The sequence below is a fragment of the Onychomys torridus genome, chromosome 1, assembly GCF_903995425.1.
Source record: "Onychomys torridus chromosome 1, mOncTor1.1, whole genome shotgun sequence".
In the NCBI taxonomy this organism is placed as follows: Eukaryota; Metazoa; Chordata; class Mammalia; order Rodentia; family Cricetidae; genus Onychomys; species Onychomys torridus.
The window spans coordinates 91,563,425-91,707,603 of record NC_050443.1 but is presented as its reverse complement, the minus strand read 5'-3'; the positions used below and the strand labels follow the sequence as shown (position 1 = coordinate 91,707,603).

The 144,179-nt window shown below is 40.2% G+C and overlaps 1 protein-coding gene across 4 annotated transcripts; it reads right to left on the bottom strand.

Annotated features, from left to right (window-relative positions):
- Positions 1 to 67,887: 67,887 nt before the first annotated feature.
- Far1 (fatty acyl-CoA reductase 1) lies at positions 67,888 to 133,220 on the bottom strand. Of its 4 annotated transcripts, XM_036189866.1 has the most exons (14): positions 133,112 to 133,220; positions 121,287 to 121,337; positions 115,051 to 115,113; positions 107,249 to 107,442; positions 103,304 to 103,479; positions 96,364 to 96,543; positions 93,826 to 94,003; positions 92,906 to 92,950; positions 92,671 to 92,789; positions 92,101 to 92,168; positions 90,310 to 90,481; positions 82,697 to 82,826; positions 72,425 to 72,552; positions 67,888 to 70,707 (listed from the first exon to the last, which is right to left on the bottom strand). In XM_036189866.1, the coding sequence occupies exons 4-14, from the start codon at positions 107,435 to 107,437 to the stop codon at positions 70,545 to 70,547; spliced, it is 1,548 nt and encodes a 515-aa protein (XP_036045759.1). In that variant the 5' UTR covers positions 107,438 to 107,442; positions 115,051 to 115,113; positions 121,287 to 121,337; positions 133,112 to 133,220; the 3' UTR covers positions 67,888 to 70,544. The 4 variants fall into 4 exon arrangements, with proteins under 4 accessions (XP_036045759.1, XP_036045743.1, XP_036045751.1 ...); XM_036189850.1 differs by lacking the exon at positions 115,051 to 115,113; XM_036189858.1 differs by lacking the exons at positions 115,051 to 115,113; positions 133,112 to 133,220 and adding an exon at positions 131,095 to 131,113.
- Positions 133,221 to 144,179: the final 10,959 nt, after the last annotated feature.

Sequence of the window (144,179 nt, the reverse complement as noted above, 5' to 3'; positions counted from 1 at the left end):
CACACATACACTCCTCCAACACTAGACAAGTCTTCTGATGAACACAGGCCCATCTGATGCCATAACCACCCTGGTAAACCACTCCCAAATTTCTTATCCAAGCAGACTTATGTGAACCACCAGCCATCAATTGTTTTAAATCACTTAGTTTAGAAATGATTTACACACAGAGTAATCCATATGCCCTCTTTCTGACTTAGAGATGACACGGAAGTGAGGAAAGAGGTTGGCATGGAGTATCTATCCAAGGCCCACCAATCCACCCCCTCAAATATCCTTAGGCACAGCTACTAGGATCCAGTCATCGAATCTGTCTGCTGTTCCCTGGCTGCCCTTTCCCCCAGATGTATATAACTTGGAATATAATTATGGAAATCTTTTTATCAGAGGAGATTTCATTAAGCTAAAGAAAATGTAAAAATTATGAATATGGCTTGAGGCAATGAATGCTATCAGAGAAATGAGGTTCTTAACATATGTGATTTGACATCTGGGAAGTAGATTTAGTAATCACTTTCATCTTGAAATCTATCAGAGTGTCCTAAGAAGGCACCTGCCTCCTGATTGTTTCAAACTTCACTTGGGCCTGCTGGGTCTGTGCACCAACACCCCAAAATATACAAACTGATACGACTCCGCGATACAACAGTATTGAAGTATTTGTGCTTAATATGTCTGACCTTGCTCTTTTGTTGGTGTCTTAGTGTTTTATTTCTGGGATAAAACATTCTGAGTAAGAAAGGGTTTATTTGATTTATACATCTCAACCACAGCCTATCACTGAGGTAAAGCAAGGCAGGAACTCAAGCAGGGCAGGAACCTGGAGGCAGGAGCTGATGCAGAGGCTATGGAGGAGTGCTGCTTACAAGCTTTGCTCCTTGATTGGTTGACTTTCTTATAGAACCCGGGACCACCTGCCCAGGGTGGCACTGCTCAGTGGATGGACCCTTTCACATCAATCATTCCTAAAGATGTGCCCTGCAGAGCAATCTGAAGGAAGCATTATCTTACCCGAGGTTCCCTCATTCTGCATGACCTGAGCTTGTGTCAAATTGACCCTCCCCAAAAAGGGAACTAGCACAATTGACCAATAAAACAGGTTTTTGTTTCAGCAGCAGAGGCCAAGACCCTTACTCTCTGAAAAGTAAGAGAATGACTTCTTCCATTTGGAGAAAAAAAAAAGTGTTGAATTTGGCTTTTGATAGCAGCAGAAAGTGTGCAGGTTCAAGGCCCACTCTCCTCAACCTCCACATCCCTATTAGTCACTTTCCCCTTCAAGACTGCCCAACCCTAGGTTTATTCATTGTGAGAAACCTACCAGATACTCCACCAGCCTAAATGAGGGCCTAGCTAATTTATCCAAGGTGAATGAAGTTTCCATTCAAGTTTTATGGGTACTAAAATACCATCCATTTAGGGATAGGGTGCTGTGGGATGTTCTATATGTCAAATGTGTTGCTCTGATTGGTTAAAATAAGTAAAGTGCTAATTGGCCAGTAGCCAGGCAGGAAGGATAGGGTAGGCGGGACAAGGAGGAGGAGAATTGTGGGAAGTGGAAGGTTGGGTAGAGGGATACTGCCAGCCACCGCCATGACAAGGAAGATGTAAGGTACTGTTAAGCCACAAGCCACGTGGCAAAGTATAGATTAATAGAAATGGGCTAAATATAAGACGAAGAGCTAGACAATGGTAGGCCTGAGCTAATGGCCAAGCAGTTTAAATAATATAAATGTCTGTGTGATTATTTTATACATGGATTGAGGGACCGCGGGGGCTTGGTGGCACCTGGAGAGAAGCTCTCCAACTACAGTAGGGAGATGCCTGCCTGTACTTCCTGCCTGGCCAATCAGAACTTTATTTACAAAGAGCGATATCCACAGCACCCAAGCTTTAACAGTGTATAAAAAACAAAACCACAAATTAAAGAAGAGCAATTAATAATTTGATAATCATTTAGGGATACATCAATAATAGTAAGAGAACAATAACAGAATCCAACATCTCCCCAAAAGTATGTTCTACTATTTGTAAACAATAATAATTTTTAAATATACAGAATAAAGCTTTGGGTCAAGAAAGGAAGCAGTGCAGTCGAAACCAATCAACACATTCAAAGATGAATAGATTTTCAAAACACTATTATAATTCTGTTTAAGGATCAAAATGGGCATATTAAAAAACATGTTGAGAATATTAGCATAAAATATAGGCTTTAAATTAGAAAATAGTGTAAATTCTTCTTTAAATTTATATATATATATTTACATCCCTACTGTAGTTTTCCTTACCCCCTCTCTTCCCAGTATTGGTGGAATTATTAAGGCCACTCCACGTAGTTAAAAGGGGAAGTTTATTTTGTGGGGTAACTTACAAATGAAGGGGTAGGTCGCAGAGTCTGGCAAGGTAGAGGGTAGTCCGGCGGCGGCGTTCTCTGGAGAACTCTGCTCGGTCCACCTCTCCCGTCCGGCGTCCCGGAACCAAGAGAGTGAGTTCTTCCCGATCCTTCGTCTTCTGCTTCCTCCTCTGCCCCGCCTTGTGGGTGTGACCATTACCGAAGCCTCAGTGGGGGTTGGAACTTCCAGGCCAATGCTGGGATGCCTATCCACTACATCTCCCCCTTTTGTCTAAATAAGAAAGTTCTAACCTAATACAAGACTATATACAAAGAGATGGTTATCAAATATTGTCCAGGAGTAATGAGGGATAATGACCTAGATAAGTTGGAATTACAATAAGTACAAACAATATCAAGCAAAAAACACATAGTAAAATCCAGGGAAGTCTAGGGCATGGATAGGTGGCGTGTTACAAAGATCATTCCAAAAGGTGTCCTATCCTAAAGAACCTGAGTCTAATACCTAATATATCCTATCTAAGATATTATATATGTATATATACTAAGTTGTAACTATAACTGCTAATCTCCAACCTCATCAAAGACCTGAGAAGGAATATAATAATATCTGAGAAATGAGAGAAGGACGCAAGCAACTTTCGGGAGTCTTGTAAGAGTAGACAGAGACAGCTAGCAGCCTGGACAGTCACCTAATGTTTCTCAGTATCGTTGGTGCATTCAAATTGGCTACAGGCCTAGAGTATCTGACAGACCATTTTCAGAAGCAGGAATTCTGAAAGACCATCTTACCCTGTCTTGGCAAAGTATAGTGGTCGCTTTCCTTGTGTCCCACTTGTCCAGAAAGGACAGCATTTGTACTGTCAGCAGTTGAGGCGAGGGCAGTTCTTTGCCCAGTAGGCCATTTCGTGCCAAGAAGACAAACTTCCAAATGGAAATGTCTTAGAAGCCCAACATTCTCTCGGGATCAAATTGGTGCTGCCAGGAGCAGTTATGTCTCATGTCAACAGAATTCTAAGTTATTTAAATGCCATGTTCTCTAGGTCCATGAAGTGTTTGAAGATTACCTGTCCATCTGACCTATGTATTTATAAATCTGGATAACCTAACTAACATAATTATAGAGATGACAAGCATAGGTGACAATAACTATGTAAGTCTTATCTACCTAAATAACCTAAGGACTAAGCTTCCTATAAATAAGGCAAACAGTCTGTGAGCAGATGTACAGTAAAAGGACAATGACTTTAAATTGTGACAATACACAAAATAACTTTAACAGAGGTAGGAATGTATAGTGCAATATGCAATATGATAATAATCCTAAATATATATCAGTATACAGAATATCTTAAACAGAAGTAGAACATACATACAGTATGACAGATATAAATTCACATTTGTATCAATATACAAATATTTCACATGAGAGTAAAAATATGTGTACAATATAACAAAACATAGTTCTGTATTGTCAGTGAATGCCAGGATTGTCTGCCAGCATGAGAACCTGAATTTGAATTCACACACACACACACACACACACACACACACACACACACACACACACACAGCAGGCATAGCTATGTGTGCCTGTAAACCTGACAATGGGGAACAGAGAGAAGTAGATCCCAAGAGCTCACAGGCCCAGGAGCATAGCCAAAACAGTGAGCTTCTAATTCAGTGTGAGACCCCCGCCTCAAGACTATAAGGCAAAGAATAACAAAGGAGGACACCCCATGTCCTACTCCGGCTTTTGTGTGCACATGCCCAGGTGACTGTACCAGCACACTCACATACATGCACCACACAGACAAGACTGGACATGCAAATCATCTACTTGATTTCCAGTATTACAATTCAAATGAGATTAAGTGGCTTAGCCACGACCTTCCAATGCACTCTTTCAAATCCCACACTTGACTCCTTTAAGAATTACAGCCAGTTTCTTAGGCTCTTTCTTCTCCCAGTCCATGTATCCCCTGTCCCTGACATGTGGTAGGTATTACATGGTTTTGCTAATGTTTGTTGAATTGGGTAAAAGAATTAATTAATGAATAATGTAATAAAAACCTATTTGTATATAATCCATATAGAAAAGAAAATTGACCAGTAAGACTGGATCATGGTGGAATCAGCTGTTTCCAAGTGAGAGACTTTGAATTCCAAGACATCAGAGAGCTGTCCTAGGGCACATAACAGGCAACCCTGATCTTTTCAGACTGATGACAGAATCTTGGCGGGCATGCCACTAAAGAAGCTGTGGGGATTTCGGTTCAACGAGCCTGAACATTTTATTCATTGAAAAGGACCAAAATGGAATGGGCTGCCTCTGGGGAGCAAATGCCGCATCGCTCTGAAGTGGAGTGGCATTTTCTGAAGGGCTTCGTGTATCAGGTGGGCGATTACATGAAAATGGCTTTAAGGTACCTTTAATCTGCCACTTTATGAGTGTGGCCTTGAGGGGTCTACACCATTATAAGAATCAGAATATGGAATCTTCCAGAAGTTGCAGCAGAACTGTGCATCTAGAGCAAACCAGAACGGTCTCACCTCCTAGGGAGTCACTGCAGGCTGCCGCCACAAGGGGAGGTCTAGGCAAGGCTGCATGATCCCACAAGTGGTGAACAATTTCAAATAAAATAACTAATTTCTTCTCATCAACTGTGTTTGGTTACCAGTATCCCAACTTGATCCTGGATTGGTGTGGATTAAAAGTACTAAAATAATTAATTAGGAAGCCTTTATGGCTGAGATGGCTCCAAGGCCTTGGGTTCCTGCATAAACAAAACAAAACCCAGCAAACAGCAAAACAAAAGGTAGCCCAGGATATAATAATGTGATCCATCTTATAATCTTTTGCAATTTGTAATGCCTCCAGATCTCAAGTTCTATGTTGTAGTATCCCCTAAACCCTAGAGTTTTCTCTGAAGGCCACCTCTGCCTACTGACTCTAGCCCAAACCTCGATCCTTCCTGAGGCTACTGCTTCCCCTCAGCCCTCTCACAGGGTGGTTCCTCACTGCACACCCACTCCTGCCTGAGGAGCTTCAGGGAACTGGTCCTTCCTGTTTCTCAGTGTTGCCTCCTAGGCTTGCTCCTCTCACTCCCCTAGACCTCCAGCTATGCCCCCCATGTCTTTGTCAGTCACCATCCACTGTTAGCCCTGCATACTGATGAGCCCCTACACTGCTTGGGGCCTGCTTTTTTTGTTAGTGTTTGGGGTCCCATCAGTGTTTTTGAGCTCTCCTTCATAGTCCTGAGTTATTTAAACATCCACATATTTGATCTTTCAATGCCCGGACCTCTCTTTTCAAGACTTCCTCATCCCCAGTGAACTTGTCTTCATGGAAATTATTGAAGAAACCATTATATTCTGTCAAGGCGTAAATCACCAAGATGGAGTGGCTTTGGTTTGGGGTTCTGAAAATGCAAGCAGGAGACACTGCCATTCTGAACTCAAATACAGCCCAAGCCAGATCTCTGAACTAGACCACCTGTCCTATGCAAGCTGGCTTTTATACTAAGACAAAACGCAAATTTCTGAAAATATGATATGTTAACTTCTGCTGACCTTCTGTACAATGAATTTCTTCTCCCAAACCATCTACAGACTTGGACACACCCCATCCTCATCTTATAAGACAGCTTAACTTTCACAGGAACCAATCATAACCCCCAAGAAAGCCCTCTATAGGCCCCACGTAATTTAAAGCTATATACATAGTCACTATTTAGTGAAACCATGGGGTGCTGTTTAAATACGTTTCCCCCAACTGCAATCCTAATAGATAATGACTTCTCTGTTTTCGACTAGATGGATTTATTTTTCTTGGCCTAGAGTATCAAGGGAATCAGCAATGGAGTCAGCAAATAAATCTCCACTAAAACTCCAAAGAAGATAATTTCCTAGAGAAGAAAGCAGGGGCTGTGGGTCCCCAGGTCCACTCCATGGGAGGTTGCTGGCATGAGGAAGCTGGAGGCAGCCTATACAAGTGAGGATCTTGTGTGACAGATTTGGAGGATGAGTTTAACTTCTTATCAGTCCCCAGTTGTAAGTGGGACATTGACTAGAGAAACTGAGGATTGCTAATCAGGTTCTGACCAGTGTGGACCCATGGCTACTTAAGTCATGGTTTCTTATAGAGATTGGCGGGCAGAGTTCTATCATCATTTATAGTCTGTCTATTATACATATATTCTGTCTCTCGGCCTCTATTCCTCTCCAGCCATTCATTGACATGGTCAAGGTTCTGAACCTCATGATTGCCAATGACTGTGGCTTGCTTTTGCTCATTTTTTTCTGTCTTCTTTTTTTAGTCCATTCTTTGGCACCCCAACAATCCATCTCTAAGCCCACAACATACTAATTCCATTACCTTTTACTATTAAAAAGGACCCTTCTACACCTTCATGTCTGGTCTTCATCCTTCTCTCCACCCAGCTGAAATTCTCTTACTGTTAAAATCAGTTCTTCCCACAATCATCCTGGGATTTGGGCTGGATTCACCTGTCTCACCTGACAAAGCCACAGTGTAGTTAGAATCCAACACTTCACCAGTGCCACGACTGCATTCCCACAGCAGCCACTGCTTGTGCAGCTGTGCTGACCCCCAGGGAGACAATCAGGGATGAAGCTTTCCTCCTCTTTAACAAATAATGATGCACAATTACAGACATGGAATCACCAGGACCTTCGCAACCAGACCCTTGGAAAGCCCATGCACACAAGTAGACAAGCTTAAGCTTCCTGAGCTCCATAAGCTTGCCCTTGCTGGAATTGCCTCAATGCTGGACTTAAAATGTTTCCCACCCGTTATTTTTTATCTCCTCTAAGATTCTTAACTGGCTTTCAGAAAGAACAAGGAAGCAATAACTTAGAACTTCCACAGCTTCCCAGAACCCACCTGCCTGTACACTTCGTCTCCTCCATTACCGCCAAGGACTCTGTGGGTGTTACAAGGTCAATCCTCCTCCATTCCCCTCCCTGCTCTCCCCACCGCCCTCCCCTTCTCTCTCTGCTGTGTCCCTCCTTCCCCCCACCCCCCTTCCCCCCACCCCCACCCCTGCCGCCAACTCTCACTTATATCCCTCTTTATGGGGACCTTCCCAGCAGCAAGTAATGTCTCTAATCTTAAAAACGAGAAGTCCCTAGAATTAGATTCTTCTTGTCAGTCATCCCACTTGTCTCCTTTCGAAACAAACTCCTCAGAAGGGCTGTGTTCCTCCTTTGGCTTCTCAGTCTAGATTTTTTTACTCTATCACTCTACCCTCCTTGATCAGGTCCCTGGGGACTTCCATGTTGACAGCGCACACAGCTCTCCAGCTGGTAGCTCCTGTCACTTACCTGGGGTGTGGTGGTAGACCCCACCTCCTCACAACCCTCTGCATTTGTGTTCAGGATACCGTGTTCATCGGGTTTGTCTCCTCTCTCACTGGTGGTGCCTTCTATTTCTTTGCTTATTTGTAAGGCAAATTCTTCCAAAAATAGTAAACAGCCTATCTAAGTTGGGTGTAAGGAAAATAAAAATCTTTAAAAGAAAGAAAAAAGAGAGGGGCTGGAGAGATGGCTCAGTGGTCAGGAGCTCACACTTCTCTTGCAAAGAACCTGAGTTCGATCCCCAGCCACATTGAGCCTGCTCAATCCAGGTTATCCAATGCCTTTTCTGGTAATTTATGTGGATCTCTGAACTTATAACTCATAGGCACATAACCACACAGAGACATGCATGCACAGAATTTCTTTTTAAGTTGTCTATAAGGCCATGGTGCACCGAGTCTGGTGTACCCTGGACACTGGAAGTGATTAGGGCTGTAGATCTTCCCTGTAGAAGCACTTACAGATGTAACTCCTTACAGGAACACTGTCACTGTTGGATTAGGTGGGCTTCAAACATGTTCTGGTGACTCCTTACTTGTATGACCAATGAACAGTGAGTGTTTTGTTATCTCACAGGATAAAACCTTGATGTGATCCCTCAACTCTTCATCATCTTTACATGTTGAGGTGACTCAGGGCCCCTTCCCTGAATTTTTCATCCTTTTGAACACATCGTTCCCCTGGAGATCTCATCTCACCTGTCAGCTGATTTATCTGTCAATCACAGAGGGAGCAATTTCTAGGGACCACAATAATTTCAGAGATCCATGAATATGCTTTGACTTCTTTCAAAATTGGAATTTAAAACAATGAGTGTCATAATAATGAACCCAGGCTAGATTATATTCATCTGTATATTTTTATTTTTAATGGAGAAAAAAATCATGAAGTCAAAAATGCCTAGGGTCCACAAATGTCATGAGATAGCCTGTAGTGGGTAGCCATCCCAGCCTTGGCCTGGAAGTTCCAACCCTTATTGAGGCTTCAGTAATGGTCACGCCCACAAGGCGGGGCAGAGGAAGGAAGCTGAAGACTCAGGATCGAGAGGAGAGGTGTCTCTTGGCTCTGGGACCCTGGACACTGGAGGTAGACTGAGCAGAGTTCTCAAGAGAACACCTCCAGACTGCGCCATACCTTTGCCAGACCCTACAACCTATCCCTTCATTTGTAAGTAACGCCACTAAATAAACCTCCCTTTTAACTACATGGAGTGGCCTTAATAATTTCACCAATAGTAGCCCTGAGTTTTATGGCCTTAAATACCATGTAGATTCAATCACACAGCTCTCTAATTCATTTCCCCATCATAGAACTTAACCCTGAACTGCAAATTTGCATGTCCATATCATATGAACACAAACTAACCCAGCGGTCATGTGATCCTAGGTGTCTGTTCCAGGATACGTAATCACAGAATCTATAGTCTTATATACACACAAATGAGACACAAAGCAAGTATTTATTTGGGATACGAAGGCTGGGACAATATCTCATTAGCAAGGTACTTGTCTAACATGCACAATGCCCTAGATTCAATACCCAGAACTTTATAAAACCAGGTGTGATATCACACACACACACACACACACACACACACACACACACACACATACACACCTGTAACCCCTGCACTTAGGTGGAGACAGGCTTATCAGCAATTCAAGGTCATCATTGAGCCTGGGCTATATGAGACAAATAGAGACAGAGAATAAGAACTTCAAACCTGCAATTTAAAAAGACAACAAGACTTGGAACAAGTCACAAAACCCAGAAAGAAAATACAGCACCTGCATTGGTTGTCTGAGAATCTTTTACACAATGTTTTCCTACCAACCTGGGGTGGATGCTGTTTGACCGCCTCTTTATTTTTCCATCAGGAATGAGAAGGCAGTTAGGTCTTTCCACTAGCATATTGGTGAAAAGCAGGTTTTCAATACTGACACTGTAGTGAACGTTATTTCAGTGTCAAAACTTGTTGGTAATGGCCATACTCTTTTTTTTTTTTTGGTTTGGTTTTGGTTTTTCGAGACAGGGTTTCTCTGTGTAGCTTTGCACCTTTCCAGGGACTCACTTGGTAGCCCAGGCTGGCCTCGAACTCACAGAGATCTGCATGGCTCTTTTGAGGACTGTTTCTGAGTTCTCAGGGCTCTTGAGCACCTTTTCTGTGGACCTGTAGGACTTTGGAGTACTGCAGGGTTTTCTGTTTGGTATGATGGAGTTGACTTCTTGAACTGACAGGCTCATTATCCTGTTTCTGTTAGTCTTACTGTGGGAGTACTACCTTCAGTACTGTTGATGTCATGGTGTGAATTAACAATGCCTTTTGTTACTTCTCATCATTAGATGATCTAATTTCCTGGATTATCAAACTTCCATGTTAAATTTACATCTTTTCATGATGAGTTACTAAACCTAGTATAATTTGAAAATTCCATTAGTTTTGTTTGCAAAGTAACTTCTTTATATCTCATTGTTCATACTAATGTTTTTGCTTCATATGCCATTAAATTTTATTTTTCAAGTTTATGAGGGGTTTTTGTTTGTGGTTTTCTTTTTGAGATAGGGGTCTCACTATATAGCCTAGGCCATCCTTGAACCCAATATCCTCTTGCCTGGTCTCCTGAGTTATTTTTATGAAAATATTCTGTCAGATTTTTAAGATTAAAATAATTTTAAAATGAATAGGACTTCTTGAAAACATTCAGAATAGTGATCTGTGGTTCCTAACTTGTTTTATTTAAACATTTCTAATATCCAAAATGGAGTTGAAGTAGCATAATCATTGATTACCAAGTACCTATTTTAACACACACAAAAAACAGCTATTGAGTAATTTTAGCTGTATCCACTGTCTTAGTTAGGGTTTTTATTGTTGTAAAGAGACCCCATGACCATGACAACTCTTATAAAGGAAAATGTTTAACTGGAGCTGGCTTAAGTTTCAGAAGTTTAGTCCATTATCTTCATGGTGGCATGCAGGCAGACATGGTGCTGGAGAGAGGGCTGAGAGTTCTACATCTTGATTCACAGACAGCAGAAGCAACTGCATCCCATACTGGGTGTAGCTTGAGCACAGGAGACCTCAAAGCCCACTTCCACAGTGACACACTTCCTCCAACAAGGTCATGTCTGCTCCAACAAGGCCACACCTCCTAGTAGTGCCACTCCCTATGAGCCAAATATTCAAACACATGAGTCTACAGGGGCCATTCCTATTCAAACCCCCATATCTACCCCATCATTAAATATATACCTGAAAGGAGAGGACTAGCATTTTGATATGGTCTCAGTGAAAACTGAATCCTTTGCTTATGATTGATGATTAAAAGTTTCTATAGCTCTCACTCTGAAAATAGCTGTTCTTGATCCTTCTAGTTCCTACATAGCTGTCAACTTGATCTTGTCAAAATCAAGTTGGAACCTGCCAATCCTCCAAAGCACCCAATCCATTGTAGACCTTCCCAGTCTCTGCACAACCTGGGCCAACACTGACTTCACAGGATGCTAGTGCTGTCCCCTTCCCACATTCAGTTACACAGATCCCTTTCTTTCAGGACTAATTACCCCAGACCACTGCACATGTCATTTCCTTTGCTTAAAATGTCACCCTACCAAAGAAAACAGAGGCTCACTCCCTCACCAGCTTTGGCTCTTGACTGAAGCATCAGCTCTCAGTGAGGACTTCATTGCCTACCCTACTTCTCTATTTCATCTAGCTCCTATACTATATCTAGTATTAATCCCTAGGGCTCACTTAAACAATAAATAAAGTTAATTGACTGAAAGAATGAAAGTCTAAAAATCAGAGACTTTATGCTTTTTTTTAACATACTTTAGGTGGAATCATTCTGGAATTTTGTTGTTCATTCTAAGGGAATGTTGTGTTTGTCAAGTATTTGTTCATTCTGTTCTTCATTCAATAAACCAACAAGCTCTGTGCTCAAAGAATGTTCAGCACTGTGCTAGGTCCTGGGCATACATTGCTGAAGGAGGGAAAGATGGCCCCAGGCCTCCTGAAGCTCGTGGCTATGAAGAAAGTGGACTTGAGCCAGCAGGTTTGGCACATCACTCCCTGAGCATGGATTTGTATAGAAATGGGCAAGTCCAACTCCTGGAAATTCACTTCCAGCACATTCTACAGATGCATAGATCCCAAACACACACTTAGAGAAGACAACAGCATTAAACACAATGTAATTCAGATAGGTATGGGAGACAAAGGTTTAGAACCCATGCATGTCTCCTTAAATTTACCTCTAGTCTCACATTCTGTGTTAATGTCTGTAATTATTGAGCTTTGATGAGATCTGTATTTCTAAAGAAAGAAGAAGCCAAAGGGACTGGTATTTTGGGCTTTGGAATAGCTTTTAAGCCCTAAGATTCCAGCTCTTTATCCAGATTTAAGTAGCCAGAGAATATGCGCATAATTCTAGACTGCCACAGATTTCCAACAGCCTTTCTCACCCTGTTCTCAGATGGCCGTGATATTTTCTTAAGTGTGTGCATCTTGTCTGTTTTAATATGTAGTATTTCACAAGTTTTAATCATTCCCACTAGAGCGTGGGCAAAGGTGTGGGTGGTGTGAGGGAGGAGAGTCTCATGATACAGAAGTTGGAGAGCTGTCACTGTTCAAACCCAAATCATCTGTGTTTCCTCTAAGTCCATGAAACACAGCTCAGAGGAAAACCACATCCTACTGCCTGGCACACTGTGGGTTCTCAAGAGCATATGACTGAGTATATCAGCTTGTCTTCCATAGCTCATAACACAATGCCACAGGCTGCGGAAGTTATAGAGAAAAGAGGTCTCTTTGGGAGCATAATTCTTTTTCTGATTTCATTTCTGTTGCTATGACAGATACTTCAACTACAAGCAACTTAGGGAAGGAAAGGGCTTATTAAGCTTACAAATCTGGGTCATGGCCTCTCATTTCAGGGAAGTCAGGGCAGGAATTTAAGCAGCTAGTTACATCATCACATCCATAGTCAAAAGCAAAGAGAAAACGTACCTCTTTGCTCACACTCATACAGCTTTCTCTTGTCCTGTATAGTTCAGGACCCAGCCTGAGAAAGGGTCCTGCCCACATTCAGGGCTGGCTTCCCTACTTCAACAATTAGGACTATCCCCCACAGGCGTGCCACAAGCCAACTCCACCTGGACAGCTCCTCACTAAGACTCTTACCCTGTGATTCCTGGTTGTGTCAAGTTTACAGCCAAAACTAACCAGAAGAATTCTGGAGACACAAGGTGCTAAATATGCAGCTCCCCTTCTTGCAGACAGTATCAGATGGTGCAGGTACCACACTTCAAGAAACAGGGGGAGAGGTGTGTATATTACCTCTGGTCTCTCTTCCCTCTTCTTAGTAAATCAACAATATCCAAACACAGGGCTCCACCCTGGTGGCCTTATCTAGTCCTGATCACCTTCCAAATGCCAAAGTACAGTATTTCCCCAGGAGATTAATCCCCAGCATGAATCTCCAAAGGGACAAACCATATTCAAAATGCAGAACCAAGAAAATGAACCTTTTCAAATTGTATTTAGGAGATACTGTAGGCAGAGGCATACTCAGGCAAGTTAGTAACTAGAACCGCAAGCAATATGCTGCATCTAACTCATTTAATTCTGCTTGCTTTGGTTTGGCTCATTTGATTGTAAATAACCCAGATGGCCTTAACTCCACAAACCTTCTGGAGTTACTCCTCCCTCCCACCCTCCTCTTCCTTCATATGCGCACCCAGATAAGAACTAAAACAATACCAAAAGGAAACAAATTAGGGTGCACTGTTCACCCAGTTATCTCAAAGTAAGTGTTTCAAAGCCAGCATCCTGGTCTGGATACAGAATTCTGAGGACACCCAAAAGCCCTTCTCATGCCCCCCCCCCCCAGCTGCAAGCCTTTCCTTCTCCACAAAATCATCACTTAAAATAGTTTTGTTTGTTTTAGATTTATTTATGTGCATAAGTGGTTTGCCTGTTTGTAAATATACACGCCACATATGTGCCTGGTGCCCACAGAGGTCAGAAGAGGGTGTCAGATCCCTATAGCTGGGGATATGGATGGTTGTGAGCTGCCATGTGGAACTAAACCCAGGTCCTCTGCAAGAGTAAGTGCTCTTAACTGCTGAGCCATCTCTCCAGTCCCCAAAGTAATCATTTTCTTGAATTTTAGTTTGATCAGCAATACACGTCCCTAAATAGTATAGTTAAACCTCTTTTAGATCAGATCTCTCTCTCTCTCTCTCTCTCTCTCTCTCTCTCTCTCTCTCTCTCTCATGTGTGTGTGTGTGTGTGTGTGTGTGTGTGTGTGTGTGTGTGTGTGTGTGTGTGTGTCTTTGGATGACTAGACAAGCATTCTACCACTGAGATACATCCCCAGACTTTTGTTTGTTTGTTTTTTGTTTTTTTGAGACAGGGTTTCTCTGTGTAGTTTTGGTGCCTGTCCTGGATCTTAAACCAGGCTGGCCTTGAACTCACAGAGATCTGCCTGGCTCTGCCTCTTGAGTACTGGGATTAAAGGTGTACACCACCACCACCCGGCCCTAGACTTTTTTTTTTTTTAATCTCAAGTTGTTCAAGCTAACCTCGAACTCACAGCCTAGGCTGGATATGAACGTCAATGTCCTGCCTTAGACTCAAGTAGATGAGACTATGCGTGCCCTAGTTAGCTTTCTATTGCTGTGATAACAGCTGTTACCAAAAGTACTTGGGGAGGAAAGAGTTTATTTGGCTTAAACATACTGATCACAGTCCATCACTGAGGACAAATCAGCAAAGGAACCCCAGCAAGAGGAGAGGCAGTAACTGTGGAGGAATGGAGGAATACTGATTACTGGCTTGCTCCCCATAGCCTGCTCAGCTTGCTTTATTATACAGCCCAAGACCACCTGCCAAGAGGTGGCCACACAGTGGGCTGGGCCCTCCCACATCAGTAATTAAGACAATCTGTAATACAGAATATTTATGTCTTTGTCTCTACAATGACTTAAAACAGTCTATGTGGGGTCTTAGAAATTTTTAAATCACAGATAGTTAATATTGTGATATTATTCTAATTGGTATTTTTACTTTCATTTTTAATAGATAAATGTTATATGAATGTATAGATAGATAGATATATAAAATGCAATTGATAGTTTCTATGGACCTAATGGCACTTTGCCAATCCCAATTAAGACAGTAAACTATATGTTATAAAGATAATCAGGGGACAGAGCAATTAAGAGCACTTGCTGTTCTTGCAGAGAACTCAGGTTCAGTTTCCCAAACCCACAGGGTAGCTTACGTGTAATTCTAGTCCAGGGGATCTGGTTCTCTCATCTGGAACCCTGCATGTATGTGGTACACATAAACTCATTCAGATTCACACACCTACACATAAACAATAAATACATACATAAATATATATAATATAATATTGGACTACAATGTCCAATATTCCTTCTAAATCCTCTTATAGGTATACAGCTGTATTTTCTGTGGCTGGCAGTCTTTTTTCCACCTTCCCAATTCTTATACTTCGATTTCTGTCTCACTCTAACGTGCAGACCCTTCACCCCAGTGTCACGCACAAATGATAATTGCCTTGTCTTACTCTTGATTTTCATGCACAAATCTTCAATATTTCACATCAAGTACATTTTTTAAACTTTCTAGGTACTTGTTATTCAATTAACATCCCCTTAATCTTTTTTTGTTTAGAGGTTTTATCATAAGAGTTGACTTCATAGGTTGCTACATTTACGAAGACAGTTTCATATTTTTTTTCCACTTTTATTCTGTTAGTGTGATGTTTCAGTTTTTTCAGGCCACCATCACAGAAGATTATAGACAACTTACAATTATAGGCAACTTACAAACAACAGAAGTCTATTTCCCATAGTTCCAGGGCTTGGGAAATGCAGGGTCCACATGAGTCTAATTCAGGGTCTGGCAAGGGCCAGCTTCCTCAGTCACCCACAGTCTCGCTGTCACCGTGAGTGGTAGAATGGGTGAAACACTCTTGGGTCTTCCTTTATTAGGACTCTAGTCCTACTTACAAGGGCTCTGCCTTCATGATCACCTCCTAAAGCACTCACCTCCAAATACCACCAGATCAGAGATTAAGTTTAACATAGGCATTTGGAGAGAACTTACATTCAGACCACTTCATGTGGTGAATTATATTATTTAATTATGTGTGTTGTGTTGTGTGTGACGTGTGTGTGGTGTGGGAATAGGTGTAACTCTTATGTACTCTTGTAACATGCTTATACACATGTAACTCTTATAACATGCTTATACACAGAAGACAGAAGGATGTTGGGTGTCCTGCTTTATCACTTACCATCTTAGGCCCCTGATACACTGTCTCTCTCTGATCCTGGAGCTAGGCTAGCAACCAGCCAGCCCCCACGATCCTCTGCCTCTACCCACAATGTTGGGGGTTCAGACATGTATGTTGTTACATGAAGCTTTTTACCTGGATCTGAACGAAGGTCTTAATGCCTGCACAGCAAATTCTTTTATGAATCATCCCTCCAGCCCCTAATTGCAAAGGCAGCACAATAGGGCAGTGATTCTCAGCCTTCCTAACACTTTGGCCCTTTAATACAGTTCCTCATGTTGTGGTGACCCTCAGCCAAACAATTACCCCCATTGCTACTTCATAGCTGTAATTTTGCTGCTGTTATGAACTGTAATGTAAATATTTTGGGAGACAGAGATTTGCCAAAGGGGTCACAACCCTCAGGTTGAGAACCACTGCATTAAGGAATGAGATTAAGGAAGTTTTTCTCAGAGTAATCTGACAAGAATGAGCCCACATTTGATTTCTCCACCTCCCCCCCTGTATCTTCTGACTCTAACAAAGGGCTTTGTTGTATATTTATGAACAACACAGAAAACATGGGTGAGAAGGAGATGAGAAATTCTTTACAGAGATCTTTAACAGAACTTTACAGGGGAAGTAGTTACTTTACTGACCTAGAATAACACTCGAAACCACACACAGATGTTATCAACTTATATTCACATGTTGCTTTCAACATTTATGATGGATATTTGTTTCAAGGATGCTTTCAACCTGCTGACTGCTTTTATCAAATTATTGCCACCACACACACATACACACATACATTATTTTGAGTCAGAGGTATGGAAGAGTGCATAGTTTAAGATTAAAGCTATGCTTTTGCCTTAAGATGTAAAGGATAATTGCATTTGTAAATCCAAGACATAGTAAGGTTTGATACGTAGTGCTCTTAAAGGCTGACTAGCCCTTAGCAAGCTGAGTATACAGTAAGAGCAAGAAAAGTACATAGTCTCAGGTGATCTCAAGGGGTATTATTTTACTTTGTCTGTGAGGTCCAGCAAAAGTGCAGTCTCATTAAGGTAAGAAATATTTTAGAAAAACATATCACCATGTCTTAGATACTTTTCTATTCCTGTGGTTAAACACCATTAGCAAAAGCAAGTAGGGGAGAATGTTTGTTTGTTTGTTTTTATTCGTACTTCCACATTGTAGTCCATTATTGAAGGAATTCAGGACAGGACACAAACAGAGCAGGAACCTGGCGGGAGGAGCTGATACAGAGGCCCTGGAGGAGTGCTGCTTACTGGCTTACTCAGTATGTATGCTCACTGAACCCAAGACCATCAGCCCAGAGGTGACTGCAACCACAGTGGACTGGGCTGACAATCACTAGTTAAGAAAGTGCTCTGCAGACATGCCTGCCACCTGATCCTATGGAAACATTTCTCAATTGAGTTTCTCTCCTTTCAGATTACTATAGCTTGCATCAAGTTGACATGAAACTAGACAGCACAATTGACCCCTTGTTGACTTGATACACAAATATATTACTGTTAAGCCATAACCTTTCCTTTTACTTTTGTCCCCAAGATGGCATGTGAATATTTATACTGCCATATAAAACATAGGTAACTTTAAAAATCCCATAATCATTACAAATTTAACACTTTAAAAGTAGATGCACCTACTGCATCTACACAGATTGTCTCCTGAGGTCAGGCCAGTTCCACTCCATCGCTACTGATGTTCTTGGTGGTTGCCCAAGGTATTGGTATTACCAAAGTGCTAGAGTCTCTTGCTGTAGCTGGGGTGTTCTTTTACCAATAGCCTCTCCTGGGCTCTCTTCAGGGACACCAGCCACACAGTGCCAAGCCTTAGTTGCTCTCCATGACCTCTTCATGCTTCAAAATCAGTACTGCCTGGGTGACTCTTACACGACCAAGTTTGGCTGCTGGCACAACATTGGCCACCTCTGGAATGCAGCTACTATGTGCCAGCTGAGAAAACATATCCAAGATTTCACCTCAACAATGCGGGTCCCTTTTTAATTACTACTGATTTCTCAGCTCTAGTTAACCGGCTTTGATTATCTCAGCAAAGAAAATGTTTCCCTCGAGTGGTTCTGGTATCTTATTATCCACAGCTGACTCTTCAGCCTGGCTGATGAGAACCATGGATTCTTAACTCAAAGTATATAACAGCCTCAATAGAGTCTTTAAGTGACTATCAACCTTCCCTCTGGAACGTCACAAGCCAGGCCTCCATGGTCTGTGTTTCTCTCAGCACTCCTATCTTCCAAACTCCCACAGAACAGCTCACCAAGCACTGAACACTCAATGGCTTTTCTAACCCAAAGTTCCAAATCCTTCCACAATCCTCCTAAAAACAACGTGGTCAGGTTTGCCATAGTAATATCTCACAAGCCTGAAACCAATGTCTGTCTTATTTTCTACTGATAACACTGTGACCAAAAGCAAGTTGGGAGGAGGAACGGGCTTATTTGGCTTACATTTACATATCATAGTCCATCACTGAAGGAAATCAGGACAGGAACTCAAACAGGGCAGGAACTTAGAGACAGGAGCTGATGCAGAGGGCATAGAGAAGTACTTCTTGCTGACTTGCTACCCATGGCCTGCTCAGTCTGCTCTCTTATAGAACCCAGCACCACCAGCTCAGAAGTGGCACCACTCACTATAAGCTGGGCCCTCCCCTATTAATCACTAATTAAGAAAATGCCCTACAGGCTTGAATACATCCCCAATCTTAGGGAGGCATTTTCTCAGTTGAGTCTCCCTCCTCTCAGATGACTCCAGCTTGTGTCTAGTTGGCATAAGTAGCCAGTACATGCTAGAACATATAATGAACTGATTTTTAGGAGCTGTACTCCTAGTGAAATCCTCTTTGGTTGTAATGTTTTATCATCTTTTTACTTATCACTTGGATCAGTTTGCCAACATTTTCTCTAGGACTTTTGCATGTATTTTCATAATGAAACTGACTTTAATTTTCTTTTCCTGTCATTTTTTTCCAGATTCAGATTCAAAATCATGATTGCTTCATAAAACACTTTAGATGGGGAGATTTTCTCTTTTTATATCTTCTAGAAGAATTTAAAATTTATGCTATTATTTTTGTAACGTTTTGTAGAATTTGCAATAAACCATCTGTAAATGGTTCTCTGTATTAGTCTAGAAATGTCTGTTTTACATTATTCTTGAAGGGTAATTTTAATTTGTTTTATTTTGTATTTATTCCATGTATTGGAGCATAGGGGCAGATGTTGTGGTCAGAGGACAACCTGTAGGAGTCAATTCTCCCCCTCTGTCATGTGGGTTCCAGGGATTAAACTCAGATCATCAGGCTAGGTGGTAAGTGCCCCAAACTGTGTGCCATCCCACCAGCTCTTGGAGGGAGGGAATGTTTTAAGGATTGTAACGTTCTAATTTATAGTCATATTCTTTTAGCAACTCATCTCCCACTATTTTCCGTTCCCAATTTTCCTGTTGATGTGTCAGTTGCTAGTCTTATTCTTGTGATTTTCTTCTGTGGCTGCTTTGAAAACTAATTCATTACCCTTTGTTCTTGGAAACTTCAGTATGATGTATTAATGTAGAGCACTTATTTATCCTCCAGGAACTTTGCTAGGAATGTCAAAACACTGGATTAACTTTGAAATTTCTCAGCTATTATTTCTTCAAAATTCCCTCTCTCTCTCTCTCTCTCTCTCTCTCTCTCTCTCTCTCCCTCCCTCCCTCCAGAAAACATTGATTAATACATAGTGATAACAATATTAGAGTTATCTGAATTAATTTTTCCTTCATTGTTTCTTTTGCTCTTATTATTTACCAGCTTTGGTTTCTCTGTTCCCATCTGAATGCTTTCTTTAAAACTATCTTCTAATGTTATCAATTCTCTCATTACTAATCAGACCCATTTATTACATTTTAGTTTTCATATATGTTGAAAATTCTATCACTCTGTGATTTTGACCTTCTCACATGCATACAAGTTACATATCCGGAGTCTGAAATAACCATGTTAGCAAATCTCCTCCCCTCCCCTCTCCTCCCCTCCCCACTTCTCTCTCTCTGTAATATCCTTACTTGAAATAAAAATTGGCAAAACCTTATGTTTGTCCCTGTTTACATTGTTTTATTGGGAATAGGGCCTTTTTCTCTTCCTCATCCATGGGAATGGCCTCATCCATAGAAAATCTCCAGCCTCTCCATCTGACACCTGACATCTGGCCTCGATGTACCTTAGATAATCAATCCAAAATGTGTCCAGTTAATGGTACCCTATATCCCAATATTATTCAGGATCTTTACAGATCTTACAAACCTCCAGGGTTATAGAGAGAGATTCTCCATTTCCTCTTTCTCTTTTCTGCACCCCAAGCCCTGTTTATTTTGATCTGTCTCCCACACATGGTGTCATGTCTTGTCTTTATGTTATTGAGGATGGATCTGTAACTTTGTTGCAAAGTGGGAGCTGGAAGCAGACCCAGCAGGAGGGGGAGAGAGCAAAGGAATAGACCAGCAGTAGGTGCACATCCCTGACACACACCCCTCCCTGGCCGGTGTCTCCCTGATTCTGCTTGCAGTGTCCTCTCCTAAGGTATGTAAGGATCCTTTGTTTCTGCTGACTTCCGCCACCTATAAAAGGTTCCAGAGAGTTCAAGCAGGAAGCAGAGAGGCACATTGGGAATGGCGCGATCTTTTGAAACCTCAAAGTCCACTGCTAGTGGCACACCTCCTCCAACAAAGCCACAGCTTCTAATCTTTCTTAAGCAGTTCCAGCAACTGGGAACCAAGTATTCAAACATCTGAGCCTATGGGAGCCATTTCCATTCAAACCACCACAACTGTCTAGACACATCAATGGCCACAAAAGGAACTGGGAAGTTTGTTCACAGATACATCACTGTAAAATCAGGAATACAAAGAACAATGCACAGTGATTATTTTGCAGGCACATCTGACTAATTGAACCATTAAGGAACATATCCTCCTTAAATGAGTCATTACAGAACTGTTAAGTCTATTGATTGTCTGTCCTCCATGGATTCTTCTCTTCTCCATGGATTGAAATGTCTATTGGGTCAAGGACAGGCTCATTTGGCATCTCCCTCAATACTTCCGGTGGTGGTTTGAATAGGCATGGCCCCCACAGATTCATGTGTCTGAATGCATGGCCCATAGGGAATGGCACTACAAGGTTGTGTGGCCTTGTTGGAGGAAGTATGTAAATGGGGCGGGCTTTGAGGTCTCATATGCTCAAGCTACACCCAGTGTGGTACACAGGCTCCTTCTGCTGCCTATGGATCAAGATGTAGAACTCTCAGCTCCTTCTCTAGCACCATGTCTTCCTGCTTGCCACCAGCTTCTTGCCACGATGATGATGGACTAAACCTCTGAAACTGTAAGCCAGCCTCAGTTGAATGATTTCTTTATAAGAATTGCTATGGTTATGATGTCTCTTCAGAGCAATAGAAACCCAAACTAAGACAGATGGTACCAGAGATTGGAGTATTAGTGTGATAGGCCTGACTATGTTTTTGTTTGGAAGAATTTGGACCATGGGACTTTGGGTTAGGAAAGCAATGATATGCTTTAAGTGGTACTTAATGGACCATATTAGTTAGGAAAATGGAAGACAGTGGGGCTGAAGGGGATTTGAACTGTGGGAGACTGGCTCAAGAGGTTTCAGAGAAGAATTTTAGTATGTGGCCTAGAGACTGTTCCTGTGATATTTTGGCAAAGAATGTGGCTGCTTTTTGCCCTTGTCCTAAGAATCTGCCTGGGGTTAAAGTGAAGTGTTTTGGATTAATTCTGTTAGCAAAGGAAATCTAAAAACCTAGTATTGACTCTGTTGTGTGGTTATTAGTGTTCACTCTTATGAATATTTATAACAAAAAGGAGTAAGCTAAGCAAGTAAACATATAAAATGTACAGATGGAGAAGAAAAGGAGCACCAGGAAGTGGAATGGAGCTAATACTGTCTTCAAGAAGATAAACAGATGAAGAAATGGAATAAAGGGAGTGGTGACCTCAGGGCAAGACTCCACCCAGCTCAGCTTCCAACCTGTGAAAGGGAATTAAAGAACAGCTTAGGTCGAGGTGTGGAGGTGCACGCCTCTAACCCCAGCACCCAGGAGACAGAGGCAGGCAGATCCCTGAGTTTACGGCCAGCCTGGTCTACAGAGCAAGTTCCAGGACAGCCAAGCTCAGGCAATGAAGGAAACCATTTAAAATAGAAAGCTGGTGAAGATGTAATTGAATGAGGGGGCCTTGTTCTAGCCCCAGTAAACAGCAGAACTTGGCAGCTTTGGCTATATGGTTCTGGCTTTGGAGTCAAGGATAGAAGAAAGGGGTTATGGAATCTCCCTCCGTGACTAAGGAAAGATGCTGAAGCCAAGTGTGTGGCAGGGGTGTCCTGCATGGAGGCCCAGAGAGGCCATTGTATGAAGCTGTGAAGGTAAAGCCTGGATTTCCTTGGAGACCTCGAGATATTGGAGATGCCAGAGCCATGAGATACATGCTGAGGAGAGCTGCTAACAGGGAGTGGAACTTGTGTTATAAGACTCTGAGTTATACCAGAGTTCAAATTTGAAACCCAGACTTCCAGGTTATCATGAAGATATAATCACCAAGATAGAAAGATAGCACCTGCTGTGGTTAATAGTTCATTAGCTGGTTCAAAGCACTAGTTGTTTTTAGCTGTAGCATATAAGTATAAATATATATGAATATACATATATACACATATGCATCATACTGTATTTATTAGCTTAATGTTATTTTTTTTTAACCTCTGCCAAATCTGGGAAAAGTAAGCTAGCTCACTCTTAACATCTGTTGGATCTGGAGCAAGCATAAAAATAAAGGCTTATAGTTGCCCAAACAGCATAATGTTGGCGTTTTAAAAAGACACATAGGCCACTGGGACAAAATGGAGATTCCAGAAACTCCTGTTCATCTACAGCCAAGTGATTCTCAAATAGATACCCAAAACATAAGCTGCCCACTTCTCACATAGATACCAAAACATAAGCTGCCCACTCTTGAGGACATGACAGCCTTTTCAGTAAATGGTTCTGGGGAAACTGGACATCCACATACAGAAGGTTTAAACTTGTCCCCAATTTCTCATCCTCTACAAAAATCAACTCAAAATGAATCAAAGACCTAAACTCTGAAGCTACTAAAAGAAAGCTATTTAGCAGAAACAGTAGTGTCTGGACAGGATTCCAGTAATTTAGGTGGGTAGCGAAATTAGACAGATGGGATTGACTCAAACTAAAAAGTTTCTCCTCAATAAAGGAAACAATAGAGGAAAAGAGAATACGTAGAGAATGGAAAGAAATGTTTGCCAGCTATTCATGTGACAGAAGCTTAATTCCCAGAATATATAAGGAACTCAAAAATCATAACAGTAACAATAAAATTCTCTGGTTTGAAAGTGGGTAAATGACCAAATAGATGTGTGTCCTAGTTAGGGTTTCTATTTCTGTAATAAACGCCATCATCAGAACCAAGTTGGGAGGTGTAGCTGAAAGTTCTCTCCCAGTCCCACCAGGTCCTGCAGTCTGTATTCCTCCAGTCATGCCTGGTCCCGTGGTCCCTCAGCTGTTTATAAAATAATCACTCAGAAGCTTGTATTAATTACAACTGCTCAGCCATTAGCTCAGGCTTATTACTGACTAGCTCTTACACTTAAATTAATCCATAATTCTTACCTATGTTTAGCCACATGGCTTGGTACCTTTTCTCAATTCTGCCTTGTCATCTTGCTTCCTCTGTGTCTGACTGGTGACTCCTCCCTCTGTCCTTCCTCTTCAGCATTCTCCTTGTCTTCTCGCCCCACCTCCTATATTTCCTGCCTGGCTACTGGCCAATCAGCATTTTATTAACTGATGGGAATAACATATATTCACAGTATACAGAAAGACATCCCTCAGCAGAGAGGAGAAGGTTTATATAGCTTACACTTCTACATCAGAGTCCATCACTGAAGGAAGTCAGGACAGGAATTCAAACAAGGCACGAATCTGGAGGCAGGAGCTGATACAGAGGCCGTGGGAGAGTGCTATTTGCTGGCTTGCTCCCCATGGCTTGTTCAGCCTGCTTTCTTATAGAACCCAGGACCACCAGCCCAGGGGCAGCACCCACAATGGGATTGGCCCTCCCCAATTGATCACTAATTAAGAAAATATCCTACAGCCAGATCGCCAGATCTTATGAAGGTATTTTCTCAATTGAGGTTCCCTTTCAGATAACTCTAGCTTATGTCAGGTTGGCATAAAACTAACAAGCACATAGTTAGTTGTGCTGAGAGAAGAGTCAGGTTTGGTGGCACATGTCTATAATCCCAGCACTAAGTGTCTGAGTCAAAAGGATAGTAAGATTGGAGCCATCCTAGACTATACAATGAATTCAATGCTAGCTTTGGGTACATAGTGAGAAGAAGGAAAAGGAGAAAGAGGAAGAAGAAAAGGAGGGAGCAAGGGAAGGAGGGAGGGAGGGAAGGAGAGGAAAACATTCTTTGTAGGAAAGTAAAATAGCACAGCCACCATGGATACCAGTATGAGGGTCCTCAAGAAACTAAAACTAAAACCGGTCTTCTGCATGACCCATCTGTGCCCCCTGGGGAATGACACCAGCACACTGAAAAGCATCCTGCATGCCTCTGTTTCTTTGCTACACTATCCTCAGTAGATAAAATGGACTCAGCCTATGTACCTTTTCTTATTTCTCGTTTGCCTCTCTGTTGCTGTGATAAAACACTGACCAACACAACCTGAGAAAGAAAGGGCTTATTTAGACTTCACATCAGAGTCCATCACTGAGGAACATCACTACAAAAACTCAAGCAGGAACCTGGAGGCAGGAACTCAAGCAGAGGCAATGGAGGAACACTGCTTGCTTGATTGCTGTCCATGGCTTCCTAAGCTACCTTACCTAACCCAGAACCACCTGCCCAGGGGCAGAACCACCTACAGTGGTCTGGGGTCTCCCACAGTAATTATTAACCATGAAAATATCCATAGCCATACCCACAGGCCAATCTGGTAGTGGCAATTCTTCCTACTTCCCAAGTATCTCTACTTTGTGTTGAGATGAATGGATAAAGGAAATGCAATATTTACATTCACATTCATAAAATGAAATATTTTCATCTATAAAAAAAATCTAAATCTTGTCATTTTCAGCAAAATGTTTGAGATGGGAGGGCATCGTGTTAGATCAAATCAGTCAGACACACAGAAGGATCTAGTTAATCTAGAATGTTCTCTCTGATATGTGGAAGCTAAACAAAGTTGATCTAAAAGTGGTTACCAGAGCTTGTGAAGGATAAGGGGAAACTGGATTTCATCAGCGCCCATTGTTTAGAGGACCATAGCACCCCATTAACATACTCAATTAACATACCCTTTTGTTTTGTTTTTGTTTTTGTGAGATACGGTTTTTCTGTGTAACCCTGGCTGTCCTGGAACTTGCTCTATAGACCAGGCTGGCCTGGAATTCAGAGATCCATTGTCTATGCCTTTCAAGTGCTGGGATTAAAGGCTTGGGCCACCACAGCCTGGCTCAATTAACATATCTTTATAATTTACAAAAAGATGACTGCTCACTGACCATACAACTAGTGGATAATGTAGGGTGACTCCATGAGTGCCCCAAGCAAACTGACACACTAATTACTCTAAGTTGTCAATGTTCCAAAAAAGTTTATAATAATGAGCAATAGCTAGAGGGAGAGGCCTACTGCCTAACAGGCCAGAGAGCCACTGGAATGGGTGTAGCCCCACTGTATGAGTTAACTGTTGCATAACACACACACCCAAATCTCAGTTTGTTAAAGCAATGCTGTGTTTCTGACCATGGATGTTGACTCCTGTCTCTCCACCTCTTCCAACAAGCCAGGCTGGCATGTTTTTTTTTTCATGGAGATGGCAAAACTTCCTGAAACTAGTAAGAAAAAGAGTTGGTCATCCTTCAGGAGCCACAGGAATACTCCACAGAGGCCGAAATCCACAGCTGCAAAAGTCACTTGCTGGAAATGGCATGGTATCTCCATGGAGCCCATCCCCCCCACACAGAGTGTACTTTATATATACTCTAAATTTGCTCAAGATTACTTGTGACACCCAAGACAACACACTGCTATGTAAACAGTCATTATCCTGAATAGTTCAGGGCACGATGACAAGGAAATCTGTTGTGAGTATTTAGCAGGTCAGTTGCTCTTGCCAAATACTCTTCATCTGCTCTTGGTTGACTCTAAGGGTATGGAACCCGAGAATCTAGAAAGCTGACTGTATGGAGGTCTGCTGCCGCCTGGGCTTCTGGAACATCACCTCATCACCTCTTGTCCTAGTGACCAAATACGTAGTCAGAATGGAAATAAGGCAAACATCCATCAGGCATGAAGATGTGATCAAACTATTTCGTGCCTGTACCATGCTAATGGGAGTATTCATGGTGAATGAGTGGACCCTGTTTGTTCCAACAAGCTAGGTTCACTGCAGATTGCCAATGCACCACCAATTAAAGAGAAAATCTATGAAGAGAGGTGCATTCAATGTGGCTATATTGGAAAGAGGGACAGATAGAGGGGTCCAGTGTCCCCAAGTCTATTTAGCAGGCTGATATGAAGTATAGGTTTAAATAATTGGGGTAAGACAGATCACAAAATCCTGATCTATGGGTGTTCTCACTGACTGCTGTCTCGACTTGGGTCCTTCCAAAGCTCTTTACCCTTGAGGAGACAGGGAGGTTCTCAGGAGAAGGTCACATCTGCTCCAGGGTGCAACCTCACCCTCATGGGTAATTGCTCTCATCTGGGGGTGGCCTGACCTGAGAGGTTTCATGCCTCTTGAAATCCAAGGTCACTGCATGTGTAGGACAATGACTTACCATAAAGGAGATATAAACAAAGCCAGAGATTCCAGGCTTCCATCCTGTTTGTAGTAACCTTCTTAGCCCAAGAAAGAATCAATGGTTTCAAGTATAAGTATTAATGAGTAATAGTTTTAAGTCAAAGCAGCTTCCTTAAGATTTACTTTTTAATTTTAATTATGGAGGATTTATGTGCATGTTTGTATAGGTGCCTGTGGAGACAAGGGGGCATCAAATCTCCTGGAGCTAGAGTTAAAGCTGTCATGAGCCACCTGATATAGGTTCTGGGAACAGAACTGGGGTCCTCGGCCCCAAAGCATCTTTTAAGTGCCTGTTACATAATGGCATGTTATTCTTCAATAATAAATGGCCAAATTCTGGGCTGAAGAAATGACTTAGTGGTTAAGAGCACTTGGCTGCTCTTCTAAAGGACCTGGGTTCGATTCCCAGCACCCACATGGAGGCTCACAATTGTCTGTAACTCCAGTTCCAGGGGACTGGACACCCTCACACAGACATACATGCAGGCAAAACACCAATGGACATAAAAGAAAAATAAATAATTTTTTAATGACTGAATTTTTGACATGATACAACATGATATCTGGAGGTACAGGGAAAAACGTCCCCAGCATGTACAGTCTCAAGAGCACACACTGACCAACAAGCAGGACCATCTGTCACTCAATGTCTGTTGGTTATCTCCACATCCCTAACCCCCTCCATCCATGAAATCACCCCACAAAGCAAGATGCAAAATCAAGACCCTTTTCAAACACCTCCATCATCAATTAACTTTGTTTCCTCCCTGGGTGGCTTCCTCAACCACTCAGCCCAGAGAGTATTAGCTTGCCTTGGTGGGGACATGAATTACTTGGCAAGAATTTGTACAGAGTTATTGTCAAAGCCCAGCACAGCTTTGGAGCCCCCACAACCCTCCACAGTGACTTATTTTGATTTTCTTTGCATTGCTGCTATAACAACCTCACAGTGAGCCGTGAGAATGCAGAGGTCAGCATGAGGCAGGCTGCGGGAAGGGAACACGTCTCCAGAGACAGGAACCCCACAGGGAAAACATGTCAGTTATTAGTTTAAAATATTAACCCACCTCATTTGCTTCTAGGAGTAAAATATACCTTTTAGCCAGAAGTTTAGAAAATAAATGTATCTTGTTAGGGAGTGAAAATAACTCTTCCTTCAGGCTTCTCTGTTTGGGACGCATACCATTGGTGGTGGATGCCTGGTTAACATTCTCCCTGTCCTTTTCTGAAGCCAGCAGTAGCTTTCCCAAGCTGGGCTTGCCTCTCTTTCCCCTAAAGAAATGTATGGCTCTGAAAACACTCTCAAACAATGGCCCCATGGTAATGAAAAGACAAGATTGAGCGGCTATTAATGGCTTCCTGTGCACATCCCACTGACCCCCAAGATGTCAGGTTTCTTGTGTATCCTATGCTGTAAGCCCCTGATGGAGGGAAAGGGTGGTGGTTTCAAACACTGCTCATTAAAAAGGATGGAAATTATTCTAGAACTGAAACAATCCAAGACCCAAAACTAATTTTCTTGACACATTTCCCAGGCTTTAATGACAGCTTCATTAATTGAATGTAGTCACATGGGGGCAAAACAATCACCGTTTTTTGTTTTTTTTCTAATGACCTGCCAGATGATGGATCTGTTTGGTTACTTACCTTACTCTGGAAATGTTCAAAGGAGGAAAGAGAGGGAAAGGCACTTTTCTAGGTGTCACACGACAACTGGGCCTGATCAAGAGGCTTCCTGGGGTATACCAGGTAGTGGTAAGTCACCTGAAAAAGATGGTGGGAGGGGAGCAATAAGGCCCTTGTACAGAGCCTTGCTGAACCCTAAGGTCTACTAAATAGGAATCTGCATTTAACAAGATCCCTGGGGATTCCCAGACACACTGAAGTTGAAGGCTCACCGAGTAAGAACACACATTTTGGGCACAGTCCCATGGGCATAGGTAGGGATTTAGTGTCACTCCCTGGCCACTGTGAGCAGGGCACAGTATGTAGCCTTTCTCAGCCTGTCTTTCATCTGTGAAATCAGAGCAATGTCTACTTCATGGCATTCTGAGGACTGAACAAGCATTTAGACCAACTCTGGGATATGATTCTGCTCGAATCAGTGGCAATGGTGTCCTTGTGGCCTCCTCTGACCCTTCCATCTTGGAGAGGAAGATTTGGGAAATCAGACAGAACTGAGTTCAACTCCATGTTTACAACTGCGTGACCTTGGCCATGCTGCCTAACCTTCCTGAGCCTCAGCTTCTCCTTGTGTGTAAAGTAGGCACAGTTCAAATCTCAATTAGCAACCTTCATCCTCCTACAAAGCCTTAAGATATAGGCCAATTACACAGGCCATAGAAGGTCTTGAGCTTTTCACAGCCACAGGTTTGCCCTCCCTACTGGACCAATGCTGCTCTGCTCTCTCTCCCCTCTACTCTTCTCCCCTCTTCTCTTCTTCCCTCTTCTCTTCTCCCCTCTTCTCTTCTCTTCTCCTCTCCTCTCCTCTCTTCTCTCTCTTCTCTTCTCTTCTCTCCTCTTCTCTCCTCTTCTCCCATCCCCTCCCCTACTCTACCCTACCCTTCTCCTCCCCTCCTCTCGACTCTCCCTAATGCTAAGTTGGACTTACTTTCACTAACAGTTCCCACAGGACATTCGCCTCTGCCAAACATTTTTGTGAGTTGGGTGTACTTGAGGGAGTCACAAGTAGAGATTTTTGCTTATGGCTTGACCTCACGCCATCTCTCTAGCTTTTCCTGCCACCTCATACCCCTTGTCACAGACCATCTCAGGAACAATGAACTTCTTTCCTTTCTCATCCAGAAGGAAGCCCAGCTTCAGCAAGATGTAGGGAACAGGAATGCACATAGTGAGATGTGTGTCCTCGTTCTAAATGTCCCTACTGTTATATCCTGTCTCTACTTCCTTGTCCAGATAAGGCAGTGTCCGCAGTCACAGGTCAAGCACTTTGGAAATATTTAACAGAGTGGCAAATGCCGGTCAGCTTCAGTTTCCTCTCTGCCAGGCTCGGCTGCTGAAGCTGAGGCCACCCTCTGTAAACAACACTTTCCTTCCACAGCCAGCTCCTCCTTAGGTTCCAAGCATCAGGGATGCCAGGGTTGCTGGAAGGTTGGAGGATCAGAAAGAAATCCCTCTGCTAACATGCTGTTCCTTTCAGCATTGCTCAGCGATAGCACCTCAGCCTGGTGGCAGCAACTGAATCCAACAGGACAGGTGCCTCTGGATTTCAGTCCCTCCACGCTCACAGCCACGTTCCCTGTGCCCTCTCACAAGCGGCACCAGCTGCAGGCACTGCCCTGACGTCAGACTCCCACTTCCACAGAGCCAGTGTCCGGGCTCCAGACTCCAGCACCCAGTCATTTGAGTGTAACCCCCGGCCGGAGAGCTGAGCCCCAGTGAGGTGGGCCTCCAAACTAATAGACTGTAGTCATCACGGTATCTTCCCCATGTCACTCCACCTGTAGAGCGGGCAACTTCTTAGGCAGCTACTCCGGTTGCAATGCGTCTGCTCCCTGTTTGTGACCTCAGTCTTCTGTTCAGTGAGAGTTCACTTCACATTTAAACTCTACCTGGTTCTGACTTCTAAGAGGACCCTCTCAGATACAGAAAAGTATGTCAAAAACACCAGTTCCTTCCAGAAATTAAAATCCACCCTCTAAATATCAAGTTTTCTCACCCATAAGGATATTCAAAAGACCATGCCAATGGTTTTGACAGCAATTTCCCTAAGAAAAATATCCACACTATTTTGGGTTCTGACAGCATTTATTGGAACAGAACCACAATCCTAAGCATTTGGAACAAAGAGTCAAAACATGGCTCTGGGGGAAGAATTAGAGTTAGACTTACTCATGTGGGCAGAGCTGAGGCACGATCAGGAGAAACAGAACCTGTGTAAACACCAGTATAGGCAAGGACAAGCAGAGGACAGTGAGTGACCCCTTTGACCTGGTCTCTCCATGACTGATAGTGAGTCCAAAGGTGGAAAGAATTCTAAAACAGAATTGTATCTGTAAAGACACTAGTTCAATGTTATATACAAGTGTGAAAAAATGACATCATAAATTTGTAAAAGAACAACCAAAAGTACAGCCATATCCACCTGATAAGAAATACTATAATAACTTTAAAAATGTGAAAGTCTTTTACTGTGTGATATTAAGCAGAATAAAATCAAGACATTAAAATGTAAAGGAGAAAAGGTCCATTTGTCTCAAAAACTAATGAAGAGGAGACGAAGGAAAAGAAGACCTATGAGGACCATGTATCAAGATGCTGAGAGATGGTTGTCAGTGAGAGATGGCTGTCAGAGATGGTTGTCAATGAGGGACAGTTGTCAGTGAGAGACAGTTACCAATGAGAAGGTTGTCAATGAGGGACAGTTGTCAGTGAGAGACAGTTACCAATGAGAAGGTTGTCAATGGGGGACAGTTGTCAGTGAGAGACAGTTACCAATGAGAAGGTTGTCAATGACAGACAGTTGTTAATGAGAGTTGGTTGTCAAGGGAAGATATTTGTCAATGACAGACAGTTGTCAGCGAAAGGTGGTTGTCAATGGGAGATGGTTGTGGCAAGCCAAGTAGAACACGGAACTCACGCACAAACCTTCACTACCTGGGTTTTAAGGCAAAGTAGATCTTAGTCCTGAAATGAAGAACATTTTTTTTGTTGTTTTTAGCTATGGACATTCCAAAACTTTCCCTGAGACCCTTAAATATGGAGGAGGAACATAGCTCCTTGTCTAAAACCAGGGGCATACCTGATAAAGCCAGTAATGGCCTGGGGCCAGGGCCTTGGGGAAGCTGGGATATGGGATCCTGGGAATCCAACTCTTTCCTCCTTAGGGGCTGTGCTCATCTGTCTCAAGACCCCGGTGTGTTTGGTCCATGATGCACTTGAGGTATTGTCTGTTTCCTTTGTGCAACATTGCTTGATCAGCTGCCTGCTGACTTTGTCTCATGGTGGGATAGTTTTCTGCTGACTCCATGCCGTTTCCCCACTGCAAACAGTATCTAGCTGTTATACTCAATAAACTCCCTAGCGTGAGTGTCAGCCCATGCAAGTCTCCTTATCCACCTTCTGTTTTCTTTATTTTCTCATCTCTGCCTCTCCTTCTCAAAACCTCACCATTCGGGTCACTTTTTAATAATCTTCAGTGTTGCATTCATGCTTCACAAAAGATAAGACGATTTCATTACAGACTGTGGTAGCTTCATTCTATAATCAGCATCAGAATTTTAAGGGTAAGGACTAACAAGATGGGCCAGTGAGTAAAGGTGCTTGATTCTAGGTCTGATCCCCTAAGTTCAGCCTCCCAGATCATCTTGGTAGATGGTGAGAACTGATGCTTGGAAATTGCCCTCTGATATCCACACTCACACTCTGGCACATAGGTGCTCACATACATACACAAAATAAATAAATGTAATTTTTAAAGTTGAAGGATTTCTGACCCTGAGCTGTGTCTTTTAATTTAAGTTTTGAAAATAACTTTGAGGTTGAACCTAAGTTTCTTTCTCAACTGAATCAATACTGAAGGTGCTTTTGCTCCAGGGGAGGGGGCGGAGGGAGGGTGGAAGGTGGAATTTGAACCACACAAAGTAAGCACATGTGGGAGGTTGAGCACGTATGAAGCGGGACTGAAGTGACGGGCCACTGATTTAACATGTGGTGAGCATGGAGAAAGTGGTGATTGTTGGCCAAGCCACTTGTTCAGGAGATGACTGTCTGCAGGAGGTAAGCTCAGTGCTAAACCTTGCCTCTGACTGGTGTTTTCACCAGTACTTGGCACTTGTGGCTGGGCAGAAAAGCTCTGGAGAACTGACTTATTTCGAGCCTTAGAGACTCCTAAAATTCTAAATACTATGTGGTAGAAGTTCTCAACCTGTGGGTCATGACCCTTTGAGAGTCAAATGACCCTTTCACAGGGGTCACCTAAGACTATCAGAAAACACAGGTATTTACATTACAATTCATAACAGTAGCAAAACTACAGTTATGAAGAAGCAACGAAACAATTTTATGGTTGGTCATCACAACATAAGGAACTGTATTAAAGGGTTGCAGCATTAGGAACATTGAGAACTACTGCTCTATGGGATTAGATGGCCACATAATGCATCATAGGAAGCTGTGGTTACCAAGGACAGAGAGAAATCCCATTTTGGAGAAGATATTTGCTGTTACTGCAGAAAGTCCCTGAGGGCAGATTTGATGACTGAGTTACCTGTCATCTTTTGATGTTAAAGGCTGGGGAGGGGGAGGTCCCATAGCCCCTATTCACCTTGAAGATGCCAAATAGTAGCCCCTATTCAAGCTTGGAGAAGCCATGCTGTAGCCACTATTCAGCTTGGAGAAGCCAAGTTATAGCCTCTATTCACCTTGAAAAAGCCATGTTGTAGCCCCTATTCAGCTTGGAGAAACCATGTTTCAGCCCCTATTCAGCTTTAAGAAGCAGCATCACCTGAATTCCATAAGAGCAGTTAGGAGTTACTTCTTCAGAGGAGGGAACAATGAAAACAGGGGTTAGGAACCTGGCTTGGCAATTTAGGGTAAAGGCATTGAATGAATCATTTAAGATGGCCTCTCTTCTGTCTAAAATGAAAATAGGAAAACAATAACATTCTCTACATGGCAGGGCTGTTGTGAATATCAAATGAGCTAGACCATCATCAAATGGAGCTTATATCAAAGCTCTTTATAAATGTGCAAATAAAACAATATTCCTTCCTGAGGCTACCCTGCACTGATAAAATATTAGAATATTTTCAATCATAATACTGTACTTAAGTATAATATCTGTGTCTTGGATATGTTTTTAATGTATATAATTAGCCAATAACCAAATCTAATTGATCACAGATGTCTAATATCAACTCAGATTCAATGAATATTACCAGTATTAATAAAACCATTTGGGGGAGTTCTACATTTTCATTAAAAAAACAAAACAAACCCCACAGTATACCAGATAGATGAAGTGCCAAAAATGCAGTCTATTTAAGGGGCTTCCTTGCTGTGTTTAACATCTGTGATCTGTTCTGAAATCGGAGGCTTAGTGTTCGTTTGATTTTCCCTGATATTTCTGTTAAATGGAAATCTCCTATTAAGAAATGTGGACAGAACAGAAACCATATTTTTTTTAATTTATGTAACTACTCTTTTCCTCTCAGGACCTTAAGTGTTTCTCAACCTGTTTTTCCATTACTGCTTTCCTAAATGGCCTTTACACCATTCTTTCCCTAATCGTCTCCCCACTGTGGAAGTGAAATACCACAAATAATATGCAGCTGCTTATAAATGGCATGTGTCTCTGTCTTCTACATAAGTCATATACTCAAGAACCAACAGTCATCTTTGTGGGAGAAGGCACAGCCTTCAGATGGTTCATACAATGGAGCATCTAATAGAAAATGTCTTTGGTGTGCACAGTGGGCCTGTCTTCATGTAATACTTGAAGGCAGTGCTGGGGAGATGGCTAGCAATGATGCACATACTGCTCTTGCAGGATCTGCATCATGTGGCTTACAACCACCTATAACTCCAGCTCTGGGGGTATCTGACACCCCTGACCTCTGTGGATACCTGCACTCTTGTGCATGTATGCACACACAGATGCATACATATAATTTTATAATAAATTAAAAAAAAAATTTTAAAGCTTGAAGTCACAGTGTGGGTGCCATAGGAATCTGATGACTTTGATTGAGGCCTATTTCTCAGTTGTAAGTCTGCTGACAACCTGTTGGGATGAGGAGATCAAGAGTGTTCTGGGAATGAATTCTCCATAAAAGTTCAGTTCTGAGACAGGTCCTGTGTGGCAGGTAAGCAGAGACTGTGTGCAGCACAGATCTGTTTGGTAGATCGTCTGGGTCCCAGTGGCACTGATACTCTGATATGAGAAATAGAAGCAGAAGTATACCATGCTACCCTTTCCCGTCACACCCACAGCCTCCTGAGAAGCCTGGCCCCACAGCAGCCGGACAGTGGGCTGTGCGTGTGTCACTGTGGCAGGTGGGACAGCGTGGATCTCTGACTGTTATCCCCATGCTCATCTCTGTTCCCTCTGCTGTTGGCCCCAGCTTGTACTCATATCAAAAAGGAAATGGAAAGGCAAGCTCAGCAGCAGCCAGACCACTCAGTACTTCATTCTGGGCTCTTAGAGAGAGGCTAACGCTGTCTAGAACCAGATTTGCCTCCCATTTCATCATCTAGTTTAGTGATGGCAGACATAGTCCTTAATCTGTCTGCTTCAGTCTCACCTCTGCACAGCATAATTAATAATAGTTAGCTAACTCTCACAGCACTCTCTTTGCCCGATGGTTGGCACACGTGAAATGGTCAATGAGAGTTAGCTGCTTTCAGCCCTTGATCATGACTATTCCAACTCAGTATGCCAGCCACAGGAAGCTGAGAGAAATTCGTGTGCCCCAGCTTTCTGCTTCTGTCACAGACACCTGAGATGAACCAATCTGAGAGGAAGAAAGTGTGGCTTTGGCTCTCCCATTTTCAGAGGATTCTGTCCATTGTTTGGGGTCTGTGGTGAGGGTGCACATCACAGTGGAGGCCTGTGGCTAGAGGAATCTGCTCATCTCATGGCGGCTGGGAAGCAAAAGAAAGAAACCAATGGCCCACAATCTGCTTCAAGGGCTCACTCCCAGTGTCTACAGCCTCCCACAGGGTCCCACCTCTGAAAGGTCCTACCGCCCCCTACAGCACTAAGCCTTTAACACATGGGCTTTGGGGAACAATTGGAATTCAAACTACAGCGATTCTTCAAATACAACTCTGTGCTTGGCTTTCTTCTGCCAGCAATGTTTTTAATAACCTTGTCTCTCTAGAGAACCCCTTGCTCATGCTCTAAGCCCCAACTCAATGTCATCTCCTCTGAGAAGGAGGTTCCAGAAATGCAAAGTCAGTGATGCTCTCTGCGGTCCCTTGTTAGCCCCTGGTTAGAGCCCTAATCACACTGCGACTGGTCCACTGGCTCTCTCTCCTTGTCCCTGCATGGCCCCAATGGAAGAAGTGAGCCTGCTTCATCCCCCAGTACAAAGCCTGGGTCACCACAATGTCAGCAAGCTGAGTTGTGACAGAGAGACTGTCGCTCTTCTCCTGACAGGGAGTGCAAGCCCACAGTTGGGCTTCATAGAAGGTACAAAGTGCCATCTGTGAAAAGGCCAGCACAGTGATGGCATGCTGCTAGGGAGGGCTCCTACCTAAGCAGTTATCAGAGAGCGAGCAGCTCCCTCCATCTCCAGGTTCCATCACGAGCTCTGGAAAGTTCTGCTTCGGGTACACTGCCCAGGCCCAGCATGGGGAGCAGGCAGATCTGAACCCAGATCCTGACTGTCACCTCCTCACTGTGTGGCCTTAGGCAAGTTCCTTTCCCACCCTGAGCCATTTTTCTCACTTCTAAAACAGGGAGATTGATAGTATCAACCACTTAGCATTCTTATGAGGATGGCTGGAAATTTCCCATGTGAAATCGAATACCACCAAGCCTGGCTCAGGGCATGTGTGATCAACATTAATATCAGTATAAAGACCTGTGGATGCTTCCAGGCCTAGCCTGACTCAGCCCCTCCCCTCAGCCTGCATGTGATGAAGGCAGCTGTAGTCTCCTCAGCCCTAGGCATGGCCTTCTCCAGGCTAACCTTGGATGTCTACATTCCAGTCTCTGGAGATATTTACAAGCAAAACTGGTTATTGCCCCACTCAAGAGGGCTCTGTTTTCCCAGTCCTCCATCTTTATCCGTAGGAATGAACAGGGGATTGATTCCTCTAGGCAGGAAGGCTTTGTGAAGGAAGACCATGCAGCTGGAGAGGAAGCATGAGGCCTTGCTTAGCAGTGTAAGAAGCATTCATCTCGGCTCCTCCCTGTAGCCACACAAACTTCCAAGATGTAGCCTCGGGGACTACCTTTTTGATGGCAGGTGTTCCCAATAGACTTGAGCTACCTAGGATGAGTTGGCGTCGATGTCTTTTAAAACTACGATGAATTACACATAACATATACTTTATTATCTTAACTGCTGTTAAGCAAACAGGTCAATGGCCTCAAGTACAAGTACACAGTTGTGCAAATGTGGCTACTGTCTACCTCCAGAGTGGATCTCAAATTGAAATTCAGTTCACACTTCACAGTAACTCCCCAATCCCAGCAGCATCTGGTAATCACCAGTTAGTGAGTGTTCTGTCTATGAACATGACCACTTTAGATATTAAATAATAATAATAATGCTTGCCGTCTAGAGATTGGCTTACTCAACTTAGCGCAATGTCCTCAGGGTTTGCCCTTGTTACATCCTGCATCAGAATGTCTTTCCTTTCTATGAATGGCACAAACAAACTGCATCCTGTCACCCAGTCATCCACCAGTAGACCCTTGTGTTGCTGCCGTCTTTGGGGCTATTGTGAATAGTGCTTTGAAGAAAGCATGCGTGTTTGGGAAATGTTGCTTTCAATTCTTTTGGGGCATGGGTCAAGTGTGTGTGTGAGTTACTTTTCCTGTTGCTGTAACAAAATCCCTGGCAAACTCAACTTAAGGAAAGAAGGCTTATCTTGGCTTGTGGTTTAAGAAGGGATCTGGCCCATCATGATGGGAAGTAAGGCAGCAGGAGCATGAGGGGAGGGCGTGGATACCCTGGGAACACAGGATGGAGAAGTCTGCAGGGCCAGGCTTAAAAACCTCCACCCCCTCTTCTTCCTTAGAGGCTCTAGCTCATGAAAGGTCCACAGCCATCCAAAGTAGCTGCCACTAGCTCAGGACCAAGTGTTCAAACACCTGAGCCTAATGGGGGACATTTCATATTTAAACCATATCAAAATGGAATTGCCAAATCCAATGGTTATTAGTGTATGTTTAACAAGAAAGTTAAACATACTGATGCCACTGTGCCTTGCACTCCTCCCAGCCCAGGAGGCTCCAAGGCAGCACCTGGTCATATATGCAGGCTCATCCCTGATGCTTTGGCCCTTCCAATTCCATCCAAGGGACCCCTAAGCCCATCTCAATCCTGTTTTGGAAACAGTCAGAGCCCTTCACCCCAGGGCTCAGGTTGCTAAGAGAACATTGCTAAAACAAGTTTCACAAAATAAGAACTCAAGAAATGCACTTCTGGAAAAGCATCCCCAATTTTCTCCTTTGAAGAGCTGTAAACAATCACTTCTGGCCTTCATAACAAGCCCAGGGAAAAGTGAGCTCAAGGTGTTGCTAATCTGCATTCTATCTAATGTATCTGAGTTCATTCTGTGTTTGCTCTTTGCTGGGATGAGCATTCAAGTGGTCTTAGATTTTTTAAAATCCCTTGTCCTTTCACTATGAGGAGCAGCCAAAGATCCAGAACCTGCCTCCAGTCCAGCGGTGACTAGACCCACCTTGGCCAAATCACAGTGTCCAGTGAATTCAGTTTCTAGTTCACCAACACAGAATCATAGAATAACGACAAGAAGCAAGGATCACTCATGCACAGCCTGCTTTGTGGGGCTCTGTTACAAATGCTGACATTGCTCTGATGCCACTATGAGAATCAAAGCCCAGTAGTAATTCCTCCTGGAACAGTTAGACACTTCAAGTTTTAGAAGACAATTAAGCCAGAGAAGGAGAAGATGCTGTCCCCAGGCCTCTTGGAGGGCAAATGATATAAAGAGACCTTGCAACATGAAAGAAAAGCTATGTATGCCCCTGGAGTTTATGTCACAGAATTTTCCTTGAACAAGATCCTCCATTAAGGTATAGGGAGGAAAGTTTGAAACTGTTTGGAATATGTTCAAATAATAAATAACCTCAAATTTAACAATATGCAATTCATGAGCTGAAAATAAAACCTACAAATAATTTGTGAATGAACATTCACTTATGGGGGGCGGGGCAGGGACAGGCTCAGGGCAATTTCAGCAATGGCCATTGGTGGCCATTGTCTTAGATACAGCCTTAGAAAATAGCTACCATTTCTCGAATCTGCCCTCTCTTGAAAAGTGATTCGTAACAATCTCCTAAATGTCAGGTGTGCCCTTTATCCCAGGAGCTGTGAAAGCCCTTGAGAAGGTTTTAAGCGGAAATGAGAAGGCAGATCTAGAAACAAGGCTCATCAGGGATTGACAGCCTAGGAATTGACACTGTGGGCCCTGGAGCCAGCTGGGTCTTGTTTTAGTTGTAATCATTATTTCTTGTTTGACCTTGGGCAAATTATTTTGACTCCATAAGCCTCTGCTCCCTCACCTGTAAAGCAAGGTAATATGAATAACAACGTCCTATGTCATAAAGATTAAATGAGGTAACCTTTCCAGGGGATGTCCATGGAGCTCAGCACAGGACAGGCTATCCATAAATGGCTGATAGGATTAGAGTTTAGGATACCACTCCCTTGGCCTGCCTCTCTGTGTAAGATCTGGCTATCATACTCTAAAACAAGCCCTTCAAACAATGGCAGAAGCATTTTAAAATCAGTATTTGAAGATGCATGGGAGTCTTTGGCTTTGACACCTCTTCCTCTACTACTCAGATGCACAATGGCTCCAAGAGTCTTGAGAGCATGTTAAGGCATGTCTAGAGGGTGTAAACTACAATGAGTGTATTTGCTTTCAAGGTTTAAATCTGGCTGTGCCACACTGTCTCTATTCTAACACAAGTGCAAACTAAAGCTAGATTCTCTTCAAATGCCCTTTTCTTAACCTTAAGATATTATGACTTTGTGGTTTGATAACATAAAATTGGGGCTGTACCTGCCCCCGTTGCCAGTCACTATTAACTGGCTTTTTAAATATAGATGGAAAAAAGTAACACGTGCTGTCATTTTGTTCTTAGCCACTCGACTTCTAGCTGGTTTTCAAATTGCCTTTCTCCCCGCCTTGCAAGATCCAAGTCATTTCTCAGTTGAAGAAGGAAGTCTCTGCAGGTGCGGAATCTGGAGGAGAGAGAAGGGATACTCTGCCAAAGCATGTTCACGAGCGCCATCTCCTGGCCAAAGTTCAGAACAAAAAGAAAATGAACAAATAAGCAGGTGCTGAAATGGTCTTGTGCCTTTAATCAGCTGCTTAACTACTTAACCATGAAAATGAGCTTCCTAGGGCTAATGAGAGCTGCCCAATTTGCAGAAACAGGGTGTTTATTTTTGTAGCACAATTTTCCAGCTGCCTGCATCCTGCATGCTTTACAGTGTTAGCATCTGCTTATGCAGCATTGTTCATGGATATGGCTTTGCCTGGAGGCTCCTTCTGGAGACTAAGGGACAGAGCACTGCTTGGTCTCTAGGATTGAACATCACATTCAGAAACCCAAGCAGGCACCCAGGCTCAAACCAAAAGGATCTGTAAGTCAGTTACAAGGTCTTTACATTTACAACTAGTCAAGAATTGGATAAGAAAGGAGGGTGAGTTCTGGTGGTGCCAGATATATAACAAGGAGAGCCACGTGATCTGGAGCCAAACAGATGAGGTCAGCATGTCCCTAGCTGGCTATTATTCTGATTTTATTTTTTTAAGAAAAAAGACAGGTGCTCTTGCAATAATGAGATAGATGTACTCCTAGGGGAGGCAGAAAAAGCACACTTGCACTTTCTGCAAAATTGCAAACTGAAAATAATTAAGACTTATGGGAAAATAGGGTAGAGGCAGACAATTACAAGTAGATAATAACCTCAGTGAAAAAATTCCAGCAGTTTCAAGAGAATGTCCGGTTCCTAATAGACATAGACATCCTGAAAAAAATAAAGGACTCTGCCTTTAAGACAGGATGTAAGAACAGTTTGATGGATGACAATGTGAGAGAAACTATGGTCTTCTGAGTTATACAAAGAAGGAAAAACCCACACAGGAACAGTGAGAACTGAGTGACAAGCACTCCTACCATGGACATGGAAGCTTCCCGAAGGCAAGGAGGGAGGATGATAGGGATATGACAGTCTTGTCTCTCTCACACCATGCTCTATCTAGCTGGGTTCCTGCACTTTGCCCGCATCTTCTGACACTTGCCAGTGCAAAATGTTGGCAGGCTGGGAGCATCACAGTTGAACCACATTTTATAGGCATTGTTCCATTTATCAGGCACATTTGAGCTAATTTATGTTAAAATCACACACAAACACGCAAGTGTGGCAGCAAAACAGACTGAGCGTGGGCTGCTTCCCCAGCACACACACTGACATTAACCTCCTGCTGGCAGGATGGGTCCTGTCAGCCTTGCTTCAACAGGAGAGTCACAGATGTTCCCATCTCCTCACAGGGCCATGGGAGCCCTATTGTGGCTCTAGGCTCCAAGCCTTCCACATATCTACAGTGTTGTGCCATGGCAAGCTATCAAGGAAGTACACATTCAAAAGGTTATTTCAGCAACACTTGAGAAAGTCTGTCTAGAAAGGACAGCACTTTTGCTAACTAAAATGCCCAGATGAAATGAGGCTTCAGTCTTGGAGTCAGGGACACAGATTTGGTATGGTTCCTTGGTACGTGTGTTTCTCAACCACCTCCATCCTCCCCAGTTCTTTGCTTCTCTTGGTGGTAGCTCCTTCTTTTCTACATATCCACTTATGGTACCTGAACCCTCCAATTTCAAAACTCTCCTAGGCAGCAATCCCAGAGGGGAATGACCTTCCCTTTCCTAATGAGTTTGGCTAAAAATAAGAACAAAATATGATTCTCTCATTTAGAAGCTTATGGGCATGATCCCTGACTTTGAACTACTCAACTGTGATCCAAGGATGAAGTTTCTGGTCAGAACAGGGTGAGCTGGCCCTGTTCCCACCCAAGCCATGTACACAAAGACAGGGAGGTGTCTTTCCAAAGGGAGGGAGGGAGGAAGAGAAAGAGAGAGAGAGAGAGAGAGAGAGAGAGAGAGAGAGAGAGAGAGAGAGAGAGAGAGACCCATCCTCCAGAGTGCTCTGAACCAGGCACCCATCCAAGAGTGTTAAGATTGGAGTAATCTCCTTTCTTATGAATGTGACTCCTGCAAGAGAGAGTTTACCTTGGACTTAACAAAGGAAAATAAAAAGATAGTCTGGAAATAACCTCAATTCACTGCTCATTGACTTAGAAGCAGATTACTATGTTGACACATAAGACACACAATTACAGACATGGCTGTCTTCACACTATACCTTTACCTAACAGGTGACTTACTTCTTGCTCCCTAAACAGCAGGCAATTGCAAAGGCAAAAATCTCTCTCTTCTTGCTCCAAGGACAGCCAAACACTTGTGACACAGAGAACTGTGACCTTTGCCTTATTGGAGAAATATCAGGCTTTTGTTTCAAAGACAGAGTCGCATAGAACCTCCAGATGTGACTGATCCAAGGTAGAGAGCATGGCAAGAGGTGAGTGACATCAAGAGAAGACACCTGGCCCAGAAGAGACTCAGAGACCTCATGACCCCGTAGGAATGCATCTGACTGCAGAAGTGAAACACTCTGTGAGATGTGAACATTGAAGAGGAGTCACTGGGTTTGGGGACAGTCAGGATTCCTTTCATGTAACCCTCTCTGGATGGGCAGGATGAAGTATCTACTGGAGTTTCTTCTACTGCAAACAATAGATTATACAGCCCAAAAGCTTTAAGTTGGTGGTTCTCAACCTGTGGAGCAACTCTTTTGGGGTCTTCACAGTGGTCACTTTTGACCATCTGCATAACAGATATTTTTTATTACAATTCATAACAGCAGTAAAATTACAGTTATGAAGTAGCAATGAAATAATTTTATGGTTGGGTCACCACAACATGAGGAACTGTATTAAAGGGTCACAGCATTAGGGAGGTTGAGAACCACTGCTTTAAGGGGATAGAAGCAAAGTGGGTTGACGATTTATTGGCTTATTTACAAAGTCTAAAATTTAAGTGTGGCTTGATCCAGTGGTTTAAATAATGAATTCAAAAAAGTAAATTTTCTCTATATTGTGTTTCCTCTGCCAACTTTCTCACCAGGATTCATGTATCCATGTGTGTTCAGGTTAGATTTCCTGAGCTGAAATGCCTGAGGAGGAGGAGGTATTTTCAAAGGGGTTTCATGGTTTCAAGGGTGTCATTCCATGGTGAGTCAGCTGTAAAGCAGAACCTAATGCCAGGAACCACATGGTGGTACAGGCTGTTCTCTTCCTGAAGAGGCTAGGGAGCAAACAGGAAAGAGAAGGACTCAGGGCCCAATATTCTCTTTAAAGACATACCCCAAAGGAACTTTCTCCAACTAGGCCCACCCACCTGCAAGAGCAATACCTCATAACACTACCAGCTGTATAAAGTCTTCTATATATGAGCTTTTGAGGGATATTCAATATCCAAACCCAAAAAACCATGTAGTGGCCCCAACAGCTATCTCACACCGACAAAACAGAAGCCTTATTGGCTTCTCAGTAGAATATATGTTGATGAGTGTGTTGATCATGAAATTCACGAGATGAAGTACTCTAATTAGCCAATTCCATGCTTCTTCCCTGAAGCTGGATTAGAACATAAGTATGGAGTAAGGTGGGGACAGATGTGGAGCACAGAAAACTATTAGACATTCCAAAGAGAATGAGAACACTGGATGCCAGGAGCCAAAAATGGGCTCAAGTCTTCACAAAGGTTTTTGTGCTCAAGCTTGTTTGTTGTCTGTGGCAAGGCAGATTAAAGCCAGGGCTTCATGAATGCAAGGCAAGCCTCTACCACTGAGCAGCACTACCAGCCCTTAAGGCTTATTATAATGTACATGGAGTCCACCACTCTGACTGGATCTCAGTGACCATGATGGGATCTTCCCATACTGCAACAAAAATACCTGAGAAAAATCATCTGTAAAAGGAAAGATTAGGAGGCTAGAGAGATGACTCAGTAGTTAAGATCACTGGCTACTCTTCCAGAGGACCCAGGTTCAATTCCTAGCACTTACACGGCAGCTCACAACCACTTGTAACTCCAGTTCCAGAGAATACACTGCCCCTTTCTGGTCTCCTCAGATGCTGCACACATATTTACATGCTGACAAAACACCTATATAAAATAAAAATGTTTTTAAAGGAAGAATTATTTTTGGTTCACTGTTTCTGAGGCTTCAGTCCATGGTCATCTGACTGTGTTGCGTCTAGGCCTGAACAGCATGACAGGTACCACGTGATGGAGCAAAGGTGACCACCTCATGGTGACCAGGAAGCAGGAAGAGAAAACAGGAATGGAAGAAAAGGAAAGAGAGAGGAGAGAGAGGAAGGATGGAAAGGAAGTGAAGGATGGAAAGGAAGAGAGGCAATATACCTTCAAGGAATGTCCTAGTGGCCTTCTCCATTTTCCAACAGTCTATTAAATTATGAACCCATTACCATTACCATCTATTGAGGAGGCCAGAGTCCTCATAAGCCAATTACCACCCAACTGAACATTGCTGCACTGGAGACTGAACCTTTAACACATGGGCTTTTGATAGACATTTCAAATACAAAATACAGTACATGGGAAGGCACACGGGAGCTGCCTTATAAGGCCCCAGGGCTCTTGAATAAGCCACAGACAGGAAAGCCTTGAACATGTGCACAGAAACACACACACACATGGATACAGATATATGCATGGCACATGCACATAGCACATACACATATGCATACACATATCCTCACTTGCACACTTCAGCACACATATTTTCATAATCACACATACATGCAAACATACATGCACACATGTAGACATGCACCCACATAAATGTACGTGTGTATACATGAATGTGTAGCAAATCTTTTTCTGTCCCATCAGCCAGCTCCCAAATAATGACACCGAGACTTCTTATTGATTATAAATGTTCAACCTATAGCACAGGCTTGTTTCTAACTAGCTCTTACAATTCAAATTAACCCATTTGTATTAATCTACATTCTATCACATGGCATTACCTCTCTTTCATCTTGTACCTCCTGTTTCCTCTCCATCTGGCTGGCAACTCTACCTTTCTTCTTCCCAGAATTCTCTCTGTCTAAAAGTCCCACCTATACCTCCTGTCTAGCTATTGGCCATTTAGTTTTTTGTTAAACCAATCACAGAGGCATATCTTTAGACAGTGTAATCAAAGATCTTTCAATATGAATGTGTACAAATTGTATGCAGACTTACCACATTCATGCTCACAAACACACAAACACATACAAGCATATACAATGGTCCATTCCACTTCCTTGCCTGTCCTGACAGATGCAGGCAGATACACATAAAAATCTGTTTTGGAGAGGGATCCTCCAGACACTAACATTACCATGGTAGAATCAGTTTTTCCACAGAAGCTTCCTACGTTTGTTCTCTGTCCCTTTGCTGTGGTTTCGAGTGCTATATTCCAGGGCATCTTGCTCCCCTCACCACTCTCTTTCCTGTGAGCTAAATCAGCTCTTCTGGGACCCACCCCTGTCTTTCTTCTGTCAAGCTGTGTCTTTATGCTGTCCTGGCACCTCAGTGGACCCTGATCTATACCAACAAGGAGATCTTACCTCGGCTCATTCCAAAAAGAATTCGCCTCCTGGCTAACACTATCCCCAGGCGGAATTTCTCTTAATGATAACAGTATGTGTCAGACGGCCTTTCCTCTGGGCACCTGCTGATTCCCTCTTTAGAAAAGTAGTGGTTTTCAATGCTGTTTAATCTCATCTTCTTTTGCTAAAGATAATCCCCACACACACAGACACACACGTTTTAAAATAAAGTTTTCATTACTTTGATTAAAAACTAAATCAAACAATGATACTTGCATTTCACACACCTAATCCAAAGGACTGGTCACCTCAGTGTGGAGGGTCACTGTTTGCAGTCTCTCCTGGCCAAACCAGAGGAAGGAGGGTCAACTTCCTACCACAGACTGTAGCTTCACAAGTCCACCACCTTTTAAAATACTTTCTTTCTTCAAATAACATTCTAATGATTCACCAAGTGTGGTGACAAAGCTTGGCCAAACTTCAGTCAAACTTCAAGCCCCTTCCAGGCCACACACACACTGCCTATGAAATGCAGACATCATTAAGTCATAATGCTTAGCCCCATGCTCTGATGTGTATCTGAGCACTCTTCTCATAGATCAGGTTTCCCATTCTGTATTAGCCCCTGGTGATGTTGACTCTATGGCCTGACTCCAGCTAGAAGCTGTTAGATTGGTTTAGCAGGAATCCCCCAGGCCTCCGGATGGTGATTTTTCCATTCACTGACCCCTACCCTGTTTCCACTTGCCCATGTTGTATTCAGAGTTGAGCACAACCTCTCCCACTTGTTGCAAGGTCTATTATATGGGCTCTTGCAGTTATCTAGTAGGTCTTGAATAAAATCTACCCTACCATGATCTAACAAAAGTCATTGAATATTCTTGTAACAGGGAATCAACCTTCTGCAGAACAACAGATACACATATGTAAATATTCATCTACATGTTTGCAAGCACTGCACACGTTTTAAATACATGTACTTAGGAGCTAGGAAAGATGAATCAGCAGAGAACATATTGCTCTTCCAGAGGACCTGAGTTTAGTCCCCATCACCCATGCTGAGTGTTTTCAACTGCCTGTAACACCAGCTCTGATGTGCTCTCCTGGCCTCCATGGGTAAATGCACTCACATGCACATATCCCTAGATAGACACATAGATAAAAATAAAAATAAATCTTAAAAAAATAAACCTTAGGGGGCTGAAGGATGGCTCTGTGATTAAGAGCATTGGCTATTCTTGCAGAGGACCCAAGTTCTGTTCCCAGCACCCACATGGCAGCCCACAACCATCTGTGACTCCAGTTCCAGGGTCCAGCACCCTCTTCTGCTTCCACTGATACACATTTTTTAATTAAAAAGGTACCATAGAAATACACACACTTCAGTATTATGTAAGTATATTTATATTTATATATAAATATGTTATATACAAATATACAAAAAAATCCCATACAATTTATTCATTGAGTAAATATATGTCTAACAGCTACCATATGCTGGACACCACAGTTAGGCAAAGCCAGCAGAACTGACTGTGTCCTCTTCTCTTGTTAAGTTGAGAGACAGACATTAGTCTTACAAATAAGATAGGCAGGCTCTTTCACTACTGTTCCATCTCAGTAGCAGTCACTAGTCAGTCCCATCCAACCTTCCCTTAGACAGGGAAGGTGTTCCCTTCCCTGCCCCCTGAGTTCCAGAAGGCATCCCATACCAACACCACCCCTGCATTCTGGAGAGTGACAGAATGCTGGGCCATAGAATGCAGGGAGGTATCCACAGTGACTGGCAGGCTTTCCATCTGTCACTGCCTCTGTCTTGGCATGACTTGGCCTCTTTTTAACTAATCTTTTGAAGAAAACAAAACAAACAAACAAAAAAACCAGTCACTCTGCAAGCTTTCACTTATAGTCTTATGCTTAGCCCAGCAATGTTTTCTTCTCAACAGTTGAATGCCTGCAGTTTCCAGTCCATTTCCTCAGTGGGGATGTTCAGCTAACTGGGGCCTTCACAGTCCAGCAAAGGATGTCATCAAGCCCAGAGTGGAGAGAGGCAGACTCTTGAATATGCTGCAATTTGATCAAGATACATGAGGGAGGAGGTCACAGAATAATGCAACCCCAAAACAGCAGGTCTGTTTTATGGAGAACTAAGGGCAAGTTCTATGGTTAGGCACACTAACAGTAGACCAGTAGAATCATGACCTTGGTTTGGACTTGGGTGAGAAAGCGCTGTTGAGGAAGGATGGATGGAACTGAGCTAGTTGTGCTAAGTAGCACAGAAAGGCTTTCCTGAGGTCTGAGGGTGGGGATGATTCACATTTCTGGCATGAGGCAGCTGAACAGGGCACAGAGCCATTTGCAGAGATAAGGAAGACACACGGAGGGACAAGTGTGACAAAAGAGGAGACGCAAAGATCTTGATGTGAGGCAGCCTGTGTCTGTGTCTAATACTTACCTCAAAAGGGCCAGAAGTTGCTTGGCAGTGAAGATGCATGCTATGAGCAGAAAGGGCAAAGCCAGGTAAAGATGTTGAGCCTGGCCCTGCCATCAGCTGCTTGTTTGACCTCGGGCAATGCTAGCGCCCTCCCGGTATCAACACTGTTTAGTTCATTTACAATGTTAAATAGAACACTGAAAGCAAACGATATTGGTTTGGCAGGGCCCACAGCTGCTATTTAGATTGTAACATCTGCAAGTAATCTCAAATATCCATTTGCTGTAGTGAAGAATTCTGGGAGGATCTGAATGAGTGGATGGAGTACTCAGGCCCCTGGTAGGGCTAAAGGAAAGATGAGGGCTGTATTAGTTACTTTTCTGTGGCTGTAAGAAAACACCAAGGCCAAGACAACTTATAGAAGAAAGTTGGGGGCTTACGGTTCCAGAGGTTCATCATGGCAGGAACCGTGATGACAGGTGGCAGACATGGTAGTTGAGAGCTCAAATCTTGACCCTCAGGCACAAAACACAGAGAGCAAATTGGAGGTGGCCTGAGGCTTTGAAACCTCAAAGCCCACCCACCTCTCAGTGACCTATTTCCTCCAGCAAGATCATAAGACCTAAACCTTCCCAAACAGCACCACTATCTGGGGTTCAAGAATTCAAATGCCAGAGCCTGTGAGGAATAGTCTCATTCAAAACACAGAGACCAAAGTGGGGAAAGAAAATGCTGGTCAATCCCTGGCCCCATTTGAGGGACTAACTTTGAGCCATTCTACCTGGGTGGGGAGTAGGGGAGAATGTGCTCAAAGTGGTAGCCTGGAGTAGAGTTAGTTTGGGAGGGGTACAGGTGGAGGAGGTTGGGGAACATCTCAGAAGCCGAGTACTCAGCCAGTGCAGTGGGTATGCTGTTGCAGGAGCCAGGTGAGTCAGAGTGATCTGGAATTGGAGATGGAGTTTGCACACTATACTGAGCCCCAGTGAGAGCTGGGGGTGGGGTGCCAACACAGGACACACAGATGTATGGGATAAAGCATACTACAAAGCACAGCATTATTAGCAGAGGTTGCATGTTGCAGGCACTAGTTTGCATGGAGGAGTGAGAAAGCATGGGCAGGCTCACACCTGAAGGCAGGTGTGCAGAAGGCATGGGGTTGGCTTTGAGGGCGCCTGTAGCCCCTTGTGAGCAGATGGCGCTTACACTTCTCAGATAGGAGACTCCGTATGAATTCATTTGTAACTTACACTCTCAGGCTAGCAAAATCAGTGGAGGGGTAGATTTGAGGATACATAATTGGGTGAAAAAGTAGTCAGTCAACGACAGAATGGTGCCACACAGCTGTAATCCCGGCACTAAAGGGGCTGAAGCAGTAAGATTTCTGTGAGTTTGAGGCAAGCCAGGGGTACACAGTGAGACTCTGTCTCAAAAATACCAAAATAGAGGAGGAGGAAGAAGAGGAGGTTGCCAGAAAACAGTCATGTGGGCTACATGACTCCCCTCTCACTCCAGTTCAGGTCCAGATTCCATTGCTTTGGTGTTATAATAAGAACTCTTGCAATTTCTTCTTCGAATTATCTTTGCACATAGCTCACTGCCTCCACATTATATGATGCATAAAGCAAACACATGTTCTCTGCTGCCTGGCCACAAAATAAACACTGATTGTGATGATTCCAACACAAGTTGCTTAGTTATTTCAAAATAAGCAGTAGTGCCACATCTGAAAGATGCGTATTTCCTTCTATGTTGGTGTTTTCTTGCTTCTTGCTGGAGATTCTACTGTGAAAGAACTGGTATTTTCAATGGACACTAAAATCCACACTCATCAGTACCTTAGCAACATCTATCTAAGATGAACACCACACAGAACACTGTCCTGCTTTTCTATACTATTCATTCTTAAAACTGTAGCTGAAGCTGGAGAGGCAGCTCAGTGTTTCCAGAGGACTCAAGTTCACTCCTTAGCACCCACATCAGGTGGCTCACAACCATCTGTAACTCTAGCTCAATGATAATAGTAATAATAATAAATCTCTGCATTAAAATAAATGAAAAAAAAAAAAACAGTAGCTGAACAAAGCACCAGCCAAATGGATAAGTGCATGGTGTGGACCCAACATAAGCCAGAAAGGAACAGTACAGAAAGCCTCTGCCCCAAGAAACATTGTAACCCGAGGAAAACAGTAAGAGATACACATGAAATAACTATAATTCCCCCAAAAGACTGGCCCCTCCCAGGCACTCTGGGGAGTCCTATCTAGCCACATGATGGGTGAAGGAACCATATAATAGTTGGTGCCAGTTGGGGATCAACCATCTAATTGCCCATGAAAGATCTTCCAGATCTCTCTTTCCCTCTAGCACACAGGTTGGCACCATTTCAGCTGAGGCTGAAATTGGGTCCCTCGGTGTTCACTGTGATTTGAATGTCTTGACAAGTCTCAAAGGATTTGTCGTGAGAGTGAGTAATAAGCCAGGACATGCATACCAGTAATTTCAACATTCCAGACGCATAGGCAGGATTGTGAATTCAAGCCCAGGCTGGGCTACACAGAGAGATCCTGTGCCCCACCCCACCTCAAACAAAGAAAAACAAAACAAAAAATGTTGGCCAATATTTCCTATCACAGCATTTTAACTGAGACTCTTAAAGGATGGAATAGTCCAACCTCTAGAGCACTTTAAAGAATCTTAAAGAATGGAGACCAGCAAATGCTGATGAGATCAGTGGGATTTCTACCAAAGGATGCTTCATAAGCTAAGGGCCATCAATCTCAAGGTTTGTTCCTAACAAAAGTATAGAGGAAACATGGGTGAAAAGAAAGACCCATGAACCCTTGGAAAAGAATGCAACCACAAGAGGAAATGGATATGTTCCCCAATGACAGTCACAGTCAACTAATTTTTATTCACTTTGTGGACATGTTTTATACTGGGCTCTGGCAGGTGACAAGCAGTGTATTCAGTCAGGTTATACATTTCAAGGAGAGTTTTGTAAAGCAGCTGAGCACCAAGATGAGCAGGATGCAACAAACCACAGGGGGGACGTGGGACATCATGCTGGGTTAGTAACCATGAGGCAGCTGAACCAGCTGACCTGGAGACTATTTGCAGAGCAGAACATCTTCTCTATGTGGGCAAAACTGAAGTGACCTTGTGTTCAGAGAACTCAAGAGGATAAACACTTCAACCAGCCATTCTTTCTTCTTCCAATTGCTTGTCCTCTTGACCAAAGCCAGCTGGAAATTCAACTACAGGGTGAAGGAACAATTGCTGTGGTAAGAACTGTCATTTTCATAGCAGGGTGGGAAGGGTAGAGCCAGGAGACAAACAGAAGACAGCCAGCTGAGGACTCCAAGAGAAATGGAGGACTTAAGATGTTTCTGGAAATGATGCAGTGTAGTTTTTAAAGATTTACTTATTTTTATTTTATGTGTTTGAGTGTATGTAAGTGCACAGTGCGTATGTCTGGTTCCCATTGAGGCCAGAGAAGGCCTATGATCCCTTGAAATGGAGTTGTAGACAGTTGTGAACAACCATGTGGGTGCTAGGAATTGAACACAAATCCTCTGCAAGAGCAGCAAGTGCTCTTAATTGCTGAGTCTCCTCTCCAGGTCCCACGAGTGATGAAAGCTGTGACAATTCCTCGAGGGACAGGCATGCTAGCACACACTTTTAATCACAACACTCTAGAGCCAGAGGAAGGAAGGTCTCTGTGAGGTCATGGCCAGCCTAGCATGTGTAGTGAATTCCAGGCCAGATAGGGCTACATAGTAAGAATCTTTTGGGAAAAAGAGACACAGAGGGACAGAAAAAGAAAGAATTTTATGAGAAAAAGCCAAAGAAATACACAATGAACAGAGTCATGGCTGGTTAAACAAAGCACGTCATCAATGAAATCCATATAGTAGAAACTTCTAGACATTGCTGACTTGTAGGAAGCAAAGGTATAGACTCTCATAATTGATTTCGTTATTGTACGACTGTAGGGGGCACTGAGATCTTTGTGCTCACAGATACGCACTGGGGGAATCTGGAATGTTAAGTATATAGGGTTGTTCCTTCAAGGGAAGAAATGCAAAACCAATTTTTTCCACCTAGAAGGATGGAGTAGACATGTTGTGTAGCCTGGTGACCTTTGAAAAATCTGTGTGGCCGAAGATTTTCCAGCACCAGACCCTTCTCCAGACCCTCCTTGTAAACTTGTTTTTATTAGTCAATCTATAGAACCCATCTTTATAGAAGTGTCATAAGTACTTTACAAAGAGTTTCAATGTAGTCACATCTAATCTGTATTTCACTTACTTTGTTCCCCAAAGAGACTTAGGTATGTTTAGTTGTGCACACAGAATTGAGTTAATCATCACAAGAATAATTTTCACCAGATTGTGCTGTTTAAATACATCTAAAATAAACAACCCAGGGTCTGATTCCTGAAGTTTGAACCAACACTGGCTACTGAGTCATGGTGTGCCAAGCCGCTTTCTTGCCTCCCACAGCTTCTCTCTCTGCTGCCTGTGAAAGTTGCAGAGATGCCCCCAACACATACACACACACACACACACACACACACACACACACACACACACACACCACAGTGACTGAAATTTGGTAAATTAGAAAGTAGTATCAGTCTTTCCCTGGCCTGTGTTCTCACTGCCCTCTGCAGTCACCATGCATGATGGTGAGCAGTTTTGTCTCTTTAGCAGACTCCTCTCTTCTGGCAACAACAGCACCAGGATCTCCAAGAATCTACCTCAGAACCTTGTGTGTTGGATATGGTCAGGTGCATTATTTGCCTTCCGCTTAGTACTACAGGTCAAATAGAGGCCTAGGATCAGTCCCACTGGAACCAGATAGTTGATTTTTGTCTTTGGATTATAGTACAAGTTTGGACCAATGACAGTGACTGTGCCCAGTTTAGCAGAAGAGGATATTTACAAAAAGAAAATTTGGGATACTCATTAAAACAAAAGCAAAAAATATCTAAAGACAAAGAAAAATAAATGATCTCAATAATATTGTCTATGTTTCTGGGCTGACCTGTTCATGAAGCATGTCAATGACTTCCATTTTCTTCCTTATATGAGCCAATCTACTGTCCTTTTTCCTTTTGGCCAGTTTGAGTTGGGTTTCTTCTGCTTACAATAGAGATGTCCAATTAATCTGCCTGAATTATAGATCTATCAACATCAGTGATTTTAATATGCTTTAATACAAATATTAGTATATTGACGATCGCAACCACTGTTGTTGGGTCCTCAGTAAATGTTGGTGGGGTAAAAGACTGTTATCACTAGGTGTGAAATATCCACTCAAACACTTGTGTATTATAGGCTTGGTTTCCAACTGATTGATCCAATCACTGACAGGTGATTGGACTTAATTAACAGAGTAATCCACTGCTGAATTCACAACCCAATAATCTATCAGGAGATCTTAGAATATGGGACTTAGTAAAAGGTGGGGACATGCCTTTGGGAAGTCTCTCATCCTAGCCCCTTCCATTTTTCTACTTCCTGATTTCCCTGAGGTGAGCAACTTCCTCTTCCACACGTTCTTATGGCACAAAGTTCTGCCCTTCTTTGGGCTAAAGCAATGGCACCAGCTGGCCTTGGATTCAACCCTATGGAGCAGTGAGTCCCAGCAAATCTTCCCTCCTTTCAAACTGCCCACTTTGAGTATTTCTCATAGCAACGAAAAACAATTATTGTTATAAAGGCCAATGAAAGCCTTCTCCAGTGGCATTGTGGAGGTCAGTGAAGGTGATACAGCTCTGCATCCATCTCCAGAAATGTCAGTTCTTGCTGCCCCAGTCCTTGGTAAGTTGTCTGCCACTGCAGAAGTCTTAAAGAGAAAGGAAGGTCACAATCAACTACTCCACTGCCTTATCTGCACATAAACTGCCATTTGGAGTCTTCTTCCAGGTCATACATAGAAAGCAGTAATGGGCTTGTGAAAACAGGCAAGGTTTTCCACAGTTATTAGAACTCAGCCCTAGCAGCAGGTGCCATGTACTGGTTCTTGCTATCATGAAGTTCTGCTGGGGCCTTCTCAAGAACCATCTTCCCTGGGGCTCCCACACAACAACATTCTTTTCTGTTGCTAAGGCAAGCTCTGCCCATATGACCTCATAGGCCGTTTCTTACATACACTTTCCAAAGTCTCAGTTGAATACTTCAAGGTTGCTGAATCCCAGAAAGACTATGTCCCTGATTCTGCCCTCAGCACAATCAACCATGCTCCCTCTGGGTTCTCCTTTCTTTCTCCTGACATCATGATCACCTGCAGAGAGTCTTGGCTACATCTTCTCCAGGTGTGGAAAAGTCAGGTATCCACATCTGTACTGTGAAACCTCTGTCGTCCTCTTACTTGAGACCAAGGCTACTACCTTCCGAAGGGAACCACACTGCTCAGATCCATTTCAAAGGAATTCTCACTCTCAGACTGTCTTCCTCAAGCTCTACATCCTCATACAAATGGCCTGAATGGGGGCCGAGACTCCCAATCTGACTGCAGAATTCCAGCCAGCGAGGCCAGCCTAGATGCAAGGCCACCCTCTTTCCATTGGAATTGCACCATCTGACACAGCAGCCACAAGCCACATATGGGCATTGAGACCCTGAAGAGTTGCTGTCCAAATCCCAATAGCTCTGTGAGTATGACAGCCAGGTTTTACACACAATAATCTAATGTAAAATAAATTTCATTATTATTTTTATAATGAGTAGCTATGAGAATATGTATAACATGTAGGGTTAATAATATAGTTCATTACAATTGATCTCATTTCTTTCCTTTTAAAAATATTGCTACTAGGAAGAGTTAAATTACATACACAGCTTATATCTCTACTAGACAGCACTGCTTTTCAATGTATGGGCCCATGGCTTTAGGGCTTACCTGAACTAAAATTCCAAGATAGGATAAGTCCAGTTCAAGGATCTGCTACATGGTATTTGTGGACCCCGCAGTCCCCTGCCTGGCACATTCTAAACACAAGATAGTATGAGGGAGAAGGAGAAAGTGGAAGGGAAAGAAGAGATCTCTGTCTCTCTGTCTCTGTCTGTCTGTCTGTCTGTCTGTCTGTCTCTCTCTCTCTTTCTCTCTCTCTCTGGTTTTTCAAGACAAGGTTTCTCCATGTAGTTTGGGTTCCTGTCCTGGATCTTGCTCTGTAGACCAGGCTGGCCTCAAACTCATGGAGATCCACCAGGCTCTGCCTCTCGAGTGCTGGGATTAAAGGCATGTGTCACTGCTGCCCAGCCAAAAGATTTTTGTAGTGCTGGCAACAGTATTGACAGCAGTAATAGCAGTAGCAGTAGGTGATGCTGTTGAGCCCTGTGTGAATTAAAGTCATTGCCATTCTGCTGACCTCACAAGTTGCAATATGGTTTGAGGGAAGTAAAATCTCCTTAAACTGTAAAATTACTGCATATGTAGTGGTTGTCATGGTACTAATACTCATGATGATAGCTATCATATTTTGGTATGCAATGCTGTAACTGGTTAACATAGTGACTCTGGTGGCCTGACCCTGGGCCCCTCATCCATTTTAATTGCATCAAAACTTAACACAGGCTGGGCGGTGGTGGCGCACACATTTAACCCCAGCACTCGGGAGGCAGGGACAGGCGTATCTCTGTGAGTTCGAGGCCAGCCTGGTCTACAGAGTGAGTTCCAGGAAAGGCACAAAGCTATGCAGAGAAACCCTATCTCGAAAAACAAACAAAACAAAACAACACAGGGTGTGACACTAGGTGGCAGTAGAAGCCACATCCATTCTGCCTTGGTCCCAGCTGCACAGCTGGCCCTGCACTGGAAAATGTGCAGTGTCCCTGAGGGACACCCCCAACCCCCCCAGGACTCCTTGGGTTAAGAGCCTTTCTTATCTCCAGTTTGCTGCTAGGCACTGTGAAGAACACAGAAAGCTTCAGCTCTTCACAGAGCTTTAGTGTTTAAACAACAATTACAGGAGGCCACTGTTTGGAACTGAATTCTTGCACCAGGCCCCAACAGACCAGACCAAAGCAAAATGGAGTCATTAGAGCTAAATGCCACATACACAGAAAATGTAAGTAAATCAACCCTAAAACAGAATAGCTTCTTGGAAACAGATTCCAGTCTGCCTAAGCTAATAAAAGGAAGTCTGCTCTGCTTAACCCTTTCCTCCAAAGACACAACTTCATATTAACCCATCAGTTTACCCCTCTGGTTTCCTTGTCTCCATCTTGCAAAGCCCACTCTTCTAACATTGTCCAGAGAGCTTTTGTTTCATTTTGTAGAACTGAAGCAGCCCCAATTCACCATCCTTGAAGAAGTCATTCATGTTATGATTACATTTGCTATAATTTTGTCTTTTGGTGAAACTAAGAAAGGAGACTGGATTTCAAAAACAAAACAAAACAAAACAAAAAAAAACAATCTAGCAGAGGAAATCCCTGCTATGTTGGAGAGAGGGGTGGCAACTGTGAGCATTCTGAGAGGTCTAACAGGGAAACAGCAAGAGCTCCCTGTGACATGTGACATGTGACATCTGAGCTGGATTTTCAGGAAGGAGGTCTTCTCTTGTAGAAAGCAGATGTTCCTGGAAGAGGAGTGAGCAAGTGCAAAGAACACCTGGGACACCAGTGAAAAGGAGGGGACATTTGGAAAGGAATGACAAGGGGTGGGCATGGTAAGACAGGCCTGTATGGTGAAGACATTCCTGCCTGGAACAGTGGCATCTCCGCTGAGAAACTAACAGTATAGACAGGGAAGAGTAGATGGAAGTGGGAAGGTACAATAGCTAATCCTGGTCGTCAACTTGACTCAATCTGGAATGAATTAAAATGCAACCTGGCATTCTTGTGAGGGACTTACCTTGGTAAGTGTGGGCAGCGTCTTCTGGTGGCAGCCAGATAAAAGGGCACAGAAGGAAGAAACTGCTTTTGTCTTGCCTGCCTTTACTCCTCTGGCAAGTCCATCTATCCCGTGGCTGTCCCATTCTTTTGCTGATATTAGGAATCACTTTGGGCTTTCAACGTAGACTGAGACCGGCGCTCTCCAGGAATCCTCTAGGACCAGGTCAGGACTGCTGAGACATCCAGCCTCATAGACTGAACTAATACAGCATTCCCTCCATACAGTATGAGATAGCTATACTCCCAGGACCATACCATGTGATCCAATCTAATAAATTCCCCCTTTAATATATGTTCATTCCATCAGTTCTCTTCCTTTAGTGAACCCTGATCAATACAGAAGGAGAAATAAGACCAATTGGGAAGGAAACCCTGAGCCTGTGGAACTTGCATGCTCTGTCGGTGACTCGGGGCCACTGGATTCCTTCTCATCTGCAGAGAAACCCAACAGGCATTCTCTGCAGGGTCTATTAGGAAGCTTGTGAACATACCTGTACAGTGCCCAGCTAGACTTCCAGTGCTCTAGCAGACAGGTTTCTAGATTCTCCATATCCCTGATCCTAGCCCTAGAACAATGTCACTCTCCCTTTTGAGCCTCCAAAGCAATGTGGATGCAGATGGACAATTAAATACTGACTCTGTTGGATTAACTTCCAGACTCACACCATCACTAGAGAAAGCAGACTCTTGCTCTGTGTTGCTCGTCTCTTAACACTAAGTAAAGATGGCGCCACTGGAATGTCTGAATATCTGCTCTGAGCCTATGCCAGTATCTTCATTCCAGTGGGGACCTAAGAACCTGCTGTGCCAGGCTTGCCTACTAATTATTGTGAGAGCTGGCATTTATTAACTTTTGAGTCAGGCAGTGGCCTGGGTTCTTTACATACATGATCATAGTCTATCCTTAAGACAACTCAACTTTATAGAGAAAACAAGTTCAGAGAAGTGACTTACTTGCCTGAGGAACCTAAATGGTGAAGCTAGGCCTTGACTGTAAAAACCTTTATTCTTTCTTAGCCTGTCTTTGGCATGGCGTGCTATGATGTTGGCTAAGTGTGCCCCCAAGCCCTGTCTGTTGAAAGGAAGGAAATGGCCGTCAGCCTCTGGTGCTACTGGAAGACAACAGAACTTTTAGGAAGTAGAGACTAATTAGGTCATTTGTGATGTGTCCTTGAAGAAGTCAGGACCCCAGCCCTTTTCCATCTCTGCCACGGTGAGTGGTTTCCTCTATCACACCTCTGCTATGCTATACTGTGCTGCCATTGGCCCCAAGTCAATAGAACCAACCTACCACAGACTCAATTCTCTGAAGCCACAAGCCAATGAAACATTCCTCCTTGTGATTTATCTCCAGCATTTGCACACAGCGGTGGACGGCTGACTGGCACATGGGGAAATCTTGGTCTTCTGAAGGTAAGAAAAGGCTCAAGCCTAGGTAACCACTAGACAATGAAGAAAGGCATCCTAATCCAGTTTCCTCAGCAGGCTCTGATGTGCCACAGACTGTAGTGGGTTCCCTGAAAGCTGGTGCCCAAGCTGCAGTCTATTGTTCTCCTGGCCCTTGCTTCAGAATGAATGGAGGCAGACATAGAAAAGAGAGTTGATAGGATGTTACCTTCCAGGAAAAAACAAATAAGCCTCTGCTGCTTCACTGCTCTGGGCTGACATCTTGGCTACACAGAAGTGAACTGGTATAGAGGCCTTTTCGAGGGAGGAGGAGTGGTTCTGTGCATGGAGGCAGCACCGAGGCACAGTGCTCCCTTGGGCAGCTCCTCCCCCATTAGATACCACAAAGGTGCAGCTCACAGCCACCTGGGCAAAAGGCGAATTCACTAGTGCTTGTTTTTCTTAGTAGCTTCCTGGATGAGAGCTGGGTCTCACAGTATCAGAGGGCTATTATTCTGCATGAAGAACTGGGAGACCAAAAGCTTTGGGGCTGTTCCGTGCAGGGTTGCTATGCCCACCCGCTCCATCACCTTGATTCCAGGCAAGGTATCTTCTCATCCATCCATCACTTTATCTACAGTATGAAGTTGCTGTTCACAGCCATGGAGCAAAACGTAAATTTGAAGAGTCCCATTCTCCAAATCTTAGGAGTAGTTGTGGACAGACAAAATAAAACTGTTTGCCCAGGATTCATCAGTGTGTAGTACACATGGGGGCTTATTTATCAAATCCCTCAGAACCCTTTAACTCCCTGTTCTATGTCGCTCAAACACATAACATTACCAAGGAATATGTAACCATAATTTTGAATGAACCCATATTTTAAACCTACACTTGGTCCTCACTCTCCATGTCACTTTGATTTTGCCTGGTCAATGTCCTCTGTTCTCTTAGCTGCACAGGCAGCCCACACATACCCAGAAGTGACAAGTGAGACTATGATAAATTCTAGAGTGCTCCAAGAAAACCACTCTGCTTTGATGGGCACGAGCCCCATTCCCAACTCCCTTTCCAGTGCCATATGTGCAGGTCAGAACCTGAAACTGTGTATTCCATGGGACTGCTGTGCTCTAGGGGACACTTCCCAGGCCTCTAGGACTCAGGTTGTTATAGTGACATTGTGTTCCACACTGAGAAAATAATGGCCTCTCCTCACATTTGTTCTGGACTTGGACTCCTGCAGACCCCAAAGCAGAGTAGTTCAAACCCAGTTTTATAGCACCTGTGATTTGCCTGTCCAGAACAGACACCTATAATGTTGTATTCTCCTATCTTTTTGTTCTCACTCTTCCAAACTCACACTACTTCCCACAGATACACCTTTATGCACATCAGCTCCTGTAATGGAATCCAAGAGGGCACCCAGTCCACCATCTGATGCAGTCTGGCCTCAGCTGGCACACTCTCAAAGCAATCAAAAGGGAAATATAAGGGAAGACACAGGAAGAACATCCCAGTGTGAAGCAGCAGCATGAACACAGGTGCAGAGGCACCAGCTCCGTGTGGCTGGAGTATAAATGCAGAGTGAGAGAGGGACTGCAGAGGTCAGAGAAGAAGGTAGTTTTATTGTGAAGTCAGATAATCAAATACAACTGGTGGGGTGGGGAGTGGGGTGGTAGGGCTGTTACTGATGGTGCCTAAATTGGAAGGATGACCAGCTGGGTACTTTAGAAAGCTCTCCAGTCTGAATGAATTTGGGAAGTGCCTAGAGGAGGAAGTAGATCTACTAGGGATGTGGTTTCAGGGACTGGGTGAAAGGGTGTGAGGACCACAGCTAATTATGGTGGTGAAATGGGAGGAGGAGAAGCAGGAAGACTAAGACAGGTTTACAAGTTGAAGCGGGGGGAGGGGGATGAGTCTACCACTTCTACTTTTTGCTTGAGTAACTATAAGAACTGCAGCCACCAACCAAGATACCAACCACATCAGAAGGGAGAACGGAAAGCGATAAGCCCTTCTCTGAACGTGTTTAAGGTTCATCTTTGTAGAGTGACGAGCAAACCTACAGAAGCATGGTGCCCAAGCTCAGGGGAGGTTTCCCTCCCAAGGATCCAGACTCTGGATCATGAGAAAGGAGTGGGTGTTTGTGGATGAGGTGCTGCCAGAATCCATGGGAAGATTCTGTGGAGGAAAGAACTCTGTAGTCGCCAACTCAAAAAGAGCAGTCAAAGCTGACTAAAGACACTGGACAACTCATCATTTAACTGTGTTAGGAGACACTAAGGGAGGGGAGGGACAAAGAATGGAGTGGTGTGCAGACAGCAAGGGCTGCCTGGGAGGTTTAAGTCTAAGAGCTAAAATCATCAGATTTGTGATTCAGAAAACTACCTCTTGCAGCTAGATAATGTAGATCGTGGAGGAGTCAGACTAGAGGCATTGAGACCAGCTAGAAAAAAATTCAAACCTGGAGGAAAGAAGTACAGGCCTTCTCTAGCACAGAGACAGAGGGGGAAGATGGAAGCTTACCTATTCTTAGTGTAAGTGAACATAGTAGACAGCATGTGGTCACAGAAGCAGTATTTAGCAGAAGAAGATGCATCATTCAAGACTGATTCTCATTTCTAGCTTTGCCTGGATGGTCTTTACAGATGGGACACAGCATAATTCTGGGGGAGAAGAGGCACAGAGGTGTAAGAGAGAACACCCACTTTGGGTAGCCTTGATTAGTCTCTCCCAGAGTTGAATTCTCCTATATGATAGATGAAGGACTTTTTATAGATGAAAGCAGGACTTTTGGACTTGATAGGAAGAGAGCAGAGTCTATCAGCCAATAACTCCACCTTCTGAGTGATGGTGTCTGACCAACCAATATACTCCTAAAACCTCTGTCTGGTGATAGTTTGAAAGAGAAGGACCAAGTCCCATGTAACCATGGGACCCAATGCTGGCTGCTAACAAGTAGTAGCAAACTGGAAAGAGATGGTGAAATCCTTTTGAGGACTAGTTAATAAGCTTTATCCCACATCTGGGGGCCTGACTCCTTACCAGTGGAAGGTACTAGCACCCCACCAACATACACACACACACACACACACACACACACACACACACACACACACACACACAGATAACTGGATTTACTTTTATTAATTATTGGCTTAAAATGCAATGGAAAAAGTAATTTAAGCCTTAAAAAACACTTGGTAGAGTTGGAGTGATGGTTCAGCCAGCAGTCAGTACTGGCTGCTCTTCAGAGGGCGATTTAATTCAACCATCTGTAACTTCAGTTTCAGGGGAACCCATGCCTCTTCTGGCCTCTTCAAGGCATCACACACACACACACACACACACACACACACACACACACACACACACACACACACGCAGGCAAAAATACACATAAAATAATAATTTTTAAAAATGGTAGCTTACTGTGGAAAACTCTCCATTCATTAAAGTAAGTGAAAACGGCTGTGTGCAGAGCATGGAGTAGCCAGACCCAAGTGCAGAGCAAGAGTGATCAAACAGCTGACACAGATGTATCCTACAATTTGCAGGTGTAAATGAGTATTTCTGATTCTGAGGAGGGAAGCTAGTTCAAATTGGAAAGGTTTTTCTCTTCTCCCTCTCCTCTTTCTTCAAAATGGAAACATTTTCTATCATAAACTTGTGCTGATAGGGTGACTTTCTCTCCTTTTCAGTTGGCTTGGAGTTAGCTTCTGGAGTTGGACATTCTTGCTAATTACAGGGCACGGATTGCCCCATGCCTTCAGCATAGAGGATGATCAGGCTAATGGCACGTGAAGTTCTGTTAGAAGAGTCATGCTGTATAATTAGGAAAAAAAAAAAAAAAAAAAAAAAAAAAAAGCTCCACATTTTAGGCTTCTGCTTTTCAAATGCAAGCAAGAAAGAGGAAATGTTCCTGAAACACAATGGAGCCCAGGCCACCAGCTACAAATCTCTTACCCCTTAGCAAAGGGAAAACCAACTTGTTCGCCAAACTATAAAGCACTGGAACTGGAGCAAAGGATGTGCTGTCTTAAGGTGTGGCTAACAGAATCCCTGGGGACAGCTGGTTCTGAAATGGGTTAATCCCTCTGCCTTTGGGTGAGGCAAATGGAAATGCTGTTTTGGGTGGGGTTGTTCTGAAGGAATTCTATCCTAGGCAAGGGCTGTTGGTTTCAGAAAAGCCAACAGGCAAGGGTGCTCAATGGAAATGCTATTAACTCTACAAGGAGAAAAGATAACTGAATTTTATTCAAAATGTTCAAGATGTGTATTCCTTAGAAGTGAGGGGTGTGAACAAAACACTAGGAATGGGAAAAGTCATGATGTACAGTGGAAAATACAAGTTAGATTACAACAAATTCAGGAAATTTTGGGGTGATTCTGAGGGAAGAGTTACTGAATATTTACTGTATTCTGCACAGATGTTTCCCAGAGCATCCACTAGGCAGTTTGGCCTCTCTGTCCTATAGAACAGGTTTGCATGTTTGTTTGTTTTAGAAGTGACTAGGAACTTCCATTCTGTAGTCACTAAGACACAATACAGTTTGTTTAGTTACAAACAATTGCACTTCTTACTGAAAAGGGTCAATGGGATTTCCTGGAAAATGCCAAACAACCACAATTATACACATTGCTGTGGTCTGCACTTGGAATATAAACAGAACCCCCACTCCAGTGTGGTAAGGGCAACTCTTCAAAAAGGTTTGGGTGGTTTTTGTTCTCCCCAGGCACAACCCTTGTTATAAATACTAATCCCAGGTCCCATTTCTAGGATACCCTGAGTTGGGGCCCAGACACTTACAGCTGAAAAGCACTAGATTAGGGCAAGAAAGAGCAAACTGCTGGCCCACCACCAGAATCACCAGGAGGGTGTAAAACATTCCTACTCTTGGACTTCTCTTTAGCTCTAGGGGTTAGCAAACAGCCAGATTCAAAGTGGTATCCTTGTCAGCTATGGGGTGGTCACTTGTCAGCTATGGAGCTTTGGTTTGGGAGAATAGTGACAAAAAATGATGTGGTTTGCAGGCTGTCTTATTCAAGGAGGGATGGCATTTTAAGATGGGAGTTTCCATGACTCAATTGTTCAAGAACCCTAGCAATATGGTAAAGAATGTAAGGTCAAAGAAACCAACTTAAAAATTCATTTTTTTCTGATAGCAACTTATTTGTTGAGTTACTTAATAAAAGGAAAAGAATTTACATATTGAGAGGTAGACTCAAGTAAGCAAGTTAGCAATGGATACCCTTTCAACTCCAATCTAACCTTGTGGTTATATCCTAAACCGTCAATCTGTCTTTTGTGTGAGCTTATCTCATCTCTTAGAAGGGGAATCAGCCCAGTGCACTGGGAGATAGATGCCAGATGTTCTTGGGAGTCAAGACAGTAAGGAAACTTTCAAGTGAGAGGTGGGAACACAAACCAGATGGAGGGCTAACCAAGTAATATGCAGCAATGGGACCAGGGCTGGCAAACAGGCAATGAACAGCCCTCAAGATACAGCTAGGTGTACTATATGCCTAGGCTTGAGAAAAATGTCCCACAGTGGAGCTTTAAAAAACCTTCATGTCCACTTAATGATGGAGACTATTTTCTTTTCTGACATAAGAAACCCCTCCATTTTTCTTCTTAAGGGGTGGCTGTGAGAATGCCTTTATGAAACTGTATTAACATATTTCAATGTTGAGCAGGATTTCTGGATGCAAGTAGTAGTGTTTCCTTATGAAACCATCTTATTTGTTCTGTGATGACCTAGAATCTGGAGGTCTGTCAAACTAACAAGAACATGGATTTAAACAATGTACTTGTAGGAAAGGTCTCTCCCATTCAAGGTAAGAAGGAACTGCTAACATGGTTTGAGTTCAAATAATACTACAACTATGGAAAGAGAAAATTGAGGAGTGATGTTGGGTGGGCATCTAAGCAAGGTGGACAGTGTTTTACTTGTACATCAGCAATGTGGTCTTGGGCTATTTAAGAAAGCTAGCTAAGAATAGGCTTATGAGGAAATCAAGAAGCAGTGTTCCTACATGGTTTCTACTTCAAAATCCTGCCTTGACTTCCCTCAGTGATGGATTTGACCTGAAAGTACAAGCCAGATAAATCCTTTCTTCCCCTAAATCGTTTTTCGTCAGAACATTTATTACAGCAAAAGAGTGAAACTAGAACTGTGGAGTTTCTAACTTGGGCCACCTGATTATTAACAGGTCTTGATAAAAGAAACAGGTTATCAGCATGAGCTTATAATAGCCTCTCAATCCTCTGCAAAACCTTGTACATAAGACATTTAATCTAAAGACTGCTAAAAGGACAGCTTAATTCAACAGTTAAAAGGCAAGTGTGCCTGCTGAGAGAGGAAATACGAACAGGTATTTTCCATGGAATGGGGTATGTTAAAAACAAACAAAAACAACTTCCTGTTTTTCTTAGAAGGCAAGACAAAAAGAAATCCTTATTTCAGATTTCCTCAATGAAGACTAGAATTATCAATATTTTCAACTGGCTGTGTCATGCTATGGTGGTGAGAGGCTACCATGAGTTGGGGTTCTAGAACACAGCTTTAAGGACCAGAAATCCCTCCTTAGCCTACACCAATCTAGAGCAAACACCTCTGGGCCAATCTACTCTATAAACTCAAGGTTCACTAACTAACAAATAAGAATGTCAACATGGCATTATCACTGGAATACAAAGCTACCTGAGGTCTGACTGGCTTGAGACAGGCACTACTGAAAGCTGGCAAGACCACCCCAGACAGGCTGAGTCACAACCTGGTTTTATGGGAATAATTAGGAAAAATGAAAACAGAAAACCCAGACAAGCTGCTGTAAATCATTCCCATCTGTGAGCTACCCATGCTTCCTCAAGCTAACAATCCAGAATGAATAGACCCTGGCCCTTTAATGGAGTAAAACCACATTTTCACCTTGGTCGATTTTTTTTTTTTTTTTTTTCTGTTGTGCCTTCATCTGTAACTTAAAACAGAAACTTTATTTTGGTTTAAAAACAATTCATGCTCATGACAGAACAAAGAAACTATGAAAGAGTGGAACACAAGCTAGCTTACCCCATCTCCCCATATGGCAGTAGCATCTAGAATTTTGGCCTCCTCATTCTGTTCAGGCCACTTCAGACCTTTATGTATGTTCATATCCTATCATCTTGATTTTTTTTTTTATCTTCTCTTGAAATCCTAGTGCACTAACCTACAACACTGTGTCTCACCAAGACTGACTCGAACAATTCTCTCCAGCTTTAGTGGACATCAGCGTTACATGGAGTGTTGGGGTGAGGGGGTTTCTTAAAAACAGATTGCTGAACCCCAGGGCTCCTGACTCAAAATGCATTTCTGTGTTTCTATGAGATGTCCATGCCACCTGGAGACTACATTGTGAGAGTCAGAGAAAGCTGACAGCAAGGCTTGTTTCAACACATGTAGTTTATATACTCTCAAAATACAGTGGCACCACCTCAAAGCTTTCTCTCCTGGACAATTTTATTTAAATCTATATTTTTTTGTATGTGTGGTCCAGGAAAATCTTGTGGTATTTGAGTTTTTGATAGGCATTTCACAACAGTGAGTTCCGAGCACGCAAAGGCCTTCCATTTACCCTCCCTCCCAAGCTTCAACCTGACTACCTTGTTTTTTAGCATTAAAAAAAAAAAAAAAAAATTCCTTGTGGTTCATTCTTTCCAGACACACTTCCAAAGGTCTAGAAACCTCTCTTCACTACCCTCCTCCTGCTAGGTGTTCAAATCACAATCCAAACATCTTATTATGAGATTTTCCTTAAAGCAGTGAGTGCTCTCTCCTCTCAGCTTTATTTTGCCCTTATCTGTCGTATAACTTGCTTTTATCAAATCAAAAAGCTCTTAAGGGAAGATAGTACATCACATTCAGGACTGGGTTACTTTGAAGCTTATCATTTGATGATAAAGACACTTGTCATATAAAACATTATTTAAGCATAATAGGCATTCAGTATTTGTTAAATAAATGATCGCAGAGTTTTAGGAATAAGAAATGAACATTAAGTACAATCTGACAAGGAACTTTCTCTGAAAAGTGAATTAGTTTCAAATCCAAAATCTCTGGATGCCTGAGTACTTTATAAAAGTTGTACAGTGTTTACACACTGGCCTGTACACATAAAAGTGCTTCTAGATTATACCTAATAATGATATAAATGCTATGTAAATAGTTGTGCAGCACAGATCATTTCAAATGGCAGGCCACAAGTTTAACAGTATATACTACAATGCCCTAAGTATAGAATAGATTAACCATCTAGGTTTAAGTACATATAGGTTTATATAACAAATCACCTGAGAAACATACCCAGGTAATTGAAGGTATAAGACCAAAGCTATACCATATCATTTTGGGAAGAGATATTTGTAAGTAATTTAAAATTATTTTCAGTTGATTCCAGAAATATAGATATGGAGGGCCAGCTATAGTTATATGGAACAAAACTGTAGGCTTCAGAGCTAGAATGAGTTCAAGTCCTGGCTCTGTCACTGATAGTATTATCTGACATATGCCTCGGTTACCCCACTAAAACAGGAACAACAGAGGTGCCTTTAACAGAGGGCTTGTTGTAAGGCATAAATAGAGCATCATATGGAGATGCTTAGAGCTATAATGCTTTAGCCTAATAAATACTAAGTACTCAAAAAGTGTCAGGTGGTGTCTTTACAATGTCAAACATGCAGGCTGGATTTGCTCTCATGAAACCAAGAACCACAATGAAAATTAGGAACCTGAGAAAGACATAATATAAAGCAAATGGAGTATTAAATATCAAACTAAACACTGAAAAATTAAATGTATGACCTCCATGGATGACTGTTTCAAATAAAACTAGCCTCATTTGTCTGTTTACATGCATGTTTCCTTTTAAAAAAGGCTTATTCATGTGAAACTATATTCCTATGCCAAAGTCATTAGCATATTTCTTATGATAAATATATTGAGAATATTTCAATAGAATGTTTATATAATGAATTTGGAAAAATCTTCATAGAACTTATAGTACATGATATTCAGCCCAGCACAAGCACACACAGAATGAGAGTTTTCCTCCTCAGAGATGAAGCCAATAGGAAAAGTATTAAACTTGTATATCACTTGGAGCTTTTCTAAGTATTTGCATTTTGGACTTATCAACTTGCAAAAGGAGCACATCAAACAATGTTGCTCAAATTTTCTTTATTAAGAAAATATTTCATATATATTTAAACAGACAAACTCATACCCTTTTCTCTAAGCTTCTCATGCAAAGTTAGAATGTTTTACTCAAACCAGAACAAGTCAGTGCAAACAGTTTCAAGGCAGAGCTGGAAGTTGGCCTAGAAAGACATGCTTACAAAGCCACTGACACTCCAACTCCATCCTGATGCACTCTGAGCCTCCCCCAAGTGGTTCACTCAATCTCTATAAAAATGAATAATCCTTTAAATGAAGTCAGATCAATTACTGGTGAAGAATCTATAAACTAACACGATGTCATTTACCCTAGAAACATGCTGGTGGTCTCCTGGTTCTGTTCATATTTTTAAAAATCTGTTTCATTAATTATTCTATAAAAATATTTTAAACTAAGTGTTTATTCTGCCTATAAGCTTCCTCTAAAGTACTGTGTGAACAACTCAGACATAAATAAAAAGATGGTATGAATGAATGAGGATACCTATGAAAGATAAAATGCTCAGAACTACTTAGCCACGTTAACTCTGGATGATTCCCACAATGTAAAAATACAATAGATGCTAGAATAGAAATATAGGGATTCATTTATTACTTTTTGGTTTACAAACAAAGGCACCCAATGCTTCTATTGACTTCTTATAAAAGATTATCAGTTTACACTTAAAACAACAAACAAACAAACAAAACACAAAACAAAGTTTTCCAATCAGTTCCTACAGACAAACACAAAGGGGAGAAGGGAAAGTTCCCTCCCACTTCCAAGAGTCATCTGGCAGACTGGAGGAACACTTATTCTATGTCACCCTCAAGTCAAACAACATACAACCTGGTCATGCTTATCTGCACTAAGCTTTAAGATACATTAGCGTTGCCAAGGCAATTAATTAAATGGTTACAATGACATTACAGTGTACAAATATGTATGCCAGAGTTCAGAGAAGAAAAGATAAGGGGAAAACCCTAAATGGTTTAGAATACAGTTTTGTCAAATGAGTTGAATGAAATCAATTTATTTTACAGGTTGTCCTATTGAATATTCTGTATGAAAAATATAACCAGAACTAAAAACTCTGTCTAGCAAATTACAAACAGAATACATTTCTAAACTCTTTAAATATGACTTGAATCCAAAACATACTTGGTGAGGACTGACAATCTCACATTTTACCCTCCATACTAATTTTAAAATTGTAAATTCCAGGATGAATGCCATTTACTCATTACCTTTTGTCAACAGGATTCTAAACATATAAAATTAATTTGTAACCTCAGCAAGGCCCTAGTTAGCATTTCTTTAAATTAGATTACACAAGCAATAAAACAGAAGATACATGTCCAATTCACTTTACAGACCTGCCCACATTGCACCTGATTCTTTTCTGAGACCCAAAGACAATTCACCAGATTCTAGGTATATTTGGCAGATGTATAAAAATCATACAAAGGTTAGTGTGTTTTCATTACATCATGGAAATGTACTTGGAGACATGGAGTACTCAATGTATATTATATGGGCCACCTTAATCAAAGGTATCATTTATTCCATTTCACACACTATCATGGTCTCTCATACCTTACAAAAGGCATGGTCCTAGACCAGAGACTTCAGTATCATTCCAAAGATACATAGATATTTACATACATATTTCCTTTAAAATAATGTTTAAAAGTTTTACTACACAAAGTCTGGCTTCAACAAAGAAGCATTTTTTCCTTTTCAAGACTATACACACCTGCATGGAAAAAGCTGGTTTCCTTTACATTTTGTTTTTCCACAATAGCAAAATAAACTTTTACACTGTATTTCATTGACAAAAAATTAAAATGTAAAGTTACATTTAATTTCTTGTACTGCGAACTGACCCTTTAAGCACTTTCAAGATACACTGCTGATGATTTAAATGTAGTACAACTTGATCAGCTTAATTATAAGTGTTGTGCTGAACAAGCCATTAAAGAAAATATATGATAAAATAGTAACAAACTAGTAAGATTTAAAGGGAATTGTAATGTATCAATAAATATACATCAGTTTTCTTGCTATTATTTCTATAACTCATGTCTGTCTAAAGCTAAAAGAACATGCAAAGAAATGATGACTTGATACTCATTCAAAAGTTTGCTACTTTACATGGTAAAATCCTTTATTTAATTTTATACACATACTTATGCATTACTTATTTTTAAGGAATTCAGCTTTCAAGGTCAAAATCAGTATGTGTTGACAAACACATGAGGATATTTTCTTTGTTAAAAGCTGCAACTACATTTCTTCATAATAATGCATGTTCAGACGGGGTGAATCTTGTGAGAAAATTTATAAAGGAATAGAGAGAACATGTATGATGAATCCTTCCCTAATCCCATCTCCAATCAAGTCTCAAGAAATCCTCTTCAAAATGAAAACACATCTCACCAGAGTTCCATTTGATCAAAATGTAGACTAGAAAAATGTTGTACCATTCTTTTGATACTAACACAGTTTTACTGTGCATGTTTTCACTTCGCTTCAAATGCACAGAGCATATACTGATATGGATTCTCAAATTCACTTAGATCCATCAGTGTCTATAGAATAATATTTGGCCTTCTGATCATAAGAACAACTGATTACTTGCAGGAAAATGATATGCAACACACATTTAATCAGAAAGAAAATTAGAACATGTCTTTACATCTGATACCATCTTTAACTTATAGGAAGCAAAAAATACATGGCTGTGTTCTTAACAAAACTAAAACCCACATCTCATTTGATTAAAAAAAAAAAAAAAAAAGAAATCCAACAATGAAGAATCAAATCAAATACTTAACTAACCTAACTAGGCCTCCTGTCTGTACACTTCCCATTGCACTGAAATTAGGACTGCATGTTAAGGCATGTTTTAATTAGTATGTTCCAGAACTGCACAGTTATACTGGTCAATGTTCCCATAGCCCCGCTTCTGCCCTCTTCCTACCCTCTGCATTTCAAGGACCAAAATGTAAGTCATAGTTTGAGTGGCTATTGCAGATCTGAGCTGGCATACCACAGTGTGTTCACTATATTTTGAGCATAAACATTAAAATGTTACATAAAATGGACCATAATTTACTCCACGCTCCAACTTAAGATGGTTTAATGTCTTAACAAAAGGTGAGATGACTTAGGTACATTTTACATTTTGTGCATTTAGATCACCATATGCATAGATGTTCTAATGCTAAATTCTTGGTCTTCAGTATCTCATAGTGCTGGATGCTCGGAAGTATGACAGAAATTTGTAACACAGACTAACTACAAAGTACCAGATGTTTCTTGCCATTTGTGATCTTGCAATAAAAATGCGCCAGATAAGAATCACAAGGATAGTATTGAAACCATAACGGATATTCCGCAACCTGAAAAACAAATCAAGAGACACACTAAATATTTCCTAGAATAAAATTAATTTTGGATAGCAGCTAATTAATAACTATAATTTTAAAGTTCTAAGCAATTTTTAAACTTCCAAATTTAAAAACTAAAATAAAAGTTATTAAGTTCAAGTTAGAACAATTCAAACCTATCTGCCTGCACCTGAACAGTAGCACACCAACACATTACTCTAGCAATGGGGAGTATAGCAGTCTTTTCATATCAGTGTTCCTGGACTTAGTAAGCAACAATTAAATAGAGCACCCCTGTCTGCCCATTTCTGTGGTAGCCATCAACAAACTATAGGTTAAGCCAAGCATGGCGGCGGCCTCACACCTGTGATCCTAGCACTTGAGAGGTTGAATCTAGCAGGAAAATCCTAAATCTGAGATCAGCCTGGGCTACAGAATAAGACTCTGTCAGAAATAAAGAAAGAAGGATGGGGAAAATGTGGGAAGAAGAGGGTGGAGAGAAGGAAAAAAGAGAGGGAGGGAAAGAGGGAGGGAAGGAGGGAAGAAGCAAGCAAACTGGAAGTAAAATAGATACATGTCTGAGCTTCTGTCTAATATAAAAATGCTGCTGATAGCTAACAGTCCCAAAACTCAAAAGCCAACTGACAAGTCCTCATCTAAGAGTAACAGACATCATTAGCTCCATAAATAACCTTTCTGCTCACAAAGATCTGTAAGCATGTTACCTTGCTCATGTTTCTTAACATTTTTTATAGCTTTTGATGGTTGTACGAAGAAATTTAATCCTTCAGATAGATACTATTATAAATTCCAATAACTTTATCATGCAGTCCAAGACATGACTAGTACAGCAATGAAGGTGCAGAAGTAGAGACAGTGGCTTTAAACAAGTAGCCAAAACACCTATGTTATAATTTCCTTACAGTTAGTAAAATATGATCTTGCAAACTTTTCTCATCAATAAAACTGGCATTTTAAAAGCTCCATAGTGCTATACCTTGCCAAGTGAATAGTATGAGTCTTAGAAAATACACATACAAAAATACTACAATGAGATAACCCTTAGTACTTAAATCTCTGAGTGATGGGACTACAGCTGATTTTGACTCCTCTGTTTTCTGAGTTTATTATATTATAAAACAGCATGTACTACTTCTATATTATATTATAAAACAGCATGTACTACTTCTATTAAGAGGCTAGGAACACCATTACTCTGTACAGTAAGTTTAAAAAATAAAAAACTATGTAAGTAACTTCTGATTCAAACAATATTCTCATTTTCTGCTAATACTTTTACTTTTTCAATAGAAATTTAAGGGAAATAGTGACTTTTAAAATTAAATTTTACCCAAAGCTCATACTTAGAAATACACTAAATGAAGACAGTAAGTTTTTATAATCTTTATTTATTTGTTTGTATGGATATTTTGCCTGCATGTATGTTTGGGTGGGATCCTCCAGAGCTGGAGTGATAGCTGTGATCCACCATGCAAGTTGGAAATCAAACTCTGGTCCCCTGGAAAAGCAGCCAGTGCTCTTAACCAGGGAGCCACCTCTCTAGTCCTTCAATAATCTTAAATAAATACCATATAGCTACAAACCCAAAGGTAAGCGTTATTCTTAAATATAATGCATCATTTTTATTCAGAATACTATTTCACCAAAGCAAACTGTAGAATATTTCATAAGGAAGAGAAATTGTGCACCAAGCCCATGTCAAACTTACTTGTTCAGATGCTTTCTAGCTGCAGGGAGGCTAGACATCTCTTCATTCAATACGTATTTTTTAGTCCCCATGCAGTAGTTCTCTATATATTCTGCCCAATGTAACTGCCGTACATCAATATTAAAGGTCTATGGTAAGAAAAAAAGTTACTGCTTTGCTAATTTTTTTGTAATCTGTCAAAAAATTCAGTTTATCTGAAATACAATCTCAAATGAAAAGACTACGGAACACTTCAATATAGTATTACCTTTTCTATTGTCAACATATATCTGTGTTCTTCACTACTTTACATAGGAATTTACATGCATTTCAAGTTCCTTTCCATCTCAACCTCCCCTGTATATTTCCTACAGCACATAGATTAATTTTCCTAGAGAATATTTTTGACAACAAGAAAAAATCAAGTAGAGCATGATGGCACACACTATTATGCCAGCACACAGTAGGCTGAGTGTCACCAGTTTGAAGCTAGTTGCTGTGTGGTGGTGTGAATAAGAATGGCCTCCATAGGCTCATATGTTTGAATGCTTAGTCAACAGGGAGTGGAATTCTTTGAAAGGATTAGGAAGTGTGGCCTTGTTGAATAAGAGTGTCACTGAGGTAGCCTTTGGGGTTTCAAAAGCCCATACCAAGCCTAGGCTCTCTACCTCTCTGCATTAAGAATCAGGATGTATTCATCAGAGCCTGTCTGCATACCACCATGTTCCCACCATTATGACAATGGACTAACCCTCTGAGGCTGTGAGCAAGATCCCAATTAAATGCTTTCTTTTATAAGAGTTGCCTTGGCCATGGTGTCAAGCAGTACCTCTTCACAGCAACAGAACACTGACTAAGACACTGTGTTATACAATGAGATCCTGTCTCAAGCAACCACCACTACATACACAATAAATAAACAATGAAAAGCAAAACCTAGCTATGAATGATTGCTTAGGATTTTAGTAACAGTTACTTTGTCATTGGATGAAAAGTGTAGATAAACCTAGAAAAGACTTATAACTGCTACTGTGGCAAAATAAGAGGGCTATTAACTGTTAAGTATTCTTGATTAAATAGGCAGTTAAGTATTTTTGTGAAACGACAAGGGGACTATTCACTATAAACCATCACCCCAAAACAAGTTCTAGAAGGGAAAACATTACAAACAAATTACTACAATGAAAATATAGTACCACAGTACCAACACAGATGGAGATTTGATTTCATATAGAAGCTGTTATGAGGGGTATGTGGGTGTGTCTCTCTCTGTCTCTCTCTGTCTCTCTCTGTCTCTCTCTGTCTCTCTCTCTCTCTCTAACACACACACACACACACACACACACACACACACACACACACACACACACACAGTGTGTGACTCGAGTCCCACAGGAGAAGAACAGAACAGAAGCAGTACTAAGAACAGGATGCCTGCAAAAATGATGAAACACCACAGATTTAAAAACCACATCCACCATATATAAATACACATTTAGACACCTGAGATTAAGTCAGAAAGAAGCCCAGATAGATTATCTATAAAACAACTACTAGACTGCTGTTAACTACTTTCAACAGATGCAGTTAGAAGCCAAAAGACCATTTTTTCCAAATGTTTAATGGATTGCTAATGCAACAATCTACACCAGTGTAAAGGTGCTTGAAAACTAAAGATATTTCTGTTAGAATAAAAACTAGAGTGACCAGTTGCCATCCACAACACAGAATCACACTAAAGTTTATTCTTTAAGACTGGAGTAGAATGACTCCAGATTCCAGACTGTCCACGTAAATCACAGTGGCTGCCTGATGGTGGGAGAAATGAACGGCAACAGACGAATGATTATCCTGACAAATTACATGAGTATTTATTGCATAGACTGAACTAATTTTATTTGTGTCCCCTTCGAAGTATAGAGTAGAAGCTCGATCCTTAACAGAAGTTTTAGGAGGGAGAGACTAATAGGAGATGATTCTGTCATGAGAATTCTACCCTCATGGATGGATTAATGCCAATTATAAAAGAAGGCCATGCTGTGAGTTCTATCTCCTGCTCTCTCTTGCACTTCCACCATAGCACAAGAAGCCATTTAACAGATGTCAGTCCCTGCTCAGATGCCAGAACTATGAATTAATTTCTGTTCATTATAAATTACCCCTGTCTTTTATTCTCCTATACCAGCATAAAACAGACTGAGATAAACTCCAGTAACAAATGACCTGTAACAGCAGAATACAGACGTTGGTCCTTAATTATCCAAAACAGGTCAAAGTATCCATTTATGTTAGGCTTAAAAATCGATGCTGTACTCTCTAGAGCAAGGTGCTAAAACAACTGAAAAAGAATGTAATTTTATGCAACTAAAGTAGGTGGGAAAACCAAAACTGTAACAAACAACCTAATATATATAGTGGAGGTATAGTGGAGCATGCCTGTAATTCCAGCATTTGGGAATGCAGGAGAATCTCAAGTTTAAGGCCAGCTTGGGCTATAAAGTAAGACGGTATCCAAGATACCTAAAAACAAGGCAAAAAGAGAACAGAAAAGATAATTAAGATAGGTATAATGGGAACTCCCATCTGCACCAGACGTGAGTGCCTGAGGTTACAGCCACAGAGGCAACTGCCCCTGGGTCCCACCACTAGACACAGCCTATCCCAGAAGGACCTGACCATCTTGGCCCCAGTTTCCGGCCAATCGGCGGGCCCTGCAGGAAGGCTCCCCTTCTCCAAGACTGCAGACAGACACTGCAGTCTCCACACCCTGCCCCCACACCCATCTGCCAGAGACCCCAGCCACTTCTTGAGGATCAGAGACCAGCCCCCAGCTTCCATCCTGCCCTGGAACTCCCATCTGGACCAGAGACCAGAGGAACTCCCATCTGGACAAGAGGAGCTACCATCTGGACAAAATAAGGAGACCCCAGGGACTTCCCAAGACTCAGAGTCCAGGCCCCCAGCTCCTATCTGGCCAACACTCTCATCTGGACCAGCGTTCCCATCTGGCCCAGAGCTTCCATCTGGACCAGAGAGAGGCTCCCTAAATCTGTCAGCTCTTTGGACCAAGTACACTGATAAGACCAAGAACGAACCCAAGAGGAGATGGGCAGACGTCAAGGCAGTAGTACATACAACAAAATAAAGAGCAATACAGCATCACCAGAACCTAGCCCTTCTCCAACAGCTAGACCTGAACATCACAGAATGGAAGAAGAAGAAGAAAACAACCTTATAAGTAACATCATGAAGAGGCTAGAGCCTTATGTAGAAGAAATCAAAAATTAAGTGGAGGAACAGACAAACAAAAAATGGGAAGAACGCTATAAAAAACTAGAGGAAAGGACAATTAAAGCAGAAGAAAACAGTAAGTCCTTGAAAGAAAATCATGAAAAAGCAAGGGAGACAGTCCAAGACCTGAAGAGGGAAATAGGAAAAATGAAGAAGACACTAGCAGAAGGAATGCTGGAAATAGAAAATCTGAGTAAACAAACAGGAACTTCAGAGGCAAGTATAACCAACAGAATGCAAGAGATGGAAGAGAAGATCTCTGGTGTTGAAGATACAGTAGAAGAAATAGATTCATCAGTCAAAGAAAACACTAAAACCAACAAAGTCATGACCCAAAACATCCAAGAAATTTGGGACACCATGAAAGGACCAAACCTACGAATAATAGGGATAAAGGAGAAAAATACCAACTCAAAGGCACAGAAAATACATTTAACAAGATCATAGAAGAAAACTTTCCCAACTTAAAGAAGGAAATGCCTATGAAGATACAAGAAGAAGAAATCAAGAAATTAAAGACTTCCTAGAGATCAATGAAAATGAATACACCACATACCCGAACTTATGGGACACTATGAAAGCAGTGCCAAGAGGGAAATTCATAGCACTAAATGCCTATATGAAGAAGCAGGAGAAATCTCACGCTAGTGACTTGACAGCACACCTGAAAGTCCTTGAACAGGAAGAAGCAAAGTCTCCCAGGAGGAACAGACACCAGGAAATTATCAAATTGAGAGCTGAAATCAATAAAATAGAAATAAAGAGAACAATACAAAGGATTAATGAAACAAAGAGTTGGTTCTTTGAGAAGATCAACAAGATAGACAAGCCCTTATCCAAAATAACCAAAAGACAGAGAGAGAGCATCCAAATTAACAAAATCAGAAACGAAAAGGGGGACATAACAACAGACAATGAGGAAATCCAGAGAATCATCAGGTCATACTTCAAAAACCTCTACTCCACAAAACTGGAAAATCTAAAAGAAATGGATAATTTTCTGGATAGGTACCACAGACCTAAGTTAAATCAAGACCAGATAAACCATTTAAATAGTCCAATAACCCCTAAGGAAATAAAATCAGTCATTAAAAGTCTCCCAACCAAAAAAAGCCCTGGACCTGATGGTTTCACTGCAGAATTCTACCAGATCTTCAAAGAAGACTTAATACCAATACTCTTTAAATTGTTCCACACAATAGAAGCAGAAGGTATATTACCAAACTCTTTCTATAAGGCTACAATTACCCTGATTCCTAAACCAAACAAAGATGCAACAAAGAAAGAGAACTACACACCGATCTCCCTCATGAACATCAATGCAAAAATACTCAATAAAATTCTGGCAAACAGACTCCAAGAACACATCAAAACAATTATCCACCATGATAAAGTAGGCTTCATCCCAGGGATGCAAGGGTGGTTCAACATACAAAAGTCCGTCAATGTAATACATCATATAAACAAACTCAAAGAAAAAAAACCACATGATCATCTCACTAGATGCAGAAAAGGCATTTGACAAAATCCAACACCCCTTCATGATAAAGGTCTTGGAGCGATCAGGAATACAGGGCACATACCTAAACATAATAAAGGAAATCTACAGCAAGCCAATAGCCAACATCAAATTAAATGGAGAGAAACTCAAAGCAATACCACTAAAATCAGAAACAAGGCAAGGCTGTCCCTTCTCCCCATACTTATTCAATATAGTACTTGAAGTTCTAGACAGAGCTATAAGACAACATCTCCCTACTTGCAGATGACATGATAGTATATATGAGTGACCCCAAAAATTCAACCAAGGAACTGATACAGCTAATAAAAACCTTCAGCAACATAGCAGGATACAAGATCAACTAAAAAAAAAAATCAGTAGCCCTCTATACAATAGACAAACAGGCTGAGAAGGAAATCAGAGATACATCACCCTTTACAATAGCCACAAATGATATAAAATACCTTGGGGTTACTCTAAGCATGTGAAGGACCTATATGACAAGAACTTTAAGTACCTGGGGAAAAAAAATTGAAGAAGATGTCAGAAAATGGAAAGATCTCCCATGCTCATGGATAGGCAGGATTAACATAGTAAAAATGGCAATCTTACCAAAAGCAAGCTACAGATTCAATACAATCCCCATCAAAGTACCAACATAATTCTTCACAGATCTGGAAAGAATAATACTCAACTTCATATGGAAAAACAAAAAACCCAGGATAGCCAAAAGAATCCTGTACAATAAAACAACCTCTGGAGGCATCACAATCCCCAACCTCAAGCTCTACTATAGAGCTACTATAATAAAAACAGTTTGGTACTGGCATAAAAACCGACATGTGGAACAGTGTAATCAAATTGAAGACCCTGACATTAACCCGCACACCTATGAACATATAATTTTTGACAAAGAAGCCAAAAAGGTACAATGGAAAAAAGAAAGCATCTTCAACAAATGGTGCTGGCATAACTGGATGTCAATGTGTAGAAGGCTGCAAATAGATGTCACCATGCACAAAACTTAAGTCCAAGTGGATCAAAGACCTCAACATAAATCCAGTTACTCTGAACATGATAGAAGAGAAAGTAGGAAGTACTCTTGAACGCACTGGCACCGGAGAAAACTTTCTAAATATAACACGAGTAGCACAGACACTGAGAGAAACAATCAATCAATGGGACCTGTTGAAACTGAGAAGCTTTTGTAGAGCAAAGGACACGGTCAACAAGACAAAGCGACAACCTACAGAATAGGAAAAGGTCTTCACCGACCCCACATCTGACAAAGGGCTGATATTCAGAATATATAAAGAACTCAAGAAATTAAACATCAAAACGCCTAACAGTCCAATTAAGAAATGGACTATAGAACTAAACAGAGAATTCTCAATAGAGGAAGTTCAAATGGCTGAAAGACATTTAAGGAATTGCTCAACATCCCTAATTATCCGGGAAATACAAATCAAAACAACTCTTAGATACCACCTTATACCTGTCAGAGTGGCTAAGATCAAAAACACATAAGACAGCTTATGCTGGAGAGGATGTGGAGCAAGGGGAACTCTCCTCCACTGCTGGTGGGAATGCAAGCTTGTACAGCCACTCTGGAAATCAATATGGCGCTTCCTTAGAAAATTGGGAATCCATGTCCCCCAAGACCCAGCAGTAGCACTCTTGGGCATATACCCAAGGAATGCTCAATCATACCACAAGGGCATTTGCTCACCTATGTTCATATCAGCATTGTTTGTAATAGCCAGGACCTGGAAACAACCTAGATGCCCTTCAACTGAAGAATGGATAAAGAAAATATGGCACATATACACAATGGAGTACTACTCAGCAGAGGAAAACAATGACATCATGAAGTTTGCAGGCAAATGTATAGATCTAGAAAAAATCATCCTGAATGAGGTAACCCAGAGTCAGAAGGACAAACATGGTATGTACTCACTCATAGGAGGATACTAGATGTAAAACAAAGATGACTAGAGTGCTACACAACTCCAGGGAGGCTACCTAGAAAACGGGACCCTAGGAAAGACCCAGGGATCACCCAATGACAGAGAAATGGATGAGATCTACATGAACAACCTGGACGACAGTGGGAGTAATGAAGGGCAAGATTTGGGGGAAAAGAAAGCTTAGGGGAGCAGGAGATCCCAGCTGGATCAAAAACAGAAAGGGAGAACGAGGAATAACAGACCATGATAAATGAAGACCACATGAGAACAGGAATAAGCAGAGTGCTGGAGGGGTCCCCAGAAATCCACAATGATATATCCTCTGTAGACTGCTGGCAATGGTCAAGAGAAAGCCTGATCTGACCTAGTCTGGTGATCAGATGACTAAACTCCCTAACAATTATCTTGGAACTCTCATCCAATAACTGATGGAAGTGGATGCAGAGATCCTCAGCCAGGCCCCAGGTGGAGCTCCAGGTGTCCAACTGTCGAGAAAGAGGAAGGATTTTAAGAGCGTGAATTGTTGAATCCAAGATTGCAAAAAGCACAGGGACAAATAGCCAATCGAATGGAAGTACATGAATTATGAACCAATGGCTGTGGAGCCCCCAGCTAGATCAGGCCCTCTGGATAAGTGAGACAATTGAATAGCTTGATCTGTTTGGGAGGCACCCAGGCTGTGGGACCAGGACCTGTCCTTAGTGCATGAGCTGTCTGTTTGGAATCTTGGGCTTACACAGGGACACATGCTCAGCCTGGAAGGAGGTGACAGGACCTGCCTGTACTGAATCCACCAGGTTTAAATGAATCCCCAGGGGAGTCTTGGTCCTGGAGGACATGGGAATGGAGGGGAGGGGCTGGGGGAAGGTAGTGGTGGGGGCAGAGGGGGGGAGGACAGGGGAACCCATGGCTGATGTATTAAATTAAAACACATAATAAAAAAAAAAAGATAGGTATAACAAAATGAAGCCCTAAGGAATTTAAGTCTAATATTAAGGTTGGGATGTAGTTCAGGTACAGCACCTGCCTAGCATACACAAGGGTCTGTTTCCTTAGAAGAACAAACAATTCCAAAATTATCAGGTTATGGTTCAGATTAAAGTCTCCAAAAAAGGGTCAGTAATTATCAGACTATAACAACAGCTCTAGGTTGCTTATAAGAGACATGCCTAAAAGATAAGGATGCAGACTAGTTGAATATAAAGTTGAAGACAGACACAGCACACATTTCTACTAGTAATAAATGAAGATTCCCAGGGACTCTTTACAGTATGCTGTCAAAATTTGCATGATTGCAAATCTGGTAAATAACAAATAAAAATTCAGCCTAGTTTTGACTTCCGTCCTATGAATGTTTTGAAATAGATACAGATTATTTTCTGTAATTTGTTCATCTTCTTAGCCCATGTTTCAGTGAATAATGACACCACTATTTCTACATAAACACTTTATTTAGTAGGAAATACATACTGGTATCAAGACACCACCACACACACACACAACTGGCCAAAATTAAGATTTAAAATTAAAATACAAAGCACTGTGAAGAACAGGAGTTCTTATACATTAGTACTTGGAATATAAATGGATATAACCATTTGGGAAATATTTATTGTAATAAACTATATTGAACACACGAATAAACTATACACCATCAATTCATTTTCTAGGCATATACTCTACAAAAGATGTGTTCATATGCCATAAATAATGTTCACGCAACAGTTAATCCTTATAGTCTCCAACTGAAAAAACCATCAATATAAGAATGGAAAAATTGTATAGTCACAAAAGGGAAAATTACTTTAGTGCTCAAGATAACTGTTATCTCTGGAGAACACAGAGGAAAAGAGTATGATAGATAAAAGGAGTAGTGACATTCTAGGTTCCTCACCTAAGTGCTTACTCTTTAACAATCGCTAAGCAAATAAGCTACATATTAGGCCTGACAAAGAATAGATTAAAAAGGGGGGAAAGAAAAGGAAGAAGCCACAAAATTTCCACCTAAAAATATCTGCAGGTTCTGATGAGCTAAACCTGTTTCTAGGATTACAACCAGAAATGAAGACTAGATTCACTTAAATATAAACTTGCAGAAAGAAGATTTAGAGCAATTATGAATAAATGGCTAAGATTAAGTTGAACTTTCTAAAAATGAAAGTATAAAAACTCAACTGGCTGTTAGAGAATATAAGTAAATAATATACATTCTAGTTCAAAAGCAAATATTTTTTCGTTTCATCTACCATGTAACAATTCTGTGAGACGGTAAGACTAGAGAAACAACATCATCTGAAGAAACAGTGCTTAAGAACTTTCCCAAATTCCTGAAAGACACCTATCTACAGTTATAGAAAGCCCAAACAAAATTTTAGAACACCAAACATGTGGAAAACCTAGAAAAGAGCCAGGACAAACAAGTAACTGATCTTTCAACTACAACAAAATGGAAATAACAGAAAATAATCTTTAATGTGCTGAAACTGTGTTTTAAAAAAAACAAAACACCTAGGGTGAATAAAGACTGATGGACAATCAAAAGCTGAAAGTTCACTACGATCAGTCTCCTAACTAAGCCATATTCTGTGTTCTAGGTACTTCAGACAGAAAGAAAATGGTAATAAAGAGAAACTCCAAGAATGAAAACGGATGGAGCAACTGTCTTCTAATTGTAGGTCTTGAACTGGAGAACTACAGTAATCTGTAAACACACATGGCTGGAGAGCTGGAGGTATTATCACAGCCATGTTAGGGTTCTAATTACCATAAGGAGGAAGCTACTGAGACTGAAGCCCTAGGTTCAGTCCTAACACTGCTATACCTGTATAAGGAGGTAAGTAGATGTATTTAAGACATATATACACACTAAAATATATGAGGTAGCTGGGCAGTAGTGGCTCAGGCCTTTAATCTAGTACTCAGGAGGCAGAGGCAGGTGGACCTGTGAATTTAAGGACAGCGTAGTCTGACAGCCAGAGCTATATAAATGAGACATTGCTTCAAAAAATTAAAACACAAAAATCTGAGGTAACTTGAGAAGGAACACAGTTTAACTGTCAAACAAGCAGAGTGTGACAAAGAGCATACAATATAAAAAAGCAATTGGAGCCCCCCACCACAAAAAAAAAAAATTAAGAGAAAGCAAGGTATTCTGAACATAAAACCCATAAAGATGTTAAAGTTCTCTTTGAACTCAACAGTGTGGGAAGAAAGGATTAACAACTCAATTGTACTTTGGAAAGCCTTTGATATTCACAAATACTTTATCAATTCTAAGATAAAGCAAATATAAATAATTAAGAATTAAAATACTGAAGGGTTGGGAATTTAGCTCAGTGGTAGGGCTCTTGCCTAGCAAGCACAAGGCCCTAGGTTCCATCCTCAGCTACAAACAAACAAACAAACAAATAAAAAGATTGAAATACTGAGAAAATATAATTAGATTGATGTTCTTATGTGATGGTTGTGGGAAATGCTTAGGTTTCAGGCTGCTTACTGATCACATTTTCTAACCCAAAACAGAAAAATACTTGCCTTTTTATCTTCGGGGTTTAGTTGGTTCATTAACATATTGACATTATCAGTATTCCAAACCCAAGAATGACTTGTGAAATACTCAAGAAATACCATGGCTTTGTGAAGACGAGTGATTGTTTTCATCATCCTGTATTTCAAGAAAAATCAAGAGATTCATATAATATATAGACTGGGTAAAAAAAAATCCCATTATCACCAGGGGTCCCAACCACTCACTCCCAACTATAAGTGTACCAAACCAGCAAAGAATCAGAATATTTCTGCATCTTGGAAAAATAATTTATAAATCCAAAATGGAAAAACAAATTAGAAGTGGCAGCAAAAGAAATTTAGCATCATGTGCACAAAGTTCTGCTGACACAGAATTAATTCTCAAAGGATATAAAGTTTAAATTCAAATTTTCTATTACCACACTAGGCAAAATGATTCAGTTTAGTGTCCCTTCGCTTTTCAGCTAAACTGTACTTAGTGAGAGTCTTTAACACAGATTCTACAACTATGTTATCTCAGCATCTCTGAAGCAGATATACAGAAATATTCCTTTGCCATTTAGTCAACTCTATTAGAAAAATAGAAGAACTTTTTTTCAACAGTGATTGGCACCACTCCTGATTATCTGAATGTGCTGTGAAATCAATGACTGATGCTAAGGACTTTTTGAAATACTCAACTCCTCAGACCTCACCCATGCCCTTTCCTTAGAGAAACAAAATAGTATAATACTTTGTTTCTTTTTAAAGGGCAAGGAACCTTAATCTTATATGACATTTTATTTATTATCACTTGCATAAGTCATTGATATCAAAGCACTATTCCAAGCAGTAATTAAGAAAGAGCTTTCTGAATCAAATATACACCAAAAAACAGAAAAATAATTCATGAAGAAATTTTACAAATGGGAGACTTGGTAGAAAATCAGAATATGAGAAATGATGAAGAAAATAAAAGCAGCATCATTAGCCAAGAAACTGTGATAATATTCAATACATTTAGAAAGAAAACCTGAATAAAATACTTGAAGGAAATGAGGCAATATGGCTTAAAAAAAAAAACCAACTATTTCATTTGCTAAAGAATTTCAAAATAAATTCATTAAACATGAAAAGAACTATCAAATATTCAAAGCTATATCTAGAAATAAACTACATAGATAAAACTTAGGGAAAGTTGCTTTAATGAACCAGATTTTTAAAAAAATTTTTCTCTTTAAATATACAACAGTATCAAAGGTAGTATAATATACATTAATTTCATCCCAAACATGCATAGTTCCTATTGTTTTCCAATGAGTATTTTACTAAAACATTTTTTCTTTCTGACTCCTTAACTGTTAATTCTTGTCTAATCTCATGTAGATTCACTCAAGTGATGATAGCTGCCCTAAAATCAACCCTGATTCAGCCATTCAAAAAATATTTCTTATTTAAAGAGAGAGAGAGAGAGAGAGAGGGAGAGAGGAGGGAGGGAGGGAGGGAGGGAGGGAGGGAGGGAGGGAGGGAGGGAGGAGGGGGCAAGGATGGTAGCTCATGCATGCTTGTAATCCCACACTTGGGAGGCTGGAGAACAGCCATGAATGTGGAGATAGACTGGTTTACAACTCAACCCTGTCTCCAAAACAAACAAACAAACAAACAAACAAACAAGAGGGAAAGGGTGGGAAAGAGTTGAAAATTCATACCCACGAGAAATGTACAGACAATGTTATCAGGAAGCTAAAGTACACTTAAAATTGCGCCATCACTCTGGTTCAACATGTCATAGTGAATGCTTATGATTATATTGTCTGGTACCTGCTAAGGATGTATTTATTCTTTACTATGACAACTTCTAAAATACAATTAATCACAATTTACAGTAAGGCCAGATCTTAATGATCATCTAATCTAGGGTTTCTCAACCTTACTTATCACAAATAAAAGTATCCATGTACTAAGAAACTTGGCAGTACCCATGGCCTTAGCATACTAGGGACATCATGCCCGCCCCCATTGTGATGATGAACTCCAAATATTGTCAAATGTCCCCTGTAAGAATCACTCAGATGAAAAATGTCAGGTTCAGAGAAGTTAAACTGAACAGTGAGAAACATGAAGCAACTTTTTAAAAGATGCTATCTGTAACAACAACGTAATGTTAAATGTAGAGTAATTTATGATTTTACATGTACCCTGCTCTCCCCTTTAATCAAGAATCCACATATTAAGAAACAGAACATAATTATTTCAAAATATACAGCAAGTTAGATTTTTATCTAGCTGACCCTCAAAATCATATAAATGAGTAAACTGAATTCCATGAACTGAACAACACTAGTTTAAAGTATTTTATTAGGGTCTACAGATAATGTTGACTTACTCTTGACTAGGCAAATATCTAAAGAATAAATTGTGACACTTTTGGTTAATGTGTACATCACCTAACTTTTATATACCTTGTTGCTTTTATTTGCTTACTTACTTAATTGTGCTTTTTTAAGACAGAGTTTCAATCATTCTATGCTGGCCTATGGAACTATGTAGCCCAGGCTGGCCTCAAACTTGTGGAAATCCTCCTGCTTCAGCTTCCTAAAGTGCTCAAATTAACGTCCGCAGCACCATACCCTACTCCTTGTTGCTTTTATATTATACACTTACAGAGGTCTCGGGTTATCCCTGCTTTGATACAGGTAAGACTATTCCTTCCATCCTACAAGGTAATTTACACTTTTACCTAGGCTAACTTCTCATCACAAGGAGAAGACATCTGTAACCATTAGAATGAGGTTCTGACTTCAGAGGCTAGGTAAGAACGATGCTAAGAGTAGTCTGCCTTGCTCACTGCATACTCATCCTTGAAGACTTCAGTCACCTTGCAAGCTGTCCAATGACCCCTGAGGCTGTTATGCTACAAGAAAGCTCAAACCGGACCGTGTGCAGACAACACATGAAGAGTCTAATTCTACACGAAGAGAGAAAGCTGCCTGGCTGCTCTGCACCCTTCCTCTCCCTTAATGACTCTCTCTAGTGCAGATGCCCTGGTCCCTGTCTGACCAGAGCTTAAAGACTTACTTCAAACCAAAACCACTCATCCCAACTCTCTAGAAATCCTTACTCACAGAAATTGTGACACATAAACAAAATAACTTGCTTTAAGACAGTATAGTTACATGGTGACTTGTCATTCAACAGAGTAACACGTCTTAGTACTGGGAAGGACTGGCAATAATACAAAGCTGGGGTTTGTGGTATTTCAGAATTAGGTGGAAGACTCTTATGACCTTTGAGATAATCTGCTAAAATCTGAAAGAGTCATGAAAAGAAAATTAGAGGATACTTTATACAGCTTGAAGCTACAGTAACATGGAGGATAACAAAAACCAAACCTATATTCCTAAAATTTAATCTTGTCAAGATTTTTTTGAATAAAAAAAAGCTGATCTTAGAAAGTGAACTGTTTGAAATTTGGAGAAAACATAAAAGGCTAGTCAGGAATTCTTTAAAAGTAATTTCTTATGGCAGTGCATGCCTGTCACGCATGCACACTCGTGCTAGTAGTACTTAAGTCCTGAGCCATAGGCTCATGATGGCAGAACAGTGCTAGGCAGAGGAAGCACAGCTGCAGTGCCTCCAGAGCTGAAAAGCATTCGGCATAGTTCACTGCACAGACAAACCACCACACACAGTAAGCTGGGATAATCACATGGGAAACCTGGAATTCTCAATGTTGTTGCACTGAAAGCTGAGTGGACTACTCCACTGATGCTAGCTACCCTTGCAATTACCAGTTAACCAGTGTACTAAAAATGTTAAAATGAAGACTGTAGGTGAGTAAGAAAGCAACAATAGACTTGACAAGGCAGTGGGAGACAGATGCTAACCTATTGTTAGGCTATTACCAAGTCTGAATAGTAACAGATTAAATGGTCAAAAACTGGTGTTTTTATCTGGAATTCAGAAATTCTAGGTTGTATCACATCAATTATTTAATAAATGAAAACAAATTGGAAACAGTTTCTAAGCATAAATCAAATCCAAGAGAGAGATATAAGATTCTTTAAGATTTTAGAATGACCTTATTCAACATGGAATCTTTCAGAAAGACTAAACAAACAAACAAACAAATCTCTCCAGATTGTAAAGATACATATCACATTCTCTACTGTTTGGATGGCAGTTTGTAAGAGGCAAAGATTTAGTATCTATTTTACTGTTCCACAGCAATCTAATGAGACCCAAGAAGGGCTTGTCTCAAAGAGATTTGTGAATATACTCTGATCTGATTATCTTCAGAAAAGACACAGTGAAAACTCCCAATTTTTAAAGCCACATGAGTTTATATAAAAAGGGAGAGTATACCAATGAAAATGTCTCTGTAACACAAGTCAGTCAACAAGAGCCCACACACCAACTCCATTCTATTACTGTTTTGTAAATAAAGTTTTACTGAAACAATCATGTTCATTATTTATAAACTGTCTATGACTTCTTTCCTTCTTTTAACAGCAGAGCAGACTGGTAGTAACAGAAACAACTGCTTACAAGACCTAAACATTTACAAGATGGCTTTTTATAAGAAATGTTTCCTGACCACTGTCCTGGAGTCTAACTTTTTATGGGCAGGAAGCAAGATGAGTAGGCTGTTCAATCTTAACATAGGCCATTTTTTAATGGAAAAAAAGAATGGAGAATTCTCAGAATGTAGAAATGAGTATAGCTGTCAACATATACCTGGACTGCAATTGAGAACTGATATAGAACAGTGTTTGCTGTGTGCTTTTTCTCTCTCTGACAACACTGTCTGAAGCCATTATCTTATGCTTCTCTCAACATATGAAGAGTATATGGGCAGCTGCTAACTTAATTTGTTTCATAGGTTTTCATTTGAGGAGTGTCATCTGCAATATCATTTCTAAACAGTCTTATCTGCAACTGGATTAGATTTAAATGGCAAAACCCTGACCTCCAGCTGATACCATAGGAATCTGTAGAGGAAAGAATTAACTGCATTGTTCAAGGTAGAAGAATATGAATTCTCTTGGCCAGAAGGTTAACTGTTATAGACTGTACTTTCCAAAAATGGCTGAAAGCCATTCCTCTCACTTGCTCATTTCCAGGGTCTGACTGCTCTCCATAGCACCGCCTTTCCTTACATCTAAGAGGACTGTGACTTGCTTGTGACCAAATGAAAGAAGCAAGCCAGGCCTAGTGGCATTTGCCTATGATCCTGGCTTTCAATCTGAGGCCAGCCTGGGCTACATGAGAGCAAAGAACGAACAAGGCTAAAATGATAATGCAGGGTTTCTAGCTTCCACTTTACTTGCTCTATCACTTCAGCTATCTTGTAAAAAAAGTTAATTCTTAGAGGCAACCACTAGGCCTTGAAAAGATCATACAAAGTGTAATCCTGATGAGACAGGGACAATGATACCTATTCCCTGGCTAACCCAGCCCCACATTCCCCCATCAGACTTCAGCTCTTTCAGCTCCATCTGATCACATGAAAACTCTTAAACTAAAACCACACAAGCTGATTCCTCTGCAAATTCCTGATCCCAAGAGAAAAATAACAACACAAGATAATGAAATGACTATTTTAATCACTATATCTAAGATGACTTGCTATACTGTAAGATCTTCTTTGTACTGCTTAGTAACCATGGGTATTATTTTCCTTTTATTATAATTATTTTTAAGTTTATTGAGCTCCCAGCTCTCATTGCCTTCACCAGACCTACACAAGATAAAGTCAGTCAACATTCTAACAAGGATGGGGGAGAATCTGATATGTTCCCTCCCCTAGCTGAGAAGCAACTGATAGTTAACAACAACAGTCAGTGGAGGGAGAATCAATTTTCTGCAGACATGTGGCCCTGGAAAGAGTCAACATGTTCCAGTGGGTGGTCCCACACCCAAGCTATACGTAGACAACATAAATTGAACTCAGCGGATTATTTTTAAAAAAAGAAAAGTCAGGAGAAGTAGGGTGGGTATAAAAAGTTGGGGGTGAATATGGTCAAAATATATTGACTTCTTGTATGAAATTCTCAGCGTTAATAAAAATTAACTTTTAATTAATGCAAATTAGCCCATTCTCTTTGTAAGGTAATATGATGGTTAAATCTATTTTACTTTTTAGAACCAGTTTTGTCTTTTCTGCTCTAATTTATAGCAACTTTACTAATATAAATATACATTACTATCAATCATTAATTTCAGTTGATTTTTAGCTATGAAAAAAGTGCCAACATAGCTAAACCATTTGCAAATCATTCTAGAAAAGTTTAAATGTTTGTTCTATAAGTTGTTCTATTCAACACTCCATCCCTAGTTCAATAGTGAATATATAGTTAGAAACATCCTGAACTATCCAATCTACCAAAATTTCCTATGTTTAAATCAGATCCTGAGATACTGTAACTGGCAAACACCTCACTTTTATTTTTTCAGCATCTGACGAAAGTCCTGGATTCATCATCATCTTTGTACATAAATACTCAAATCCTGAATTTGCCAATTAAAGGTGCCAATGTAGTTTAAAAAAAAAAAAAACATTTTTATAGTATATTTCACTATGTGATAAAAACAGTAGGAAAACTTGATTTGTAGGGTTTCAATGAAAAAAAGGAAAGGAGAAAGAAAGGATATTACAACTATGAGAAAATAGAAAGTTTTCTGTTTGTCAACTTTTTAAAACTAGAACATTAGTCAAAAACTGTAATTACCATATTATAAGCTGAATAGATAGCTATTTCAAGTAATTTTCTAGAAGCATCCTATATTTTTCATATGAAACTAAACCATCTACAACTTTAAAGCAAAATTCTTTACCCTGAATCTCTTGTAAAAACTCATCCCTAGGTTTTTATGGGAGAGAGGAGAGGGATTCAATTTCAGCTTATAATAACAATGACAATCCTGAGGTAGGACATTTCCTATTATTATGGGAGTTTGGAGAATCAATGACCCCATAAGATGAGATCCATTCTTGGTGTCCAAACATCTCCAATTTCTAGGAAATGTTCTGGCATCTTGATTGTGATTGTGCTTCATCAGGTTAGTAATTCTAAAGGTAAGCTCATGCTAGCGACATGGTGTCTCTCCAGCAAGCTTCCGCCACCTTACCAATACACAGTGTATTACTGCTAATCTTCTTACCACGGTTTCTGACCTGTCAACCTGAGTGCAAGATCGAGCAATAATGCAGGCACTGTATGTGTGACACCCTTCCAATAATGGAGCATTAGGTTGTTGGAATAGAACTTAATATAAGGGTGCCTGAATACTTGGTTTAAAGGATTCATCCTGAAGGAATGATTTAGATAATATCCTGTAGGAAAAATAAGCATTAAAGCATTCTGAATATTATTTGTTATTCAGAAAAGCACCTAAAATTAGACCTAGAATTCAACATATGACAGTAATTTATCACCCAAACTTTGGAACAAATAGATTGACTTACAGCACTACCTTTGCTTTTCTGACAGTCTTAAATTCAAGAGTCTTCTCATTCACAAAAGGCCATTAAGCCTTATCGTAAGCACGAACAGATACAGAGTTAATAGCATTTCAGTGTTAAGCACGGGTTGTTTAACAGTCAGAGGAACAGATAAGACAGAGCTAGTCACCATTACCTTGGGCTTCTTCCAGTCATCCTGAGGTAGATATCATACAGGAATGCTGGGGCCTTATGGCTTACAGCAATCCAGTAATGATATAAAAGGTGATTGGAGGTTAGATTTACATTGGGCCGTCTGAAGGCCTGTTCGAGAGGATTCCTCTTGAAAGTGGAAATTACATGGTATTCTGAGGAAGAAAAGTTGTGTAACAGCTTTGATAATAACCATGTAATGAAGTTTTGAAAAAAAAAATCATGTTTTTACAATGCAAAATATTTTACCAAAGATTCAGAGTTCATTCATTTAAAAAACATACTTTTCTACTCTCCATAGCTAAGAGAAATGGGCATTAGACTCCTGATTCCAAGGGGTTTAAAAACTGCCAGAATTTTAATTAAATGAATGAATTTTTACTAAAATTCACTCTGAAAATCTTGTTAATGTTTACCTAGATCAGTTTATAATGTCACTATATTTCACCTCTCACGATAGCTTCTTTCTTTCTGTTCCTCTTTCCAGATTCTTATTACTGTACTTACTTAAAAAAGAAAAGGAAAATCATCATCCTTTGCTTATGAATGATTTAGTTACTCAAATTAACATACATAATACAAGCTTAAAACAACCCAAAATTAACCTCTGCTGTAGTTTATTTAGGTTATCCAACATCAACATAATCAAATTTGGTCTCTTCTATGTTAATATTTTAATTGAAATGTATAATGAGGTATTCATTGAAGAATAATGTTGAATTTGATTTTTCACAAAACTGTACGGCACAACAAAAGTCTATAAAAACCTCACTCACTTAACATGCTTCAATATCCCTGAAGGGCCATAACTTAAAATACTGTGAAATCACTCTAGTTTTTTCTCATACACTCCAAAAGTCAATCTTGAAATTTAAATACAAATGCCACAGAAAAACCCTAGTACAAATGTCAAGTAAGATTACTTTAAGGTAGCTAGGTGTGGTGGTACATGGCTGTAATCCCAGCACTTGGGAGGCTGAGGCAGGAGGATAGATAGGTGGACGCCAGCCTAGACTATACTGCAAGTTCCAAGCCAGTGTGAGCCCCATAGTGAGACTTTATCTGAAAAAAACAAAGCAAAACAGAAATAAGGACTAGGAATGCAGTGGCAGAGTACTTGGCTTTGTGGATGGGTGAGGAAAGGGCTAGACTGACCGCCACAATCAATTTACTTTAAAAACAAAATTATGTAGAATAATAAAAATTCGCTTAGAAATAAAATAGATCTATTATAAAAAGCAATGCCATAAATATTTATTTATATCTGACTCAATTTAAAATGAGTTTGTTTTCAATAGTCTTCAAGTTATACTAGCCAATTTTAGAGCTAGTTAACAAAGAAATGTTACTACCTGTTACAGATCTTTGACTTTAGCAGAATGTATTCTGTCAAAATGTACCCTACTTCCTAATTCCTTCATTTAAAACTCTGGGGACCAACTGATATACCTACTTTTACAGGTGTAAATAATATTACCTACAGACTGGCAACAGAGGCCTGAGTGTACTAATTAGTTAGAAAAAAGAACTGTCCCCAAACTACAGGTAGTCTATGAGGGTGTTGCAGAAGAGAACAGCTAGGGACTCACTAGATGAGTGGGGACATATATTCTATTGTAAAATGTTAAAGGTAGACCACAAGGCAGGACTGGTAGCTATTCTCACACAGCAACTAAAATAAGAATAACTTTGTAACTCAGTGGCTCTAATGGCTCATTAAAAACTCAGTGAATGCTTTATGTTCTAACATTCAAAAACAGAGATAAAATCATACCAACTTCCCCCCAGTGGAAAGGATTAGTGCTGCCTGTTGTGCAATTATACACCATGATGTTTCTTGGTCTGCAAAGACAAAGATGAAAGCAAAGAAACATAAGACGAAGTCAAAGTGTCTAAGTATTACGTACTATCAAAGTAGGAAAACATGTGGGATTCTTTTCCCATATCATACTAAAAGGACCCTGAAGGAATTATTTCTTAAATGTTTAGGCTTTGGTTATAAATACTATTACCATAAAAGGATGCTCAGAAATTATTACAGCTGAGCTAGTGTGCCATGGTGAAGTTTGTCGTTTTAGTTTGGCTTAAATCATTGTCGAGGAACCTCCCCCACACCTCCCTCCCGCTACACACACTTGTAGTTCCTAACAAACCTGTAAATTCTGTAAATACATTATTTATTACCACTGATGGCTCCCCATGTCATTGCCTCCACTGTACAGCTCTTAGGACAGACAGTGGTATTTCCTATATCCTAATAGGACACTTTTACTAACATGGCACAAAGCTCCTTTTCCCTCTCAGTCACTACACAGTTAATAAGCAACAGTGTTGCCTCATATACCTATTAACTCCGGAATACCAGGCTGCAGCAAGGCTCGTGTTGACAACTACATCTACAGGAACAAGATCTGCAAGGGCATTGTTGGAGGCACGCATTGTTCGAAGAATTCCTTTCCCTGCCTTTTTTGAAATTAAAAACAACACCTTACGATACATAGCCAAAACATGCATACATACACATATGTATAAAGATACAGGAAATTTTATAAAAGAAGTAAATCAAAAAGTTTATTTACCGCAATGAAGAGACCACTTGGTCCATTAAAGTTATCAATCCATCCCTAATGCCAAAAATTGAAGGAAAAAAGAAGAGGTTAAAACTAACATAGAAGTAAATTTATTATTTGAAAGTGCTAACTCCAAATACATTTTGTAGTTTTCTCCCAGAGCCTAAGAAAGATCTACATTCCTTGAGGAAAACTGGTCTTAGTTCCCAAAAATGTCCCAAAAGTATTTTTAAAGTATTTTTAAAATATTACCCAGCTCCGCTAAATCTCTGCAAAGGGAAAAAAAAAGCAGTGTATACTTTCCATAGCTTTTCCTAAATTCAGCCTGTTCACCTTTGATTTTACATTATTAATGCAATATCTTGATTAAGAGAAAATGATATGTGTTCCTCAAATTTAGTAAGTAAACCAGAAGAGAATAATTATCAAAACAAAAAGGGCAGGCTATCACTTACTGCTATTTATAAAGACCTTGGGTTTTTTGTTTTGTTTTTTCTGAATCAGCTTACTTTCTGGCTTTTGTTTCTGCCTTCTCTTGTTCTGAGGATTTAAAAGTATCCTAACACCTTGTTTCCCTGTTTAGTAGCAAGTTACCAAAGAAATCTCTTATACTTTTCTCACCTTTATAATCTACACTTCACACATGACTTGCTTTTGGCAATGAAATCATGGTCTCTTTTATTGAAGACACAGCGTCAGAACTTTTGATTTGGTTTTCAATTAGAATTTAAAACTGTTAATTTATATCCCATTCACTCAGAAGCACCTTAGAGATAAAAGTGTAATATACTTCTTCCTATGCTCATCAGCTCTGCTATGGTAAAGCACATCCAGCACATAACACAGCTCTTAAATCACATCTCCACTCTTTATACATTTATAACTTAAAACTCTAAATCCCAATCATTTAACAATTTTAAAGAGCTTACTGGAAAAGGTTCTTTCCAACTGGCACCAACAATTGATGGCCTTACAATGGCAACATTTAGCTTTGCTCCTTCTTGTTGTACAACATACTCTGCCAATGCCTTGGTGTATATGTACGTATTAGGTCTGTCGCCTATCAATTTTGGTGTAATATCATTTACTAGGCCATCATCCATCCATCTGGCAAGCAAACAAATTACATTAAAAAATTACAAACATTTTAACATAGATAAAAACCTACTTAATTGAACTTTGCACAACCCTATCTGTTGCTGATTTAAACAGTTTCACAACAACCCTTCACTTTTCTTTTTCTTTTTTTTTTCTTCAAGGCAGGGTTTCTCTTTGTAGCCCTGGCTATCCTTGGAACTTGCTCTATAGACCAGGCTCACATTGAACTCAGAAATTCACCTGCCTCTGCCTCCCAAATGCTGCAATTAAAGGCAGAAGCCACCACATCTTTCTTTCACAATAACTTCTACTAACGGGAAAAAAAGGTGGTGTCATTAAATATGAATCATAGGTCCACTGCCTGCAACTCCTATTCAAATAAGAACCAAAGGTCCTTTAATAAATTATGTGTTAGATAGCAAACTTAACTAACCTAAACCAATTAAGGGTCTTTAAAAAGTATCATTCAGCTTAAACATTCAATATTTTGTGTGTATTTGGTTGGGGATGCTACTAAAAACCAAAATGAAGTAATTCACTATCACATAGTACTTAACTCAAGAGTTCCTTTCCAAAGTCCAAGTAAATTCCAAAATATATCAGGTCTCAAATGTTTCATTAGAAATTACATATATGAGTATTACCATCTAATAGAATAACAGGTTAAATATACACATTTGCTATTCACATATATATACACTTAATATAAAAGGTCTAGTAATTTAAATATTTAAGATGAACCATTGGAACTGTATTAACATCAAGTGAGATTATCACTAGGATTAATAATAAAAATATTGAAGCATGTTATAAAAATTCAATTAAGAATCTACAATTCAGTCATCTCTTTAATGATCTCAGCATCTCTGAAAATTACCTGCAAAAGGACAATGACCAAATATGTAATGTCAGTGGTCTTTCCTCATTTTTCTCTAAGGTATTATGTTCCTGTTTCCAGAAACTTGTCCTTTATGTCTACTAAGAATTCAATTAGATTCTGCATATTGGCACAATGATGATACCCATAATAATAACGAGGGAAGCTTAAATTGCTCCCACATATGGAAGAAAGTACTTTGTGTATGTAGAAGAGTAAGAACATTAAAATACAGGCATATAGCTATCCAGCTTGAGAAAAACTACAATGGAGATTGAGTTTTGAAAACTGGATAGGATGGGTAGTTGACAGATGGGAAAATAAGTGCCCTGCCCTACCTGAAAAAAACAAACAAACAAACAAAAACCCTGAAGGAAGACTCAGGTCAGTAAACCTTATTTCTACTGAGTTTATACAGCAAGCTCACAAATCATTTACTAGACAGATTCCTTTGAAAGCAAGGAAAGGAAAAAAGATTTAGGTTACAAGCACTTTTCATTTCCTTAGACGCCTGCATAAGCCAAGACTAAGAAGCCAAAAAGTAATAAGCTTCATTTACTTCTCTTTTCTCCAGAATCATAAACACTTTTATTGATCTGTGAGAAAATGAAGTATATATTTAAGAAATCTGTGAAACTGAGTCATAAATTAAAAGTGGATAATTTTCACTAGAAATGCCTCAGTCATCTATGGTATTGATTTTCTTACAATCTATTTCCTCACCATGAAAAGCCTTTTTTAAAGGTTATGTGTGCTTATTTCAGGAAAAATCAAGGGGTGGTGGGAATCAAAAGTAAATGAAATTATCTGTGAGGAAAGATGGGACCAAGGAAAAACAAAAACTATATGAAAAAAGCCCACAGAGACACTTCTTGAAAACAAACAAATATGTAAAGATGTAATGGCTTGAAATGTTTCTATAATTGTAGTCCAAAAAAAGAGAAAAGAGCTCATATGGTAAGAAAGCCAGACTAAAAGGCAAGTAAAGGCAAGGCTGTGTTATACACATTTCACAGAATCCTCTACATGCACCAAATACAAACACTGTTCCTATAACAACTGCTGATGGAAATCCCTGTCCTTAGAAAGATGGTAACATTAGGAGTATGTATTAAAGGACTAGAATTCCTCTGATTCTCTTAAAAAGAAAGGCCTCTCTTTATGTACTGTACATTGCAGGGGAGGGGATCCTTTAGTGATTTAGAACCTTGTGGTTAAGCAGCCATTGTTCTCCGGTCTCCATAGGAGCTAGAAATGACTAACAAAGCTTCTAGCACATGTATAAATTATTCAGAGGCTTTCCTCCAATAATTACCTGATCCAAAGGGTAAACTCTATATTGATCTCACCAACAGTCATAAACCTGTACAATAGGGCAGATGATAAGGAGTACATGCATGCACATGTATGTGCATAGCACAGAGGGGGAAAAAGATAAATTTGGATCCAAATCCTTAGGAATTGAAAGCAATGTGTATAAATTCAAACATACTCTAAAGAATCAATCAGCTTCTTGGGATCTACAGGGGGAGGATAAACTACTTCATCAATATGCTTTCGATTGCAGTAGGCATATGCTGTTGACACATGCATGAACACTTCCAGATTCTTCATTTGCTGTGCAAGGAGAATAAGCTGTCGTGTAGCAATCACATTTAACTGAACAGCATCCCTGCAAAAGAAAGATAGAATGAACACTTAGAAATCTATGTTTCTTTTTTCTTTAAACTATTTAAAAACCAAATCTGAATTTCATTAGGTAAGTACAGAGAAAGAAACAAATTTTTCAGTTAATTTACAATTTCTCCTTTAGCTCTAAGTTGGTATATTTTATTTCAGTATGAAGAACATTCATTTTTACCAACTATATATGGACTTTTTGATTATAAAATAAACTCCAATATAGGATTTGAAAAATAAAGCATACACTATGATGTAAAACAGGATTATGAACAAAGCTGTGGAATCAGGCTGGGCTCAGACCTGGGTATGGCCTCCTTGTCAGCTAAATGCAATTAGATGGCAGAAGAGTATATAGGCATGAGTAGACAGAAAGTACCTCACTTTTTGGAAGCTGCAGAGTTGATAAGGTAAGGTTAGCATGTGGCTGTTCCTATTCCTCTGATCTCTCTCAGGTTTTCACCCCTATATCTGGCTCTGTGTTTTCTATTAATTAGACTGTTTAGCAATTTGTCTACAGTCCATCAAGAGGTCTATTGTACAACATGGTAACTGGACTTAATAATATACCAGACTGTATCTGGAGGTTGTCCTGTGTCCCACCTGGTCCTGCAGCCACTCAGACCCCAATAAACACACAGAGGCTTATATTATTTTCAAACTATATGGCCTAATGGCTTTGGCTTCTCACTTACATCTTAAATTAACCCATTTCTATAAATCTATACTTTGCCATATGGCTTGTGGTTTACCAGTTCATTACATCTTGCTTCTTCAGGCAGCGGCTAGCAGTGTCTCCTCAGCTCTGCCTTTCTCCTTCCTCTCTCTCTAGTTGGAAAGTCCCACCTAACCTTATTCTGCCTCACCATTGGCCAAACAGCTTTATTTATTAACCAATCATAGCAACACACATTCACAGCATACAGAATGACATTCCATAGCACCAGACTACTGAAAATCATTGATTTTTAAAGTGTTCTCAATACAAAAGAAGTTATATAAGGTTATACACACATTAGTTAGCTCACTTTAGCCATTCCACATGTATTGTACATAATAAATATAGAGTGAGTCCCAAATCAGTGACACATCCAATCTCAAATAAGATAGATAGATAGGTAGATAGATAGATAGATAGATAGATAGATAGATAGACAAATAAATACATAAATAAATAAGTAGGGGAAGGGGACACTCAACACTATTAAGTGGTAAAACCAGCAGAGTATTCCATTCTTGTTATAACTACAAATTAATACAACTAACCTAAAAGAAACTAGGACAAAGTATCAGTAATTACAGAAATTATTCATTTATTAATCTAGTAACCTAATTTTCAGAGCAAAAACTCACCCAAAGCCTGATTTTTCAAAAAAGAAATACAATTTTTACAGCAAGTGAAAACTACACAAATTGTTATATAACATTACAGAATATCATGTAGTCACTAAAGTATAACTATGAAAAATAATAGAAGTATGTAAATTATTATGCTAAATTTAAAAGGTGAAATTATTAAATTAATAGTCATAATTATGTAAAAATAATGTATGCTCAAACATAGACCTAATGAACCTTTTAAAGAAAGGGTCATGTGGCCCAGGGCTGGCCTGGAACTTGGCCTAGTATGACCTTGTTTTATGATCCTAACTCCACCTCTTAAATTCTGGGATTACAAACATGGAACATAACATCACAGGGGGAAATAGTTTTATAAAAATGAAAATGGCTTTAAGCATTTTCCAAAATGCTCATATTGTCAGTGTTTAAGAAAAAATATGTCACAGACAAAATTCAGTCTACCTGACTGAATAGCAATACTTTGATATCTATCTGTCTGAAAACAATGGGGACAAGGAGGATATTGTTCAGGAAAAGGTATACTGAGAATATTTTATTACAAGCTCCTGAGGACAGAACAAAAAGTTCTGGGTCACTAGAAACAAGGTGTAACTCATTAAAGGAAAAAGCTAAATAAATAAATAAAGATCTCTTAAAGACTATTTTTTCTTCTAATTGCACCCAAGATCCTATGGAGAAAAAAAAAATTTTTTTTAACGAAACTAAGGTGGGGGTCTTATGATCTTCCCAAATCTCAACTAAGAAGAAAATATCTGTTCAAATGGAAATCTAACAAAAGACCTTTCACAGGGAGGATACTACCCACTACAGCATTAGAGAATGCATTATTTTCTTTCTCATTTACAAAACAATGGGGATAAGGAGAATGATGTTTTGGAGAAAGGACACAAGGGATATTCTGTTGCACTGTCCTGAGGATGGTGACAAGAGTTTCTAGGTCACCGAAATGAGGAATAAATCAGGAGGCACACTCCTGTGCCTTGAGTCTCTCCACTCTATTTGTATCTGGAAGTCCAAACCTGAAGCCATATTAAAACAACATATGTTAATTTAGTATCTGCCAGGCTAGTTTTAACCACACTCAATAGTTTCTATTTTGTTGAACTTCAGGTTAAGTCCCTTACATGATAGACTAGAAAGTAAGGAAACGGAAATAAAGTTCTCATGTTTTGCTTTATGAAATCATAAATTTATCTTAAGAGGCAGGGTCAAGCACAATCAAGAAATCTACATTTTAAAACATTTTTCCAGTTACTGTAGTTTTCTTTAGAGTTGGAAAGAGGCAGATAATATTTTTATTAAAGGCAGATTTCCCTACAGGGGCACTTACGAAGAGTTCACAGCATGAGACAGAGGCAGAACTAGAAAAAAAGCCATCACTACAAAGTGCCCACACAAGCACCGGGATTCACCATAGGCCCTTCCTAGCTTTTTTCTAATCATATTACATTCTTAAAGTCTAAGACTAATACACTTAGACTTCATCATTCCTTTATCTTAATTTATAGTGATACTTCACTCCTTTTGGAAAACCGACTCCATACTCTTTCCCTGGGACCTCACCATCTAGAACTCTTCCATTCCTGAAATCTCATGTGCTTTCCCCAAACAATCTGTTTATTCTTCCCTTTCTCCTGACTGCTTTTGACCTCATGATGGCCTCTGGCCTCTTGATGCTCCTCTCTACACAGCTGATACTAGTGAATACAAGACCCTGTGACCAACTACTTACACAACTATTTATTCCCCTTTTCCTTCCTCACCCCTTTATTCCTGTCAATTTCTCCCCACTTCAATATTTGAGAAACATGACTGAAAATCAATGAGCTTCGCTCCTCAACTCTCAACATAGGCCATTCAGTACTACCTGCCTTTAGTCCTTTATCAACATAGTTAGCATATGCTCTGGGGCTTTATGAAAGGGTCCATGTCAAGTTTACCTTGGTTCCTCCCCAAGGCACTAGGCATGGTGTTATGGTGAGTCTCCTCCTCCTACATCCCCTCAGAAGTAACAATTTCATATCATGTGATATATGTGGCTTAAAGGATGGTGGTTAATTTTAAGTGGTTTTCCCCTAGGTGGCTATTATAGGCAATTTCCAGTTTTTCTGACTATCTGGCTCAAGTCTAATGTTCTACCAATATTTAGATGTCAACATCCATTAGATCTACCTCATAGAGATAGTTATGTGGTGACTAGGGCTAGGGCAGTAAACATTCATGATTTAACAAAGGAAGAAAAATAATAAATCATCTAGGCTTTCCAATATGGTCTCTCTAGAATAAGAAATTATAATAATGAAAAAATGTCTTTACCATTAATGATAATCTTCTTAATCCAAGGAGAACACAAAAGTAATATATTGTGGTCCTTCTGGTAAAGGTTACTTTGATGTGTTTTACCCTAATTAATGTTTTCTGTTAATAAAATTCCCCCTTAAATGCATCTAGTTTCCCCCTTTAAGTCAATGAGAACTATACCACAATTTGTATTATGCACCAGCCCCTGAAAACACACTAAATTTCATATGACTATATAAATGCTTTCTTTTGATTTAAAAAAAAATAATGAAAGCATGAACTACGAGGGGAAATTTTATAGACTAGCCATTTTATAGTAATGAATTCTAAGGAAAAATAAAGCATCCACTAAAAATCAGTAATAGACAAGCAAAGTAGCATATGACTATAATACCAGCATTTGGTAGGCTGAGGCAGAAGGAGCATAATATTAAGGATAGTCTGAGCTACTACAGCTTGATCAAAATAAAAATCGAAGAGTATATTCATAATCATGAAAATATTATTTAAAGTGCAATGTTATATCTATATGCAAATATACATGCAAGGAAAAAGCTTAAATGTTTAAAAGAAAAAAAAGAATTTTCAGTGCTTAGCCCCAACTGATACATCTCTGATTAACTCCTACACCTAAGGCTCAGGGAACATCACAAAACAGGAGCAAAGAAATTCTAAGAGAGGATCGGGAGGTCTGCTATGAGAAGAAAGCTGCACCCAGGAAATCTTAGTAATATGGCTGCCTAAACAAAACTGAACAATGACAACACCAGGTAACCTGCCAACAGCAGGGAAATCTGAGAGTCTTACTGTGACAGCTGAGAAAGAGAGGGAATTGGTCTTTCCCAGGAATGAGTCCCCTAACTGGTTATCCAATACCAACTGGTAAATCCTTAAAACATACAATATGAGCAACACTAAGTGAACATGGCAAGTTGTGTTTATGTATTTATTCATAAATGTGTGTATGTATATACATGCATTCATAAAAAAGTGAGGCTATGAGGGATAATAGAGGAGGGGCTACGGAGAGGAGAACAAGGGGGAAATGATGTAAATACAGTATACATACATGAAATTTTTAAGTTAATTATATAAAGGAATTTTCTTACTGATGAAGGTACAAATTCCTATAAGATGAAATGAAAGTACTGCTTTACATATATTTTCAAAGTTATTTGTTTCTATCTTTATTTGAAGAATAACATATGTTCATGGTGGGAATAATAATATGCAGATAAAACTAAAAACAACTACCATCAATACAGAAAGACATGTATATACATACATTTTATATATATATAAAATAAAGCGAGATTATACTACAGTGATTAAGATATTATTTTGTCACTTCTGGATTCTAAACACATGACAGTCACTGAGTGTCTCACCTGCTGGCTCACAAAGAATTTAAAGAGAGCGAGTAAAGCAATGACTTACAGACTTAGAGACTCTGTGGTAGAGAGGTAAAATGACCTATCACTTAAACTTTGCAACAGGAAGAACATCTTCTGAGAAGTACCAATTTATAGGTAAGCAAACTCAACTTCAAGGAGGTTAAGAACTTGTCCAAACTCTTCAGTTAATAAACAATGAGGTCAAGACTAGAACTAAGGTGTGTAACTCCAAAACTTTTCCTTTTCTCTATAGTATTGCCTCAGCTGCCTCAGGAATAAAATGGATTCACCTAGGACAAGCTAGGTATATGACAGAAGGAACTGACAAATGAGCAATGTTCTGAAGACTGGAAAGCACAACCCCAGAACTCTAAGAGACAGTGATAGTCTCTTCACACACCCAAATGTTTGGCCTTGTGCTCTCAAAGAGTGTAATTATTATTAAGAGTTATACTTCTATGTTTGAAAAATATGGAGGTTACTTCCAAAATCATTTGCAGTCAGAGCTTAACCTTTTGAACATTTTAAAGAGACAGGTTTCACAAATAGTTTTGAAACCTAAAAACAAATGCTTTATCATTTAAACTAGTATAAGACTATATAATAAAATTAACATAAAACTGTCTTTTAGACACACCATCAAAAATAAGTGTCATTAATTAAATGTCATTATTTGAAATGTAATATACATCTCTTTTTTAAGAAGATTTATTTATGGCCGGATGTCAGTGACGCACACCTTTAATCCCAGCACTTGGTAGGCAGAGCCAGGCAGATCTCTGTGAGTTTGAGGCCAGTATGGTCTACAGAGCGAGATCCAAGACAGGCACCAAAAACTACACAGAGAAACCTTGTCTCGAAAAACAAAAACAAAAACAAAAAGATTTATTTTTTAGTTCATGTGTATGGATGTTTTGCCTGCATATATGTCTGTGCACCACATATGTGCCTGGTGTCAATGGAGGCTAGCAGAGGTCAGCCAATCCCCTGCAATGAGCTACAGATGGCTGTGAGCCATCATGTGAGCGCTGGAAATCAACCCAGGTTCTTTGGAAGAGCAGCCAGTACTCTTAACCATTGAGCCATCTCTCGAGCCCCTCATTTTATTTTCAAAATACTGATCACTTAGGACATTAGTTTTTTTTTTTTTCCTAGAAGCAGAATGTATCTTGAAGTTCAAATTAGGTTTAAAATTAAACTTTATTTTTCCATGTGACCCTGTCTCTTAACTACCAAAGCAGAGTTTCTGAAATATAAACAAGTTATTTCTAACTTAGTATGTAAAACTTGAGCTTAATTTTGATTACTGTTCTGGAATACATGGTAAAGAGTAGAAACAAACAGCTGCTGGGGTAGACAATTCTGACAACACTTCATGAAAAGGTAGACAACACAGCTGAGCAACTAACTATTCCTGCTTCTTACCCAAGTACACTCTGCTTTCTTCTAGTCCATTGCTTGCCTCTGTCCTATTTTATAACGTCACGGCAAGGTTTTCTAATCAGCATATACTAGCTGTCTTTTATTTTCAAAATGATTATAAAAAATAAAAGAATCTTACTAACTTTCATAGGACACTGAAATTCACTATAAATGTTGACAGTTTCATATCACTTTCAAAACAACTTCACTAAAAGGTGGAATTAAAATTAATTTGTAACATATGAAATTCAAATGTTAAGTATCTGTACTTACCTTAAATTTTCATTAAATCTTACAGTAGCTGCACAGTGGAATATGATATTGGTAGAATCTATAATGACCTCCTTATCTTCTTCACTGAGAGCGAGTTTAGGTTGGGTGAGTTCACTGTTGATTGCTATAATTTTCTCTCTAAAATCTGGATTTTCATCTCTCAACCTGTCAAAAAGCTATCAAATGGGAAGATATTTATTCTAGGATAGTGTTTTCCACTTCCCAAAATCTATTACAAACCCTTTCCCCACCAAGGACAGCCAACTTTAAAATTTTAAATTTCATGGGGTACAGAAGATTGCTCATAGAGTTGGGACTCAGAGAGTTCAAGAGGTGCTTCTAGAAAACAGAGATGGCAGTCAGCAGCACAAACATTAACTGTCCATGCTGGCTACTCAGACTGCCTTATGCCTCAGAACAGGTTTAAGAAATAACAGATATCTGGACAATGATAGTCTCACCCTCCAACACTGCCTGCTAATTGCTTGACTCCTTTAAAGGGTTTTAAAAATTGTTTAATTATATGTTTATGTGTCTATACACTGGAGTGCAGTGTCAACAGAGGCCAGAAGATGTGGTATCCCTTGGAGTTAAGAGTTACAGAAAGTTCGTAGAGGAAATGACATCGAATCAGAGACCTGAAGAATCAACAGAACATGTAGGTACACGGGTGGGGACAAAAGTGAGAGGGAGAAGACCCTGAAAGCAGAATGTCATTCCTGCACAGGATGAAGAAAAAAAAAAAAAGTAAATTTTAGAAAGAGACATCAACTGGACTTGTTTGGTTGTTCTGTTTGTTTGTTTGTTTTGGTGGGGTAGATAAATGCTATTCTGGGAGGGCAAGGACTTCAGCTACTCTGCTAGACCTTAGATAGAGAACCTGACAGATACAATCTCAAATATCTGTTAAGTGAGTAAAGTCATTAGATTAGAAACACTGAAAATAAAGAACACTGAAGATTCAAAGTCAGTCTTTGGAATGTTGACTACACATTACCATCATTATATCCTAGAAGAGAAGTCTAATAAAGGTTTAGTTTTGTGGGACTGGAGTTCAGGAAGGGAGAAAAAGAACCAATATAGATTACACTGACCACACACAGTTAATAACTAAAGGAAGTCCTGAGAGTGGAACAGACAGGAACAGCAATGAGCACCCCAAATCCAAACTATACAAACTACTTCCAAATCTAATTTAAAGAACAACCATTCAACTGACAAAAAACAGAGGGTGCTGTACAACTACTTCACCAGACCTAATAAAACCAGATCAAGGATTATGATAGGTACCTTTAGAATATCAACATTTAAGAGGTAAGCAGAGAAAGAGGAGCCTAGGGGAGAGCCACAAGTAAGTACTTTTTAACACCTCAGTCTACACTTAGGACATGTTCATGCTGCTTCCTTCAATGGTTAAATCTTCCCTTTATCAGCCATTATCTCATTTTTCAATACCATCTTCTCCAGTTATTGAAATCCACCAATATGCCCATTACTTCCTACTTTAAGTATACTGATACTTTTTTAATCTTTTAAAACTTACTTTATGGCCAGCTATTGCACTTTTTTGTTGGGGAGGGTACTGAGGATGGAACCCAGGGCCTCTACACATATTTTAGGCAAGTACTCTACCACTGACTGAGTTATGTATTTATATCCACAGTCCATGATCAACTATTCTAATTTTAATTGAATCCATACAATCCAATTAAGTTTCTTTTCCTTGAAGAATTCCCATAAATCAGATTCTCAACTTAAGACAATTCTGGTCCTCAGGAAACATTTGGTAATATCTGGAAATACTTGTTACAACTGGGGCCTAATTTACAAAGGCCAGGAATGCTGTTGATAACCCAATAATGCAACAGTACTTTGTAACAAAATACTATCCAGCCAAAATGTTAATTATGCTGAAGGGTGAAAATGCTTAAGTTAATAGGCCCCCCTTGGTATATATATTTTATCTATGCTCTTGATTTCAGTTTCAAAATCATAGTGTGCTTTAAAACTTCCTACTAATGTGAGTGGTGGTGGTGCCCACCTTTAATCCCAGCACTCAGGAGGCAGAGGTAGGCAGATCTCTATGACTTCAAGCCAGACTGAACTATAGAGTGAGTTCTGAGACAACCAAAGCTACACAGGGAAACCCTGTTTCAAAAAACCAAAAAAGAACAAAAACAAAACTTTCCACTAATTTCACATGAATAATAACACATAAATGGTTTGACACAAAAAGCATTCGTTTTTATTTATTTACTAGTAATGCTATACATCTGGGAACCAGGATTATGTAGTGGAATATGTATTAGGTGGGAACTAGAAGCACAAGAAAGAAAAAAACATATTTCAGTTTCCTTTTTAAATATTTGGGGATAAAACACTTTAGGTATAGGTTAAATCATAACAGTTCAATGAAATTTTAACATAAATTATCTCCTTTTATTACCAATTAAGACATTTTACAAAAACTACCCTAAATACCTTACTTATGCTAAAAAATGTTACATTTCAGGTTCTCAATTTCAAAAATGGCATCAACTTCAATAACATTCCTTCTAATCTCCTCTTGATACCTCTGTACTCTCTCTTCTTAAAGCTGAGAGAACCTTTCACTAGGAAGGAGGAATACAGGGACAGGGACTAAACACAGTAGTCACTAGCACTTCACAGTAAAATGCCAACACTAATAAGCAAAGGGCCAAGAAAATAACAAAACACACATCAGGTGTTTTTACTCAGCACAAGCCTAGTGGTCTCCTAGCCTCTTAATGACTCCTTTCTCCTGAGTCTTAAAGAAAGCAAAGAATAAAAGGAGAGGTAATGGTTTAGGGAAATTACTATAGACTAACTGGAAAACCTGAAAAGTATAAAGATAATTTCTAAACTTCTGACAAAGGAACTTAAATCTCGGGCTTTGGGGGGGGGGGGGAACATAATTAAGAATACCTGATGCATGTGGTCTTAGAAATATTATGACAGGACAATATGTTCCAACCAAAGAAGTACCATAAACTCCTATGAAGGTCATTCACAGTGAAAAATCTGGCTGGTAGTTGTGGAGGGGTTTGCTAGTTACGGTTTTTCTTTTATTGCCTTTCTTTTTTTTAAATAAGCCTATTAGAAGCTATGAGTTCCAAGACAGCAAGGGCTACATAGAGAGACCCTGTCTCAAAAAAAAAAAAAAAAAAAAAAAAGCAAAAACAAACAATAACAAAAAAACCCCAAAGTTTAAGTACACAAACAAGTATCATTTCATTCTTAAATAAGTAAGTGAAAATCCTTTCTGAAATATGCCTGCAGTCAGATTCCTTATATTTAGCAAATTTCAATTTTTGAGATCAGTTTTGATATCTATAATGTCATATAAATTTATTCCTTTTGGGAGAATTCACTAGCTTATTATGATTCTGAAATAGTTTTACTTTTTGCTAATTTCCAGTTTTTGTTATTAATATTTTTCTAAAGGTTCAAAATGGTTAACACTTTATATGATCCCTCTGACTTCTGCCAAATGAGAAATGTGATCCTGCTACCATTACTATTATGAGGACTAATTCTAGGACTTATAAAGTACATTAAAACATAGTCTCACAGCATGGTAGTAGGTACTTCAGAAACTAATTATTATTATCTGAAGACTAAACTAGCTGATAGCTACAAATAACCCATCTCAACTATTCTAAAAGCATACTTGAAATATCAATCATAACAGTAGTTTAACCTTATTAAAAATTTGATCTAGCATAAAAGAAAGCTTTTTTCATTTCCTGATTCTAATTCACTGCCACACTGCTGGAACTTAGCAATTTTTCCCCAGGGTTTTTTTTTTTTTGGGCGGGGGGAGCAGTGGAGATACTGAAAAAATATACTAAGCTAATGATGCTTCACAAAATTCATACACAAGCAAATACTTTTGTCGCCTTCTAAATTATCCTCTACACTTACCTTGCCACTAAGGATTTCTTCGACGCGCTCTTGTGGTGTCTGTCCAGCTTTCTGCCTCACCAAAACATAGACTGAATTCACTTTAGGACAAGATCTCAGCAACTTTTCCAGAAGCACCTTCCCTAAGAAACCAGTAGCTCCTGTGAGGAGGATATTCTTGCCTTCATAGTATTCTGGGATTGAAACCATTTTGACTATGAGAGAAACATGACAACACACACATTAGTTTATGAATGTATGTTCAACCTTATTTAAAAACCTCTCAGTTTCCACATAAATATTTTAAAAGACTGGCAAAAATTAAAACTGAATATTGATAAGAGAAGACTCCTTTGGTTCATTATAGTACAGAGGAAGCAATAATAGACTGCAGCTCCTCAAGACCTTGTTCTTTCTTGGATCACCACAGACAAGTCACTCACCTTTTCAGGCCCCAAGTTTCTTTAGTACTGTTGTATTTAAAAGATCTCTAAAACATTACATTCAGAACTCAAATATTCATTCAACCTCTGTGAAACCTTGAATACAACCAAATGATGGCTTTCTCTTCCCAAAGAAATTTATAACTCTGAATGGAGGTCAGCAGACTCAAATTGCTAAGCTTGAATAACACTGCCAGGTATCAGTCACCTGTCATCAATCACTTAAATAGGAAGAGGGAACATCAAATCCTTTCTTCTACACATTCATGACAATAAGCAACAACAACAACAAAAAGACAGAGAGATAGGGGGTTGAAAAATATACAAGGAAATGGGGGGGGGTGTTAGGGGATGAATGGAGTGAGTACAGGAAGATCTATGAAATATGTTACCACTAAGACTATACTATATTGAAATCCAAGCTCTATGCTATTTAGAAATCCATATGCATAGAATGAAATATTAACACATGCCTGAGGGCATGCAATGCAATCAGAGAAGAAAAAATGTTACAATGCTAAAGTCTCATTTAAGCTGGAAATTCTAATAGATGTATGTGTTTATGTTCAAGGTTCTCATAATCTGTTAAGTGTTCTGTAAAAATCTGGAAGTGTAAGCCACCTTTCCTAGACAAGTGTGGCAACTACTCCTCAAAAAAGATTCTCTTTACAGAAAATGGAGAGCATCGCAGAAACCAACTGTATGCAATGCAGGGATCCAATTATGGGGAGCCAAGCCCAACAGATAACATTTACATCACATCTCCTACATCTATGGCTCAGGGAACATCACTGAAAGGGAATGAAAAGATTTTAAGAACCAGAATACCAGTAAATCAGCCATGAAATAGTCTCTCCTAGAAATATCAATGGACAAGATAATGTGAGAAGGGGAAAATTTAGAGATCACACTCCGAGATGAACTACAGGCAACTTCTTAATTGCTGGAAGAAGGAGAAGTAGTCTCTACCTTATTGGTTGTCCAATGCCAGCAGCTCAGCCTTGAAAACATATATATAAAATCAGCAAAAATTGAACTTAACAGGTTACATTTATTTTTGCATACATATACATACATATATGACTGTATGTAACATACAATCAAAGAAAAAAAGGCTATCAAGTTGAGAGCTGTGTGGCATGGGAGGAATTCAAGAGAGGGTAGCTGGGAGAGGCTGGAGGGAGGAAATGGAGGAGGAAGTGTTCTCATTTCTATTTCAACTAAAAACATTTTTTAAAATCTAGAAACAAAAAACTTCATGAGTAAGCAAAATAAAGGGAGAAGACTAAAGCAGAAGAACAGATAAGAATGAATTGACATAGAGACCATGGCAGAAGAAGAAAAGTACTCTAAGGAGGGCAGAGCTGAAACCCAGGAGAAAAGCACAGGATCAAGAAGCTAGATTAGAGTATGAAGTCATCAAAGTAATCAGAAAGTATGCACACAGAACAGCAGAACTGTTCCTGGCAGTCTCATTTCCTAAGTAAATATTGGCTCCAACCTTAAAATTTGAATATACTTAGGGGAGCACCCAATCGGGTGCTGGGGGCAAAACTAAAATAGGCTAAGTTTCAGGGTGTACCAGGCATCCTTAAGAAGGTGGAAAAAGCAGATCTGCAGAAAGGAAACAAAAACAGCCAACAGAAGAAAAGAAAAAAGTCTATACAGCATTTTGTCTCCAGTACAGATTTTAAGGCATTGGCCTATCTGTCTGTTCCTGGCCCTTAATGTATATTCCAGGAAGCTCTCAACCAGCAATCCCATCTCAGGAAAAATTCTTAGAAAAAAGATATCTCCAAAACCAGCTACCAAAACCAAGTGCACAACCCAACTACAAAATAGGATAATGTAAACATCAAGAAGACATTGAAGTTTTATAAATACCCTCCAAGCCATTTATAAATATCATTCAAACCATTTATAAGAATATTGCATCTACATAATGATGACCTTTAAAGCCAAAAGTAACTTAACAAAATTCCCAATGATGTACTGGTCGAGGAGGCCTCCCAAACAATACAGGCTCTTTGCCCTCATGTTGCCCAATAGAACTACTTAATAAGACCCTACTGCTGAAAACATCACACACCTTGGTTGCAAAGTGCAGACAATCAAGCTGGAACAGGTTGGAAGCTTCCTCCCTGCTAGTAAGCTTTCATTGTGCCTGAAGGTACTATGCAGTCTGCTGGAGGAGTAAAGGCATCAACGGCCTTACTCAGCCATGATCCCTACAATCTGCAATACCAACCTGCCATGCAAGATGTGCTCAACCATGCAATGGTGCATGACTATTATGGGAGTAACCAACTGTTCTCTTACTGTATTTGAGGCCTACTCCACAACAGAGAACTCGGATCTGGTACTGATCCCAAACCCCATGGCTATAGAGAGAGGTCTTAGGCCCTAAAGGGGACACTTACTGCTTACTGTTGTTTATGTAAATTACTACAGCACAAAGCTATTCTCTATATTTATATCCAGACAAATGCTATTTTAAGATTCAAAGAAACTTCTCTTTGCAATGTACAGTAAGGAATGTAGAGACCAATGGCTGCTCAAGGTACTGAGAATAAGTGTCGGCTAAGTGCTTAGGACATTTATACCACTCTTTCCAAGACCCAGGAAACTTCAAGGAAAAGGGGTGAAAAGAATGTAAGAACTGGAAGACAGGAAGGAGGATTGCTGAAATGTTGTCTTCTAGGCATGGCACAGCCTGTCACAACAGCTATGACTATCTACAATAAGTCTAAACAAGATGGGACCTATCAACAGTCAATCATAGACCAGGAAGGAGTCCACGGGGCTCTATTCCTCCCTGCTGAATTACTGGCTACTAATGGATTCTGGGGAAGGGGCAGTATTGTCTTCAGTTGTATACCCCACTAAGAAACCCACCAAGTGCTGATGGATAGAACCATATCCACAGTCACAGATAATCCTATTCAAACTCTATGGATCTTAAAAAAAAATTGAAAGATAATTAATAGGGGTAAAAAGGAGATAAGGAATTACAGTAATAAGACTGCCCTTTCCACATGTATAAAATTATCAAAAAACAAATGTAGTAAAGGTTTAAAAATAGTGCATCTAGCCGGGCAGTGGTGGCGCATGCCTTTAATACCAGCACTTAGGAGGCAAAGCCAGGCAGATCTCTGTGAGTTCAAGGCCAGCCTGGTCTAGGACAGGCTCCAAAGCTACACAGAGAAACTGTCTTGAAAAACAAAAAACAACAAGAAATTGCAACTACAAAATAATTACTCTGAAGAAAGAACAAAGATATACCATGTTTGGAAATCAGCAATTCTCATAAAAGTAGAAAATCCAAGAACTAACCAACAATTAGTGAATGAGTTTAACAAGCTCCTACCATCAGTGAGCAAGCAGCTAGAGCACTACACTCCCGAGAACTGCACAGGATTATCATTCCCTCCTGGAAAGGGAGAAGACACCTAGCAACTACAAGTTTCTCCAAGTATTTTCTGATTCAAAAGATTTAACAAGTTAAAGTCTAACAAAGTGCTGAGTACCAAGTACTACCACTCCTTTCAAGGAATTCACTCAGGTTTACTTGCCAAAAGTGTTTTCCAACAGGTGTTTAAAAAGAGTATTTTCATTTAAAATTGTATTAAGATAAACATACCACAATGCTACTTAAGATATATTCTTAACTAATAATTCAAATCCAGACTCTGCCACTTAAGCTAAAGCTACTACTAATCTGAACCTGTTTTTATTTGTAGAACATGCAGGTCTTATGGATAAACAGAGCCTAAACTGACCACAAATGGAGAATTAGAGAATGACTAGGATATCAACTTACACACAAAATAAACTTCTTTAAACTGCATTCACTTAACAAATATTCTAGTATTAATGGAAGGGTAAATATGTTAATAGTTTGGAAGCTTGATTAGGTGATTAAAATTAGAGTCCTCTCTCATTTTTTAACTTTTTAAACTCTTAGGATTTTCCAATAAGTACAAAAGCACAACAATTTACCACTTAAAAAATACGCAGATTTTTTATTGCCAAAAAATAAAAATCCCCTTGCTCTGTGATGAAACTTAAAAAAACATTAAATTAAAACTTTCAATACAATGTTGTAATGGTTAATTTCAATTTTCAACTTTACTGGATTAAAAAACAAAGGCACTAATGAGGCACTTATCTAAGTGAGCCTGTAGGATATTTCCAGAAAGCTTTAAGCAAGGAAAAGAAGATCCACCTTGCATATGGATGACACTATCCCATGGGCTGGGGTCCTGGACTAAGTAATACCTTCCGATACAAGTTCCCAGTAAGTTTTTTTGTTTTGTTTTGTTTTTCCCTAAGTTCACTAAGCACACATGTATGAGCAGAATCTAATCTGAGCTAGTATCTTTTAACTAAACTCCACAGTTACAGAAAGCATAAAAAATTTCTACATACCTTTCAAAGAGATAAACATATCAATCATGGAAATAACTGAGCACACAACACAACACCAGAAGTTCAGAGGAAATGAAAGGGCTGGAGTAGATTATTTTAAAGGTCCTATTCAGTTCTAAGGTGCATAACTCAACTACAGAAGGAAAACATACCCTTCTTCACGTCAGGGTATCCTGCCATTTACTGGTGCATATAGTAGACAAGAACCTGCTTTATAAAGAGATGGGTGTGAAATAAAGTGAATTCTATATGAAGAATCCTTTAAAACTTCAAATCATTCCACATACAAAGCTGACAGGCCAAGATGCAGCAGCGTAAAAATCTGTTAATTGCTTCAGGCAACTTCACTTTACTAACATCTCCCTGAGGGCCATTTTCAAATGTAGCCAACCACAGGGAGGAAAATACAATCTATTGTCAAACTCAGAACTGGAGTTAGAAAATCACCAGCTGGATTTAATTATTGTCATAATCAATTTTAATGAAAATACATAGTACTTGGTCAATAGTAAGCCTATACCTAACATCAGTAGATTTAGTTTCCTGTCCCATCAAACATGACCTACTTAAAAACTTTACCCAGATAAACTCATTCGCAAGAATACAAGTAACAAAAATCCCAGAACAGTGGAGGAAAACAGATCAAGGTACAAGAAGTTCTAAGATCTTGAACAACATGTGTAATAAATTCAAACACATTTTTACATGTAATCAAGGAAACCCCACATGGATCACTAAATTTTGAAAATGAGTTGGACTTAAATGCCTTTGAAAAACAGCAAGTTAGGGCTATGAATAACACAGCTTCTTAGCTGTACCTTGCCCCAGGCTTCTCCATTTAGATACCAATGTAAAGGTGATTAACTTAGTACATTATTTATACAAATAAACAACCACCACCATATATCAGGAGTAAGCAGGTACATTAAACTTACCAAGATACACTAGAGCAAGAAAAACAATTTCTCTGTGTCAGTAAATGACCAGCAAATGTTGAACAGAAATGAATCAAACCAAAAACAAGACACAGACTGCAGCATGGCACACCAATCCATGACTTTGTCAAGAACTAATCATGCTTCCTCCAGCCTCTGCCCAGATCATCAGGCCACAAACTCCTGACTGACCTTGTACTCAGCTCAGCACCATCCTCCTGTCATTAACAATACCCACACTGACACTATTCAAACTTTCACCTTTATATCAATTGATTTGTGGGCCAAATACTGGCCACCTGAATTTAATCTACACTTCTTTGGCTCCTTTATATTCTTTAACCTTTTATAACAGTCTGTAATCTAAATATTATTTAAAGTGTAATGTGCAATTTTAGGGTTGTACTAGTGATTAACCTCAAACTGTAACAAATAATTTATCAACTGCAAGAGTTTAAATTTCAAGTGAAACCAGGAATATTGGTGAAGTTAAGCTGATAAAATTTACATGGCTTATAAACTTCACATTCAACACATTTCTGACAGTGTGGAAAGGCCCAACCCACGGTTTGTGTTACTGCCACAGCTCATTCACCAGCAACTAACATGGTCAGCAGGATTCTGTTCGGCAAAGACAGAATCCAGTGAATAGAGATTACTGGCAAAATAAATGAAAATATGTGAAAAAAAATTTTCAAGCAGATTAAGCCATTTAATGATGCAGACAAAACTGAGTACCCATACTACGTACTTTTGAACTAATAAACAAGTTTTTAAAGAATCATTACATTTATAGTATAACTGTTAAGCCTCAGGAAAAAAAAAGATTATTACTAAAGATTAAAAGCTATTAATTTATTGATTGAATACTGCAGTCCACACATGCACATATATTCACTTTTTAGTTTGAGGAAAGAAATTAATGATTTTTTTTTTTTTTTAGCAAAACCAGACTTTTATCAAGTATCTGAAGGTTCGAAGAAACAAATCAGAGCTATTCACTTACCAGCTGACAATAATTAGAAAACCCTCAAACACTCTTAAGAGCTCTGGTCCTACTCTCAGACTGCTCTAGTAGATACAATACATACATGTAGCCCCTTCAACCCCACTATTCTGAAACTTTTAAACACAGAAATAGAGATAAACCATAATAGTACTTATACAGTAAAACTGAGTGTGATCACTTTGGAAAGCTTCCTGGCAGTATTTAGGAACATTTGTAAATATTCGTGGGCACTAAGAGTTAATAAATATTATCTTTTAAAAGCCTCAAATACTCTTTGGAAGTAAAATGTAATATATATTCTATATAGCAATGTAGTTACAAGAGCTCTCAAATATTAGCCAAAAATACAGATGAAAATGAAAAAATAGTCTGTGTGATTATATAAAGTACACACACACACACACACACACACACACACACACACACACACACACACACACAGAAGTCAAGACAGTGTTTACCTCAGGGAGAAGGAAGGGCCACAAAGCAGACTGTGAGGATTTAATTCTTTCTACTTCCTTGGTCCAAGTGTGACTACATGAGTGAGTTCACTTTATGATTACTCACTGACAAAGCTGTACTTGTAAACTTCTGTTTAGACTTCAAGTTTTTTAGACAGTTTTTCCTAAGTCGTTCCTAAGCCACACCATCACTCCTAAGTAGTCCTACAGGATGCCCTCCAAATTTAACGTAATGCTAACATAAGCAGCCTGAGACTATCTAGACCAATGGTTCTCAACCTGTGGGTTGTGAACCCTCTGAGGGTCAAAGGACCCTTTCACAGGGAATGCATATCAGATATCCTGCATATCAGACATTGATATTATGAGTCATAACACTAGCAAAATTACAGTTATGAAGTAGCAACAAAAATAATTTTATGGTTAGGGGTCACCACAACATGAAGAACTGTATTAAAGGGTTGCAGCCTTAGAAGGTCGAGAACCACTGGTCTAGACCTCTTTTGAAATGACAGTATTTAAAGCATGCTAACTGCAAACACAGTACCTGTGCCCAACTCAGGAACTCAAGAACTTCAGTCTGTAGGCTGGGTACCACTTAGGCACTATGCTAAGGAGAAAGACAAGCACAGCTTTACAAGACCTGATTTCATGAAGAGCCCAACACCTTACACATAAAATTTGTTACTTAGTATATCAACTGTTAAGATGTCCACCTGCCCACAGAACTCTAGTTCATCCCCAATTCTCCACACTAGACAGAACAAACCACCACCCTAAATCCAAATCTCTCTTAATCCCTGGTTTTGCATATAGAATTTTATTGGAATAACACAACCTACCTACATTTCACTATAATAAAGACTGTATGTATAGTACCAAAGCCTAAAATATTCTATTTGACCTTTTATAAAAAATGTTTAGGGACCTTCTGCCTAGACCGAGACACCAAGTTTGTATTCTTATTCTGAGAATGCATTCTGATTTCTCACTGCCCCTTAAACTCTCTTAACTCACACAATATGCCTAGCCCTTATAATATTCTCTCCCCAGAACCTAATGGTCCCTACTAGAATATACTAGTTAGTCCCTAATATTCCAGATAAAAACAAAAACAAAAAAAAACAAAACAAACCCTCAAAATGAAACACTCCAGTGGTAAGACCACACAGACTTCTACAGCAGCTCCTCTAAACACTCTGACATCTCAAATACCTTCACCAGTTCAATTTAGAACTAAGTTCAGGACACCTTTCCATGTCTACCCTTCTTTAGATACATCATTCACATGCCCTCCTTGGGAGCCACAGATGAACCCTCCACTAGTACTTCTCAAACATTAAACTACACACAAATCACCTGGGATCTGTTAAAAAGCTGCTTCTAATTCAATTCACCTATGTTTCTAAAAGCTCCTAAGTGATCTTGGGGCCTCTCTCTGAACTGACCCATGCCTACTAGCTTATAAAGGTTCTGTACCAAGTACCAAGGCTATTTAATAGTTTATGATGATCTGTTTTAACGAAAAGAAGCTAAAGTATGAGAATTTTCCTTCACACTCTTCTTGTACAGACATACTCACTGACATCATATACCCAGTGACATGAAACAGTATTTCAAATTGCTCTAACTGGTAAAGCAAGACAACTTTTCATCTATCAGATTAACAATAACCAGTAGATTAAAAAAAATAAAGTGTACAAAAGGGACAGAATCTTAATGGGAGGGGGGAGTATAATTTGGCCATATCTACTGCAGCAGAAGTGCAAACCCTAATGTTCACTTACAGAGGAGCAGGTAAAATCTGGAATGTTCCTCTAGCGGTATATTCTGTATTGAAACAAAGAATGAAGTGGCTTGGCATAGAATCTATTGGTAGCATTCATGATTAAATAACCCAAGATGACATCTATAGCACATCCGCTTCCCACAAGGCTCAGGTACCATTACAGAAACGTTTATGATCATACCACTCAACATCACAGCACAAAGGAGCCCCTACCTCTAGCTGAAGAGCTATTGACAGCTGTTGGCTTCTGGAGGAGGGAAGGTCAGTTTTCTTTAATGGTGTGGATCCTGGTAGACAGCCCACACTCCAGTAGATGGCTCCACACCCAGTAAGTATATGGGCAACACAAATCGCAATTAGTGGGTTAAGGGAAAAAAAAAATGAGTACATAAATTTGGAAGGGAGCTGGTTGGAGGTGGATCTGAGTGGAGGGAGAAGCAGTTGGATGAATATGATCAAAGTAGACTATATTCATGTATGAAATTCTAACGAAATTTATAAAAATATTACATTTAGTAATATTTTAAGTTATTTTATGTGTGTATTTTGCCTACATGTATGTTTGTGGACCACTTATATGCAATGCCTATGAAGCACTTGCATGTGATGCCTATGGAGGTCAGAAGAGGGTGCTGGATCCCTGAAACCGGAGCTACAGATGATCTTGAGCAGCCATGTGGATGCTGGGAATCAAACCCAGGTTCACTGAAAAGCAACCCAGTGCTCTTAACTGCTAAGCTATCTCTCCTACCTCTCCCTGTAGACGAATTTCTAAATGGTCTTATTAAAATAAAACACACAGAGCCAGAAATTTGGATTAAAGACTTAGAGCAGAGAAAGCCACTAGCCAACCTTACCTGACCAACTCTGCAGCTTCCAAATGCAAGTTACTTTCTGTCTACCACACCTTTATTGCCTTGCTGTTCTGCCCTCTCATTGGCTATCTTAGCCCAGCTACCTCACTTCCTCTTCCTACACAGCTCTGTCACTTTCTGTCTGTACAGACCTACAGGTCTCTATGATTGGTACTAGAATTAAAGGCATGTGTCACCATGCTTGGCTCTGTTCCCCAGTGTGGCCTTGAACACACAGAGATCCTGCCTGCTAAGGAATTAAGGGCATGTGCTGCCTGACTTCTTGTTTACTAAAAATGGCTAGCCCTTTCCCCCAATCTCTAGATAAGCTTTATTTATCAAAGCACAAATAAAAGCCTGACTTCTTGTTTACTAAAAATGGCTAGCCCTTTCCCCCAATCTCTAGGTAAGCTTTATTTATCAAAGCACAAATAAAATATCACATTTCCCCTTTTTTGTCTAATAAAAATAAAAAATTAAAAAGTTATAACTAATAAGAAAAACTATATACAATAAGTACAATAACTATATACAATATATACAAGCAATAAATACATCAACAATGTCTAGTCAATTTGCATTGACAAATTCAGAGAAAATATTCCATTATCTAACCTATTTTGGTGAGTTCAAAGTGTATCTAATTCACTTTCTATCCTATCTTGTATTACCAACAGAAAACTATCTTATAATGTCTTTCAAACTTATATACTTTACACCTCCTTCCTGAGTTTCTTTTCTGAATTTCTTAACAAAGAAAATTGTTACTACAACTATCTAATCTCAACTTCCTCAGAGACTCAGAAGGAAATATTACCTAGTGAAACAGGAAGTGCAAACAAGTGACTTCTAAAATGCAATATACTTGTGATGCCACATTTCTAGAAAAGGAATGTCTTAAAAATTCTTATGGATTATTTCTGGCAAGAAGAGCCAAAAATTTGGTAATGCTGGTTGCTGCTGAAGAAAGGTATGTGTAACTATGGAGAGGGGATGCAGGGGATTAACTTTTCACTACCCTTTCATACAGTTTTATGGGCACAGGTTATGTATTTTATAAATGTTTTTATAAAGTACGGAAAAAGTATAGAAACATAGAAATTAGAAATCACCAGGCGGTGGTGGCGCACGCCTTTAATCCCAGCACTCAGGAGGCAGAGCCAGGCAGATCTCTGTGAGTTTGAGGCTTTTACGGACAAAACTCATAGGCTTTGTTGTTACTGTTGTTGAACAACTCCCAGAATCCCAGGAAGTTACATGGTCCTCAGGCAGATGGGACTCACAGGTTAACTAGGGTCCAACACTCACCCCTCTTTTTATCTTTCTTTTTGAAGACAGGTTCTCATTAAGTTGTCTAGACAGGCTTTGAATTTGTAATACTCAAGACTCACCCTCCCAAGCAGCTGGGATTACTAGGATTACAGGCCAGTGACACCAAATCTTCATTTTAAAACTCCCAATCAGGTATAATTCTTGTGTTTAACACAGCATATGCAATGCTGGCTTGTCATTAATTCTTTAATTTGCTTAGTTCATTTTTCTATACCTCAACTGGAAGATCTCTTGCCAGCAGCAGACAGGCAGATAATTAAGCTAAATGATCTTACAACATTCCTTAAGTTGTATGACATAAAAAGTAAGATGAAAGCTGGAGAGATGGTTCAGTAGTTAAGAGAACACACTACTCTTGCATAAGACCCAAGATGGGTTCCCAGCACTCACAGTGGACATTTCAAACCCCTGTAACTCAGCTCCAGTGGCCCGAATATCTTTGGACTCTGCAGGCACTAGCACTTAGGTGAACATACACACCACACACACACACACACACACACACACACACACACACACACACCACTAAATAAACTAATTAATTAATTAATTAAATCTAAAAAAAAAAAAAAACCTAAATGAAAAACAGTTTCAAATATCCCCTAAGAGAAAGAAATCCAAAATGTTCTAAACCATGGGTCAGCAAAGGTTTCTATAAAAGGTAAAGAGAGTAAGTATTTTCAGTTGTGTGTGCCACTGCTCAGAAACAACTTTCCAACTTGTATTATAGCACAAAGTGGCTACTGTGTTTGAAATTGTCACCCCACCAAAACTCATGCTGTAGTTTAATCTCCACTGTGAATTATTAAGAGAGTAGAAATCTAATCAAACTATTATGTTTAGAGGTAGAATCTTTGAGTGGTAATGAGGTCATCAAATGGACCCCCCTTGACTGAATACTGAATACATGGGGAGGAGGGTAGAGGATTCAGATACACACACATTTCTTGTCTCTTGTCATATAATATCCAGATGCAGTCCCTTGAGTCTCTAACACTATGCTAAATAAAGGCTTCCTTATGAAATCATTCAGTCTCAGGTATTTCATTACAGTACTATAACATGGACTAAGCAGCCAGAGAGAATAAACAAAATGCCAGGACTATGCTGAAATAAAACTAAAAAAACCTTAAAACCGGCTCCTCTATGCATTTAATACATAAACACATTAGTCAAAGCCCACTAGGAAAGACAGTTGGGTAAACAAATGGACAAAGAAAAAAATATTCCTACTCTCATTCATATTTTCTCACTCTCTTTTTCTGTCCCTCCCTCTCGAGAGAGAGAGAAACCAGAAAGCCACCACATGCAGGCCACGGTTTGCCAAGTCCTGTTCTAAACAGTAATTTCTAGTATTTCACAAGCATTTGGAAAAAATGAAGCATGAGTGAGAAAAGCACCACAGTTCAAAACTGCAGTCTAGGAATGCTCTACTAACACAGGAAATACCATGTAACAAGGTCAATGACTAGAGTTTTATAGCATCAAGCCAGGCACGGCTCTGCTCACACTTATTTCACACCTTTCAGCCTCCAGAACCTTGATAAATTTCCAATGAAATAAAGAGCCAACTGTGTGAAAACTTGGTAACCATCACCCTAAGAAACTGATAAAAAGTCAAACATCATAATGATCACAATTAAGATCCTGAGCAAAAGGTCTTCTACAGATGATGCCTAAGCTTCATGTCATGATAAAATATGCACTCTTCCCAATATACAGGAAGACAGCTGCAATTAACAAAAATACACTCTAAATACTTACAGTTGGAGTAGTTTTGCAAATGAGCATAGGAAAGAATAATAGAAAAAAAGTTTTACATACCAAAGCTGAATGATCAAAAGAAGGTAAATGTTAGGAACACAGAATACACCACTGGGGTACATGTGCTTACTGAAAACACATCTGTATGTCACCAAATCTCAGTACATAGCAACACATTCAGAAAAAGTGTGTTCTGGTTTTATATTACTATTTAACAAAGTGATTTATAATAACCACTAATTCTCTCACAATTTCTTCAAGTCAGGAATTTAAAAAAGGTTCTACAAAGCAACTGCAGGTGAACAGCTCAGGTTTTTGAACTGAAGAGTGTCACAAGGTAGCCTGGGCTCTTTTATAGCACAGTAACCTCAGGCTAGTTAGATTGCTCACAAAGCTGTCAATGTATTCACAACCAGGATTCTAATGTCCAGGCAGAAGCTCTCTCACCTTTTCGGACAGTCTTGAAGTCACCACAGTGTAACTTTCTATTGACAAATGACTTAAGACAGCCCAAACTCAAGACATAAACACTATCTCAAGATAGCAAGTATTCTAATGGTTTCTGAATGCTAGAATTGTACCCCCAAGTTGTGACTGTGGTTATGGGACCCCCTCACCCAACTTGGCTAAGGTTTTTTGCAGTCCAATGTGCAAGTAAAGAAATGAAGATGAAGTATGTCTTTGAATTCTGAGAGTAATGTCACACTCCCTATAGTACTGCCTTCACTGCACACTACATTTAAAACTACAGCTTAGAGGATGCAGATGTAGCTTGTTAGGTTAGCAGGTGAACAAGACCTTATGTAGGATGCACAGTCTACACTGAGTACAGCATGGCCACAAGCTCTTCTTTCCCGGGGATGTGACTGCCACTGTAAGCCAAGTCGAGCACTCACAAAGCAAACTAAGTATGGTACCCCCAAACCAAAACAATCCTAGGCTCAATGCAAAAAGAACAGAGTCTGGCCAAGAGAGGCTTATCTGGAAACCCTTGTAGGTTCTATAAGAAGAGAGGGACTCAATTCTCAATGGGGCCAAAAATACCTTGCCTTCGTTGTTCAAGGAGTCTCTGGGTTCCCTTCCTCAGTCACCAATCTGTCAAAGGACAAAATTAGAACAATTTAGTTTAACAATTTGTTTTTGCTTTTCAGTGATAATATGGGCCCCAGTGCATTACAACATACAGTTCAATAGACCCTAATTGACTTAATTTTCTATTTTATAATCAAACAACACTTCATTCCATAAGACAAGAATTCCAAGGAATTTGGAAATTGCTAGGGGGTTTTGTTGTTTGTTCTTTCCTTTTTTCTTTTCTGTCTCTTTGTCTCTTTGTCTCTCTCTGCATTGAAACAGTCTTGCTATGTAAGCCAGATAGGCTTTGCATTCAAGATGCTCCTGCCTCCATCTCCTAAATGCTAAGATTATAAGCATACACCACCATGTCTGGCTTTAAAAGGTTGGTGGGTTTTTTTGTTTGTTTGTTTGTTTGTTTGTTTGTTTTTTTGAGACAGGGTCTCTCTGTGGAGCTTTGCGCCTTTTTCCAGGCTGGCCTCGAACGCACAGAGATCCGCCTGCCTCTGCCTCCCAAGTGCTGGGATTAAAGGCGTGCACCACCACCGCCCAGCTGGTTTTATATACCAAAACAAATAGACAAAAAGGCAAAAGAAAGAAGAAACAAAGCAAAAGGTAGACCACAATTATAGCCAGCTCATCTTCCTCATGAAGTAGAGTCAGGTTTAGAACAGAAAAATAACTAATTGGTTAATATCAGATTTTTTTGAAGGTTATCTTTTTTGGATTAAGAAAGAGGGAACTTTATTATCATACCAAATGAAACTAGCCCATATAGGTTTCACTGTTGTTGTTATAATCCTAATATCCAAGGGAGTCAAAATAACTGAGAGCTTCAGCTTGGTGATAAACAACTTTTACATGACTAACTCCACTTTTATTTATTCAGGGTATGTTAGGGACTAGTATAAGAACCTCATTACAGTGACCTCCTGTAGTTTTTATTTATCAAATAACTGGTGTCTGTGAATGACGTATGTGGAGGTCAGAGTTCAACCTCAGGTGCTATTCCTAAGGAACCATCCACTTTGCTTTTTGAGACAGTCTCACATTAGCCTGGAACTCAATGAGTAGGCTAGGCTGTGTACCCAGTGGGCCCCAAGGATAAGCCCATCTCCACCTCTCCAGTGCTGGGATAACAAGTACACCACACCTGGCTTTTTGCTTTTTGTGGGCTCTGGAGATCAAACTCAGGTCCTCAGGCTAGAGTGACAAGTACCTCACCGACTGAGCCATCTCCCTCCCTGAGTCCCCTTACCACATATTATTTAGCTAGCATAACTATGGGCCTCACACCTTCAAACTTTTATAGTCACAACACACACACACACACACACACACACACACACACACACACACACACGTCATCAAACTGATTGAATAATGTCATTTCCCAATTAACTATGAACTTTAACTAGATTATTAGATTACCACATTTGGGGATGATAACTTTTTAGCCAAAACAAAATAATTCACTTCAGTAAGACTAAAAAGCAGTCTTTACATATATCTTCCAGACTCTCATCTGAAAGCACATGAATGACAAAATTCTAGTTAGCAACTACAAAAGATAAATTAGCAAACATACTCATAACAAAATTGTATAATTTATTATATACATGTTTTGAAACACATGTACATTGTAAATGCAATCTATATATAGTCTTTTCATTAAGTATAAATTCTTATGAAAGTAAGCTATACATAACAAATAAACAACCAAAATGCAAACTCAAAATGTACAAACTATGTTCATACAGCAAAGAACAGTGAGTTCTTTTCTCAAAAATTAAAGCTTATCAGGCTGTTTTCCACAGACAAAAGAATAGTTCTAGCATCTTGGATAACATTTCCTTTTCCAATAAAAGATGCTAGTGTCCAACTCTGTTGTAAGCATCCATTGAAGTAGACATAATAGCCACTCTGTTTGCCTACATGGGCACTGTTATAGCAATATCTGTATTCTACATCCCTAATGTCTAAGGTACTTGGTAGTGAGGAATCTCAACAGTCCATGAAATTAGTTCTTGGGCTACTACATGGCCATTTTGTACACAGATATCCTTCTATAAGCACAGCACTTTCACAAGAACTAGAATGCTTCTAGGATCTTATTACCCTGAAAAATTTTAGATGCTGAGACCCTGTCTCAAGAATGAAAAGAATTAACTTACACTACATCAGAGAGGAAGTATCAATTCTATGGCACTAAAATTATAAGAAATTGCATATTTTTTTAATATTATCCAATTTTTTTATTCTTGTTTGTAAGTTTAAGACCTATCCTGGTAATTACTATAAAATCTACAGAAAAGGGGTTGGGGATTTAGCTCAGTGGCAGACCACTGGGTTCGGTCCTCAGCTCTGGCAAAAAAAAAAAAAAAAAAAAAAACAGTAGAAAGAAATGTTCAAAATAAAAAATGCATACAGTCACTAAATGGGTGGGGAAGTGGGAATCATTTTTAACACCTGGAAAAACATATTCAACTCCATTTCAGAGAGAGAGAATCCTTCAAAGAAACTTGCCCATTAAATGAGTCACATGTAATTTTATCTTAAACTACTTTATAGACAAATGCCTAGGCTGCATTTATTCCTTACCTTAATAAAAATAAATATTTCCATATTAAGATTTTTTTTGGGGGGGGGTTCGAGACCGGTTTCTCTGTGTGGCTTTGCACCTTTCCTGGAACTCGCTTGGTAGACCAGGCTGGCCTCGAACTCACAGAGATCCACCTGCCTCTGCCTCCCAAGTGCTGGGATTAAAGACATGCACCACCACCACCCGGCAAGAAATTTTTATCTTAATATTTTTAGCCTAGGAGAAATAAAACAGTGTTTGATACACAAGGTATACTAATACTTTGTGTTACCAAAGATGAAGTTTTCAAACCTTGCCAATATTGCAAAGGAAACGAAAATATCCTCTTTTGCTTAAAAAGTCATGACGGTTGAATACTGTCCACAATATATTTCATGATTAATATTTTTAAAATACTGAGCTTAAATTGATGTTAAGGGAAAATGTACACTTTAACCCTAAATATTACCTGTAGACTACATGACCCAAAACTAAGTCAAATTAATAATCATGTATCTTATACAGTCTAATTAAAGTTTACTAAACTCTCTATTCACAAAGTTCAACTTTCAAAACAGGGTGACAAAATTGGTTATTCTGCAAACTCATTCATAACTGCACACAGTTATGACTCATTATGATTATCACATCGAATAACTTCTATGTAGTCCTTAAAGCAGGAAATTACCTCAGGGATACACTATACTTCTCTTATATTACTTTCTTCAGAAGGCTTCTAAATCTGTGTTTAAGGTTAAACCTAAAACATAGTTTTTTTGGGAAAGAGGTTTGGGAAACTGTAAACTATATCCAATCAGATTAGTGACAGTACATTAGCATTACAAAGACTACAAGATGTCCAGAAGTAAAGAAACTAAGGGAACTTCAAGTCAGGCCCTTCACAAATTTCCCAGTACACCCAGGGAAACAATGAATGCTCACTAAGAGCTTGTGATCACCAGATCAGCCATCTATGTAACACTTCTCTAAAAATGGGAAAAACTTCTGAATACAAATCACTTAAGAAAGAAAGCATAACTGTCCTTTGATCCTTAAGGCTACATATGAATAAAATGTTAAACTAGTTACCAAGAATTGCAAAAAAAATTAACATTATCAAAATATATGAAGGACTTGTACCAGTATTCAAGTACTAAGTCTGGTTACTGCAACTAGTAATGCTACCACATTTGATACTCAGAAGTTATAATAGTAACTTTTAAGAGATACTATTGCCAGTTAAGTTGTGCTTTCTTTACCTAGTCATGGTTTTTTTATTATCAATCTTGTTTTCTAATTGAAAAAAAAAATTACCATTAGTTTATATTTGTTACCAATTTAGTTGTAGTTATTATTAAACTCCTGCAACTCATCACTGATTTTCTAACTAATCAAGACTTCAATTTTTTAAATTCATTTAGGAGCTACTCATCTTCCCAATGAAAATCTCCAAAATACACTTTTATCTTGGTAGCAGTTATTATTCCACTAGAAAGTTTACATTTAAAAGTTTCAGAGGCACTGTTATGAGTCCTTTCAGATTATGGTGACATGAATGTGGGGGAGGAGGTAGGTCTTCCCTCTGGCCACAGCAAGCAAAAGTGGTAAAGAATTCAGAATCAGGACCTGCTATGTAAGTGGTGATAACAACTGCACTTGGATGTCAATAATCCTCCTGGTCTCTACTTTTGAATGAGAAAGAATACTTTCATGAATGTCTTTAAGGGACTAAATCCTGTAATCTCTAAAATCAGTATCTTTTTTTTTTCCCTCTGTGTAGCTTTGCGTGTTTCCTGGAACTCACTCTGTAGACCAGGCTGGCCTTGAACTCAGAGATCCACCTGGCTCTGCCTCCCAAGTGCTGGGATTGAAGGCATGTGCCACCACCGCCTGGCTAAAATCAGTATCTTTTAAGACATATCATGCAACTAAAAGCTATCAGGCAAGGACTGGCCAAGAACTGTATAAAAGTCACAAGGGTAATAATGTCTAGTGACTTTCTGGGTTTCCAGTATGTTTTCAGATGTTGAACTGAATTAGGTACCAGGCAGACTATCCTACATAAGCCTTGTAACAGTTACAATACTAAGAATGGCAGGGAAGAGAGAGAGAGAGAGAGAGAGAGAGAGAGAGGGAGAGAGAGAGAGAGAGAATACAAAAACTCGGGGATTTTGTGGTCAAATTATCAGTTATAGAGCTAAAACATACTGTTCTCTGTATACTGAGACCCATAATGAAAAGACAGCCAAACTGGGCGGTGGTGGCGCATGCCTTCAATCCCAGCACTCGGGAGGCAGAGGCAGGAGGATCTCTGTGAGTTTGAGGCCAGCCTGGGCTACCAAGTGAATTTCAGGAAAGGTGCAAAGCTACACAGAGAAACCCTGTCTCGAAAAACCAAAAAAAAAAAAAAAAAAGTGTGTGTATGAATGTGAGTACTCACATGTCATGGCCCATGTGTGGAGTTTAAGGGACAACTTTCTAGAGTCAATTCTCACAGAACTGTACCGTTCCTAAATATTTGCCTGTGTTTGCCACTGATTGCTTTAGAAGTACTCAAGATTACAGATGTGCATCATCCCATCTGGCTTTTTACATGAGTTCGAGGAATCAAACTCTGGTCACATCTTGCACAGCAAACAAACCTGTTAAGCCATCTTCTTGGCTCTAGCCAAAATTTTAAAAAGCATAAAAGATTTAACAAGAACCAGAGAAATCAATTGCTATACTATTGGGACCACCACAACCTTGCTTGGGAAGTTAATTAACATCTCAGGTTTCTTGTTCAATTAACTGAGAGGCCAGGTCACTTAACATCCTCTAGCTCACAAAGTCTGTATTTCTAACTACTATTCATTGAAATAAACTGTTTCCTACTCTTATATTTGCTACTTAGGGAATTATTAACTCCAAAAGGTCACCAAGGTTATCATTTTAAAGCAATTCACCTACTATTTACCATCTTCAGTCTATCAAATGTCTCACTATCAGCTAATATACCTGCTTCTTCTCTCCTGAGAATTCTGCTTATGCTAATAACCACATATTATTATGACCTATATTTTAAATGCAATCCACAGGTTTTTAAAAGTCACATGTTTCTAAGAGAATTAATGTTAAAAACCATTCTTCAAAACTAAGGGGATGATGAGTGATTATGGGCCTCAGGGTTTCACTGACAATCAATCCCATGGGCCACAAACCCTATATTACTTGTAGAGCTATTTCAACCCACATGTGAGCTTCAAAATAACAGGTTTTTCTTTTTTTCTTTTTCTCCACAGACCTTGTTGTTAAAGGGCAAGGTAAGCCAAAGAACTTTCTTCTGATGCAAAAAAAAATTAAAAGGTATTCATGCATTCTACTATGTTCCACCTTCTGTTCATTCAAGCAGTACAGCCCTACATCATGTATATAAAACACTATATACCTATTCTGAAGTCTTTTATAGTTCTTCTATATTATTAAACTGCTTATGGGGGAACATGATGGCATTTACCTGTACTACCAGCACTCTGAAGGCTAAAGCAGGATTGATAGTCAAGTAGCACAGCCTATGTAAGACCAATCTCAAAGAAACAGTTAAACAAAAAACCTGGCTATGAGCCAGATAGTAGTAGTGGCACACACCTTTAATCCCAGCACTCAGGAGGCAGAGGCAGATAGATCTCTGTGAGTTCGAGGCCAGTCTGGTCTACAAAGCGAAATCCAGGACAGCTAGGGCTACACAAAAGAACCCTGTCTTGAAAACAAAAACAAAAACAAAACAAAACAAAAAACACCTGGCTATGGCTCCCTTTCTCCCCCAAGAATCCAATGAAGAATCCAACTGGCCTTCTTTTTAAGCAAGTATTTGCATGATAAGTTTCATAACGTTGCAATCCCTATCAAATCACTTACTCGTTATAAGTAAGAATAACAAAAAATAGAACAGAGTTGAGTTTTCAAAATATCTTTTCTGCCTATACATTAAAAAATGAATTATTAGCTCGGACTATAGTTCGGGGTAGAACACTCACCAAGTATGAACAAAGCCCTGGGTTCAATCTCTAACAGTGCACAAAGGGGCAGTGGATATTAAGCCAGGACCCAAAGACCTCAAAGGATTTTTTTACTAAGCTTCAAGAGTCATGCTGGGGACCAATGAGCTGCAGCCTAGCTATCAAAGTTTTAAAAAACCACTAAAGTTATACCAAAAGCTAAATGCAGTGTTTTCTTCTAAGGAGACAAAACAAATCTTTATGAAGATGCATTCTAGGAAATAAAAGTTACTCTTAGAATACTTTATAAGATGCATGGTATAAATTCCCCCAATTCAAAGCTATCCCACAATTCTCTAAAAATTCCACGAAATACAATAAACTATATATTTCAAAATCTTAAGTTTCTCAAATGGTTAACGCATGTGTATGCATACAAAAGAGACATTTAAAGTCTCCAAGTGATTTATAGCTAAAAGCAATGGCACACACCCACACTTTAGCCAAAGTACATTGATTATTACATGTTGGCATATAATATTTATAAGATACCGGCACTTTTTAATGAGAATGTGCCAAATAACCCACCAGGGACAAGGATACATTCACAAAACATTGTGCCTTAATTTTTTGTACAACACCATACTACCTACTATCCCTTCTCTCTCAACATATCTAAATTCTACTTCATTTCGAAATAGTTCAATTCACTACCTGTCTGTAATGCACAGTCCAGCATTACTACATTGTTTCCAGTACACAACATATTCAGTCTCCCTCCTAACGTTCGACCTACCCCAGGGCACCTTACTTTATCTGATTTCTCTTGCACAATACAGCAGAAAACAGAAGTTTAACTGTTCCTTTGAGATTGGTCTTACATAGGCTGTGCTACTTGACTATCAATCCTGCTTTAGCCTTCAGAGTGCTGGTAGTACAGGTAAATGCCATCATGTTCCCCCATAAGCAGTTTAATAATATAGAAGAACTATAAAAGACCTCAGAATAGGTGTATAGTGTTTTATAAACATGATGTAGGGCTGTACTGCTCAATGAACAGAAGGTGGAACATAGTAGAATGCATGAATACCTTTTAAAGATATACTATCAAATATATTCTTTTCAAAAATACTGAAATGTTGAAACATGCATCTCTAAAACAGGAAAATGTAATAAACTCACTACTATTTATTTAGAGGCAGGGTCACAGGGCACAAACAGCATGGTGGCATATACCTTCAGTCTCAGCACTCAAGAAGCAAAAGCAGATTATCACTGTGAGTTCAAGACCAGCTTAGTCTACCTAGAGAATTCCAAACCAAACAGGACTTGGAATTAGATCCTGTCTCAAAGAAAGTGGGGAAGGGGACTGAGACCTATCTTTTAAGGTATCAAATAGCTATTAAATACTGGGGGCTATATGATGCTTTTTTCAATTACAGATATTAATATATAAATAAGTCATCTGTCTGAATTTTACAAACAAAGCATAGGTTTGGGGGTTTGCTTGTTTTTCTCAGACAGGATCGTGCTACACAACCCAGGCTGGTTTCAAACTCAGAATCCTCCTGCTTCTGCCTCTGCCTCCCAAGTGCTGCAACTACAGGTACATGACATTTTGCCCCACCAAAGTAAGGACTATGTCCTAGTTCTGTCACTATATCTCTGAGCCTCATTCTCATTTATAAAATGCAGCATGCACATAAGAAAACAAAAGTAATTGTGATCATTTATTTAAGGAACATAATACAGTGTCTAGGTGAAACAGAAATCACAGTACACTTATTCCATAATCTCTACAGGTCAAATGCAAGTTATTTATGAGATTGGACTCAGTCTGCACTGGCCCTTGGGGAAATTCTCTTAGTTTGCTTGGGAATAATTACTTGGCAAACAAAGAGCCATTTTCTTGATATGTTCTCTTTGAATTGGGAATACAAGATTGAAGTGTGTGTGCATGTGTGTGTTAAATGTGTGTGTGCTTCTGCATGTGGAAACCAGAGGTTGACATCAGATATTTTCCTCAATTGCTTCTCCACTTTACTTTTGAGACAAGTCTCTGATTTGACTAGACTAGTAAGCTAGCAAGCCCCAGGATCTTCCTGTCTCCCCCTCCCCAGTGCTAAGATTACAGGTGTGTTACGCCAGTTCTTCTGTGGGTACTGGAAATCCAAACTAAGATCTTCATGCTTGCACAGCAGACAAGTTACTGAATGAACCATCTCCCAAGTCCCAATAGTGAATTGTTAACTGTTTATGTAGATCAGTTAAATATAAATACAACACTTTTATACTGTTTACTGAACTGAAACTCTTAAGTTCATTAAGTTCAAACCCACCAAAGAGAGGAACAATAGAAATGATGTGTGGGAAGAAGGAAGGATGGAAGGCCAAAAAAAAAAACACCAGTTAAAATGACCCAATTCTATAAGTGGTTCATTGTTTTCTTTTAACCTTGAGTTTCTTTCTTAAACTTTAAGAAAATAAATGTTCAGGAAAGTCAGGACTCTATCTCTATAACTCAAGGTGCTTTAATATCCTAATCCTCCAGATTAAGTAAATGCCATCTTTTAGGATGTAGTGTTTCAATTCACAACAAATCAGTCATTTCCAACATGAGAATAGGCCTTCCAAGATAGCTCACATGGAGCAGATATTAAATAAGACCATCTCTGCTCTCACCCCAAGCTTAGATCTATATATTCCCTATGGCCCTGATTCTGTTGAATGGTTGTCATCCCTTAATGAAAAAAATAACAATGCTCATTTTTATTTGGAAAATTTTAAAAAGTACAAGCATTTTTAAAACGCTGAGGTCTTTTTAGTCAAAGATAAAAATATTACAAGGGGTCCTGCTATGATGTTTCCCCTAAATGTGAGCAAACCAAATATTTAAATTGAGTACCTACCACTAAACATGATTGTCAGCCCGTATCATAATTCACTTCGGCAATCTTGAGATTACATTCATATTTCTTTTTCCTTATTTACCTCAATGGTTTTTTAGTCATTGTTCCTCTCCTCTCTAGGCTTCTCTAAACAGCATACATACTCCTTAGTATCTACAAAATCTTACCAAGCAATCTTTTTCCTTCTTTACTGACTTCTTTTATAACAAGGCTCTTCTATAACAGTCTCAGGTCTGACCTTAGGACTGTATGGTAAGTTATGAATCCCCAATGCCTGGCATCAAGCAAATGCTCAATTAACATTTACTTACTGATTCTGTCAACCCTGACTTGCCATGTAATAGTTGGTGTGACCTTCTGTCCAAATGCCTCCCTCACCTATAAAACGCAATCAAAAGATGATACTTGAAAAAGCTAAAAACAGTTTCTGGCACAAACTACCAACTAAAAATTTTTTCTATTTCTAACTATCAAAAAAAAGGGGGGGCACTGTATGTTATTGCCTATCTTCAGTTCAACTGTTGTTTCCTGCCAAATCATCATAAGGAACCACTATTTATTAACCAAGCTTCAAGAAGAGGCTTTGCTGATGACCACGTACGTAAAATTCATTCAGAGTTATCTGTAATTTGCCTTAGAAACCATCTTCATTTGTGAGTTTTTTTGGTCCACAGTTGCTTATACTTCATACAAACTACTAGACTGTAATCATCCTTGTGTCTACTAATAACCCATAAACCAACTCCTTGTGCAAATGATTCAAAATTCACCTTTTCCAAGAAACTTGCCCTGCTTAACTTTGCTTGAACTGTTTCTCTGCTTACAGGCAACTCAGCACTTGGGCACTAGGTTATAATAAGGACAAAATGTGATTTACAGTGAATGTTACCCACAAATACTTTCTATGTCCTAAAATTAATGTGGTGAACAAGGAAACATCTATACAACTGCTCTCTTGGATTTTGCCCTTAACACTGTAATTCTTCACAGGCCTTTTGTCTTATCCTCAAACAGAACTATCCCTCCCATTTTAAAACACTGGAAATGTGGTCCCCTCCTATCTGCCTCCTAACTCTGCCTGCACCCTACAAATAAAAGCTTCAAAGAGGAAGGCAGTAACAGTAACACACATATACTAATGTCTTTCTCAAATGAAAAGAATTTTTTGTTTAACTACAAAACTCTTCTCAAAATTGAAAGCAATTACCCAACAAATCATAATACAAAATTTAAAAGATTGTTCATTCAGGACTACACAACTATATTTACACATTACTCCTCACTTTTGTTTCTGTTAAGAGACCTTGGACCATTTTTATGCCATATTACACATACCCAACAAGGTAACTGAATCTTTGAATGTTGTTCTCAGCACTTTTCTATAACATAAAGAATTAAGTAATACCCCAATCAAAAACAAATAGTACTTAATACCCATTACTTCTGAGAAGTTAATTTGTGTGAGGTGTGGCAAAACGATCAGATGGATCGCCCAGAGGACAGGACAAAGATCAGTCTCCGTGGCAAAGCTCCGTTTGGCCCTTCCTAAGTATTGAGTGAAGGGACTGTCATCTTGAAGGGCTGGCTCCCTCAACTCAGTAGTCACTCCACTATTCACAAAAGATCCCCACCCTCGAGCAAGCACACAGAAATCCACCTTGACTGCTCCTTGTGTACTTTCCAAGAAGCCAAACAACACCTTCTATTCAAACATCCTCCATTCACCCCAACCTACAATCTCTCATTCCTCCGCCACCTTCCGGTTTCTGTGTACCTTCTTACACTCCACATGCCCTGTCCCCATTGGTCCAGAGACTTAACCTTCAAACCCCAAACCAGTTCCCCATCTCCCAGCCGCTTTCTCCGCAACCCCACCGATGCCTACTTCCTAGGAGCCAATCCCACCCCGGACCAGGGGCCTCTTAATGGACGCCCTCTCCCGAGCATCACTTTCTTCCTCCTCAGACCCGGAATTTCTCAATTCAAGGCCGCCACCCTCCTCCGTTAACTCCGCGCCCAACCGTGGCCGCCTCTGCGCGGCCTCCCCCGGCAGGCGGCCGCCCCTGCCTCCCGGGGCTGCAGGCCGGGGCCCTCCCCGCTCCCTCGTCGCGGCCCCGGTTGTCGAGAGGGCGGCGGCCCGGCCACGCCGCGCAGGGACCGTCCGGGCAGAGGCAGCGCCCCAGCCTCCGGGCGGCCGCGGTGGGGCGGGGGCGGGGCGGCTGGCAGGCCCCACCTCAGCGCAGCCTGGCCGGGGACTCCCGCAAAACGGTGGCCGAGCGGGCGCGGAGGGGCCGCGGCCGAGCCTGCGACGGAGCCCGTGCTTCTCACCTCGGCGCGGAAGCTCGGGCCTCGCTCTCCCCTCAGCGATGGCTACGCCGCCGTCGCGCTCTCCTCACTCGCTTTTCACCGCCCCCGACCGCCGGCTGAAGAGCGGACAGACAGCGGTGCGCCCATTGGCTGCGGCCGCTCTGGCGTCAGCGGGTCCCGACCGCGCCTCGGGGTCTGATTGGCTGGCGCGGCGCCTCTTTTCCACGGCTGCTCCTGATTGGCTCTCGCGCACACCCTTCCCGGGAGAACCGCTCACCTTCCACTCTTCTTCAGCCTCCCACCCCCAAACCAGGTTCTCCCCTGGTGGGGGGGTGGAAAGCACAGCCAATGGGAGCGCGCCGCACATCCCGGCTCCGCAGCGCCGCCCCCGGCCTCTCGCAGCTCGGAGGGTCGCGCCCCGGGCCACGCCCGACTGCCTCGGCGCGGGAGTCCAGCCGGCCAGAAAGGTGCTGGGCCAGCGGCGGTCACGAGAGCCCGCCCGGCAGCCATTGCGGCGTGCGTGGGTGCTGCCAGCGTGGACCCTGGCGCGTCCCAGATGGGTCTGGCTACCCTCAGCCGTAGCTGGGTGTGGGGATCCTCCAAGAGAACTGCCAGCTTGGCTCCTCAGAATGCGGAGCCATCGCTGTGTAGACCTCCTGAAGGGCCCATAGGGAGGATGATGGGAGCCAGGGTCTCATCCACTCCCCGAGACTGTCCGCCTAGTCGTTCCTCCTTCCAAGACAATCCCGTGCAAGAGGTAGGGACAGTGAGAGAAGTTTCAGTAGCATGGCCTTGGAGGGTGGGACGTGCGCAGGGGTCTAGGGTGGCAGAGAACTTGATGTGGGAGCCGGGATCCTGGTTTTTCTTGATCAGGTAGTAGTTACCCAGGTGTGTGAAGATTCGTGGGGCTGTGCACTTGAGGTACAGTTTTGAAATAACAACATCCTGGTAATCACTTCATAATCAGCACCAGAATTTGGCTATCATTTGAACACTACAAACCCAGGCTAGAGAGAAGAAGACTTAGTGGTTTAAAAGCATATACTGCTTTTCCAGAAAACGGGAGTTCAGTTCCCAGGACCCTACAGTGGGCAGTTCACAACCAACTGCCAGCAATACCAGCCTCTGGCCTCCATGGGCACCCGCACATATGGGTGGGTGTTAAACATAGGCAACATATTATTATTGAACTTGGTTGGGTTGTCCAAGCAAGGTTGACCCACTCATCCTCAAGCCAATTAAGAGCCATTAGTAATGTAGAGCAAAAGAAAGAGATATATTCAACGTGGCCACATTAGGAAGAGGGAGAGAGAAACCCAGGGAACCCCCCAATCTGTCTTCAGTGTCCTGAGGTGAGATTGAAGTTTCAATAAAGAGCCAAGGATATGCACATCTAACCTGTCTCGGCCAATGTGTGATCTCACCCTCCATTGGCCCATCGTTGTCTGGGCTTCAGACTCATCCTATGACTTGGTCTGACACATTGTTAAAACTGTGTGAAATCTCTTTCTAGAAGACTAGTTCCCTTTCTGGCTGGCCTCTTTTTTCCCCAGCATCAGATTTTTAGGGATATTCCCATTTCTACGGGGTCCATTGTTTTAGCAGTCTAATTGAGAAACACAAGTGTCTCTTCAGAACAGCTTCATTTCTTCAAGATCTATTAAAGTTCCCCCACGTTTTTGTTTTAAAACCTCAATCAAGGTGGAATAATGTATCGGAAGCGAATATAATAAAATTCAATTAGAACACATTTAGTGCCAGATAGCTCTGCATAAGAAGTGTTTTTCATAACCTCTTGGCTTTTAGTTACTTTTGGAAGGGCTGGCATAGGCAACTCCATCTTGTTTAGTTTGAGACAGGGTTGGAGTCATAAAGCCTAACCTGTTCTCAAACTTAAAATCCTCCTATTCCAGCTTCAAGCTTGCTGGGATTACAGGTACCTGCTGCTATGTCCAGTATGACTTTGTTTTAGTTCTAAAAACTTATCTCTGAGCAATATTCTCCGAAGACATTGCTGATTAATCATCTGGTGGTTTGTTCTCCATTGCCCCAGGATGCTAGGAAAAAAATTCATCTTGGTTGATATGATTTGATCACTTTTAGGGGGGAGATGGGAGTAAGATGTCAAGGAGTTAGTGCCAAAAAATCTTTAGGGTCAATGTAAATAACTGAGGTAGAAGTGGATTTAAAACCAGGATTTAAATACCTGAAGTCCATTCTGCTTGTCCTGTGAATAGCACACACTAGTTAAAGTTTTCAGGGTAGACTGGATGGTACCAGGTGATTTCCCTTGGGGATTTGGGGGCTTGTTTTGTTGCCCATCCCTGTTGGTACCATTAAAGTACTCACAATGCTACACCCAGCCAGAGGCTTCACCCCACAAATCTTGTTCGGATACCTTTGTAAGAAGCTGTGCCTCTGTAGAATGCTAACAGACAGCTTAGTGATAAAGCTTTGTGAAAATAAAACTATCACATAAGGAAAATAGTTAACTATAAGGTTTTATAAAAGCACAACAACAGTAAATCTGTTTTTGAAAAGTAAGTGATTGCATACAGATTTACAAATATAAGATACCTGTCAATCTTAAAAAGGCTTGCATAGCTTAAGAAGTACCTTATAGAACCAGCAACAATTAGTATTGTGGCATAAAAGCATATAGAAGCTACTTCTAAAGCAAAATTTTGAATCTTTGGTTCAACAGCCTTGGCAATCAAATTTTCAAATCTCTTATAAAATTAGGAAACAGGGCTTGTTATTACAAACAGATCATATACAATGATATCTCATATATAATAGCAAAACATACTTATTTTATCAGAGCAAACAAGTATATATGCAGATTTTAATTAGCAAGATTGTCTAGACAGCAATTTTTCAAATGTCATTTTAAGTCTGAACAACCCTAAGAGGTCAGCATTAAACCATGCTTGTACTGAGACCTTTGTATAGAGAGTGGAAGGGAGGGGTCTCCAAAAGCCCATCATTACTCATTTCAAACAGATGTCATTTGGTTTTAGGAGTCAGTCGCTGGGGGACAAAAGAAAAAAAATGTTAGCAAGGTCCCACATAGCATATAAAGCTTTCATGTCAATCAGTTGTTCTTAAAAAAAAAAAAAATCAAAGTTGGATACAGCTGTGCAGATCTCATTAAATATACATATCCTTGGCCTGTTTTTTAAAATATAATTTTATTTATTCTTTCGGAATTTCATATCATGTACCCCAACCCCACCCATTTCTCAGTTCTTCCATATCTGCCCTCCATCCTTATAATCCCTCCACAGGAAATAATAATACAAAAATAAAAAATTAAAATTAAAAAAAATCTTACCAAACCCTCTGGGCAACGGCCTGCTCCTCTATCGACTGCAGTATTCTCTCACAGCCAACACAGCTGTCTTCAGCCCTGCTACCATGTGTGTGCCACTTCGCCCTTCTTTCCTGCCTGCCCATCACATCTTTGTTCATTGTAGTGGCACTGGGAGCTGTGGGGTGTCACACAGTAGACCGCCCTGCCCACACGGCTTTACTTGCAAACATTCATTGCAATGAGTCCTTGGTCTGGTTCAAGGCCTCTAGTGTCTGCCACACCATCAACACTGACCCTCACTGAGCTCCTCTCTGATATCCTGCCATTACCCCAGTCGTGGAGATCCTGAGGTTATGGTAGCATGGAAGCACTCGTGGTGCTGCGGCCAGTCAGAAATCCAAACACTTACTGAGTTGCTCACTTGATGGCAGACCTAAGCCCCTAGTTCAGGAAATGAACTTGAATCCCATGGCTTTGCCCCTTGAGGAATTTACAGTCTAGTCCCAACCAGTCATTTCTAAAGAAGGTCACAGATCATTGGGTGGCTAATAGCAGCTTACCTTCAGATTTGATGCCTTCTCCTATGTTCGATGCAGTGTTGTGGATCAATTCCAGGACTTTGGACATGTTGGGCGGGTGCTCTGCCGCTGAACCACATTCCCATCAGTCCCAACTATTTGAGAAGCCAAGGGAGGAGGAGCACTTGTGCTTAAGAATTCAGTTAGAGGACAGCCAGAGCAACATAGCAAAAGCCGGTCTACACACACACACACACACACACACACACACACACACACACACACGAGAGAGAGAGAGAGAGAGAGAGAGAGAGAGAGAGACCCTCTGTACTGAATAATAGATCTGAAAGTATACCAGAATAAGATAAAGATTGTAATATTCATGTTTATTCATTTAGTAACGTGTTTATTTTTGATAAATGCCTTTATTGAAACTGCCTATCACTAAACTGGGCATACAAAGTTCAATGTGGCAGTCTCTCCCACAGAGCATGGCTGTAATGAGACAATTCCAATATTAAGCAGACTGAAGGAACACACAGAGCTTAACCTAACATGTGACATTTGGAAGTATCTTCTCAAAAGCTGCGGAGCTAAGTTAGTCACTACTCAGGTTTGGCAGCATACTGTCTGTATTTATTCAGGCACTATCTCTAGGAAATATATTCTTCACAACTTTTTTGTTGTTGTTGTTGGTTTTTCAAGACAGGGTTTCTCTGTATAGCTTTGAGCCTTGCCTGGATCTCGCTCTATAGACCAGGCTGGCCTCTAACTCCCAGAGATCCGACTGCCTCTGCCTCCCAAGTGCTGGGATTAAAGGCGTGAGCCACCACCACCCGGCCTCTTCACAACTTTTTAACACAAAAATACCTTTAAGGGACATCTGTATATAATTACACATTTAGTTCTGAACAAGACAGTGGAATTATGATTACATTATGATTTAACAATAGCTTTAGAGGCTAAAGGGCTCAGTGGTTAGGAGCACCTGCTGCTCCTTACAGAGGACTTGGATCCTGGTGGCAGCATCAACATGGTGGCTCATGGATGTCTGTAACTCTATGTGTAGGAACACACTCTTTTGGCCTCCTTGGACACCAGGGACTTGTGTGCTGCACAGACATACCACCAAGCAAACACTCATACATATAAAAATGAAAATAAATCTTAACAATAGCTTTTGGTTCAAATGTATGCATATCTAACACATGTGCCTGTAGCAGACTTTCCCACAGATGAGTGAAGAGTTTTGTGAGTGAAATATTTAGATTCAAGGATGGTGCAATTCCATTGCTAGGATATGTTGTGTGACTGGAACCCCCTATAATGCACCATAATTCTGAACTCAAGTGAATCTGCTAGCTACAAAAAATGAGTGGTTACTAGCTTTCACAAAAGACAATGGAGAACTTTGCCCCAGAAAATGTAATAAAATTGTGATAGTTTGGACCTGGGTTGTCCCTTAGCTTGATGCCTTTGAAAAGCAGTACAACCTTGAAGAAGTAGGACCTTGTGGGAGGTCCCAGGTCACCAGAAGTGTGCTTTCAGAGGGTATTAGGGCACTGCCTTCTTTACCTCTCTTTTCTGCTTCTCATCCATCATGAGGTCAGTTGCTTCACCACATGCTCCCTGTCATAATATACTGTCTTGCCACAGGTAGAAGGAATGTGTTCGTTTGACTGTGGCCTGAAACCTCCAAGACACTGTGCCAAAACAAATGTTCCCTCCTTTTAAGTTGTTTATCTTGGGTGTTTGTTGCTATAATGGAAATCTAGTTAACAACAAACACCAAAAAAATATAATTGGGCTGGGAGATGGCTCAGTTGGCCAAGTGCCTGCTGCACAATTGTGAGGACCTACATTCAGAGCCCTAGCATTCTCATAGGAAGTCAGGCACAACAGGGAGCATCTGCAGTCCTGGGGGAGGGAGGTGTGAAGACAGGTGGTTCAGGAGAGTTCATTGACTGGCCAAGCCTAGCCTAATCAATGAGTTACAGATTTAATGAGAGACTGTGTCCCCAAAAGAAAGGTAGAGGAGCCATAGAAGATGACACCTGCTATTGACCTCCTGCCTCCACGCACACATGCACCTTCATTCACATGTGCACACACCACACACACACCTAAAAATCATTAGCGTTGGGACATGACTTAGCAGTTAAAGCACTTACCAATCCAAGAGGACTAGAGTTTGGGTCCCCAGAACCCACATGAATGCTGAGTACACTTGGCAGTTCACTTGCAATTGTGACCTCAGACAGTGGAAAAGGGATCCTCAGAGCAAACTAGCTAAACTAGCCCAACCAGTAAGCTCCAAGTTTGGTTGAAATACCCTACCTCAAAGAATAATGTGGAAGAGCAAATCAGGAAGGTTTCCAACATCCACCTTGGGCCTCCACACATACATGTACATGAATATGTGCTCACTTGCACCCTGATGTGCATCCCCACACAAGCATGAATAGCAAACACATACACACAAAAGGGGGTAACAACTTCCTTGCTCATCTTTACTAAATAATATCCCTGAAAATAAGGGTGCTATATGAGATTCAGCTGCATTGTAGTTTTATTCAAATATGAAACAAATGTACAGAGAACCAGGATTCTATAAATGAAGGTAAATTACACCAAGCCAAATAATGTGATACTGTGCTTTAGATCCTAAAGATATGTACCATATATTGACTATGATAATACACAAGGAAAAAATACTGCTGCTTATGAAAACTTGAGAATTCCATAACTTCTTTAGGAATAGAAAAACAGGATGGAGAGAGGTGGCGAGGTGGATAAAGAGCTTTCTGTGCAAGTGTGAAAACTGGAGTTTGATCCCCAGAACCCTTGTTTTGGTGGTTTGTTTTGTTGTTATTTTGCTGGGGATGTCTTTCTGTATGCTGTGAATGTGTGTTGCTCTGATTTGGTTGATAAATAAACCGCTGATTGGCCAGTAGCCAGGCAGGAAATATAGTATAGGCAGGATAAGCAGAGAGGAGAATTCTGGGAACTGGAAGGCTGAGTCAGGAGTCACCACCCAGACATAGAGGAAGCAAGATGTGGAGGCAGAACTGAGAAAAGGTACCAAGCCACGTGGCTAAACATAAATAAGAATTATGGGTTAGTTTAAATGTGAGAGCTAGTCAGTGGCAGGCCTGAGCTAATGGCCAAGCAGTTTTAATTAATATAAGCCACTGTGTGTTTACTTGGGTCTGAGCGGATACAGAAAAACTTCAGCTACATTGTTTATTTGCCTGTTTGTTTAAAAAAAAAAAAAAAAGCCAGACAGGCATGGCAGCAACCTGTTCTCTCAGGACTTGGGAGGCAGAAGCAAAGGATCCCTAGAACAAGCTAGGTAGCTGCATTAGCCAGAATGGGAGAACTTCAGATAGCAAAGACATCTTTCTTCAATAAATAAAATGGACAGCAATCAAGGAAGACATCTCCTCCACCACACACATATATACACCAGTGTGTGCCCACAGATGAGAGATCCTGTATACCAAGCACACATGAAAAAAAAGAAGGAAGAAGGGAAAGAAGGAAGGAAAGAAGGAAGGAAGGAAGGAAGGAAGGAAGAGAGGGAGGGAGGGAGGGAGGGAGGGAGGGAGGGAGCAAGGAAGGAAGGAAGAAAGGAAGAAAGGAAGGAAGGAAATCAAGCAGGCGGGCAGGCAGGCAAAATCAAATAAACAATTTTATAGTATTCCTGACCCAAGGAAACACTTTGCTTATGGTATGTGTCATTTTCTAGCTCGTGATATATTTTCCATCAATGTCTTACTAAACATTGGTCTAATGAGGTCTTTACTCTGCTCTTCCCAAGCAGCTCTATGAAAACTTTCATTTGAATTCCTTACAAGAAATTAAGACTCATTGAGACTCAGTGAGACAAATAATGTGCCTAAAGTTGCACAGCTGTTACGTGACAGAAGTGGGGTTGACATCCAATTTCATTTAATGGTAAATAGCATAACGGTGTTACTATGTTCCATGTGCCTCTTCCATGATGAGACTGCACCAGTGTGTGTGTGTGTGTGTGTGTGTGTGTGTGTGTGTGTGTGTGTTGCTGATGATCAAATCCAGGACCTTGCATCACGCTAGGCAAATACTCTACCACTCAATTACATCCCCATCCTTTTCTTTGAAAAGTATTTAAAGGCTGTTAGTGAAAACACTAAACAACAAAGACATGCCGTCAGTTTTCTAACGATCCCTCTGGTCTACCAACTGCCAGTTCGAGTATACACAGATCCCCTAGGTTTCATTTCCTCATTTCCCATTATCTGCCTTGGGTGTTTCTGAAACTTGCAAAAGATGTTTGGTTTTCATCTGAAGGAAGAACCTGAGTGGAGCCAACATGGAGCCGCTATGTTCCTGGCTCTTTAGAACCCTCATTGATGGTTCTCAGTTGTCCCCTCTAGTTCCTGGGTCCTTAAACAGTGAGTTATGACCCTGTGCACAAAAGGAATAAGAGATTATGCTGGGGCTTTTTTGTTTGTTTGTTTGTTTGTTTGTTTGTTTTGTTTTTCAAGACAGGGTTTCCCTGTGTAGCTTTGTGCCTTCCTGGAACTCACTTGGTAGCCCAGGCTGGCCTCGAACTCACAGAGGCCTGCCTCTGCCTCCTGAGTGCTGGGATTGAAGGCGTGCACCACCACGGCCCAGCATGCTGGGGCATTTTGAGCGACCTTGGCCCAGAAACCTAGATGTAGATTACCCCAGATTCCATGTTCCAACATGGAAGCAGTTTCATGAAGGTTTATAGTTTTATGGAAGAAAGTCATCAGTCAAGGCAAGTTTAAAACACATGGGTGAATACACCAGAGGGGCAGGTACATTAAGATGGGGAAGCTTTTCTATAGGCTCAAGATGCTATGTAATGACGTCCTTAGATTTGGGATTGGTGCAAGCTAGCAATGTGCTAAGTTCATAGACTCCAAACAGTTTTTGTCTATAGCCACAGGATGTTAGCACTGACACAGAGGTGGGCAAGGAATAGTTGCTGGTGGGTGGGGAGGCTAAAACCCCTCAAGATAAGGTATAATTATCTGGGCCTGTTCCACTCTAATCTCGCCATACTGTTGCAGTTGTAAGCAACCAGTCCCTGCAGATGTAGCTTCTTTCCAGGAGTTCTCATTCACAACCCGGTGTGGAAGAATCACATAGTTGAATGTGAGGGGTCACAGAAACTCAGGCAACAGAAAAACATTTCTGAATGAGAAACAATCAGAAATTAATTCAAAATCAAAGCCATGAAGCCAAGATTTCTGGTAGTGCTCACCTGTGTTGTGTCTTGTAACTTCACTGAAGCCATGGTGTGAAAACACACACACACACACACACACACACACACACACACACACACACACACTTTGCACTGCATACACCATCACAACCCACAAGGCCAGTGAACCCTGCCTGAAACACCAGCTCAGATTCAAGACTATTGTGTATTATGAATTGAAGTTTTTACTAAACACACAGAGCTTTCTGCTCTTATGGCAACATACTAGTTTAACTGTGGAAGATGAAGCCCTGAAATTTTATACTGTGGTTCTTAACCATGTATTGAATTAGTATATCTTCGTATTTTGTTAAAATATTTGATTTCAAAATTTTTTAAGTTGTTTGAATTTCATGAAGAACCATTAAATGAATTTTGGTTTGGGATTAGGGTAGGATTTCCAACAATCCAGGGATGACCCTAAACATTTTGTACAATGTATTTCTGTAAGTGGTGTTCTCACCATTGACAGTTATACAAATGTCAGTCAGCCCCAAACAGTGTTAAAGATTCTCTGCATGATGTAGTATCAGTTATTCAAGCTTTAATTCTTCATGTAAAAATAAACCAATGTGTCCATCTCATCAGTGTCATTAAAATGTAAATTTGCTTTTGTCTGTAACAAATGGTACAATTATGTATGTACACCAAAGAATTGTTTCAAAAGGAATGTGTGATTTATTATCAACATATGTTTGATTTATATACCTATTTTATATACTTATGTTCCCAGAGTTGTGTACAAATAAATTTTCTTGGGTGAAAAACGGTCACAGGTTTGAGAAGCCCTGTACTTAAACCTCAATTGTTGATAAAGATCTACTAGTGTTACATAGCTCATGGGCCTTGAAAAAGAAAAAAACAACAACAACAACAACAAAAACCCCAGTGTTTTGTTGTTGCTGCTGCTGCTGTTTATGGTTGGGTTTTGAGATAGGGTCTCACTGTGTAGCCCAGGCTAGAATCTACCTTACAATCCTGCTCCAGCATTTCAAGTGCTAAGATGAACAAGCATATGTTGCTACACCTGCCTAAGCACAGTACTTGTACTGTTTCTTTAGATACCATCTGTTCTCAGTTTTCCAATCGCCATTATGAAATGATGTCATCTTGTTGGCCAGTTTCTTTGCACATCTGGTCACCTGAGCCTTGTTTTGTGTGAATGACTGTCATGATTTGGATCTCCTCTTGGCACAGCAGCAATAGAACAGTAGTACCCTGAGACCTGAGAAATGTTTTCTTTTTCTTGTCTTTTTTTTCTTTCTTTCTTGGTGACTTCTTACCTTTAAATCTGAGCCAGATTGGAGCTGCCCCAGCTGCCCAAAGATGAGAATCGCCAGTTTGTCATTTTTACTCTAAAATCACAGTGCGTCAAAGGAATAGTACAGGTTCTGACCTGCCTGCTTCCTTTCTTTGGATACTGTTCCTTTTGAGAACAGAGCCTGAGTGGCTACAGTTTTACAGGCACACCTTTGAGCTCCCTCTTGGGCATATTTGCAAATAAGAGCCCTAAGCTGGAAAAACTTCAAGCAGCCAACCACACCCATGTGTTTAAAAAATGTGTCTACAAAGGTATGGCTGCTGTTTGAGGAAATAAAACACATTTGACTCGTTTGTAATCTCTTATTGTCCTGAGTACAGTTTCTCTGTAGCACAGCATTCTGAAACTGACAGGGTTGGCAGGAGAAAAATGGAGCACATTGAATATGGGTCCTGGTTTGAGCACTTGACTCATGGCTCTCTTCTTACTGCCTGTGTGATCTGGAGCAAGTAAGTTGTTTAACCTCTGCCTCAATTTCTTGAAACTGAAAATCTTATATCACTGACAAGCAATTTCTGGCACCTGGCAGACCAAGGTGTTTGTTAAATTATGGGGAGGGAGTTAAAATACCTCCCAAACACCAATAATAATGTCTATCTTCTAGCTTCTGTAGTATGTCAGGTATTTTCTATTTCCTGTAGTATGTCAGGTATCTTCCA

Coding starts and splice junctions, on each gene's coding strand:
- Far1 (XM_036189866.1), bottom strand. CDS start 107,437: ATGGTTTCAATCCCAGAATACTATGAAGGCAAGAATATCCTCCTCACA. Junction 96,544..103,303: donor AGATTTAATGAAAATTTAAG/GTAAGTACAGAT, acceptor TTTCTTTTGCAG/GGATGCTGTTCAGTTAAATG. Junction 82,827..90,309: donor ATGACTGGAAGAAGCCCAAG/GTAATGGTGACT, acceptor CTTGAAATACAG/GATGATGAAAACAATCACTC.